The 128,196-nt window shown below is 41.2% G+C and overlaps 7 protein-coding genes across 15 annotated transcripts; 4 read left to right on the top strand and 3 right to left on the bottom strand.

The window, feature by feature from the left end:
- Positions 1-10,904: 10,904 nt before the first annotated feature.
- On the top strand, positions 10,905-22,064 carry tpm1 (tropomyosin 1 (alpha); the record flags this gene model as incomplete). Of its 8 annotated transcripts, none has more annotated exons than XM_079345654.1 (10): positions 10,906-11,141; positions 11,499-11,624; positions 11,832-11,957; positions 14,810-14,943; positions 15,292-15,409; positions 16,360-16,430; positions 17,216-17,291; positions 17,512-17,574; positions 17,673-17,742; positions 21,243-22,064. In XM_079345654.1, the coding sequence occupies exons 1-10, from the start codon at positions 11,028-11,030 to the stop codon at positions 21,323-21,325; spliced, it is 981 nt and encodes a 326-aa protein (XP_079201780.1). In that variant the 5' UTR covers positions 10,906-11,027. The 8 variants fall into 8 exon arrangements, with proteins under 8 accessions (XP_079201776.1, XP_079201780.1, XP_079201774.1 ...); XM_079345648.1 differs by lacking the exons at positions 11,832-11,957; positions 21,243-22,064 and adding exons at positions 18,300-18,378; positions 19,247-19,477 and having other exon boundaries at positions 10,907-11,141; XM_079345653.1 differs by lacking the exon at positions 21,243-22,064 and adding an exon at positions 18,300-18,382 and having other exon boundaries at positions 10,907-11,141.
- An 813-nt stretch (positions 22,065-22,877) lies between these two features.
- lactb (lactamase, beta) lies at positions 22,878-26,059 on the top strand. Of its 2 annotated transcripts, none has more exons than XM_079345703.1 (6): positions 22,878-23,428; positions 23,542-23,608; positions 24,417-24,607; positions 24,711-25,026; positions 25,117-25,282; positions 25,444-26,059. In XM_079345703.1, exons 1-6 carry the CDS (start codon positions 23,057-23,059, stop codon positions 25,967-25,969), a joined length of 1,638 nt encoding a protein of 545 aa, XP_079201829.1. In that variant the 5' UTR covers positions 22,878-23,056; the 3' UTR covers positions 25,970-26,059. The 2 variants fall into 2 exon arrangements, with proteins under 2 accessions (XP_079201829.1, XP_079201830.1); XM_079345704.1 differs by having other exon boundaries at positions 22,880-23,416.
- A 978-nt stretch (positions 26,060-27,037) lies between these two features.
- On the bottom strand, positions 27,038-29,129 carry nrg4 (neuregulin 4). Its single transcript, XM_079345705.1, has 4 exons — positions 28,366-29,129; positions 28,177-28,270; positions 27,860-28,012; positions 27,038-27,698 (listed from the first exon to the last, which is right to left on the bottom strand). Exons 1-4 carry the CDS (start codon positions 28,373-28,375, stop codon positions 27,626-27,628), a joined length of 330 nt encoding a protein of 109 aa, XP_079201831.1. The 5' UTR covers positions 28,376-29,129; the 3' UTR covers positions 27,038-27,625.
- Positions 29,130-29,994: 865 nt separating this feature from the next.
- On the top strand, positions 29,995-59,358 carry tmem266 (transmembrane protein 266). Its single transcript, XM_079345566.1, has 11 exons — positions 29,995-30,629; positions 31,993-32,101; positions 37,994-38,182; positions 51,314-51,468; positions 52,501-52,574; positions 53,474-53,530; positions 53,670-53,808; positions 54,408-54,523; positions 55,248-55,440; positions 57,533-57,595; positions 57,694-59,358. The coding sequence occupies exons 2-11, from the start codon at positions 32,088-32,090 to the stop codon at positions 58,329-58,331; spliced, it is 1,638 nt and encodes a 545-aa protein (XP_079201692.1). The 5' UTR covers positions 29,995-30,629; positions 31,993-32,087; the 3' UTR covers positions 58,332-59,358.
- Positions 59,359-59,360: 2 nt separating this feature from the next.
- etfa (electron transfer flavoprotein subunit alpha) lies at positions 59,361-66,088 on the bottom strand. Its single transcript, XM_079345567.1, has 12 exons — positions 65,960-66,088; positions 64,782-64,931; positions 64,546-64,627; positions 64,039-64,121; positions 63,810-63,909; positions 63,541-63,651; positions 63,190-63,291; positions 62,927-62,995; positions 62,754-62,836; positions 61,565-61,630; positions 61,149-61,229; positions 59,361-59,734 (listed from the first exon to the last, which is right to left on the bottom strand). The coding sequence occupies exons 1-12, from the start codon at positions 65,996-65,998 to the stop codon at positions 59,699-59,701; spliced, it is 1,002 nt and encodes a 333-aa protein (XP_079201693.1). The 5' UTR covers positions 65,999-66,088; the 3' UTR covers positions 59,361-59,698.
- Positions 66,089-67,568: 1,480 nt separating this feature from the next.
- isl2a (ISL LIM homeobox 2a) lies at positions 67,569-71,857 on the top strand. The gene is made up of 6 exons (XM_079345149.1): positions 67,569-67,716; positions 68,123-68,312; positions 68,605-68,861; positions 69,418-69,707; positions 70,572-70,739; positions 71,261-71,857. Exons 1-6 carry the CDS (start codon positions 67,659-67,661, stop codon positions 71,375-71,377), a joined length of 1,080 nt encoding a protein of 359 aa, XP_079201275.1. The 5' UTR covers positions 67,569-67,658; the 3' UTR covers positions 71,378-71,857.
- Positions 71,858-73,566: 1,709 nt separating this feature from the next.
- Positions 73,567-127,727, bottom strand: scaper (S-phase cyclin A-associated protein in the ER). The gene is made up of 31 exons (XM_079346662.1): positions 127,286-127,727; positions 122,977-123,094; positions 121,953-122,029; positions 121,147-121,344; positions 119,144-119,244; positions 118,574-118,690; positions 117,834-117,961; positions 117,448-117,737; positions 116,595-116,945; positions 115,140-115,307; positions 114,945-115,011; positions 114,719-114,836; positions 114,319-114,430; positions 113,717-113,857; positions 113,270-113,425; positions 113,022-113,164; positions 112,819-112,900; positions 112,573-112,725; positions 111,446-111,553; positions 107,936-108,072; positions 104,962-105,027; positions 104,182-104,308; positions 98,037-98,152; positions 90,210-90,333; positions 87,323-87,549; positions 85,594-85,749; positions 83,032-83,266; positions 81,448-81,597; positions 75,395-75,586; positions 74,563-74,605; positions 73,567-74,335 (listed from the first exon to the last, which is right to left on the bottom strand). Exons 1-31 carry the CDS (start codon positions 127,451-127,453, stop codon positions 74,238-74,240), a joined length of 4,467 nt encoding a protein of 1,488 aa, XP_079202788.1. The 5' UTR covers positions 127,454-127,727; the 3' UTR covers positions 73,567-74,237.
- Between the last annotated feature and the right edge of the window lie 469 nt (positions 127,728-128,196).

Below are 128,196 nucleotides of genomic sequence, written 5' to 3'. Positions count from 1 at the left end.
CCAGACCTTCAAGTATGCAGAGATTCCCATTAAGACGTTCTGGTTCACATGAGCAGTTCCACAGCCAAAACCTGAGGAGAAGTAGCCTTGTGTTGACATTTTGTTCCTCTGCCTCTGGCGATTGAACAGACTTGAGCTTGAGCTTTGTGTTCCCTCTCTAAAGCTGATCCTCTGTGTCTGTAGCATATACAGGCAGAGTGTGTGAAGGATGGTTAGAGGTGGCCAGCACAATGCACTGAGTCTTCCTAATGAACACCATATTAGGTTGTTTTGTCTCTTGCAAGGCCAGGCCACACAGTGGAGAGAGGGAAACTGAAGCCATGTGTTTCACTGGGAGTGTCCATCTTTTTTTCTCAGCTTTTCTCCCTATACAGCTCAGGAAGGTTTGTCTTGTTAACTTTGGCACTTGTAGAGAACTGTTAAAATCTGATTGTTGTAAAAATGAAAGAAATAAGGATTGAGCTTAATATCTAAACTAATTTGTGTCTGTCTAATGTGAGTTATAGCTACGGTAACGTTTCTAATACTTTTTCAAATTTAAAAAGTATTCAAAAAAAGTTTCCAGGAGACTTGTCATGGTGAACATGATGCATATACAACTTAATATTGTTAACCTACCATTTGTTCACATTTATTTTTATTTTAATACCTGATTTCTCATAATATGGGCCATCTAATGAACCTCCTCTACCAAAGAAACTTTTTGAATTTGTTATTTTTTCCAGTAGTCCAATGACGCAGCAGCCCATAGCCTTTAAAATGTGGATCTCTGGCAATATAAATGTTATATATTTGCTCTGTTGGAAGGTTTGCTCTTTAGTCAACGCAACTTATTCCGTGGTAATCCAAACAGCATGCCGGCCATTTAGTTCAGGCTTTGTTCTAGGCTCAAGTTCACACAAATAAAGCAGTGCTAACCTGTGACTAAATCCAATGACATGGGTCATCTCTCCACTTTCAATGTTTGAACATGTTCAACTTGCCTTGGTAGATCAATGAGTCCCTAAAATCCACAATTTTATGTATTTTCTAATGTGGACACCACCACTGACACAGTGTGCTCCGAAGGGATCCTGTGTAGTTAGAGTCATGTCTTGGGCTAAGAACAGCCTCAGTGAAATTGAGAGATGTCACACTGGAGGCTATGTAGCCAGTTTTAGCGTGTTAATAATACTCACAAATATCAGTGTAGCAGATGCTTAGATTGTTTTTTGGAGCAGTAGAGCGCCTTGGTGGTTCCATTACCAGAGTAAACAATGCTGTATGAAAGAGGAATGGGTGGAAAAGTAATAAGTGTAGAAACATTGTGTGACCTGACTTCATTTGAATAACGTTTTAGATTCCAGTTCCTGCACAGCTAAAGTTGTAAAACTGTCTGAGTGTCATAATGTTTTACAGCATAAAGAGAGAGACAAAAATTAACCAAGGCCATTTTTCTGCTTTTCTAGAAAGAAACAGCTATGGAAAAGGAAGTTGGAAAATATTCACATCAGGAAAAACTTCTGAGTTTTGCGTTGGGTAATTTGTCCAATGTATGCTCCCAAAATATTCTTTTATCACAGATACATCTCAGTCTTACCAGGTTATATTTCTAGGATCAACACCTTTGTGAACAAAGGGTTCTAGTTTTAAAACTTTGTGAAAGGGAGTGATGTTCTAACCACCTGGCCATTTTGTTGCATAAATCATTATGAATCAATCCCAGAGAGATTCAGTAATAAACAAAATTCAGCACAGCATCAACTAAGGTTTAGAAATCCGTCATTTTCTCCGTCAAATTCTCCCCCAAAAAAAGGCTCAATGCAAAGCTGCTCTTGCTGTTATAAAGCTCTATGTGTTCACTTGTGCACAGACATACCAGCTGCCTGCTCTGCAGCACTGATTTCTAACATAAACCTGGGAGACAGCAGCTGATGGATCCTAGTGTGCCTTTTACTCAGGTCTGGAGCACATGACTATTTTAGGTCATCAGTGGGGATCTCCCAACATGTTTGCTCCATAACCAATCCACTGTACAGTCTCTTTCTCAATGAGAATCGTAAACAGTGTCTGTAGAGTTGACTGCTGTGCTTTAATAGCTCTGAACTGGTTATTGTCTGTATGTAAGGATGTTTTTAGAGTAGAAACCCCAAAAGTGAAGTTGATATTGCAGTAAATGTTTTGGTTGTTCAATTCAAATTTCATATCTGACAGATATTCATCAGATGGAAGTCAACCAAGAACAAACCATAGTGCGTTGGGGTGAAATGAAAACCCTGCTTTCTATGCAAAACATTGTCTGTTTATATAAGTATTGAAGGTAGCCTCCAGGTCTGAGAAGTAAAGCCAATGTGGAAGTACCATAAACCTTCATTCTTACTGTATGGCCAGGTTTAATAAGTTTCATTGTTTGGGAAAAATCTCCTTCTGAAATTGTTTAATACCTCAGATCGGTTTCTCACAAATTTATGGTCAAAATTGCTTATTTCAATGGTGAAAAAAAGTCTTGTTTGTTGTTTGGTTGTATAACAGACAATCAAATCAGATGGATGTCGATTTTGGTTGCAGCTTTCTTGCTAGTTTAATTAGCAGCTAAATTAGCATAACAGTGTCCGTAAAATATTCCTTCTGCTAAACAAGTCAGCGCTAGTATAAGCTAACATTTTTGTGATAGTAGACTTCCTTGCTCATCTCCCGCAGCATTTATTTACAGAGTCACTTCTGGCTACTTCCAAACTCAAGGCATCAAAACAGAAGACCCCCAAAAAGGTCCACGTCAAAGTGGTTCCGTCCACTTCATACTTCACACTTTAGAGTATCATTAATTACCGGAAGCAAATTTTGACCCTTTATATAACTGTACACAAAAAACAGACATGGTTTACTGATTCCATAAGAACAGGTGGACAGGGATTCATGTAAAGAATGATAGTTATATACAGCCACCTTTAGAGTGTCATCATCTGCTCAGTGAAAGTATTTGCTGTCTATTTCTCTCATGACGGCACAGTGAGTCCTGTGTCCATCATGAAAGGAGGGATCAGCATTTCTCAGTCAGCAGTGACAGCAGGTCTATATTGGGTCCCAGCTGAGACTTAAACCTTCAGGGCTAATTTTGGACAGCTCCACAAGTAACATTGGTTATATCTATCAAATTATATTGTCTGACTCTAACACATGATATCCCAAAGTTAGTCTTTTACCAGTGATTTACAGGGATTTTTCTCACGTTTGCTCCTGCCTGAAACCTAGTCGAGAATGAGCTGTAGGAACGAGGGAGCCGTCCGTCCCAGAGTGTGCCGCTGACTGGAACTGATCTGCAGGGTCTCTTAGGTTTAAAGCTGTCTAGAGTGAAATGTAACACCTGTCCATCCAGATCCTCTGTCTTAATAAGGAAACTTTGCCCAACACTTGTTAGATGACTGGGAACATTTCAAAAGAAAAAAAAACTCCTTGAGCACTTTTCCTGCGGCTTCCCAGCCCTCTGTTAAAGCTGAATAAACACTCCTCTCAGAGCTCAGCACATTTTTCTTGACACTGATGCCAATTTTCATATGAGGATTTCTTATGGGGATTGACAAAATTATAAATAATTGTAACTTAATCTGTACTATTGTGTGTTATGTAGACAGGCTGCCTTCCTGTCTGTCCTCAGGTGTATAGGGACTCAGTAGTTTGCGTCCAATGGATCCATGTAGTGATCAAAAATCTTTTTTCATATCATTCCCAAATGGTGGAATGTACATCAACTCCAAGTGTTACCTTTATTTTTTCTTTATAATCTGAATAATAACTATTGTAATTATTCAATTAATGGTGATTAAAATATTTAATCATTAGACAGCCCTAAAACAAACTCATTAAATACTTTTAAGCTATACCTCTTTCTTTGTCAGATTCAAAATGTTGTTAACTGGTATACAGTTCCAGTAAAGAATCATTCCTCTTGACTGTTCATCCTTCTCGTCTTCGCAGATTTGATTTTTAAAATCCAATATTAGAGCAAGGAAGGTAGCACAACAATTGTTGTGGTATATCAATAAACATGACTTGACTTTGATTTTTTTGACCCCAGGAGGGGGCTCAAACCCTTGATTGTAGGTTATTAGGCCACACAAATAAAATTGATTAAAATAGCTCCATATGTAATGTGCAATGTGCAAATCTGCAAAACTTACTTTTAATTCTTCAACTAAATGTAGCTGGTTATACATATATATACTTTTAGTTTAGTACCTTTTTCAATCCAAGATGTTTTGTAAAAATGCATGTTGATTTTACCCTTACTGGGAATTTTGTGTATTTCCAGCTTTTTGTTTGGAGTTTTGAATTCTTTGGGCAGCCTTAGAGCTATCTAACATCTACAGGAACTACAATTCTAATGTTCTGTATTGTTACCGCAGACATCTGAGACCTGAGGGCTGGAAGCAACCAGACCGCACCTGGTGAGTGTCTACCTATTCTCACAACAGTTGTTTCATCACTTCATTCAAACAACTGGTTTATCCATCCCTTGGTCCTCTCCAACTGTGAGATGAGTCTGAGCCTGACTGAGAGATAGTCACGGCCTCTGATCAAACATGGAGCAGCAGGCATGCAGGCTTGACTATAAGAATGCAGGTGGTGCAGAGCTGTGGCTTCCTGAGGCATTCCTCACTGCAGAGCGACCACTGTGACCCAGTCACAGTGAACACAACTTTCAAACAGCCACTCACAGCCACACTGGAATGTCTCATCACTGTAGATTCTCACATTCACTCCACATTATGGCTTTTCTACAGCCTAGTTATGGTCATTTTGTGGTATGAAGTACACTTACTTACAAACTTAGTATAATGCTCCACTCTCTCCTTTTAACTCAAAAAGTGGGTTTTGTTTACCATGAATGGAGACTATAAAGGTTTTAATGATGACTACTCCTCTCTCAAAGAAAGCTAAGCTATGAAAGATCTTGTTTTTAAAAGAGGACACGTTTGGAGGAGTAGTGACAAAAATAAAGAAAAGGAAACTTCCAAGTTCCACACGACCATAGATGTGGAGCATCCTCCTCGTCTCCACTTTTTTTTGTCTGTTCTGTGCACCAGCAGGCTCTGACAGACAAGACTGTAACAGGGAGAACAGTGGCTGAGCTCAGAGTGCATACCAAAAAGTTTTATAGCCCTGTGGAATGGAAGGAAATATCAAGTACGTCTTTGGACCTCACAAAAAGCCCCCACAACTTCACCCTCTCCTCTCCTCTGTCTCCTCTACCTCCCTTACACCAGAGAGCCCCTTATATGGACACATGTATGAAAGATTCTCCCTCTGCGGGCAAACACGGAAACTTCTAGCCTTGTGACATAAGGGGCCAGAGATTGAAGGCAAATATTTAAAGAGGGGCTATTGACAAGATGCTGGGCAGCTGTTGACTACAAAATGAGAATGAGCAAGGAACAATTTTGTCGGAAAAAGAGCATTTATATCAACGGTTTAACAAGATCTTGCAGCAGCCTCTGATCCCTGAGGGGAGAATTTCTGAGCAGGACAAACCCAAACGGTTTGGAAAGAATCCCTTATCTTGAGCTGGAAGAAGTTCAAGCTGCCTGTAAACAATCATTTACTCTCTGCTTTCCTCTCGACATGCCCTTCACTGTGTACAAATAAACATGACCAAAGTGCAAAAAAAGTGTTGTTTTCCTAAATTGAAGACAGATCTGTTTTGCAGAGTGTCACACAAATTTAGCCTTTCTGATCTAGTATTCGTGCTCTGACATGTTTGAGAATTTAATTTTACACTACGACTCTGGCGTGGCATCCTGCATGAATTTTAAATGAATCGTGACAGTTCCCCCCCAAATGCTTTCTCTCCTCCCCTCTTTTTAGTAAGCAGCATCAGATATGGCTGACATTCTTTGCCTCTCTGCGTCCCCATCTGCAGAGGGGGAACACAAACAAACAGTCAGGGAGGAGTCCTACCGAGGCCACAAATATTCCTCCATTATCCCACATTTGTGTTTCCAGTACTGGAAGCCCTCACTTTTGGTATTTTTACTTTACAGCTCAGCTTGTTTTCTCTCCAGAAATCCTAGTTGCATGGGTTGCTGAGGCTTCTTTGCAAACTTCTCCTCTTTCATTTGGAATTTAAACATTTATATAAATCTCTACTTTGACCGATGCAGCTGTGCAAGAACAAAGTATGATCATCCATCATTTCAGACCTTCTCTTTAGAAATATCAAAGATTATACAGGAGCAAATTTTGCACACTTTCCCAAGGTTAACCACAGTACAATCTAAATGATTTCTATAAAGCCAAGTCAGACTGAAAAGTTTGTGCCCCATTCCTGGCCTGTAAGAGATTATCACGGGTCTTTATAGCCGGAGAGATGACAGATCCTCTCACTTATCAGTAGCTGCCTGAACTGAGCAAAAACTTGGCACAAAAGGAAAGCTACCCATCTTCAATGGAGCACCTGCAGCTAAAATATGTGACCTTCAAACCCCAGGAATTTGGCTCCTTCAATTATGAAGTATGCCATATATTGATTTTTAAGCAGCTAATAAAGCATTTCACTTTCCAGTAACAAAAAAAAAGTTTTAATAAAACTGCAGCTGACTCTGGGACATATGATTTACACCCCTAAAGAGGCCATATTATACCACTTTTCAACCAGTCCCCTGTGGTCTAAATGAAACATGCGATGTGGTTTGGTCAAAATATGAAATGAAAACATGAATCAACCATCAGAGGAGGTTTGTGACCCTGTATAAACCAACTCTCTCTGAACGCTCAGTTTTGGTGTGTGTGTCTCTTTAAATGGAGTAAGCCCCCTCCTAAGTTTCCTGAGTAGACACCCCACCCCTGAAGCGAGAATAAACATTATGGACCTGCACAGAAGTTCAGCTCTAAGCTGGGGGTGGAGTCCATGGGTGGAGATACCAGGGGAGGGGCGGGTATATTTTCACCACAATCCAACTTATGATGTCACAAGTGGAGAATATCTGAAACTGAGTATTTTTATCTGTGTGGTAAGACTTATGCAGACCACAAACAAAGGACTGGATGGCTTTATTTTACATTTTGTAGGTTGGTAGACACTCAGGTTACCCAAATATGTGTTCAAAAACGTTTTCAGAATGTGTCCCCTTTAATGACAGATTCATCATCACACTTGCTGACTGTGCAAGTAAAAGTGTCACAGACAAATTACCACTATCCGTCCTATAAAATACTGTTGCTGTCTACGCAGTGGAAGTGGTTAATGTCTGACTGTGCTCACAAATATACTAGTTTTAGCCTTACAGCTACCAGTATGTCAGTGGAACATTACAGTGAATAAACCATGTGGCACTAGGCCATCGCCTAAGCTTGGGTTACAGCTTGGGTTCCTTCCCCTCCCTTTCAGCTGTACCCCCTCTCCCTTTTTGCTATGCTAAATGATTATGCCCCTGCATGGAGCTATCTAATCCCATGGGTGCCGCCTCAAGGAGCCAAGGAGGTCTCTCTATATATATCTGGTTGATGTCTGCAGAAATCTTCAGATGGTATTTGACAAGGAGCATGCCAATGCTCTGCTCCTCAGAGTTTCACTCTGTGGCTGTGTGTTTAACATGGAGGGGAACCTACACTCTCATATTCTCTTGCTGTTCTGTGTCGCTCCCTATCAGTAGAAATCAATCAAACGTGTTCCATAGCAGTTTCATTTTGGTCAGGATCAAGCCATTAAAGATTTCCTTTAGTGTGTGTATTACAACATGCATTGTGATAGACGTCCTAACCATAAAATAACCTTGCGTGCCCTTCTCAGGGGTCTTTAGATTCAAACATGACTTCAGACACAAGTAGAGATCAGCTCCATGCTGACTGTGAAGGGAACAACCCAACATGCCTGATGCGTACTGGGTTGTTACAGTAGGCCTAACAGATTAACTAATGTAGTCTTGAAGCATTAGCATTAAAGCTCCTGTTAAGGCGGCCGTGTCACTTCAGTTGGAAAGAGGACAAGCTGCACTACAACCTTGTGGCTACAAAGTTACGCATATATAAGTCTGAGAGAGGGGGGAGGGGGGAGGGGGAGGGGGGAAGGGGGGGTCGCACTTCTAGAATATCCACATGAAATCTGGTTATTTTCCCATTTTTTTCCCCACATCCTTTTGTATCAATAATTACTAATGTTATCTCCATAACCACATATGGGGCCTCAGGGTTGTCTCATGTTTTAATATGGTTCTGCATAGCATATTTTTTTAACAACCTTGTTTATGACCATGGCCGCTAAATAAAACCCAAGCAAAGATAATGAAAGTGTAGTGAATGTGAATAAGTGTTCTGCTCAGTGCTGCACCTGTCTCACCCTGCTGTCGCCCCATGAAGATGCCCCACATGCACTGAATCACCAACATCATTCTCAAATATTGTCTGAATATGGGAAGCAGTTGTCTCATGTGGCAAGTGTGTTTTTTTATTTACAGTCCAAAACCCTCACTGAATCCCCTTTAAGTTGTTCTAGATCCCTTCAGCTGTTTATGGAAGAATACTGAAATAACTCTCTGCAATTTCTGAAGACAAATGAATTGACTTGTTGGCAATGATGTTGGACAGAAGAAAAAAAAACTGCATTTCTACAAGAGAGTTCTCTTTTTGCAAAATGAAAAGTTATATTATTTTGGTTTTCCAATTCAAAACATACAGAATTGATTGTTTGAAAATAGGCTGACAGGTTTTTTTCTAGTCGCTTTCATCAGCTGTTTTGGTTGGAGGCTGAAGAAGCCTTGTGGAGCAGATTTTTTTCCCAATGAACACAAATGATATGTTTTTAACGGCCTTAAAAAAAAAGCTGTTTTTGGATCCAATCTATGTCGTCACAACCATCTAAAGTGTTGGACTTTTGTTTCTGTTTTTTTCTAAAAACACATACAGTAGTGTCGTGAATATTAGAAGATAGAAGTGCTTTATGTCTCCAAGGGCAGTCTTATTGAGTGAGTGCCTTTCATTTTCCAATGGGATTGTTATAAGAGTGCAGTGACTTTCAAGAACGCCTGGCCACATACAGAGATTTGTGACTCTTTAATCAAAGGGAGCGTACTGGGCCCTGAGCTATTTTTACTGTGCCAATATGTTGAAGGAAAACATCATAATGGCGCTTCCTGTATTTCCATTCCCAGCATGCCAGAGCAAATTCACAGTGCCATCATAAACCTCCCCTGTGTCCATTATGCTGTTTGAGATAATTAAGATCTAATGAAGATTAAAACCAGTGCTCTGCTGTTAGTAACTCTGAAATGTTAATGTGACTGAAAAACATAGAGAAAAACTGTTCAAAGAAACAATAACAATTATATCTTAGACACATTAGACGGACATGCTATATATTCATTTCAACACTTTAATTAAAGAACTTAGTATATATTCAAAAGTATATAAGCAAAAGCAACTTCTAACTTTTTTATACAGTATATGGCAGTTCTATGTGCATATTAGAATAAGTAAAAGTACTTTTGTGATCCTTAAAGTACAGTATTGATTAGTGAAGATACAAATCAAGAATAGAATAAAATATGGCAAAGACAAGATCAAGTCTTTAAGCAGTATTTTACATGCCTATAGCAATTCCAATCTTTATGAAAGTGGGCTGTCCGGAGATTAACAAAACATGTTTCTGTTGCTATGCCTGTCATTCAAATTCTCATACAGGGCTGATGCCTGGATTACAGGAAAAAATATTACAATTATAAAAACAAAGTGTTACTGTAAAGATTGTTAACATCCTATGGACATCATACTGTACTACTGATTAAAATAATGCATTAACACATCTGCCAGGTGTAGCACCAACAATCTCTAAAACAGACACAAGCCAAGGCAAGACAAGAAGTATTTTGGGGATGTCTCTAATAGCGTTGGACTTTGGACTCTTGGCACAGCGTCTAAGATCCATATTACAGACTAAGGCAGGTGCACTGTAAGGGAAGGAGGTCCTAAAAATATCCCTGAGGGTCTTTGGGAAGACACTTGGTGTGTCCTCAGTCACTGCAGTATGAGCACTTGAGCTGTGCATTGGCCCAGTGCATTTTTGTACAGAAGTATATAGAATACAAAACACTTTAAAGCTACAAATCCATTGTGTGCATATCAAATTAGACAATCCTTTTAAGATGTTTGTAAAGCAGTTATGATTTCTCAAATGCCAAGTCAATCAGAGACTTAGCTGCTGTAATTTAGGAATAAAACCATCATGGCCGGCCTTTTCTGGACTCTGTGCTGCCTCTGTCACATCACACATCAACAGTTTACAAGGAGGATATCTGATACATTATCAGGTAAACACTTCACTGTCTGAGCCCACAGACTGTGAACAATGCCTCTAGGGCTTTCTAGCCTTACCAATAGCATCTCTTCTCAGATGGCACACTTGGTTTGAGATTATTCAACTTCTCCCAGTGGTGTTCACACTCACCTACCCACCAGAACACACTCAAAAACACACCCATACACACACAACAACAGGGACTGCTCTGACAAAAGCTGCTTGAAACTGTAATTGCAGCTGCCTGTGGTCCCATTCCAAGTCTGTCATAAGAGAAATACTGTAAGACATTAAAGAACACTGTCCAAGAACAACATAGAAAACGTCTCTTTAAGATAAAGCAGGAGCTAGATTTCATTGACAGAGGATATTGAGATAATTAAAGACACTATGAAGAGATTTAAAAAGAAATGTTCATCTGCATATTTCCTGTGCATTAGCAAGCCCATGGGAGCTGCCTGCTTGTCCATCACAGCCCATATACAGGCGTATCAAACGTCAAATGTTCGGGAGGAACGAATCATCATGCAGATCCGTAAAAAAAACGCCCGGCAGCCGCGGACGCCTCCCTCCAAAAAAGTATTGGATGTCCAAAGGAATCCAGTCTCCCCCCTCTTGAAAGTACATATTTGACAGGGCACAGGAAGGCAGCGCCTGCACTCCAGCTTAGTGTTCAGTTCGGCACAGACGCCCTAAGCCCCTCTCCTCTCCTTCGTTTTCATTTGGACGTTTTGTCGGTGCAACCGGTCAACAAACAGCAGCCATGGACGCCATCAAGAAGAAGATGCAGATGCTCAAGCTCGACAAGGAGAATGCCTTGGACAGAGCTGAGCAGGCCGAGTCAGACAAGAAATCAGCAGAGGACAGAAGCAAACAGGTCTGCTGATTTTTTGTGTTGCTTTTATGGACAAGCCCAAAAATAGAAAGGCAGGAATACCAGAAGCAGATTATAACTGCTATTTTAATGGATCAACTCCTAAATACGGATTAAGTACTTTCATGGATAATACCAATTAAGGATTAATTGTTTTTTTTTGTTTGTTTGTTGTTTGTTTGTTGTTGTTTTTTGGAGGGTTGGGGGTATAAATCCTGTATTTAAATCTATTTTTGCATTTGGCTATGCAAGTTAAAAAAATTCGCATTTTTAAATAAATTTAAGGGAATATGTTTCATAATGAACCGAATATTGTTTTATGCTGTTTAACTTTATAATTTCTTTTACATACATGTGTAGTTAGAGGACGATATAAGAGAGTTGGAAAAGAAATTGCGTGTTTCTGAAGACGAAAGGGATAAAGTGTTTGAGGAGTTCCAAACTGCTGAAGAAAAGCTGATTACTGCTGAGGAGTCAGCCACCAAGGTATCTCATCCTGACGTGCATGAGCTTCCCTAACTTTTCCTCTCTTTTTTTCTCTCTTCCCCTGTCCTGTCCTGTCCTGTCCTGTCCTGTCCTTTACTGTGCGTCTGTGTCTCTCTGTTCGCGCTCTTGCGCCTTTGCGCGTTCACGCAACTCCATCTCCTCACCACGCTCACCTCTGAAACTTCTGCGCACTGAAACACACCTCAGCTTGAGGACGATTTGGTAGCTCTGCAGAAGAAGCTGAAGGGAACAGAGGATGAGTTGGACAAGTATTCCGAGGCTCTTAAAGATGCCCAGGAGAAACTTGAGCTGGCTGAGAAGAAAGCCGCAGATGTAAGTATGGAAGGGATTCACAAAGGCACCACTCCTGCACCACGCTGTCTCACACGTTTCTTTTTCTCAATGTATTTGTAAAAGGTCACATGCACTATCACAAGTCTGCCCACAGAATGTCTGACTGGCTGATGAATAAAAGAAAATTAGAAACTAATAGAAACTTTAAGTCACCCATATGCAAACGTATAACATTTCTGCCCATAGTGTGTAATAATTTATTTAGGCCTTGATTTCAGTCTTATGTCTCAGTCTCGGAGAGACTTTTCCAAAGTGAAAAGTCAAGTACTAATGTGCAGTGTCCTAAGGAGCGAGGAGTGTGAGCGCCTGGATAAATATAGCCCACTGCTTTATATGGTCAAAATAGAGCTCACATGCGGGCTACGTTCTCTGCTTACCACAGAAGGGGGGACGGACAGTGCCCCATCAAACTGTCTCAGAGTAAGACAGCTCGTTAAAAAATAAACACAGCTATGTGATGCTCAATATGCTTAATAAAACATATCCTACCTTTAGGGAAAGCATGATAATAATTTAGATTAAATATCTTTCTTTCTTTTTTAAACAATCCGGTTCATGACCGGGTCAGGGTCAAGTTAAAGTAGGGACACTTTGTTTTCACGAGTCAATCAAACGAATCCAATTTGAGTGCAACCTTTAAATTAACCGAAGGAAAATCAGTTGTAATAATCCTTTAATTGGATTTCTCCACAGGGTTAGTCTTTATTGAGTCTCATTACAGACTGCTGACTTTTAGCTTATCACACTTGATGCTATATTGTATCTCCTTTTTTCGGATGTTTAAGTATGCAGAGCGGAAATTAATTCAGATACTAGGCTTATTTATTTTCCATGAGATAATCATAAGCTTCGATATAAACAGGAAAAAAACAGTGTTCAAACGAAACCTGCATGAAGTGTTTCCAGTGAGGACTTAAAGTTTAACTGCCACATGTAGTGATTACAATTAGCCTGCAGATGGCGCTGTCGCTCCGCCAGCTTTCTACAAGCCTAATCATGAACTGCCTTCTCTGAATCATTTTCACTGGTGCGTTCATCTCATTAAAATGTATGGGGTTTTTTTATTGCACATTATAAATTGTTAATATGACATAGCAGTAGATTTTTACGTTGTACGCTTTTTTTTTTTTTTTCAAACCCCACAGAAGCCTTAATTTTAACCGCTCTTCTGTAATGAGTGCTACTTCCTGGACAAGCGACATCGCATTGCAGAGCGCGTCTCAGCAGAGCTCGCGCACCCTTCAGCCTGTCTCGCGCAGCCTCCAGCACGTCATCTAGCTGCTTGACAATTTCTCGAAAATTGTGTTGCAGCAATTTGTAGGCTTTTTTTAAAAACAAAATATATAGTTCCTCGTCTGTACCGAAAATGGCCGGAGCTACATCGTTAGAGGCAGTAAAACGTAAGATAAAATCCTTACAAGAGCAAGCAGACGGTGCTGAAGACAGAGCCGAGAGATTACAGAAGGAGTTGCTGGCGAACAGGAAAGCAAGGGAACAAGTAAGCATGTTTAGGCTACACTCACGCAGAAGCTGCTTAATGGTCGTGAAATAGGGCTGTATATTATCTTCTTCCCGATGTGTGTGTTTGTGTCCTGCAGAGAGAGCTTGAAATAATAGTCTGGACAGTGAAATAGCGGGATTTCTGTTGATACACCTCGGTGCCCTGCAAACTGAGCTATAGGCTTCACGCTCCTTAACATGCATCATATATTCTTCATGAGTTTTTAAAAAAAAAATTTTTTATAGCCACTCGCAACTCATTTGATGCTCTCTACTGATACGGAAATGTTCGACCTGTATTCCAGGAAGTTTTTTTTATTGGCAGGTGTACAGGTTAATCTATTTGATCATGTTATTTCCAACAACAGGAAGTTCAAAGTAAAATGTGGCAACATGTTAAGTTGCCCGTCGTGTCGCTTTTGCTCTTTGACTTGCCCATATAAGGACAACAGGTCTTCACAGTGTGAACATATAACGGTAGTTATCAAGACAGGAAGTACATCTTTGTGCAGGAGCTTAAAGCACTTAATAAAGAGTCAATCTCAGGCTCAGTCTGGCAGGCTGACATCAAAACTAAATAAGAGATTTAAATGGAGTTCAAAGCATTGCTCCAGTTAACAGGTTATACGTGATTTCCTTGTCATGCTTCACTACTTCAGGTGCATTTTGATCCAACACTGCACTTTCCTTCACATGACCTGCAGGAGAGTCAGTCAGGCCTCTTGTTTGAGTTGTTTCCTGTGTTTATGCCTATGCAAAACTCATCCAGAAGATGATAACCACAGATTTGAATAACATAAGAAATGATCTGCTCTTTGTTCACTCAAAACAATGCATTGCAATTTTGTTTTTCTCCGAAGAGACCAGATTGTTAAACCATGGAATATGGAATGCCAATTTGTGGCAACTTTGTGACAAGTAAGATTACATGTACCCTGATTTATCCAGGAAGTCTCCTCTATGTGTCTTACAGGCATTCATTTACAGTAAATAGTCTCAAGGCCTTTGACTCAAGCATTCTTAATGTACTCTCGGGAGTCTAGTAATGAGGCGGTGAATTCAACCTGCTGTCAACCTGGGACATTGTTATAATTATAATAGTCACTGAGGAGCACAGGAAGCCTCCTGGAAAACACTTCTGATTACACACATCCCTCTTGCATAAAAACAACGTGCTCAGAGCAGCACTGAAAAAATAAACCAAATTCACCATCTTCTCTACATTCTCTGGGCCGACTTGAATGTCCATACTTGTTTGATTTACGTGTGTTGTGTAAAAAATGCGCATCTCCAATCCATGTTTGCTTGACGTGTTCTTCTCCTCTCCCCAGGCTGAGGCAGATGTCGCTTCCCTTAACAGACGCATCCAGCTGGTTGAGGAGGAGTTGGATCGTGCTCAGGAGCGTCTGGCCACTGCCTTGACCAAGCTGGAGGAGGCTGAGAAGGCTGCTGATGAGAGCGAGAGGTGGGTTCTTATGAGCAGCACAGACTCCGACTGTCTGATCTCTGCCATCATGCTCCGTTGCTCCACAGAGCAGGTGGATGGGCTGTTTTTCCTTCCCTTTGTATCGGGTACAAGCAGAGCTTGTCTGCGAAAGAAGTGGATGTCAGATAGTGCAGACGTGTCCTTACGCCCCAAATTCTATATATTCTGTGTCTTAAATATCAGATATTAATTTACCTTTGAATTATATATTCAGTGTATAGCCAACATGACACTGAAGCAGATGTGTCCTCAGGGAGACTGTAGTCCCTCTGTCTGGTCTCCGATGCTGCTTCTTGACACCCTTTGACTGTTTGTTTCATCCCACAGAGGCATGAAGGTCATTGAGAACAGGGCCATGAAGGACGAGGAGAAGATGGAGCTGCAGGAGATCCAGCTCAAAGAGGCCAAGCACATCGCTGAGGAGGCTGATCGCAAATATGAGGAGGCGAGTTTTTTTTAGCCCTTGGTAACTGGCAGCTACCCTTCTAACTTCTATGTTGCAACAATCCCACATGTAGTGGAAGCCGGTATTCTTCCTCAGACCTTTTATAATTGTTGAAAAGAGGGAAGATTTCCCCAGTGAAATTCTCTGTGAATTGTGTTTGTGTCCGTTCACATGAAGGAGAGTTTCTTTGTTTAAAAGGACAGGTGATGGAGTATTTGAACTCTTTAAAACATTTGAATTATCAATCAGCATTTAAACCTTTCCTGCTGTTTTTTAAAAGGTAAAATATATTATTACATTACATTCACATTAAGAGGCACTTTAAAAGATAAACAAAACGTTATTTAAAAAAAAAAAACTCTTAAAAAAATATGATCAGCTCAAGAGTGAAAGCATGAACTATTATACTTTTGACCTCTAAGTTACTAAATTTAAGAGGGAATTGTGTTAGATCACAACAGTTTTTAAGATCATCTATACATTTGGATTCCCTTTTATACAACCAATAATTAATGAATGAACACTCTATTGTAGTTTCAACTATTTAACATTTATGAACTGAATGACAAAGTCGCATGACAGAAACTTCAGGAACATTTTCTTGGTTACGCCCACATGTTCAAACGTAAAAAGGCTTTTCTAATGACGGACTTTTAGTTGTAATCTTGTTTTACTGACAGACATGCAGTGGTTCAGTCACTTCAGTGAAAGATCAGAATTCATTCACAACATCTGGTTGTACCAGCATATAAGATACAGTACAATATTTAACTCGAGAGTTTCATGTGACTCCTTAATACTACATCAGAGTATCCATTAAGCAACTCATAAAATGTATTCATCATCATCTGTATGTATATAAGTAGTTTAATCTTATCTGTGTGTTTAAAAAAACCTTCCACTGGCTTTTTGTTGTTGCATTGTAACACTTTGTTATGCTGCACCCAAAGGTCGCCCGTAAACTGGTCATCATTGAGAGTGATCTTGAGCGCACAGAGGAGCGCGCTGAGCTGTCAGAGGGGTAAGAACTTTCCCCTTTACCCACATCAGACGTGCACTTACACCTGCATGTTTCACCACTCTGAGCTTTAAGCACTAACGTCAAAAGTGTTTGGACTCGTTTCTGTTTGAACAGCGTGTCCTTTGTTCTTACTCTTATGTGCTGGTCATTTGCATGCTCCCCCACGGCTTGAATGGTCTTGGCTTGCACGTGTGCGCCACACCCATTCACAGACGAGCTCGGAAAGTGGAGGATGAGCTAAGGGTTTTGGAGCAAAGCATGAAATCACTAAACTCCTCAGTCATACAGGTACTGCAAGCTAAAACGTAACATGTTTGATGAGTGTGTGTCCCCACTTTGGCTCATGCCGCAGAGTGAAGCCTCTGCTTTGCTTGCTGTGCTGGTTTTTTTTGTTATTTTTTTCCCCTTCTATTTCGCTCTTTTATTCAGAGTACTTTAGACTCTTTCACACCTCTAACACGGCAGAAACTGTGCACAAATAACTCTAAAAATGAGCATGATATTTACATGTGGAAATGATTGACTTCACTGTAAGCCTCTAATCTTTGTGAGATAACAACACTCACACCACCTGCAGTCACATTCCTGCTCTGTTAAGGCACTCTAAAGGTACTTGGGCTTCCCTCCTTGTTTAATCCCTGTAGTTCTTATTTATTTGTTTCCTCTCTCCCCCTTTTCTTTATCCTCTCCTCCACCTGTTTGTTTGTAAACTTCTGGTTCCCTCCACCGTTGTTTCCCCTCCTTCTTCTCCTTTGCGGTGACCCTCCCCTTGTCTAAAACACCAGCAAATGCGCTGAGCTTGAGGAAGAGTTGAAAACTGTGACCAACAACCTGAAGTCACTGGAGGCCCAGGCAGAGAAGGTAAGAGCGATAATGTGGCAAACCCTTCAGCTCCACATTAGACTGGATGGAAGGGCAACAGAAAAACCTGGTGAAACACTTAAATGTAGTCATATATATATATGTATTTTTTTTTTTTTACCATTTTGTGTAAAAGTAGTTCCAGTGTGTAATACTAGGACATCCTGAGTGTGCCCTTTGCACCACTTTGTTTGACACCTCTCCTTGTTTTGTCCCACAGTACTCACAGAAGGAGGACAAGTACGAGGAGGAGATCAAAGTCCTCACCGACAAGCTGAAGGAGGTAAAGTTTCACAAGGCTTTAGCTGGCCTTACAGGATCAGTTAAACAGGTCACAGGTCCAGTGCTGGACTAACTGATAAATCTGTTTCTGTCACACAGGCTGAGACTCGTGCTGAGTTCGCTGAGAGATCAGTAGCCAAGCTTGAGAAGACCATTGATGACTTGGAAGGTATGATTTTTCCAGCTCCAACCTCAGAATGCGTCTCTGGTTGTTTTGAACTCTATTTTATGCCAGGGATGGTTCTCACTGCTTTTAACAACGTTAAGGTCTTTCTTTGCTTTGCTCCTTTACTTTATTTCTGTTTCCCTTTGAAACCATCTTCATTTAGTTCCTTTAGCATCAATAAAGCCCAGTTGGTCGGTTTAGGAGGTTCAACATGGGAAAGAATGGCTTTAATACTTGTCAGAGAGATCAGGCCTGAATGTAGACTTGGTGTTCAAGGAGTGTGGCAGTGAAACATATGATTCATTTCTTCATGACTTTGAGGAATTTCCCCCCATTTTTGTTTATCTTCCATTCCATGTTTTTCCTGATGTAACTCTTGTTTTCCTCTTTTCCCCCCTGTCAATTTTTTTTTCCTGTCACCTATTCCTGTCATGTCAATGGTCTGGATTCTTCACCCTTCACCTCCTTGCTATGTGCTCCTTTCATCTTCCCCCCCACCCCCCCACCCCTTTGCGCTGCAACCCTCCCTCTCCCCCTACACCCCTCGGGCCCACCAATAGATGAGTTGTATTCTCAGAAACTGAAGTACAAGGCCATCAGCGAGGAGCTGGACCACGCCCTCAACGACATGACCTCCATGTAATTCTCTACTTTGCTGTGTCTGCATGTTCCGTCTTCACCCTCTCGACCCTACTGCATGCCTCCTCCCTTTGCACCAAAGGCACATCTACAACCGTTTGGTTTCCCTTTGATTCTTCCATATATCCATCAGAACTAGACTCTCCCTTTACCCGAAGCGGACATTCTTAAACATTAATGATGTAACTGAAGCCCACTCACAGTGATTATTTCTTATGCTAAACCTTCATTGATGTTTTCCTGATAACTATATCACTGCGATTTGAGACCGTAAGTCGTTTTATACAGGGCGAAGTTGCAATTTGTACCTTTTTTAAAAAAACGTTTTATTAAGTCAGTCTTTGCATTTTTTTCATCGTCTAATTTCAAAGTAAATCTTGCGTGATATTTTGACATCCCAAGCAGAGCATGCAAGTTTTCCACTGACATGTTATTGACTATTTTTAAGGAATGCATCTCAGTGACTCTGACTCACACACCGTATTTGTGATTCCCCTTCTCTTTGCTACTAACACGGTCTGCTTCCGTCCAGAAGAAAGGCCGCTGGGTGTTTGTGAGGTTCCCCTTTTATTCAGAGATTTTAGAGATCGAAGGTTGTCTGTCAGCCTTAAATGTAGCTAAAGAAGAGCCTCTCCCCCCCACCACATTTAGACATCGCCCCGTGTCTATAATGTTGTATGTGTTTTAGTGCTGCTCCTTGCATTTGAAGCAGAACCGTCTATCTTTCCTCTTAAACTACAATGCTGATGTAGTTTTGTGGTCGTTGCTGTGACTCGTGTGGTTCTCCTGTTTTGCTGTGCGCGCCTCAGTATTTCCGTAGGTCCCGCCTCGGCCCCCTGGTTCACTCTACTTTTTCTTTCCCACACAGATAATTTTTTCACACCTCATCAAAGACGTCTTCTGCCGGCTGAGCAACATCTGTCTGCTCTCTTCAGCCTGCTCTCCATTTTCCCTTCCCTTCTCTCTGCCATTTCTTCCCACCCTCCTCATGTCTTCATCCTCATGTCAACATTAAGTGCATCCCATCTCTTGTACAGAATCCTAGAATCTTTCTGCATTGTGTAAAAAAATAAACACCCTTCCTTCTGTGTAAGCTGTATCTCTTTACTCTGTCCTTTTTTTGTTCTCTTTTTTTTCCTTTCTATTTATTTTTAATCGGCTCTAATAAAACCAGGAAGCCTTTTTGTTTTAAGTTATTTTTGGATGTTGTTCTTCATCTCCTCAAACCACAAGTTGAGCGTAACCCTGTTTATTTAATGTCAACCGTTGTTTTGTGAAGCTGAGATATTAGGACTGTCGCTTGAAGCACAGAAGTTTCAAACAACTGCAGGTACTTAACGAAAAGCCGGGCTGAGCTGTCTACACTCGAAGCGTTTGAGACTCATCCATGCATACCATTTTTAACGTTTAGTACTAGAGTCAGGACAAGCTGAAGTGAAAGATTAGAGAATTTGAAGGAGTTAGTGTTGGATTGTTGTGAGGAGGATGAGGAAGTATTGGTAAAAGCAGTGGAATACAGAATAGAAAGTAAACTTTGTTGAGCCTTATCTGTTTGTTGAAAGAAAAAAGAAACTTGGAAGAAATTGCTCCGCGATCATGACACATGGGCTTTGTATGATAAACAGTATCCTGTCATATATTGAAATAAATGTGCAATCCCACATGCTGAGTGTTTTCATTAAAGTCATCTCAATCAATTCCGACACAGACAGATGAGAGAAAGTGAGCGATTGTCTTTCGTAGCGTGGGACTGCAGAACAACAGTGAAGCATGAAAAAGCCATTCTAAAAAAAAGCAACACAAGCAACTTCAGCTGCTAAATCGTCAACTCTCAGTTATACTTTATACAGATCTGTTCTTGATCGGCTGAATTCAAGCATTTCACAACATGCTCTTTTAATGGACAATAATTTGATCAATGTGGCAGATTAGATTTTTCTCTGTTTTGTTGCCACTTAATTCTAATGTATTTGAAGGGTTAGGCTCACTGCCATTCTTTAACCTTATTTCATATCTTCATCCTCTGCTCTTACTTTACACACTTTTCTATCATGCTGAATCAGGCAAAAACATCTTACAAGTACATCACTAAAACATTGCTGTGTTAACTGACGACTGTTCAGCTTTTTTTATAAAGATTTAAAAAGTCTCCCAAAGGTTTTAGTACAGAAGGTAGGTCTCCACAGGCTTTGCTCGTTCTCTTTTTTTTCTATTTACCTCTGACTTAGTGTCCTCTCTCTGTTTTTCTGTCTTGCTTTCTGACTGCAAAGATCGCCTCTTCCAGCAACTTGAAAAACACCGTCTCCTCACTAATGAACTTCGCATTGCTTTGAATAACGACTGAATTGTGTGAATGTCTGCTGTGTTTATTAAGGTTTAGTTTGGGATGTGTGAATGACAATCAGATAAATAAATAAATAAAAAAGTGCTTCAAAACTCCTCGTTTTACCACGTTGGAGGCCAGCACTGTTTGAAACGTATGTTGCTGTTAAAGTAGGTGTGGCTGTATTATAATGAAATTCAGGGAATCTCAGTCACTGTGTATCATTTTCTAGTCTTACAACCTAGACTATAAGGTCATGCAATTATCACACCTCATGGTTTGCTGTTTGTGTGTATTATTACAAACTTTGTTGTAACCAGTTTGCATGATAGCTTGCATAACATAATATCAGTGTTATGTTGTGAAGTTAATGTGTTCTTGTTTTCTGTCAGTGAAATGTGGGGTGTGTTTAAAAAGACTCGAACCTAAAAACTCACTTCTGTTATGTAGCCAGCTCGATTATTAACCCAAGTTAACCGACTGACTCACTTGTGCTGGCTTGTGTGACATTAAAACTTGTCCATTTTTAATGTTCTAACAGAGAAACTGTCGCATGCTAAAGAAGAGAACCTCGACATGCACCAGATGCTGGACCAGACTCTAATGGAACTGAATAATTTGTGAAGGCACAGTCCGACCCCCCCACACACTGTGGTTTTGGCTTTTTTTTTTTACTTGCACCTTGCTTACCATAAACCCCTCTTATCTTACTTTGCTCATGGTGAAGCTCAAACAGCCAGATGCTATTCCTATTGCACCGTCCTGCCTTCAGCTAGACTCGACCAAGGAGCAAAGCTACGAGGAAGCAAAGCGTAACCATTCCCTTTGATAAAGCCTAAAGAGGAACAAGATTGTTCAAGTCACTTTTTATCTTCATGTTGAACGCCTTTTGCAATTGAGATAGTTTCTTGTTTTCCTCTTGTGATGAGTCATCTGGTGAAATGTCACGTCATGTCATTGGTTACAAAGATTTTTTACAACTGCTTTGAAGATGATCTGGTACGATCCATTCCACATTTACTATGCACAAACCAAAGGACAAAGTGAGGAAATTTTGCACCAAGTTTAATCTCAACATTGCGCACATTTTGCATTCTTTAAGAAAAACTGTTTTTCAAAAGACAAGTCTAAGTATACATTGGCTATATGCCTTTTGTTCTGTATACTGGTGCTACTGTTTTGTAAAGCAATTACTGAAATTTTCTTTGGCTCTTCTGTGAAAACACGGTTCAAAATTTTCTGTTTAGTATTCTTTCGATCATCTGGTTGTGCAATGTTTTCGCATAGTGTTAATGTAGATGTTTCAAGTTTTTACCATATCTGAAATGTACAGACTATGAAAATAAAGCACGTTTTGAAAGTTTTTTAACTTTGAATTTTCTTCATCACTTGTGACTCAAACTAAAGGTATTTATAGATTTTCTGGTTACAATACAATACACATGTTTGATAACAATGACCTACTTGGGGCTCGTGCATGTAAGATCTTCTCGATAGTATGTAGACATTTGTGTTTTTAACAAACTATTCTTGACTTGTTGATGGATGCAGCTTAGTGTTTCGCAGGACCTCTGTGAAAGTGATTTTGCAAACTCTGTTGCACTTTTGAGGAGATAAGAGGGGCGTAACTGTGCCTGTGTGCGATGTAGTCTTTAGAATAAAACCTTCATGCTTTCATTGGATATGTTACAATTTATGGCTTTACAAATAGATTTAATATTATTAAAGCCTATATAAATATGTTCTTTCCTCTTTCAAGTTGAACAAATTACCATAAAAGAATCAACAAAGAGAAGCCCCTGTCATGGTTATTATGCTATGTGCCCCATAATTTACTAAAATCTCGACCTTCCATGTCATGTAGCCTACATAGGAGTTGCATAATACTGATCTCGTAGCCTTTCTCCAAATGGACAACCAGAGTCTCCTCAACATAAGCAGCTTTGAATATGGTTTGGGTATGAATTCATTAGCCTTGACGTTCCTTGTCTACTCAATGCTTTCTTTCATTCGGTGTGGTTCTCCCTGACACACCTGTGGGTAAAGGACAACAAAAAGTAGCCTTGTTCAAAAACGTGTCACGCCAGTACCAGTCTTTGTAAGACAACTAGGCTCTTGTCGAGTCTTTATTTCTTTGTAAGTAATTACACGCTCTTGACAGGCTGCGCACTACACTTTGCCCCACAGTGAATGATCCTTTTTGAGCTTGAATTCGAGTGATCGTGGTTTGATTTATTTGGTCTGGCTCGACGATGCTAACAGGAAGCGAGCGTTGTTTACCCCGGAGCTCGCTAAATAGCAGGGAGGGAAAGTTAGCGTCAATGAGAGGAGGCGAGGAAAGCAACAGATTAAGAAATGTCTCGCTTATTTTGGCCAAGTCGTTTTTGTGCCACAGGTAGCCTCCTAACAGCGCGCGAATCTCCCTCGCGAGCTGGACTGCGAGTCAATCTTACACACAAGCAGCCACATTCAGATACACGCTGTTTTTATATTCAACAACAAAGACGATATGTCGGAGGGACAAAGAGAGACTACTTCAAATACGGATCAAAGTCTAGGATTTGGATGTGTGGGGTTGGTTTGGGAATTGCTTTAGCTGTGGGACTGAAGTACCAGGTGGACAAATCCAACACCTCCTGTGATGATACTTCATACAGGGCTGATCAATACAGAGAGCCGATCAAAGTTAGTCGAGACCTCCTGGAGCGGATAAAGGTAGGCACAGAGGTAGGCCTGCAACTTGTTAGTAGTTCATTGGCCTGTTGATCCATGCGCTTTCATTTTATCCCTGGTCACTTTGACCTTTAATCTCTAATCTGAGTCGTTGTTGTTCATTGCAGGCTGAGGTTGGGGCTCCAGGTCTGGTGGTTGGGGTCTCTGTGGATGGGGTTCAAGTCTGGTGTGAAGGTTGGTGCCAGCAAAGTCCACTTTTTTTACGCCTATTATTTATATAAATAAATGCATAAAGTGAAGCTATTATCCCCCGATCCAAGGTAGTATAACTTACCCTGCTTGTAAGATCTCCATAAATAAAATGTATTATTATACGACTGTGAACTTGAACCCGCAACAGTAATTATGGCTTAATTAGAGTAATGTCTATAAGGTCTGACATCCACCAAAGCAAACCTCCCTTTCATTAATGTTTCTCAAACATTTGCCTTTGTCAACTTTTGTACATTGGTAAAATAAATGTAAATTATCCACCCACAATAATCCACAGCCGAGGATACATTCTCTAACATGTGTTGGAACCTAAACATGAGTAATTTAAACAAAATGATATTCTATTTAAATAAAAAGCGGGTCCTATATGACGCTCCAAGACAAGTGTCTTGTTACATTAATGTAACGCAAGTACCATTATTATCAGTGGGCTATTGGAATAACAGTGGCCACTATGGGACCGATAAATTGTTTACAGAGTGCATTTCAGCTTCAGCTTTGTTTGCCTCAAAACACTTGTTGCCCATATTAGTTGTTAACTAAAATAGGCCTTTTTTTGTGCCATGAACTCAGCCAGCACAGAGCAGCCTGTCCCAACAGAGTCAGATGTGAAACTAAGGATCATCCCTTTTCCTTGTATTTTTCATTTTTGTGAAAGGTCTGAAGTATTATTTTTCTTTCCTAGGAAAGGAGTCTTAAACATGTGTATTTTTTTTTAAGGAAGAATTTTACAAAATGCATTTAAATTCTACATGTAATTGTAATTTAGGGATGGGTTATGCTGATTTGGAGAACCGTGTGCCATGCAGCCCAGAAACAGTGATGCGAATTGCCAGCATCAGTAAGCCCCTCACATCTGCAGCAGCTGCACGACTGCGCGAGGAGGGGAAATTGGATCTTGATATGCCTGTCCAGCAATATGTCCCGGAATTTCCCCAGAAACAATTTGATGGACAGGATGTAAGCTTCTTGAACCAGATGTCTGAGATTTTTTTTTATCAGCAATAATATCTTCTTTTTGTGTGTACAGCTTACATACTTATAAATGATCCTTTTCTTTCAGGTCACGATAACCCCTCGCATGCTTCTTTCCCACCTAAGTGGTATACGACATTATGAGAAGGATGCAAAGAAAGTCAAAGAGGACAAGGAGAAAGCCAAGCGACTGTTAAAGCCCCCAGTAAAAGAGAGAGAGGATGGAAAGAGCTCATCTGAAAACAAAGCGATACCCACTGCAACAGAACAGAAAGGCAAAGGTAGTGCTCAGACTCAGAAGAAAAAAGAGTTTGAACAGGAAGAGTATTACTTAAAGGACAACTTTGAAAGTGTCACCCATGCCCTGGGCCTCTTTAAGGATGACCCGCTCATTTTCAAACCCGGTAAATCACATATTTGTCTAAATAAATGAAACACGATTCAAATTCAGTGTTAACGCTCTAATGAAAAATACATTTATTTAATATGTGCAGGCACTACTTTTCTGTACTCCACCCATGCCTTCACCCTGCTCAGCGCTGTTATGGAGCGAGCTGCAGGTCAGCGCTTCCTGGACCTAATGATGAACATGTTTCGGGAGCTAGGAATGGTTAATACTGTGCCTGAAGAGAATGACCCTATTATTTACCACCGCTCTAGGTAATCTATCATCTACGATCTTACGTTTTAACACACTGACCCATCACCGCTGAGTACAGCGGGAACACTCCAGTTATATCGGGAATAGAGCTTGTGATTTTCTCTTTTTTTTTTTTTATTTAATAAGGAGATGTTTGATTTTTGTTGATGCTTTTCCATAGGTTTTATCATCTCAACAAGAGGGGACGTGTTGTGAACTGCCCCTATGTAGACAACTCCTACAAGTGGGCAGGAGGTGGCTTCCTCTCCACTGCTGCTGACTTGCTGCTGTTTGGTAATGCTGTGCTCTACAGCTACCAGGTGGCCCACCTGAAGGACACTCAGGGTTTGCTCCCTGGCTTCCTCAAACCTCAAACAGCCATAGATCTGTGGATACCGGTTGATCGGACTGAGGCCAGCTGGGATAAGGACGGACTGTATGCCCAAGGCTGGCTCGTAGTGGAGAAAGAACAGAAATATGGTCAGTGCAGGAAACGCAGACACTATGTATCGCACACAGGAGGTGCTGTTGGGGCCAGCAGCGTCCTCCTGGTACTTCCCAGTGAGGAGATAAGGGAGAGCAAAAGACGGCCCCCCATCCTCCCACAAGGGGTGGTGGTAACCATTATCACTAACATGCAGTCTGTGGGACTTAACAGCACAGCACTTAAAATTGCGCATGAGTTTGACAAAACCAGAGGCCTGTAAGAGTGAGTTGTCGCCAGGCAAACTTGATTTTACATTTGACTGATTATAAATAATTTCATGTAGTTTTGATAAAGCTTTTGAAAAACTCAATTTTTCCACCTGTTTTTAAAATGTATTTCTCAAATCATGTACTACAACTCTTACTGTACTGTCCACCACATCACTTGTCAGTGAAGTCTAACAGCCACTAGGTGGAGGCAGGTGACTGTATATGTAGCACAAAGAACGCCACTGACTTCCGTCGGGACTTTGTGGGCGTAAAACAAAGGTTCCTGCAATTCTATATTTAAAAGCTTTTACAGCTACAATTTACAGGTTGACATTTCTAGATCAATATGAAAGAAGTCCTAATCAAGAGATAACAGTTGTTAATATTTAAATCAGCAAGCTACATCTAAAACTTCTATGTCACAGGTAAAGGAGTTTGAGGACCACCCTCTACATAAATCAGGAAGTGTTTTGGCTTAATGTTAACCTGTTGAAAATTAAAATGAAAACAAAACAAATATTTGACAATGCCAGACTGTAAGTCCTCATTCAGTGCGTAACACAGATTGAGTTTGTAATTGGTAACAGCAAATATATAGTTATTTTCTCCCACTGTTCATTTAGAGCCACTGTGGGAGAACATTGGAAGTTCAACAACATGTAAAACAAGTGAATAAAACTGTTATTAATGCATTCCAACAGGTATTAATTCTCTCCTAAAATTGCAGCATTGACTCATATCGGATGGCACCACTCCCATTGTTAAACTCCCGGGATCTCCTGTGCCCCTGTTTTCAGATTGAAGGAGACTGATGACTGGCTTGGGATACGCTAATTATACAGCCTCCTACACACTGCAAATGTGTGTCTTCCTGAAAATCGGGCTTTACAAGAGCCAGTGGCTGCTTAGGGTTAACATTAGATTTAGCATTAGGTTAAGCATCTAGGCTAAAGGTTGAGGATAGAAATGAAGTTCTTATGCCAAGGTTTAAAGTATGGGGAAGGAGCTGCCATCATGATCCTCACATATTCAAATGTTAATGTACGAGTGTGTGTGTGTGTGTGTGTGTGTGTGTGTGTGTGTGTGTGTGGTCTTGTCAAAAAACACACAGTCAAATCACTGAATATGGAGCATTCCATATATTTACACAATTACAAATATTTACTTATCGCACGTTAAGCATGTTCATTCATTTATACAAGGGTTAATTTCTTAAGAAGATACCAGTTAAATATTCATAATAATCATTTTCTTTATAGTTTAACACAGTCCAAACAGGCGTTATAAATACATTTCAGACAAAGCATGTAGATTGAAATGTGACTTAACAAGAGTAACACCAAGGCAAACTCCATTGCTGTGTTGAGAAAAAAAAAAAAGGTTAAGGTGTGATTAAGTTCCAACCCACTTAAAGTCGTTTCACATCTGGTCTCTGTGTGTGTGTTAATAAGTTACACCTTTCTGTAGCAAACATAACGAGACTATTAATGCACTATTATCTCTTTACCTGCTCTGGCTTTTGGTAAGGTTGATGCAGCAGTTTTCCAAAGACATGGCCAAATTCGACATAGATCAAATTCCAACAAAACAAGCGACGCTCAACTCTGAGAATTATTTCATTTTCCCGTCCATAACTCAAGCATAAGAGAAACGCATCAGAAGGAAGGTCATACTCTTGGCTTCACTCTCCAATACTGTTGCTGGTTGTTCTGTTGGCTCTGTTTCTTGGCTTTTAACATCCTGTGAGTGAAAACAAGTCATTGTTATAAGCTTTAAAAGAATAAAGGCCTGGCTGACGAAATAATACCAACACTGTATAAAACAAAAAGGAAGACCATATCCTAATGCTATTTTTAGACACCTTGTGGGTCTTGATAATCCCAAAGCCTTAATGTACTCACTTGCGTATGTAGTAGATAACAAATGCCAGCACTGTTAGGATGAGTAGGGCAACAATGACCACAGCTGCAATTAACCCAGCCTCCCCTGCGTTGGATGAACTACTGAAGAGTTGGAGCTGCTCACATCTGCTGCCTTTGAAATTTTCATTGCACCTAAAGTAAGACATTAAATGAGTCTGACTGTTTACACACAGAAGAATTGTGAATCAAATGAAACACCAAAACTTTGAAAACGATTGCCACATTAAAGTAAAATGTTCATGAAGAGTTTTTATTTAAAAAAATACAAATAGAATATAAGTATTGTATTCACTTACACACAGGAGAGTGTATTCATTGAATATATTTTGTAACATGTTCCTCCATTCATGCAATAGGTTGCTTCATGTGCCTCACAAGGGTTTCCATGGTCTACAAAGACATAAAATCATTTCAGATATTAGAGCTCTTAAAATTGTAATCTGTTAAAACTTTAGACATGAGTCATCTTTTAGTTTTATTGTTACCTGCCATCATTTGTAGTCACTAGTTGGGTGTTCCTGAGAACACAAGAAACACGTTTGTCACATTCACAAAAAGTAACAAAAAAAGGAAGATGAGATCTGATGAGGTTTAAAGGGCTAAGATTTGCAAGCGAGATTAAAAAAGCATTACCTTGACTGATATACAGTAAGTAAAAAAATCTGTCCTTACCAGCTCTTATAATCCCAGCTATTTGTCGTTAGTGCAGGTTTCCAATGCGAGTCATAGTGACGCTTCAAACTAACACAGATCTGCTTTTTGTTGGACCTCTGAAGTCATGTGGGTGTGTTGCTCCAAGAAAAATGTTGTGATTGCAGTTTGTCCACATTGTAAATGACGAGCCAAACGTCAGGATACAGGGTAATTTGCTTGTATGTCGTAGTATCATTTAAAGGCATGTAAGCAGAACAGACAGTACTATTAAAGGTCATTTAAATACCCTGAGAAGAATTTGACAATGTAGCTGCCCTTGTCTCTGTCAGACAAAGTAGATTAACTTTTGTTTTTATTGTTGGAGATTCAGTTGTATCCTGAGATCAGGCAGATGGGTGAGGAAATCACCTATTGTGCATGTGAGCCCAGCATGTCTGGGTTTGCTTAGCAACTCTTGAATGACTGGTATGCAGAGAAGGCATGAATGGAATCGTGGGAACTTTTTTGAAGTCTACGAACACATCACACCACTTCCCTCTGACAAATAATTATGGCTGTATACGCAGAACCGTTAGTTGATGCATCTACTGGACAAGTTTCTGTTGGTTTTTTTTCCAATTAGAAAATAATTTTGAATTAGTGTATGTGTTTATTGTACAAATGGATAGAGTTGAGTCAGATAATATAGTGGAGAAGCTAAATTGATATTGAGTACATTGAGGACGTCCGATCTTTTCTGTACATGTAAGGGCCTCACAGGCCTACTATAAAGTACGTCAGTTGGTCTGTAGTCCTGGTTCAGGCATTAATGCACCCTTTATAGAAAGTTGTGTTTTCTTTCAATATATTTCTGATGTTTGAAGTTTTTATAATTTCCTAAATGCTTCATGCCAGTGATAAGCTAATTATTAAAACTATGTATTGGTTATATAAGGTTTTGACAAACCCTATGGTCCATGTCAGCAAAAAACGTGTTCTATGTGTAAGATCTGAACCAAAATGAACAGCAAATCAGTTATCAATATCCATGAAAATCTATCTCTAAGGATATGAACTTATAACAAAATGAGAACCTCTCGTTTAATGGACTATTTTAATGTAATGTTGGAGAACAGGAGGATTAACATTCATTTTGTGTTTATTTCTGGACATAACTAATAGCCAAAAGTATTGGTAAATTATTTGTAGCACACTAAATGAACCTCAGATATGGTTCATTTATTTAGCCTCTGTAGCCTACCCTTCACTAAGAGGCTCATATCAGAACCAATGCCCAACGCAATTCAAATCCACTGACCCCCTTTTGTTGGTGTTTCCGGGACCGAATTCCCGCACCACACTTGAAGGGCACAACTTAAATATCTTCAATAGTAGAATGGCGATGCAGGCTGATAAAATGTACACTATGAAAATCATAGATTCAGCACTTAAAGCTTCTCTAAAGCACGTGAGTATTTTTTTTTCGCGCGGGTGGGTTGTTATCGCGAGGAACTCGAGGTGAAGTGAAGCGAGTGGTTTTTTTTCTACGTCGACGCTGTCAGGGTGGCACAGAGAGGGGGGGACATGGTTTCTTATAAGAAAATGTTATTGAGATAATTGTGTCGAGGTTTAATTTTAGTCAATCTAGCCCGGTTTCCTCCGCTTTGTCGACTCTGCTATAGTCACACGTGACGCCGCTGGATCACCGATTTTCAGCACCTGGACAGCTCCCGGTGGCGAACCTCTTCTTCTTATTAGTGGGCACATGGAGTCCTTGGTGTGATTTGTGGGGGATGCCCCTGCGAGCACATCATGCCTCCCTCCGAAACAGACGTAGTTTTCTCCCCGATTCAATGACAGCGTCGTCGTTTTCGCTGAACGATGCTGCTTTCAGTCCGGAGGAGGTGGTTTCTTCTTGCACTGTCTTACGGGTGCTCGGCCAACGCAAATTCAGGGGGAATCGCAGCCTACACACAGCAAGATCCGAGCTTCCCTCACACTGATCACCACCACCATCATTATCATCATCATCGACGAGGAGGGAGATATCATTTCTACGAGGGCAAAGAAGTCACGACAACACTTTGCACGATGTAGATCTCGCAAAACAAGAGAGGTTAGTGTTTTCTTGTAGCTTCTTTTCAAGTCGCTGTTTGCGTTGGTTGAAACAGGAATGAGACTATGTGGCCTCCGAGCATGCACAGATAGAAAATGTTAGCAGCACTCATGTAGCTACTACTTCAATACTTGCAAATGCATCATGAAAAGAAAAAGAAAAGAAAAGGCTTAGATACAAATGGCTAAAAGTGCTGATAATGAAAGATGAAATTAAAGGATGACCTGGGCATGCAAAAACACATCATCTGTCCTTCAGACTTTACTTTAAGTTCCAACTCAAGACTAACTGTGAAATTCGACCTCTGTGATTTATTGAAGTCCAGATATTCTTTGCTCTGCTGTAAATGATCTCAAACAAACACTCCTTTCATCCCACTTGCCTCTTTGGCCACCCCGTCAGATATTATTTGAAACATTTCGGCAGTGTTAACTTCTTTTATTACACTGAAGACCACAGTATTTTTGGGCTGCCGAAACAGTGTCACTCTCAGCACTTTAATGACCTGGGCCGATTTATCCAGAGAGCAGCATTTTATCTGCTGTGCTCCACTACATGATACTCTGCTGTTGTCTCATGCGGCGGTGAGTGCTGACTCTTCACCTGTCCGAATCCGGAGGTTTTATCTGCTCCTTGTTTTTGTCACACAATTCCCCCCAATCCATGTGTACAATCGAGAAGGTGTGAGAAAAAAAAGTGGAATTATTGTATTGTACATCATCTAAATTTCCACTTGCCTGAGTGACATTTGCCCTGCAACTCCCAGAATTTATTCAGGCTTGTTTTATTTTGTAATGATGGACTTTTTTCAGCACTGACTTTGTGTGTGTGGCTTTCTCGTCTGCTTGTGTCATGTCTGTACTCTGCAAAGCAGCTGGAGCGGTTCTTTCATTGAATGGACTACAACATCAATGGCTCTCTATCCTGTGGCACAAAGAGCTAGCATCCTGCTGCACTTGCTATGCAAGAGGTGTGATGTTCCTCAGCCCCTGATTCACTGAGCAGAGCGTATATTGGAGGAGATTTAAAATCCATTACAGTTTAGTGCTCCCCTGGAAAAAAGTTAAACAGAGCAAAGCTACAACTGAAGTTAGAACACAGAGCCTTCAGAAAAAGTGAAAGAGCTAATACTTCATTGATAACTCTGTGTTATACTCAACTGTGCACATGTGACTTTGAGATAAAATATTTAATTTTGACCTTGGAAATAGTAGTTGGCAAGACAAAGCTCCCCCTCCAATTCTATTAATGCTGTACAGATCAACAAAATCTCACAATCGTTCGCGAGTGGTAGATGGGCTTCACGAATTTCTCTTCTGTAATGCTTATTCCTTCTTTCCTTTTTTCTTCATTTTGTTTCTAGGAGTTGTAGGAGCCAGGACTCTGCAGAGGTGAAATCACATTTCACACTTGGGTTCATTTAGTGTGGACGTTTATTTGAAGTAACAAGACATCAACATGAGCAACCACCAGTAAGTATCAAACCCTAAAGTTGTTTTTAGATCTCTTAAAAGGTCATTTTGTCGTTTTGAAAATAAGGCTCTGTTATTTCATTTCTAATTCTAAGTCTAAAATGCTTATAGGTTACAAAAAGTTTAACGATTGCTCAACTTGATTGCTGTAGCCAGGAGCTCGCAAACTGGCTACGGTTTCTGCAATTTATTTACAGAGGTAAATGCCTACAGTCAGGTTTTGGTTCGGCTCATTTTTTTTTTTTTTTAAGTGGTTGACAATATGAAAGACCCTTCTTAGATAGACCTGTTATTTCAAATGAGATGCTTATTTTAAAACCAGGAAAATGTCTCTTCAAAGCCACCAGCCACTATTGACAAAAACAGCCATCTCATCCTGAAGAACTCAGAAGTTGCTGGTCTATCGCTGCTTCAGACAGTCAGTCTGTTGGACTTTTGTGTTTTGGCTTTTAGTTTAGAGCCAAACCATTATTTCTGCATGCACGATAATACAAACACACTAGTCATGTTATGCCTGAAAAAAATGCTATCTTGTCAATGAAGTCTGTTGGCTATGAAGAAAATAATGATGAATAATGAAAAGTCTATTTATTGTTTCAATTTCTCCAAAATGTTCATCTCAGTAGGGATCTTTTCTGTAAAAAGAAGTATTCCCCTTGTAAATGACTTTTAATAGGGATCAGCAGGTAAGTGAAGCCCAGCCTGGTCTGGCGTCTCCAAGAGGGAGAAAAGGGCCAGCCATCTCCAGTCTCCTCTGGTATCTATTAGCATTCAGCGAGGATGTTCACTTGTCATCTTCTCTTATTAATAATTACTCCGTGTGTGGTCCTCCAGACAGGCCCTGCATTCTGATTGCAGTCCGGGTTGGGGCTAAGAGAAGGGAAAGAGAGGGAGCCAGGGGAATGGAGCAGAGTGGGAGGAGGTGGAGTGGAGTAGAGTAGAGTGGAGTGAAGGGTGAATGCAGAATGGGTTCAGTCAGCTGCATCTTCTGATTAAAGGAGCAGGATGCTGCTTCCAACCAACAGAAATACCAATCTGGGATGCAGACCAGCAAGTCAGTACAGATGAGAGCTGATTAAAAGTCCATTTGAAGGAGAACATTGCTATGAGAGATCCAAATAAAATATAAAATGTCAGAAGTAGTACACTTAGGTACAATGGCATACATTAATACTGCTGTGAGTTGACACATGGAAAACTGCTTTGGTTTTTTGAAGGTGGTGGAGTTATTTTCATCCGAGTTCATTTAGACCAGATGCTGCTGTAAATCCTGTGAGTGTCTTCCCTCTGTAGCATCCCTGCTAAGGAAACAATGGACAACATGATGGGAGAATTATTAGATGCTTACATAAAGCAAATTGAAATTGTTGTAGCTTCCAAGTACTATATTTAACACAAGTGATGAATAAACATACCTGGTTAACATGCAGTGCCCTTTCTGTTTGCCTTGTATGCAGCTGTTTGTACATTCCAATTTCCTACATTACACTAGAAGGACATGACACACACCTGGAGTTGCTTCATTGCTTTAAAACAGGTCACCTAACATTTACTGGAACAGGTCACATGATCCTGTGCAGAATGCCCCTCGTTTATTCCTCGCTATAAATTAGCCTAACCCTAACTCTCCATTTCATTACAATAAATGTTTCTGATTAGAAAATCAACAATGAATCAGGTCCACTTAGAGATAATGTCTTTGTACCCTTGACTCTAATACGTCTCGGTTCAACAGCCCTCCATTGGTGTCCAGAAACTATAGAGTGAGCCCCACTGTTACACAGGATGATATTGATCTCTATTACGGTACAACAGGTACCTAGTCTGTGATTTAAAACTATATACTGTCGATCAATATCCCTTCCTGCTGCTGAAAGTAATCCCAAACAAATGCTCCATTATATTGTTGGATATTAACTTTATCACACACTACAATTCCTTGCTGTTTTTTAGAAATGACTTTGCCATTTCCTTCATTAAACTTTGTATTTAGAACCCATCTTCTGGTGGGAGGGGGAAAGAGTTTGGTCTGCTGCTCTTTTCACTGGATTTTTTTGACCAATGAGAGACGTACAAACGTGGAATAATTTGGGCTGACACTTGCTTTTGAAGATCATTGGGCTGATCGCAGAAGAAATCTAAACATTTCATGTGTAGTCCTCTACTTGTTGACGTGATTTGAAAATAAAACTACAGATTAAAACCTGAAGCAACAACAACACAGGATCCTCACTCATCATTGATACAGCAGTATTGTCTACTTCTGTAATTTCCCTTCGGACCATGAAAGAGCAAGCACTGCCGGAAAGATGTGATCTTACAAATGTACCACTGTGTCAGGAGCTCATGTCAGGATAGCTGCTGCTGTTGGGAAATCTGGCCCGTGCTTGTAGGAGTGATTGGCGCATTGGTCCCTGCTTTCCTGATGATATCAGGGCAGTGAATTGCTGTGCATGAAGGAGCAGCCAAGTGTCCGTGTACAAACTTATTGGGTGGGACAGAGCGGCCGGGTTGTAGACAGCTGGCTGGAAATAAGGTGGCAGTAAGCGCTGAGAATGACAATGATACCGATGCCCTCTATAAACTTGGAGTTCATGCTGAGGCAGCACTTCAAAACCCACCGAAGTGACAGAAGCCGAGTATTTATCGCTCCGAGGAGGTGATTTATGAAAGGATGTGACAAGCATCAGTCTCAGTCCTTATCATTCTGATAGACAAGCTGCATTAAAGTCTACTAAGCCGTTGATTTGTTTTTTGTTAGAGGTCCATAGAATTATGATGATCATGATCAATGATTAGACTGCTCTTATTTTATGCTAACTTTGTCATTATTTTCCCACACAAAACAAGGACTGACTTGAGTTTATTATACCAGCTAGACAGGACGTGAACTGAAAAGTTCACATGTATACAAATGATAAACAAATGAAAGAATTTTATTCTTTCCATTTTCCCGTAATATGGAGTCATTTGGTTTGGTGATCTCGAATTTTTTTCTTATTATGTTGAGATAAAGCTGGTTTTCAAGACTTCTCCCAATAATTGATCATTATTACTAGGAAATTAGAGTACAAAACAATGTAGGGATGTCTGCTTACAGCTTCTGTGCAAAAGAACATTTTTGGCTGAAACATTTAAATGAAGCCGAATTAAAGCCTCAAACATGTCATGTTTACTTTAATATGTGTTCCCCTCTTGATTGACAGATGATAGGCCCAAGCTGTAGTCCGGAAAGCTAACATTTCCCTCTTGATGTATCTTATGTCAGCATTCAAACCCCCAATGTTCTCTGCTGGAAGTATTCAGTGTAAAAAGATATAAATGAGCTGAGCTCTTTGTTGAGTTCAGCAGTATCAGACTTCAGTGGAACTTGGGTTAATTTCTCACAAAATGCTGCATAAAACTGAGGTTGGAATAGATTACAAGTGAAATTCATTTAAACTGCAGATCTATAGAATATGAAATATTGCACTGAAGATGGAAATTCAAGTTGGGGAAAGAAGCTTCTATGTATTTACAAAGATATGTGAGACCGGGTAGTGTCTGTGTATGAGGGCTGTTTTTTGGTGTCAGCTTTTACGAAAACGAGAGGCATCATCAAAACTTTTTTTTTTTATGAAACCTTGTTAGCTTGATCACATTCGGGTTATTGATTATAACACCAGTGCTGTAATGACAAACAGCTCTAAATTGTTAATCAGTTAAAACTGGAAAGGAGAGATCTTAGCAGGCTGTATCTATTGATCCCTGCGTGGTGATTTATGGTGTTTGGATGTAAAAATGCTGGGGGATTATGCACCCCAGGCAATAATACACAGAGCTCATTTAAACAGAAATTGGTTTTCAAACCTACAACATTGAGAGTGTTATGATTAAATAACACACATTCTTTGGAACAAAATATAGTTTATACAAATGCATTGGCATTAATCAGCCTTCCCAGTTAAAAAATGCATTTTTATTTTCAAAGCTTCATGATAAACAGTGTTAAAATAAAATGATAGAGAAGCTGTAACCAGTTGTAACCGGTTTCATTTTAGTGTTTTGCATCATGATATGAACAATAATACATATAACTAGGGTGTAGCTGAATGAAAAATGAAAATAAAACAAGACCAGCCCAGCATTAGGAAACATGAGCTTCTTCAGAAGCATGGTTTCTGTGCCTTTTGGCTATGTTGTAAGGCTAAGCTCTTACTATATATGGGTGTGAGATTTCCCCCCCAGCTGCATGTGCCCTATGTCAACCTTTTCCCTCCCTCTTGGCATTTGCTAATATCACACGCCTCTGAAAAGACCCCAGCCTTTAGCATGCTGTTGGCTGTCCTTGCCTACATCTTTGGAGGGAGCACATCGCTCCCTCCCCAGGATGGCAACCAGCCACTCCACTGGGCTCTGCACATGATGGCTCCTGGCCCGCTCTGTGATTGTCTGGAAATGTGAATTTGATGCACTAAACAGTTTGTGTCTGTCATGACTGATTAGTGTCCTTGCTATGGTTGGTCAGAGGTGCCAAGTCCATATATAACACTAGGTTGCGCCTGCGTGTTTTGGTGATGGGCATGTTAATATGTGACCATATGACCCATCACCTCTAGCAGGAGTTGCATAACCAAGAACCACATATTTATAGGAGGAAGGGCAAGGCATTTTTTTGTAGTTACAATAAGAAAATGGTTTTCCTTTTATAACACATTGGGACAATAAAGTGCAAGTGATTCTTGTTTTCGCAAAAATAACTTTCAAAAGGAGTCCATGAACCAGCTCTGAGTCAAATAGTAAGCTAGGAATATGAAGGACCTGCCTACATTAACATTTAACAGGAAGGTGGATCTGCTCAGTGATCCTTCTACTAACCGCTTCCTCTCACTTTGTTTCACCTCCAGCACAGAGGATAAAGAATTCACCAACCTAATGGCCTTTGTTCCCCCCTTTGTTGTAATCAATGCCTTCCTCCTCTGTTGAGCACTGGAGTTATTGATGCCTCCACACTGGCTGCACTGGGACGCCTGCCAACACTGTGTGAGACTCCTGTTCCAGGATGACTTCTCCTTGTGTGCTATTGGCTGAGCTCGTGGTCACAGCCCACCCTGCACACTCAAGTTTTAGGGCATCAATGACAGCAAGATGACACTTTGTGCTTCTGCCAAGAATAGCTAAACTTTTAGAAGAAAAAAAAGCAGTTTGTAAGAGTCAAAGTTGGAAGAAAAAAAAAAAATCTTTTTCTTTTTTTAAATAAAAAATTGAAACAGTACAGCATTGAGGGGCAACCTTGAGTGCACCAACAGGGATATTTTTATACTGGTAACTGCTGGCAACTTGGCAACACAGCAAAGAAAGAGGATCGCAAGTTATACAAGGAATCGCCACACTTCCATCATTAGCACGTCAGTAAAATAGTCTTAAACAATGTAGACGATTTGTGATTCATCGCTAAAAATGACATTTTTCATTTGTGTGAGTGAGTGAGTGCAAATTGGCACGTTTCCTTTAGTTTGAGATTACCTTCCCTTCATACTCTGCTAATGAGAAACGCAGAGCTTGTCATCACTTGCCAGGTAAATGGGTCCTTGTTGATGATGCCAGCAAACACTGGAAACAAGAAATCTCTCACCCTGTTTGTGTTGTCATTCATCAGAATTAAGCATAGTCCCAGTGGTTTCATCACATCCTGCTACCTTGAGCATTTTCCAAGTGAGTGCAACGGCTAATTCAAATAAACATCGCACTTGCATTCAACCTTACACTGAAGGTCTGCCATCCTTGCGGTGATTTTATTCCACTGCAAGGGTGACATTATGCAGATGTGGAATCAAGATTCCATATAATGAGCTTAAAAAAACACAGTACAATGTATCTAAAGTTGATGTGGCTGTTGTGTGTGTGCCGTAGGGCTCCTCCCCAGGCCCGAGCCTCAGAGCTGGAGGTGATCTCCCAGCAGGTCGAGGAGGACAACCAGTGCGTAGCCCCCGCCCAGCTGGTCAGCCTGGCCTACAGAGACTTACCTCTGGCCGCGCTGGACATTTCCCTCGCTGGATCTCAGCTTATCTCGAACCCGGATGAAGAGGACAACAGAGACGGGTATGTAACACTCTGACTCCACAATCTGACCTCTGTGGTTGCTGGTAGTCAGTATTGTTGACTAGTCATTAAAACAATCTCCAGTGAAAATGATGCTATAGGTAATAACTTGTGATTAGTGAGGTGTGTGGAACTTTAATTCTATATTCTATAAAGCATAATATTTAATATTTTAATAAACTAACAAAATAGTAGGGTGATAATCAATGAAATCTCTCTGTAACAATTGTACACAATGAAACAAATAATTGAAAATGATGTGTGTTAGAACCTGCTTACATTTTAAATGAGAGTACAGCAGTGTGGGGATATTTGGAGACGAATTTAGTAGTGGCACCATTTTAAATGGACAATGTTTCCTTTAATGTGTTCATTTCAGATCGATAACACCGCCATTTTCCAATACCAGACAGGCTTCTGTCCAAAATGTCGATTTATGGCAGAAAACAAAGCTTGTTGTCAGCACCATAGCTTTTCCCTAAATGACAGCCCTGTGCTGCTGTGTTTTTTTCCTCTTCATGGTTTGTGTTTTCTTATCACCATATCACTGTGCTTCAGGACCCGTCCCTTTTTAAGCTTCCCTGTAGCCAGAGCCCATGGCTCTGCACTCAGGATGCGTGACTCACAACCCTATGGCGTGCTGCAATGTTGGCGTCTTTGTAGAGAAAGTTGACAAACAGCATAAGCTTAATTAAAGCATCCGGCATTCTGCCATCTAAACCCCGGTGTGTCAGCTGACTGTGACTGGCTGGACATTGCCTGGCCTGGCCTTGCTCTGTGGGACAGAGGGCAGGGACAGATGGGTTCTGTCCCAAACACCCACTCTCTGATTCTACCTTAAATCTTGCTCACGCTGTCCTGCTTTCAAAAAGGGCAGAAAACATACACATGGCAGTATCACAACACAGGGCAGGATCTGGCAACCCTGCAAAATTATCATCACAGTTTGGGCTCTCTCATGCAGACCTATGCGGCACCCTGGTCCCCTGGGATCTGGCTTTATGTAGTGGAAAAGTCATCAGAGGTAAAACGTGTCGCAGGTCAACAATTCGGATGTCCCTCCCAGATAAAAACTTAAATGTGATTGAAATGTTTTGAGTTACCAGGAAGTTTGGAAGTGTGCAGCGGACTAGTGAAAACAGAGTGCAATCTGTCAGCCGTGTTAGTGTCACAGAATGTTCCTGAGCTTTTTAGATTGGAATTCCTGATTTTCAGGTAAGAGGCATTCCAAGAGGTACCTGTCATCACAGTTTCGTTCACACATTAGTTCTTTGGACACGCTCTTGGAAAAAGCTACAGAGCAAGCTCATAGCTACGGGTTCTGGCTGCCACTGTGACTCATGTGTTTAACATCAGAGGAATGACGCAAAGGTGGGATGTGTTGTGTCGAGCGAGACTTTCATTTACAAAGACATTAAACTCCCTGATGGCAAAGCAATTAAATGCCGATTTCTACAGCTCTTTCAGATCCATTTTGTACTTCCTTTACATTCATGCTATGGCTCATGTGTCATGTTTTGGTTTATCTGCCCATCCATTATGTTCTTTCTGAAAAAAAAATCCCCACAATTTATGTAAAGAAAATCTTCAAATTCAGCACAAATGTCTACTATGACTTGTTGGTCAAAGGTCATGTCTACTACAACCACATCTCGGTTCTATTTTCATGATATGTCATAAAAAAAGATGGAATTTCCTGAAGGGACGGAGGGCAGAACGGGAAAAGAAAAGAAATAAAAAAGGCTGACTATCACATGCTCTGCAGGAAAAAACAAATACGCTCTGTGTGCCTCCAGCAAATGATGCAACCACTCCTGAGTTATATTGATGTTTATGTATGCTTTCAAATACCTTCAATATTAATAAAACTCCCTTGGCCACAGTTACAAAGTTATTCTTTGGGATGCAAACTAGCTGTCTTGTTTATTGGAACAGATGATCAAAGATAATGTAAACCTGTTTTCATTGCCCTGCAGCTGGTGCTGCGACAGAGCCGTTCTTTAGTTTGGCTGATACGAGGACTTTTTGGATTTTTTTATTTTTTTTACTGCGACCACTATGGGTTATATTACTGAGATGGCCTATAAAATGTTATGACATTTTGTAAATGTGACTATATCCTGTGGTAGCAGATGCGTGAGCTGGTGCGTTTTGGTGTCATTCTGATCTAAAAATGGCTGTTGTTAGTTTTTTATTGGTCTTTGGTCAGTGCTTTGGTTTGGATCTGGAAAAACATTAAGGCAGAAGGCAAAGCTCCATAGCAGTGGTCAGAGACGGCATAATAGGCTTATTACGCGAGTATTTTCTGGACTAAATCTTTGATGAGGTCTTTAGTTTAGTTTAGTTTCATTTGGCTGTAAAAAAAAAAAAAAAAGAGCAGAGAATACACACCAGAGATACGCATTTAGCCTTGCATTGCAGCTTCTCGTGGCTCTTTATCAGGAGCCGTGGGCGGTCATGTAGGAGGTGGATGTTCTTGCCGACTACAAGGGGCACACACTGTACTTGCATATTCTGTGCAGTGGTGAGCTGGATGGGAGTATTGATAGATTTTGGCAGCGCCACCTTCTCTAGAACTCGAGTCAGGAGGGTGTTTTAACAAATTCACATTTAGACACCATATTGTACAAATGTATTAAGTAATCTGTTAAGTGTGTAATGATAAAGTTCTTCCCGTTTTATTGCATAGTGGGGTTTTTTGCACAATATGAGATTTCTTTTGTATGGAGTTTCATGTGATGTGTTTCTGCTCGTGTGTACATGTATGTGTGCAAATCCTAAAATAATACTGAAGTACAAAACTTAATTAGTTTCACCTAATAATCTTTAAAGATATATGCTATAAAATAGAATACCGTAAATTCCGTACTATTGAGCGCACTTGGATATAAGCCGCACCGGCTAAAAATAAGTAAATAAATGTATTTGTACATATATAAGCCGCACTTGATTATAAGCCGCAGGTGTCCACGCTATAACAAGAGCTATTTACACAGACGTAGGCTACCGGTAACATCCGCAAATACTGTAGCGTCCGTACGGACGTTAAAGGACGACGAGAGCGTTCAAATAATAACTTTTAATAACCCGATCACTGTCGGCCGTGACCACGCCGTTTACAGCAGAGAGCAACACATAACTTGCCGTAACAATCCAACTCTCTCCCCCAGCGTTCTCTCATACAGCCACTCAACACGTTCTCGCTGGTGCATTCACTGACTCTCCACATAATCGGAATTATGAACACATTATCAACTACTGACTTTACAACATGAACCGTTACAATACGAAGCCTAGCCGACGGTGTCTGTAACACGGCTGATGAAAAAGATGACCGTAATATATTTCACAAGAAAAAGTCCATCCATTCACTGCCTCAGAATGACTTCATTACTCACTTCCTCAGTCTCTGTTGTCGCTGTCAGTGTCATCTTAACGTGCAGCAGCTCTGTTAGCTTCTTTGACAGCCAGCTCGATCGCCTTTAACTTGAAAGCTGCATCATATGTATTTCTCCGTGTGTTTTCCATGATGAGGGTGCGTGCATGAAGCGCAAAATGACTGATATTAAGATCCGACGTGACGAAGTCAAATGTTTTTGCGGCAGAAGCTCATTGTCCCCCATAAAAAATCCATAAATAAGCCGCACCGGAGTAGAAGCCGCAGTGCTCGAAGTGTGAGAAAAAAGTAGCGGCTTATAGTCCGGAATTTACGGTACTTGTTTCATCACTTGAAGGTTTTTTTAAACGTTATTTACATTTGAAAATCTCAAATATTGCTGACTATTCCGATTCTGCTGCCGTCATTTCAGAATATGTCAATGGAACTTTCTATATGAGGCACCGCCCTGCCTGGCTCCAGGCTGCAAATCCTGCAGAAGTTTATCATCCCTAGATCAGCCTGCTGCCCACAACAGCAGCACCATATGCTGTTGATCTCGGAGGGCCCGACAGAGAGGTGTGAGGCTCTGCATGGAGGACAGATGGTTCATACGGGTCAACCTTCCACTTTGACTTGATCAGAGAGGAGGTGGAGGAAAGGATAAAGAAATAAATGGACTGACAAATGAAAGAAGCAGGCGACCGTCCTTTACGCTATCATTCACAAAGCTGCAGATCACGAGGACATGGCTCCATTTAATGCATGCAATATCTGTCCATGTAGGGCAGAAGCATGGTATTAACCCTGTGCAGTCCTGCATGGGGACAGCCACTGTTACCAGCTGTACAGTGTCGGGTGAAATTAAGATAAGCTATAAGTCCAGCCTAGATGGATTCCTTGCTCAATATTGCTCAGTTTATTGCCCCCATGAAAGTTCCAGAGCAGCCCTTCACTCACTGTAGTTTATCAATGTCGCAGTGTGTCAACATGCACAGGTTGAAAATGCTGATTGTTAAAGTAAAATTGAATAATAAGAAAAATGTTGACTAACGGAGCTGAAGGATATAGCTCTGAGGGATCTTGCCAGATTCTAGTATGAATCTTGGCAGGAGCAATATTTCACAGGGCTTTGGAAGCAGAGCCATACTACACCTGTTCTGTGTTGATGGATGTCTGAAAAGAGAGTAAAATCCCCCACCCCCTCCTCTCCTGACTCTATTTCAGACACACAGAGGTACATTCCTCTCCATCAAATTGTCTCTCCTGCCTGGCACCATGTGTGACACTATAGATGACATTTGAGTGCAGGTTTTGAGGGTTTGTTAATATTCACAGACATGCAAAGTGTAAGATTGCTTTTTAGGCTGAGAGTGAGCGAGATCAAGTGTCCTGGTGAAAACCCATTTATCAGGGACAGCTTGTCTGCTGCGTCGCACATGGACCCCCATCCATCTCCATTTGCTTAGTATCTGTGGCCCATTTTTCTGGCAGGGACCAGCTCTGAGGAGCCTCAGCTGGGTTGTATCGCTTTGCAGGATGCAAGGAGTAGATAGGTAATACATACCTAAATGGAAACCAGTGGCAATATCCAGTCATTCTAGAAAGCCTGTGTGAGTTTTATGTAAAGAAAAAATAAAATCTAAAGCCTTAACTTTTTTTATTGGCATCTGTAATTGATTACCCTGCTTCATTTGATTTGTTTATTCGCTGTAAAAGTGTTTGCCAATTCCCTGGGTGTGAGGCTGTTAGAGATAAATATTGATGAGACTTGAAAATCTGAAAGAACAATTGATTACCCATGATAAATTCACTTTATTCAGCATATTTATAGCTTAGCTTGTTTTCAACTCTCGGGAAAACTTTGCCTCATTTTAGTGTGATATCACAGATGCACTATTACAGGGGGAAGGATAGAGAAAATTCTTTTAGTTGGCATTCGTCTAGATTTTTTAACATCTATAGGCAGATGCCCCACCGGGGCTTTCTCAGATTTATCTTAAGGGGAAAACAAACATGTACCAGATACCTGAAATGAATGCCTCTTCATGTGTATAAAGGAAGTTAAGGGGAAATAGAGATTTGTTAACAGTCTGAATGAGATCATGTGACACAACATCTGCTGTTCAGTAGCCTGAGTTTGAAAGATTGGTATGAAAGGTTTAAAGTTTGAACTGAAAGAACCACATGACTTGTCACAAGTGAGGAAAGAGAGAAATTAAAAGGAGAACCTAAGTCAAGTAGTGTCATTTTAAAGTGCTGAAATTCCCATTTGTGCTTTAGAAGACTTTAAATCCAGACGCTTGCCCCCTGTACTCGCATGTTTCTTGCCAACAGTGAAGAGATTCTTTAGACAACTTTCAATCAACGACTATAGTTCTATACAATGAGCATATATGACATCACTTCTAGCCAATGTCCATGTCAAGATATCAAATAAAATGTGTAAAAGCAGAATTAAACTAAACTACCATTAAATACCAATTTTGCATTGCATGTGCTTATTTAAATATTTTCCAAACAAAACAAAAAAAAATCAACATTGTTTTTTAGAATCACATACTCTCACATTAAATAAGGGGATTCTGTGTTCTTTTAAAACCACAAACAAAACATGTTGATTGCCATTGCATCCTCAAGACACTGTAAAAAATAGAGCTGACTCACATTTGTAACAGAGCTTCTGGTTTGTTGGAAGTTAACACTTTCAACCTCAATAAATAAAAACAAGAAGACATTTAATATTGGATATATTGTTAGGAGTTTCCAGGATAGACTCTCCGTACAGAAACGGCAGTTTGACGCCAGATCAGGTAACTCAAGAAAGAGAGATGAAGACAACAGAGCTCTTGTTAAAACGGCACAGCTGTCTAGCTTAAGGATTTTAGAGGTTCAATTTACTTTATCACAAAATCACAACTTCCTTGAGGGGCAGACTTTCTACTTATCTTAGGGATGTATTGAGTCAATACTGAAAAAACCCTAAATGAATCTGAATCAGGTACTCGTGCTAAAAATAAAGGATGCAGCCAAAGAAGCGAGCTCGCCTTTAAGGAGGTAGCATCAGTGTCATCTTGGAGGTTTGCTACTCCAACTATGGTGGCAATTACACGGCACATTAAAAAACAACCAACATTAACTTTAATCCAGTCCTTGATTGTGAAAATATAGTTGCGTGTTGATCTTGTTTGTTGCAGTTGCATTGATTAAACAGGTTATGAAAAGTTGTCACATGGATGGTTATTTGTATCATTTTAAACTTGTGAATGAATCTGGCATCTAAATGTTATTTGTTACTTGCTGATACTGAACAGGAACAAAAAAATCTCAGATAGGTTAATTGCTAGCTGAGATCCCATTTTGGGCCCCTGGTTTCTCATGAGGGATTTCAAAAATGATATTTGTCTTTGTATTTTTTTCTGACTTATTGATCAATCTTCCAATGAAAAGTTCTTGATACTCTCAGCTTAAAACCTTCTTAAACCCCTTCAATCTGATTCAGTCTGAGAGTGAAATGTACAACTTGGGTCAAACTCACAACTTATACTACTGAGATAAGTGGACACAAGTGGGTCAAATACTTTGACAACAACTCTAAAGTGTCACACGGAAAAAGTTTTTCTCCTGAAATAATTCACATTTTTTAACTAAAGTGCTATTTGTCGCTGTACATAAATACTTGAATAGCTGGGAGACACAGGGATCTGAGTCTTGAACCTTGTCTTGATTAATCATTTAGGAAGCAAATATAATTGTGTGCCAGCTGCCACCATTCGGTACCCTAATGTAATGGAATTTTTCACCGAGCAAAGTTGCTCTGTTGTAAATGTGTGGTGAAGACATCAATCAAGAGTTCCCATCTATTATTTAGAGGCCTTGCACAACAGTGAGCGTAATTCAGAGTGACACTATTTAAGGCTTCCCTTTGCAGACAATCTGAAGGAGAGGTTAATGTTTGCAGTGTGTATGTGTTGTGTATGTGGGTCACAATCAATACTGCAAACAAGCTGATAGAGTCTTTTCAGACTCATTACTGCTAAACACAGTTTTCCCTTTGCAGCACTTTTCCTGCATCCTTTAACACAGAAACACAACCTTTCCTCTGATTTAATTTCTACTTAACTTGTACCTAATGAGTCTACATTGTGTTTTATACTGTCTCCATTACAGGGGACAGTATAATGAATGAGGTGATCTTCCTGATAGGAGAGTTACCTATCTGGGGCTTGAGCCAAAGCTCTGTGTGTGTGAATGGGCCCCAAAAGAGCGGGCAGACAATTTCCTCTGTGCCCGTCAGTCAGTCTGATGTCTTTGTCCGCTCGTTCCTCCTCTGGCCACTCTGCTGCAGCTGGTGTCATGTACAGGACGCCATCACTTCCACCTCGAGCAGGCCACTATTGATCAGTTTCATGATCTAATCCCCTTTCTGCGCACTGCTGTCAGGACCACTTCGATCTTCCCTCAGTGTGTTACCACAGCAGCTGCGCACCTCTTGATGTCTATATGAACCTGTCTGCAGCGCATGCCACCCTGCATCTCTCATTTCCTTCCCACATTATGTTCGCAGTTTGTTTGTGTGTGTGTGTGTGTGTGTGTGTGTGTGTGTGTGTGTGTGCGCGTGTGATTTTGCGTGCGTGACCAACCCTTAAGTCATTGCCCATTCGATCTGCTCCTGTCGTGACCCAGAGAGAGAGCGAGGTGATTTCCCTCCACCACTGAAGCAGCCTCACTTCCTTCATAAATACTTCAGGTCCTCAGCGTTCAAGGTTTAAAGTGATTCCCTAAAATTAAGTTTCTGAGCTGAGAGTAATCCATCACTGCCATTTACTCTGCTTCCAGACAGGGTTTTTCTTTACAGGTTTATTGAATTAATACATTTTCTGTCCGGTTGTTGGGAAAGGTCTGAATGAATTATGATTCCACACAGTGTGAGTTAAATCATTCTTTTCAGTCTTTAAGGTAACCGCACCCACTCTTCCATCTTTTAACTAATGGTCCACAATTGTCCAGTGACTGCATGTCAGGTGAATCATTAGGTAAATGTTGCTTTTTCTTGGCTCTGCTCCACCTGCAGATGGGGTTTGACATTGTTCCTTGTGGACAAATCTGCACGGGGGAAAGTCTCTGCTAATGACACCATTACCCTCCTCCACCTCTTCATCACCCCAGGTGTTGAGCTCCTAATCTGTTGGCACTGGCTGGTTCTGAGGAAGGCTGAAGAGAGCTCAGTGCACTGGTTAGCCTCTGGGAGAGCACTGACACAGCGTGGCCGAGCTCCAGCCTCCGTGCTGACCTTGGTGAAGGTTGGAGAGGAAGTGTAACTGTGCAACAGCGGAGATTCAGCTTCAAAGTGATGCCACTCATTAGGAACTCCTCTTTTGCTTATCCTTAATTATTTACGTTTTCTTATATTTGAGTTGTTATTTACATGGTTTTGGATGTTACACATCTTGATTGTACTGAAAATTGTACTCCATGGGATATTGTTTTGAAGCAGTCCGCTGGGCCAAGAAACTAGAGAGTATTAGGGAAGTTATAAATAATCAGATTTCTTGACAGTCAAAAGAACTAGTTAGCCTGCCGAAATGTCACTTTTAACATAAAAATCAATTTGAAAGGACATTTCAGTGTTTTGGATAAACAACCAGTGAGTCGGGCAGTTCACACAATAATAATTTAAATTCTTTGAGAACTAATTCTTCATTGAAGTCCAAAATATTTTCATATATAACAAAATGATTATTTTTTAAATATGAAAATGTTGGATTTTATTACATGTCAACACTTAATATTAGAGCATTCTTTGTTTCAGTTCACATTTTTTTTTCTAGCACTGCTATTGTTTTCTGACTAAAGACTAAACAATGAGAAAAAAAAAGATTACCGGTACTTTAAATATTTTAAGATAACTATGGGGCTAATCTGATTGCTTACAAATCATACATCCATCTCCAAGTGTTACCACTTTCCGACAATCCAAACTTTCAAAAGCATTGTTTTCACAGATCGAATAATAATCTTTTAACTCAATTTGCACCATTCTCTATGTTTTCTTTCTATGTCCTCCTTCTGCCTGACTGGCTCATTTTTGGATAAGTCCCAATGCCTTTTGAACCAGGTGGCATCTATGCTTCATCTCACTAAGTATTTGCCTTCCTCTGTCTGAGCTCAAACAAGAGGAAAAGGGAATAAATCTGTTTTCCCTCTTGTCCTCCAACAGACATCGCCTGTGGCTTTCCTCCTGTGGGGGACAGGTGACCAAACATAGCCGCTATATACAAACACACACACCTTCTTTCCAGGCCTTGCTTTCTAAGAGTGCACCTGTGCTCTTGTGAGGATTGAAGGGCAGTTTCTGAAAGGGAAAGCGCTGTGTGCCTTCTAGAGATTTGACATTATTTATTGACCATAAATCCCCTGGAGTCTCAGTCAGTCACAGTCTCTGACTGGAGGAAGTTGAATGGAGGAGCAGGGGGCGGATTTAAGGCAGGTCTGACAATCATATCTTTTGGCATTATATACCTGGATAAGGAGCAAGCACACGAGGCACACTCAGACTACTGGGAAATATAAAGCAATAGTAAGAATGGGAAACACAGATTCTGGCATCAGAAAGTGTCTTATGGCTAATTTAAATTCCTCCCATGTCCCAACATCCCAATGTACCCTGAAAGAAGCAGAGAGGCATGCAAGTATTAGAATATAAACATTGTCATAGAAAAATACAAGGTATTGTCACAAAGCTAAGCAAACATTCCTTTGTCTGTGAGTGACTACACCCTGCATGGTCCACCCCTGTCATGCTGTGGGAGCTACGACATGTGGTCAGCCAGCCAGTCACCTTACCAGTCAGTTAGTTATTCAGAGCTCACACAGGAGAGAAAGTAAACAGGCACCAACAGGGCTGGACTGGTAATCTGTCATACTGGGCATTTTACCAAGTGGGCTGAGATAACGTCATCTTTAAAAGAATAGCTATTAACAAGCCCAAGCAATGGCTTATTCTGTCCTGCCCTATTATCATGAACCGCTCCACACCCGTTCCTCCTGTTCTCTCCTGCTATCATCATGAACCAGTCTGGCAGAAGTAAAATATCAGAGTCAAAATGATCAGTTGGATATGCAAAAGGTAGAAGATTATGGAAAAGTTTTTAATCAAGATACTGGTAAAAACATGCAAAGACTGAAGTCTCAGCAGCAGGCATTGCCTGCTACGGCAGGACCCACTTTCATCAAGCCACAGGTAGAGCGGGGAGAGCTGCGTGTGACACTGCCGCTGGAGGAGCAGGTGTGTGTGTCAGGGGCTCAGCAGGACATCGTTAGTAGAGTGAGTCTGCAGTGTATTGTGCTATATAGTACTTCTGAGATGTTGTGGGGTAACATAAAGTACCAGAAAGTTCAAATCCTAAGGTAAATTATTTAAGTTGAATTACTTCACTAAATTAACCTCATCGCATTGAACAGTGGTTTTCAGATATAATAGCCTACACGTCTTTAAATGTATCAATAAGTACAATAATTTCTTGCATATTTAAGAACTGCTTCTTCTTATGGACTTCAACTTGATTGAAGATATTGTATTATACCTCTGACCACCGGGGAGTCAGTCAAGAGAGGGGGAATATACTGGGAGGCCGATGTTTGTCTTTGGCACTGCCCATCATTGTCGAGGTTTGGGGGAATAACAAGTGGGCATATGAAAGGGGTTGGTTTTCAACTAGTCTTGCCTTTCTGACAAAGACGGGTATTGAGTCAGCCAGTTTTCAATAAAAGACTTCTCCTGCCACCAGGCAAAGCAGCAGGAAGTGAACGGCATCAGGAGTGGAAACTGTCAATAAAACGTATTTCTGAAAAAACAAAAAACAAATGTCTAATAGTAGATTATAACAAATGTCATGTGTAAGTCTAGTACCTGCTCTAATAAGCATTCAATGCTTCATAGTGCACTTAACATTGAGCGTCAACTGAAGTAAGGTTGTAGAAAATACTGGAATGAACGCTATAATGAAGAGATTAGGTAAGGAGCAAATAAGGGATGACACTGTGAATACATGAGTAGAATAACTCCATATTAATCATCATGACATTCACAGCAGAAGCTATATTTATGTCTTGCATTAATAGGGGTGGTAGATCTATATGAGCCTGCTTGCTCTGAATGTGTATAATTCAAGAGTAGAATAGTGCCCTCTGCTGTAAGATATTTAAAAGATTGTTAATTGATTGTAATCAGAGCAGAGTCAAGGTTATCGTGTGCCCGTGGGGCCTTCTGGAAAGATGGTGGACTGAACTGACAAACTTTTTGCAGGGCTGAAACCTGATCTACGATCTTTAATTAATTATCAATACATAAAGCACATTCAAAGAGAAATGGAGAAACAGCATTTCCAATCATCACATTAAAGTGTGATACACTGTAAAAAGAGATGCACATTAACTAGGGATGGCAATTTACTATCATCTCTGTACTCGAGTACTCGAATTACCTAATAAACTTGCAGATCATTATTATTCGCATGATTATTATTTTTATCATAAAAAAAAATCTCACGTCAGACGCGACATTTTTTATGCCTGTAAAATGACAAACATCCAGTAAATGCTTGTATGCCTGTTATTCCTGTAAAATGATATAAACATACAATATTTAAAGATAAACATAAATAAATAGCCAACAACAGAAAGCGATCGTCATGTCACGACAGCAGCGCGGGCTATATGTACTTCATACTGTGTTGCTTAACACCGTCGAAGAACAGCCTTGTACCTGTTGTTCTCCGTGAAGGTAGCTTGTACTCTGGCTCGACAGAAACCCTGAGCTCTCTGAAGCTCCTTCTATAAAACTTAATGGAACTGTATCTCCAGTTACCGTTTTGGTTATCAGCAGGCTAACGACGTGTGCTAACAGGGCTAGCTAATGACGTGACGTGAGACTGCCTGTTTCAGTCTCCGCTGATTTCCAATTGTGTTTTAAGCATCAAACTAATATTTCTGTAGTATGCAATTTTAACGCCACAAATATTGCACTGAACATTCACTTCATCGTTTTGTCGTCACTTTTCTTGACTGACATATCGCAGGTGTAGCAGACAGTTCTGTATTTGTTGTGCTTTTGCTTTCTGTCTAGTTTGTCCCTTGAGATTTGCCTTTTTTTTTTTCTTTTTTACATCTGGCTCGTTTGTACTAAAGCTGAAGCCGTGGCCGAGAAGTCATACGTTTGTATCCCGCTCATTGTTTTCCTTGCTAGTATATTCAGTGATGCCGAAATAAAAAGCTGGGTCAAAAGAATAACGCTGTATGAGCCAAAAGCACCGCTTGCACAGGTGCACGAGTAATGAATTGGAACTCGAATACTGGTGTAAGTACCAGATGTGCCTGCTAGTGACGTCACACAAAATTATTTCAGAGTTGATACAGCTTTCGAGGTTTTGTGGGTCTTTAAGCTCTACTACACTACGTACTATCATTTACTTTAAATAATATAATCTAAAGACTTCTTGAATTCAACGTTTTAGATAGTAGTTATAATCTTACTTTCTTTATTCCTTGTTTATTTTATGCAGGTTGTCTTACATTCCTTGTGTCAAATAGAAAGGAGTAAACGGTTGAATTACCTTACTTTATGGTTCTTTTGTTTTCTTGAGTCCCTTCAGATCCACAATTTGCATCATTATGCTAAATTATATACCGGTAATACTCTTTGTACCAACAACACCCCCTTTCTCTCCTCTCTCGACCCCGCCACCCTCAATCAGGTCGAACTGGCTGAAACCGTGTTGTGGGCGCAGGGCAGCACTGTGGCAGGTCTGTCTGCTGTCGGCAGGCTTTAACTGTGTCCTGGTGGCCTGTGTCATTCTGGTGGTGCTGCTGCTGACACTGGAGCTGCTTATAGACACCAAGCTGTTGCAGTGTAAGTGTCCTTATTTTATTCATTGTTCTTTATTGATTATTACTAATAAGCATATGGGTTTAAGGACATGGTTGTATGGAGGTTTGTCTATGGACCATGTATCCAGTGGCCACTCCAAACTTTCAAAGCGATCTTCGGAAATCAGAAAGTAGACAGTAGTGCTACACAAAACTAACCATGAAGTCACCAATTACAGTTTTTTTTTTGCTAAAAATCATCAATGGAGTACAGGTTGACCGTAAATACAAATCAATATGATTATTTTGAATATAATTTGCTGCTTTAAGATTGTGCACTCAGGCATGGGCTGTGTCAGTATTTTGTTTAAATATTGTCAAATAATTATTAGGTATATTCTATACCATACAATAGTATACTATACTTTTCTATGCTATTACTTTGTACATTTGTATTCACGGCACAAAATGCATGTGAGCATGTGTCGAAGGTCATATAATGTACCCTATGATGGTGTCAGAGGGCTGTGTTAAGAGCACACACGGCAGAAATGTTGCTCCCACAGTATCCACATGCTGTCAAGTCGAAAGCATTCCCGAGTGACGAGCTGACCAACATGATGTGTCAGATAAAGGAGGAGTAAGACAAATGCATGAAGGGGGATTAGCAGACAAAGAAATAGGGCAATACAGAGTTGGCTGGACGTTGAATGTAGGGAGGACTGGAGGAAGATGAATGGACTGATAGACACATCACTGAACACAGGAAACAAAGACGGATGGGGGAGAGGTGGTGCATGAAGAAAAATGCCTCAGCTGACAGCCTAGCGCTGTTTGAGATTGCCCACAATTAGCCTCACAAATAAAATGGGGTATATGCATGTGCAGCATGCGGTGAATTCTACCTAATGATGTTGCTTCATGCCTTTGTCTTTATGTTAAGCTAATTTTAACCTTGTTGGACTTTATGCGTAAGATTACAACTGTTACAAACCTACTTAAGAATGCAACTACTGCATCAACCTTATGTTACAAAATCTGGCCTTTAATCAGTCTTTCTGTTTGAATCCAACAGTTAATAACGCTGTCCAGTTTGCCAGCATCATCCACTGGATCAGCCTTGCCATTCTCTCTGTGTTCTTCACTGAGGTGAGTCTCAATAGTTCCTTTGTCTCACCCACAACGTTGAGCAGTATATGTGTGGCCACAGAAGTACTTTCTCAGATTGTCATTAGAATACTAACATCCCCGTGAAACGCCCCATGCCCGCTGTCAGAGTGAGTTTCCAGTCTGGTGGGGAGAGAGGGCAACTTGTGTACAGCTTCATTATAGCGTGACAACCAAATCACACAACAAAGATCTACATCAGTATTTAGATAGAAACATAACAAACAAAATCCTTCTACAACTGCTGCCATTAGAGCCTGCACAGTCACTCCCTCCAGTGTTTTTCCATTGATTCACAGCACAAACACTTTAAAATGCAGATGGAGCTTTTCTGTGCTGCTTGTTTTAAATAATTTCAAGGCTGCAGGTGTGCTCTATTGATTACCATTTTCTTTCCAGCAAGCCACATTTGTCTCAGTTCCCTACACCAGACCACCCCACTGCTAACTTTTGTGGAGCTGGAGTGTTACTTATCAATAAAAGCCAGCCCTCGGGGATACATTGGTACAGCAGAAACAGCAGGGAGGTTTGTTTTTTGCTCAGGTGCAACCTTGAATACTTGAAATGAGGATGGGGGCTCGGGGATTGATGCAGCAGAGATACAGGGACAAAAGGAGAGTGGTTCGCCCTCTACATCCCCTGCTGAGTCAGCACAAATGGCGACTTTTCCCACCACCTGTGATGACTATGAATATGATGTCAGTGTGATGTCAGAAGTAGCTTTGGACATATTAAAGAAATCTGAAAGCTGCAAATGTCAGCGACTGCAGCAACCCCAACGTGTATAATTGGGAAATAATACACAAAGATATCGACTGTCTTTGTCATATTTAATCTGAACCTTGTGTGTAATGTGCTCTTTGTCCCTCTGTCTGTCTCAGACGGTGTTCAGGATCGTGGTATTGGGGATATGGGATTACATAGAGAACAAAGTAGAGGTAAGCTCCCATGGGTCCCGTTAGTTCTGTTTCTATGGACCACTTTCCCTGCAGTGTCATTCCTTCAATGTCAAACCACAGTGGAAGCTGCCACAGTTAAAACAGTAACCGTGTATGTTTGTGCGTGCACTATTCTCAGGTGTTTGATGGAGCTGTCATCGTCCTTTCTCTGGCCCCCATGGTGGCCTCCACAGTGGCCAATGGCCCCAGCAGCCCCTGGGACGCGATCGGTCTTATCATCACTCTGCGCATCTGGAGAGTCAAGAGGATCATTGACGGTGAGGCTGGGAGGAGCCTACACCCTCTGTGTCCTTTACTGTCAGGTCACAGAGATAGATACTGCAGTGCGCTCTCGGTGGTATCATCAACATTTCATTTTGAGGTTGTTTATTTGATTTTGTGTCTTTTTTTCATATTTGAACCAGAAAGGGAGGTAGGACTTCATCTGTTATAGTACACCTGTGGTGAGAAGCTCATTTTAACAGCTACAACATGCATTTATTTGATCATAGAGGTGCATGCAGAGCATTTGAAGTGATATAAAGAATACCTTTTTTTCTCCCCCTGATGGCATTTAAGTACAAAAGAGTGCACAGCACACATCCAAACTCTATCGGACCTCAAATTCACACGTTAAACCTTTTTCTGAAGCAAACATTAAAATGTAGTTCCTCTTCATTTCTGATGTATAACAGGCTTTTAGTTCAGCATACCTGTGGTTTGTTTTAATAGAAAGTGTGTAAAATAAAGTTTTTCTTTTTTTGTGAAGAAGTGATGCCACAACATATATATTGTTTGTTTGACTCTTAATCATCATGCACAGTTATGAATGTTTTGTTTGTAGAAAGGTCAACACTAATAAGCACTTTTGTTTTAGCCTTTGTGATGCAAGTGAAAGTGGAGATGGAGCTTGAGATCCAGCAGTATGAGAAGGCCAAAGCTGTGAGGGAGGAGCAGCTTGACCGTCTCACCCAGATCTGCCAGGAACAAGCAGTATGTCCTCTTATCCATCTTGCTGTCTTACTCTCTGGAGTACTTACCGTCTCTTATAGCTGCAGCAGATAACCAGAGGAGGGCAGTAAAGCGCAGTGCAAGAAACACATTCAATCTCGAAACCTGCCAAGAGGATTGATCCTATATTATGGCTAAATGATATTTCTGCAGTAGTCTTAATCAGCATTTTGTTTTTATCTTAAAGCAGTCTATGGAGTACTTCACCATTTAATAATTGTCTATGTTTGATTTTTGTTTTTAAATGAAGGGAACACATACAGTTAAAACCAGCAATGACTGTGTGACATACATGAGTGCATTTATTTAGCCTGGACTACAGTCCCACATATATCACTATCTTGTTACGACTATTTTTCTATTATCAACAAACACCACTATCAATGGCTTCAGAGTAACTGGAAGTGAATCTACTGAGCGTTCTGCATTTCTCAGATATCAAACAAAAAGACGCAGAGAGTGTTGGCTGTTTGTCTGATTATGACATCATGAGCACACAATACTAAAGAAGGGAAAATGAACTGTGATGCTAGCTATGGGTTTCAACTGGGAAGTCTCATGGGAGATTAACTGTTTGGCTGGACTAATTCTATTGAGTAGAATATACATGATGTTGTTTGTGCTCAATTGATTTTCTCTTATTTACTTTCAATTACGACATACTGTTTTTCTCCAGTTCTCTTTTTTTCCCCCTCTCTCTTTGTAGTTTGAAATCAGGCAGCTGAGAGCCCACCTGGCCCAGCAGGACCTGGACCTGGTAGCAGAACGTGAAGCAGCCATGCAGATCCACCATATGTGGGGTAAACAGAGCAGCAGTTTCCAGGAGGTGGACGGACTAGCCCCTGGGACCTCTGAGCCTCATGGGTCAAATAAAGCCAGAGAGCCCAGGGGGCCTGCAGGTAAATCATCTGGAACACCAAGCTTCTTTTTGTATAGCAGGCGATCCGAGACCTCTGTGCATCAAGGGTCTGGATATGGATGGTTACATGCCAAAATGTCCTGCGAGACACTGGATTGTATAAGCAGGTTTAAGGTTACAATTGTGGGGGCTTGTCAGGCAGTTTAAATCAGAAATCCTCAGAATGAACAAAATGATGCCCCAAAAATGTGTAACATATGCAGGCGTGTTTTGGTATTTGCTCACCGTATCAATGTAAACACAGACGGTGAACAACCCTCCTTCTCTGAAGCTCCATGCTAGAGGCCAGGACAGTGCATTTCAAATGGACGCAAACATCGTGCACGAACACATTGTTTGCCTCAAAAATAAACATCTCACAATCCACATAAAAATTCTGGTGCCACACCTAGATGGATGTTAAACCTCTCACACAGTGACAGGTCATAACTTACCTAGCTCAAAGCAACAAAGCACTTTCAGTGCAGGTGATGTCAGGGCTTAAAGAAACATGGAGGCTTTTTCTCTATCAAAGCTATAAATCACAGCGCAAGCTGCCATGCATTTAAACTACAGTGTCTCTTGTCAGGCATCCTTTACCTGGGACTGCTCCTCATGTCATATTGATCATCTGGAGCTGGTCCCCCTCACAGATGGGGTCGAACCTTGAGCAGCTCCTCTTAGGACCCATTTAAAATAAATGTGTGAATCACAAATGTAATTGAATATAAGCCTGACGGTCCTGTGGTACTTCGGGAGCAAAATAAACATTTGGACTGATCTTTCACCTCCTCATTGAGGTAGTTCACTCTGTAGATTGAACCATTAGTGTTTTACCAGTTTTTATGATTTAGTTATTTCCTATTTTGTTCTTTGATATGGTTTTTTCCATTTATTTTAAAGTTAAATAAAAACCTCGTAAATAGATTAACATTACAATAATAAGTTGCATCATCTCTATTTAAAGGTACCACGTAAAGAATGATTTATGCCATAAGCTTTAATAAAGTTCCATCATTCAAGTAGCATACACACGTATTAAAGATTATAAAGGAGTGCTTATACGACTGAAAACACTGAGCAGTGTTTATGAGCTTATATTTAACAGCATCAGCGTCTCATATGAAGACAAGTTTAGATTTTTGGGTTCATGTTAATAATTCATACTCTACTTAGGGGTGAAGTGAAGTTAAAGTTGGTAAACGTGTTAAATTTCAACTTCATTCCAATTTGTTTAACAAAGTGTCAGAGATCAGTGTGTTTTCCTACCAATAACATGCTTGTTTCATTCTGGTGGTATTGAGGGGTTTAATGTAACAGCATCCTCACAGGAATCAGCAAAAACAACAAATCTATAAGACAGCTGCAGCTAGTCCGAAATGCTACCACCGGAGTGCTCACTAACACGAAGAAGATGAAGCACACTACACTAGTTCTAAAAAGCCTGCCCTGATTCACTGTGCCCCAAAGGGTAGATTTTTAAAACGTTTAAATTAGTTAATGGACTCAGCCCTGAATGCAGGCCTCCACAGGGTGCCCAATAAGAACAAAGCAGGCCGAGGCAGCTTTTGGTTTTTTTATTCCCCTACCTCATGAACAAACTGCCAGATGTCTGAGGTGTGCTGAAAACCATTTAAATCAGGGCTCAAAACATCTCCATTACTAATAATTAATTATTAGTACATCAATTAATTAATGTCCATTAGACATTTACCTGCTTTCCTTTACTGAAAGACTTTTTTAGCAATAACTACTTACTGTGTTCTTTTAATCATGTACTCTTGATTAAACTTATTTGGATTATTTTAACTATTGTTTTGATTGCCTTCTAGATTCTTTTATTATAATCTCATAGAATAATTGGAATCCTTTTTGTGCTTGTGTGAAGCACTTTGAAATGCCTGGTGTCCGAAAGGTGCTACGTCAATAAAGTTGCCCTGCTCCAGTGGTATTGAGGGGTTACTCTAAGCTCTGGCAATTTTCATTCACGACTATCGAACTAGAAGTAGGTTTCTGAAGAAACAATGAGAGTTTACAGTAGATTCACTTTGATACATCAAAAAAATGTTGAGTGGCCATTTCTTTCTCTCCAGATCACCACGGTCAAGATGACATGAACAACTACATCAGCCAGTACTACAGTGAACCTAGCAGTGGTGAGCAACAACAACTATTTACTGCTCTTGTTTCACACTTACTGTAAGTAGCACCCCAGTTTACAGAGCCGGTGCTCTATGTGTCCATGGTTTTGTAGATATGGGGATCCCAGACCCAGCACGCGTCATCACCACAGCAGCCATAGATGTGCACCTGCCTAACAACCCCAGCCAGCTTCCCTCCTCTTTGGTGAGTGCTGATGCAGTGCTGTCCAGCCGTCTGCAGCGGACCGGCAGCTCGGTCAGTGAAGCCTCCACCACCACAGTGTCCTGCACAAGCTTCAGCGCCAGGCAGCACAGCATCAGCAGCCACACGCTTGGCTCCACCACGGACTGCAGCTCCACGGTGCGGGAGGCCTCCACCTCCACAGATTACAGCGACCAACGCTGCTATCCTCCACCTTACAGCAGCCCTCTAGCCCTGGGTAACCAGCCACGAGGGAGTCCCAGCGCTGTGGTGCAGGAGCTGCTCTCCTCTTTGTCCGAGGACTCGTGTCTGACGCAGAAGGGACTGGACCCGGTTAACCTAAAACCACCCAGCCCAGCAGGTTCCACCAAAACCAGCCCCGAGCTGGAGCACAGGCTCAACATCTACAACAAGAGGAACCAGGAGAGCAGAGTCGGCCTGCACTCCAAGCCTCTGATCCACCTGCAGAGCAACGAGCCCCTTCTGGAGGAGAAGTACAGAATGATGGAGCCGGTGGATGCTCCAGTCAGCCGCCTGTCAGAGACATAAGACTCGGCCCAATATGGGGGAACTACACAGGACTCTTTAAGATCAACCACAAAAATGGATGCTCTATTAATCTGGTTGGATGGTTGTAGTCCCAGGCACATTAACAGCTTGTCCTCTTTGTACTGATGTGACTGAGGGGATGAACCTTTCATAGCAGCACAAAAATTAAAGGAGATAACTGAAGGAGGCAGACTTATCAGGCACCACTTATCAGGAATCAACTTCACAAAAAATACTTTTGTGTTTTATGAAAAATGTTAACAGAAACCAGCAAAAGGGCTCAGGCCCGCCATTTTCAGACTAAAGGTCTTTGCAGAAACAATCTGGTTTTGGTTACATGGTGGATTGATTTCTAGCAATTGAAGGAGATGCTGGACTGATCAGATCATATTATTGAAGGGCAAGAAACGGTGTATGACTCGCAGCAGTCCACAAGGCACGGATCTATCTTAAGTACATGTATATCTGCTGCTCTAGGGGTCAGTGTTGCGTCTCCAAACATAAAAAAAACAGTCCTCTTTGACTGGACAGCAGCAGGGTACGCTGGATCACATGTTCTTTCTATCTTTGTCTTTCTATATTAGCAATGGGTTAACATTTTTATTGAAATTCTAAGAATGGAAACATTCAAACTTCTCACTGGTGGATGAGTCAAGTAATTCAGAGTTTTTATCTTGGTGCAATGATGTAAATCAGCGCTTAATGAGATTTTGCAAATACAGCATGTCCTTCACACATCTATTTAATTGGGAGCTACCCGCACACGGTAGTTTTGATAACGTTCAGGTCTAAAATGTTACCCGTTTAATTACTTTCATGTTTGGATGCTGTGTAAACAATTCAGGAAGGATTTGATCCGTCATTTTCACAGCCGAAAAATACTGAGGGACGAGAAAAATGTTCAAGAAAATGTAAGCATGGACCTTCCTCTCTGAGAAAAACTATTGTACTGTCAGCAGGATTTTTCTATCTTGATCATGGGAAGAAAGTATTGAAAAAATGGATCCAATAAAAAAAAATAGAAGAACATGAGTTATGAGTCATCAATTTAATACACTACTTGCCAAGAGGCTTTCAACAAGTGAATATGATCTACAACTCACAGTCAATTATCAAAGATGTCCTTTACTGCACAAGAAAAGTCATTTACAACCTGAACTACTGCAGGCAGAACACACCTTGTGTACATCTAATTTGAGATTGGCCTCCTTTTCCAGTCGGACTGAAGATGTTAATTATTACTGCAAGCAAACAAGGTACATAAACGTTTTAGCTTTAGAAAGGTGTTTAAGGCATTTGCTATGGGTGCTCTCTCATTCTTCTCTCTGTTGGATTATGTTCTGAAGGATGGTGGGACTTTTTTCTCCTCACTTGTTCAGTGCCTCGGTCATCTCAGGAACGGCCTGAAGAGGAAACAAGAGAGTAGGAAGTTAAAATGTAAAAGTCGACCGACATTTTGCTGTCACACAATGGCAGTCGTTATCTATTTAACATGTTCAAAACATCGTACGTCGTAGTTTCATGAGGTTGAATACAAAACTGTTTTGTGGTGAATATGAGAACAGAGTAATGTAATGGCTTCCTCCCGTTAGTGCGGGAACTTCACAACAGAATTATCATCCAGTGGCCGGGTTGGTCCAGGGTATCAACTGTCCCTCCATTTTAATCAGCCACCTGAGGACTGATCACATGTAAGGCGATCTCACTCAGCGGGTCACAACTCTGCTGCCACGAGCTAGATTACTAACCACTTGAACAGAGTTCGCTAACACACCCGGAGCTGTCGTCACTATTAAGAGATGCCCGTAGTGACGACATTTTAGGAAATCCTCAGAATTATCAAACGTTTCCCCTTTAAGTTCAGACTCGATCCTGGTTCAAAGAAAAGTTCATCACAAACCATCTGAGCCATTAAAAGAAGCCCTATATTAATATTTTAAGTACTAATTTGATTGATTGCTCGAAATAAAAAGAATAAAAAAGTAACGGCAAGGAGGGACTCCAGATGCACACACAGAACAAAAGGAGCACAGACGCTTTGAATGTTGAAATTCTTATTGAATCATAGCTTGCCTGAACAGAGAAATGATTCATGCGGACATTACAGTTCATGTTGGATTGAGTTTTGTGCAAAGTGAGACATGTACAGTGAGTGATAGAACCATCGGCATTGGAAAAGACTGCTGTGCAAGTGGACGTTTTTTCAAAATGTTTTAGGCTACATACTTTTAAAGTCCAGCTTACAATTCATTTAACATGTTCATTTCATAAAACAAGTGTTCAATGCCTGACTGATTTCACTCCCTGCTGAAATGTTGAAGCTAAGTTAAGAGCTCTCAGAATGAAGAGGAGCGCTGGGGCTATGCATGCCTCACTGAAGGGCGACAACAAACCCAACCAACAGGACACGCAAGAAAATACAACCTACTGGCCTTTCACATGCAGCGCTGGAGTCCCCCCCCTGGTTGTGCCAACAATCTTGGCTCACTATCCCTGGCTACCTGCTCGATACAACAAAGTAACTAGTCGTGTAAAAGGCCTGGCAAGAAGAAGCTCGATAGAAAAGTGAAGCCTCCTTTTAGTTATTGTGATCACTTCTTTTTCTGTTAAGATGCGTTTCTGTGTTGCTGTGTGTTCAGCCCCCCCGCCAACACGCAACTTAATAATTTCATAGACGCTCATTTCCATTTAAGCTATGTCAATATACGCTGGTGCTTAGCAGAACAGAAGCGCCTGCTGTTTCAGCCTCACTGCTTCGATGTTCTGCGATATTAGATCCTTGACAATATTGGAGCGATGACAATCCCAGAGGTTTACCTTGAAAAGATCTGCCACCAAGCCATAGTCAGCCACCTGGAAAATTGGAGCTTCTGGATCCTTGTTGATAGCAACAATAGTCTGTGTGGAAACAGAGCACGTTTAGACCACCTCCTAATATTTCAAAACAATGACACTTAACATTCATTTACTAGAAACTCCAGACCAGCACTTTGAGGAAGTAAACAAAACACATCATTGCAAATAATATGACAAAACTGAATTGTGTGAAGGCTGTGTGCTCTTGGTGTGTGAGATGAGAAAGATGTTTATGCACACGCTTCATTTCATGTGATTACTTGGCAGCAAGGCAACAACGTGTTGGTTTTATGTTTTGCTAAATGTCTGTGACCAAACTCAAAAGAGCTACAGCATATTTCCTCCACACATGCTCTCAGACATTTCAGTCTGTCTACCTTGCTGTCCTTCATCCCTGCCAGGTGTTGAATAGCTCCTGAGATCCCAACAGCAATGTACAACTCCTGGAGACAAAGAAGACAGCATAGCAAATGTTACTTGCATGCAGACGTCACGTGGAATCTCAGGCCTCTTTTGGAAAAGATACAGTACAGCTACTGAACTTGTGTACCGCAGATAAGACTGATGGTATAATGACCACGGCTGTGTAATCTATCAGAGGGTGCAAGGGGGTCAGTGGCCTCAAACTCCTGCTAGAAGAACCAACACTGCCTCTCAATGTCATGTACTTTTACTTTTCAGTGCTTACTAAAGGAGCTGAGGCCTCAGAGTGTGGAACAACAATTTGTGGACACAATAGTTTCTCAAGATAGAAGAAAAATAATGTAGAAAAATTACCAGTTTAATAATATTACATTTCAGAATACTCAAGGACACTTAACAAAACGCAAAGCTTTTTTTTTTATTCCGTAGAGATTCTGAAAGCAACTCGATTTGATCAAATTCAGCCTTTTCACATCATACGTGGCCTTTACATGTGGTAAACGACTGCTCAGCTGTTTCACACTTTTTTTATTTAACCTTTACTTAAGCAGAAGGAGATATAAATCTCTTTTTCAAGAGTGTCCTGGTCAGTTACTCGTATCAAGGGCTGTCAGTCTGTCAGTAACATTCTTTCAATGTAGATGAAACGTAAAGCTTTTCTTTCACTGTGTGAACTATACTCAACTAAATTCAACAAGCGTGTCGAATATTTCGAAAATCACATTTTGACAGTCTGGCCTGCGGCTCTAACCAGACATCCACTGCACTCTGCTTTAATGGATCCGCTAAATCATTTAGGGCCCTTAATGTGCAACCCAGTCCATTTTTGCAGGGCCTAATGTGTGGCTAATCACAGCTGAGTCAACCAGGCGGAAAGACATAATGGGAAGTTAACCTTTTTAAAAAGTTAGAGCAGCCACTCTGATCATAGCGGACTGCAGGCATGCTATGTTACAGGAAACAGGCGTTTGTCAAAAACAACACATTTGTTCACTGATATTTAAAGTGAGGTTAAACGTTCCCTGCCTTTAAAACACGCGTTTACATTTTGCCATCTAAAAATGAGCCTTTGATTATTTTCTTAGGTCTGTTCCACGAGTTGAAATAATTCCCAATGATCACTTAGGTTACGGAATAACTTACTGGAGCTACAATTTTTCCCGTCTGTCCAACCTGCATGTCATTCGGGACGTACCCAGCATCCACTGCGGCTCTGGATGCTCCGACTGAAAGAAAAGACATTGCATTTGGAACTGTGCCTTTTAAAAATTCAAGTGCTCGGGTAACGTAAAGCCCAAACGTTTATCCAATCCTACCTGCAGCATTCATTTTGTCAGCAAGGTCGTAAAGCAGCTTGAAGTTGTCTCCACTCTTCAAGCCCCTCCCTAAGAAAAGAAGATCCCATTGTGTAAAAAAGCACAAATACAGCAAAATCCCTTTAAAAACCCCAAACCCTTCCTAACTAAACTGGAGGTTATTACAGGTTTAGATACTAATAACACTAAAAAAAAAAGACTTGATTAAAAAACTAAAAGATTTTAATGCTTTAGTAATTTATACTTTACAAATTAGCTCACACCTCCTGACACCACAACCTTAGCGCCAGTCAGCTCTGGACGGTCGGTCTTTGTTAGACTTTGTCCGAGAAACTCAGAAAGTCCAGCGGCAGCAGAAGCAGCCACTACAAGGAACAGATCAGAGGGGGCAAATGAAATGGAGGAAATGGTTTCACAAAGATGCATTTCTAATGACAACAAATATGATCATATTTAATGGCATCATCAAAGTAGGTAATCCAGAACCTCCAAACAAAGCTGAAAGATGTTTCAGTCCTTAAAATCACGATATATGATGAGCCTATGATATATTACGTCATTGATTAGTGTGTGCTGAGTCAGAGCCCTCTGAGTGAATCTATAAACCACTGAACCTTCTTCTGATGAAGCACTTCCTCCTTCTGTTGAAGCAGCCTCAAACGATGTCCCTCTGACAGTGAAGATTTTGACCGACTCATTACACTTCACCGTGCTGAGAGCGTTTCCTAAAATGAAAGGGGTTATTATCAATATAGCATAATAAACAGATAAAAAACACAAGATACCATCAATGAAAACCAAAATCCATTTGAAGACAATAAGTTGTTACTATTGAAGCACACCACTATGATTTAATAATCAATGAAGAGTCATAAAACCTTACCAGCATATATGGTTCTGACAAAGGTATCTGGAGACTTGATCTCGATAATATCTGAAACTGGAGCGACATCCAACTTTGCAGCCACTCTTGGAAGCAGATTCTGCAGAGAAAAGTGGTAAGAAGGCAGCAAATGATGAACTGAGCATACGAACGAAAGGGAAAAGAGGTATTATAGTTAAAAAAAAAGAAGAAAAAAAAACAGATGCTACTGTTTTTGTCTCATCCTAACCTTTCCGAAGGCAGATGCTCCAGCACAGATGTGGGTGTAATTGAATTGCTTTTGTGTTGCCAGGATAAGTGGGGTCAGCTCCTCTGAAGAGACAAAGAAGCACAATCAGGTTGGTCTAGCCATAGCTAGACATCAGGGAAGTGATTGGCACAGGACACAAAAGCTAGGATAGTCTATTCGTGGTAAACATCTGCATTGACAATTTAAGTCTTGTGGATCCACTTTTCAGGTCAATAATAAGGGACAATCGCATCGTCAACACGGCCGCAACATGAAAAACAACCAACCCTCCCTCAGCAACTCTGCCACACTGATAATGCACATGTAAAGCATAATATTCAAATGTGATTATTTGGGGACCTTGCATTAAAAAAAAACAAAAAAAAAGTTAGGTGAAATTCTTCAAAAAAAAACAAAAAAAAACCCCCACTATGTCCAGTCATGTATTTCATTTGTGACTGAAGATTAAATAAATAGTAGGCATTAAGAGCCCTTCTTGTCACATACCTGGTAGGGCGCCTTTATAAGAGTCATGTTGGGCAACCAGAACTTTGGTCACACCTTGTACTTTGCTGATTTGTTCCACAACCTGAAGAGACAAAGTAATTTGTCGCATTTTACAACACATTTTTTAATAACCTGCTTTTTGTTCTGTTATTTCTGTTTGTTCATTACCAAAAAAAAGCACATTTGTCATACAGTTCATGTGTATGTCCTTGATTGGCCTTTAAAGGTTTACCTACCTTTGCACAGTCTGTTCCTGCTACCAGACATGACACCTCTCCTCCCAGCTTCCCGGCAGCAGTGATGGCATTGAGAGTGATAGGAGTTAGCTTGTCATTGTTGTGCTCTGCAACCACCAAGGTGCTCTGAAACCTCTGGAGGAAACCAGTCTGTTGGAGACAAGATCAACATCTTAATACAGTATGTGATGCACTGTGCAAGCAGTTCTATCAAAGACCCGGATGTGCTGCTTTTTAAACAGCCTGTCATTTTTTAGATATATTAGACCATATTCGATATATATATATTTTTTTGTATTGCTATTTTTTATTTAAATTTGTCATGTTTATTGTTATTCCTCCAGGACTGGAGTTTGACACCCCTGTCCTGGACAATGCATGACAACAAAGGAAGTTCACTAAAATGGAGTAGACAAAAGCAAGGCACAATTTACTACTGAAAACCTATTTTCCAAAATGTCCCTAGAACATTTAGAAGAAGTGATAAATTAATACAATATAACTGTTCATCTATGAATTTTTATTTCTTTTTTAACTTCTACAACCACAGGAATTTATTACTAGTTGAATAACTATTAGTGAATAACGATGTGGGAAACTAATGCTTTACTTTTGCATTGCAAAAAAAAGACGCAGGTTGTTAAATCAATCTGCAGAAAACACAAACAGGATCATACCGGCTCCACTGTGGAGACAATCTGTTAATAAAGGTCATTCACAGTCAAACATACATCATGGTCTATAATACATATTATCCTACATACATTAACTTAATGCTTTAGGAAACTTGTCATTGACTCGTCAGGTGAGTCAATGACAAGTTTCCAGTTTCGTAACAGCTGCTGTTTGTCAGGGTTTCATAACCACTGTGCTACCTGTGCTAACAACACCTCGTGAAAGCAGAAAAAGCTGCGTTTGTTCTGGGTTGTCTACTTTGTTTCTATAGTGTCTGTTAAAATAGGATAATAAACCTGTCACAGTAAATTCAGCATAGGTCGCACAATGGTACCTGCAAAACGACCACGACTTGTTTTAGCCAAGACTAAATGAACTAGCGAGCTAGCAGCTGCTCTAAAAAGACACGTTACGCAAAGTACATGATACATAAACCCGGTCTGCCGTAAAACTTCAACATAATGTCTGCACATGCTGCTACGATACACTCGTCACAGTCTCACCAGTTGTTTCAGACTTGTCTTGTTCAAAGCTCTGTTCATCTTGGACCTTGCTTGCTGCCTCTCAGTGCTGCAGAATCCAAACTGTGCCAAAGGTCAAAATGACGTTAAGAATTTCTCGCGAGATTTAACAATCCAACAACGAAAACTTCCGGTGATATCGCCACCTTCCTAAAATGTAGCAGACAGTATCATAGACATAATATGTCAGTATAGCATGAGCTAATGCTCTCAAAGGCACTTAAATGTCTTTCACAGCCATTATTTTTGTTATTTGCAAAAAAAAAAAAAACCCAGACAAAAACGATATCTGAATATATTAAATATCTGACTTGAATTGGATACATATACATTTAAAATCCTTACGTTAGGTCACAATATCATATCAGAATGAGTAGCCTATGTTAAAGGGGATGGTTTGTTGCATAAACCTGACCAATAATTTGCATTTCATTTCATAAATTTAATGAAACCACAAAGCACGAATGTGCATGTTATTCGCTGATTAATTCAAATAATGTAAATGTTTGATTGGATACCCCACAGAACAAGATTATCATCTTATAAGTAATACGTAGATTTTGTGTGAATCTCTGCTTCATAAATCGTGCTGATGTGCCCTCTTTCCTTTAACATCATTGCCCACGATAGATTGTTTCATGCAAAGGAAATAACACCCAAATTTCCCCCATTGGGGGATCAATAAAGTTTATTCTTATCCTTATATAAAGTTAGGCTATTCATTAAGCCATTTAACAATAGCCTTATATTAATGCATTTAGTAATTCATAGGCTTGTAACAAAATAAAATAAAATCTGAATTCATGAACTATCCATAAACAACGACCAAATTGAACTCTTACCTCCACTTCTAAATGTTGCAGTGGGATGAACTCTCTGTGTCCAAGGTCTTCAAGAGAACATTCAGCCAGTAGAGGGCTCTCTCCAGTAGGTGAACTATTACAAACACATACTGTACATGCATTCATTCAACAAAAAAAGAGATGAGATTTTTATTTTTGTGTTTCTGTTTTATATACCATTGATAAACAGACGAGCAAACAGATCCTAACAAATAATTCTGTCGTAATAATAATAATAGTAACAACGTTAAAAACACCTCATTTTCATCATTTGTAAAAGTAAGAAAATAAAACAACATTGATTGAAGAAATCCAGAACCAGTGGGCTATAATGAATCCATCAAAAGGCTAAATCTCACCAAAAACTTCAGAACATAAATATTAAAATTGTTGAGATTGCCAGAAGAAAAATACAAGAGAACCTAAACATCAAATTAAAGTACTACAAAAAAAATAGAGTTTTAACTGAATAAAAAGGAATACCTCACAATATGTCATTTCAATTATACTGTCAGTCATCAGTGATACTTTAACTTGTGACACAGACACAGGCAGAAAGCACACACAAAATATGATAAAATAAAATAAAATTAACCCCAAAGCTGACCCAGGGAGCTAACAGGAAAAAAAGGAGCAGGGGTCCATGAGGAGATTTGCATGGAACCCTCTCTCAATGGACCTACAGAGGTCCCGGTTTGCAGACGTCACTGGTCGAGAGGATCTTTGTTTTCTCTCCACCTCTCGGTGAAAGGAAGTTTATCACCCAGCCTGGGACGGGACAGTCTCCTCTGCCGCTCCTCTCCTCCGTCTGTCAGTTTGTACTGCGCTCATTCTCCTGTATGGTGGATATACTGCTCAACACGTCTTTCTTGGATGATATGGGGGATCATTCCAAAAGTAAGTTATTCCTACATCCAATCTTTAACTCTGGTGGTTTATTGTTAGTTTGTAATCTCAGTTTTATGTTCTGCACGGCATAGTATGGATTTGATGATTTGTTACAGATACATTGCGATTAATTTCGAAAACTGCTATAAGATATCTGTAGAGACGAAAACTTTCTGTAATATTTTTTGTAAATCCTCATTTCAAATTGACCCCCGCTCTATAGGTATTGTGATATGTTTAGCTCCCGTGGCCTTATAATAGCTCACCAATAAATATAGAGAGATCACGTTTGTTGTGATCAAACATTTTCTCTCCTTAAGGTGAAGGGGTGAAAGGGCTTTAACAGGGATGTCATGGGGATTAAAAGAGCGCACGCACTGATGCATTAATACATTCCCCCCTAACACGTACACAGAGAAGTCGGGAATCGCGATGTGTGTGGGCTGTGGAAGTCAGATACACGACCAGTACATCCTAAGAGTGTCCCCGGACCTGGAGTGGCATGCAGCCTGCCTCAAGTGTGCAGAGTGCAGCCAGTACCTAGACGAGACCTGCACGTGCTTCGTCCGGGACGGGAAAACTTATTGTAAAAGAGATTATGCAAGGTTAGAGTTCTTTTTTAATAATTTTCCATTTGAGAGACCATGTTTAGTGAATGTGGATTGAACGTGGTGGATGTAAAAGTGGCAATTTAGAAGATGTTAAATAGGCACATGTTCCCACTCTTAATGTATTAGGATAAATTCAGTTTCAATTATATTCCATTTAATCTTTTCCATTGTGACAATTTTTTCAGATCACTGCTTTTATAGTGTTCATTCTGATTGCAACGAGACACACACTTATTTCATTTGACTTTAAGAAGTATGAGACCAATATACCGTCTCCATCCTTCAGGCTTTTTGGCATCAAATGTGCAAAGTGTAACATGGGCTTCTGCAGCAGCGACCTGGTGATGAGAGCTCGGGACAGTGTGTATCACATGGAGTGTTTTCGGTGCTCGGTTTGCAGTCGACACCTCCTGCCGGGAGACGAGTTCTCCCTGCATGACGACGAACTGCTGTGTCGGGCGGATCACGGCTTGTTGGAGCGGGCCTCTGCAGGGAGCCCGCTGAGCCCGGGGAACATCCACAGCAGACCGCTGCACATCTCTGGTAGGCTGACATTTATTTTCTTCTTTTATTTGCATAAAAAATGTTTAAAAACTTGAAAATAAAATACTGCATGAGAAAATACTGCAAAATAGCATGTTTGCAATATTATGTTTTATTCTTCTTAATATTTAATTATAGGCTATAGCTCGTTATTAGTGAAACTCCTTTTTTGCGATGTTATTGTTTCAGGCAAAAAAAGAGGTAAACGTCAGCTGAGCAACATACCTTGATATTTGTGTGCATGGGACAACCTTAAAATTAATTTCTAATAAAATTGGAGTCCCATGCATCAAATTGTACAGCTCTACTGTATAACGGGCCTATACATGAAAAGTTCGTCTTGAAAGTTTTAAACTAAATGTGTTTCAAGTCACAGCTCAATGCTGTCAATACAGGCTATAGTATTTTCCATAAAGCCTATTTTCCGCCAATTCTTATAGGTGTAGATCCAATGGAAACATGTTTAATTCCTGATTTTAATAAGCACAGCAATCTGTAAATGTGGGCTATTTAGAAATGATGTTGTTCGTCACTAATTAATTTGACTTCTCCTCAGACCCGGTTTCGGTCCGACATCCTCCTCATCACCGGAACCATGTGCACAAGCAGTCCGAGAAGACGACCCGGATCCGGACGGTGCTGAACGAAAAGCAGCTCCACACCTTGCGGACATGTTATAACGCTAACCCCAGGCCTGACGCTCTGATGAAGGAGCAGCTTGTGGAGATGACCGGCCTGAGTCCCCGGGTGATCCGCGTCTGGTTCCAGAACAAGCGCTGCAAAGACAAGAAAAGGTCCATTCTGATGAAGCAGCTGCAGCAGCAGCAACAACACAGCGACAAGACTGTGAGTGACCTGCTGTACTTTCACAACAGAACTCAGAGAAGAATCCCATTTTACTCGTGTATGTTTCCTTAGAAGACTTTCTAGAAGGTTTATGTCATGGCTTTTAGGCCTTTTTTTAAGAGAAAAAACTTTATTAAATTATTTAAACTTTAGTTTAGTTGGTTAAACTTTGTTAGACAGAGAACCAATTTGTAAAATGTTGCCACAGATTTGTTTAAATTAATTTAGAAATTAGGAATTGAATCAGCAATTCTGTCTACTTGAGAGAAAAAATAAAATAGCCTAAGGGAACGCTATAATGAAATATTTTTTTAATCTAAATATTTGGGAAAAATTGATTTAAAACATGTAGCTATTTAAACTTGTATTATCTTAAGCTTTTAGACAACTCAATTTATTGTTTATCTTTATTAGCATTTGTATCTTATCTTCTCCCAGTTTTCATAAATTTATGATAAATTGTAAATTGATATAGACTATGCCTATAATTAGATTATATGTCAAATGTGAAAATAATGCACGATTGGCAGAATAGCAGTGTATGCAATAAATACGATTTGGGCTTTTTTTTTTTTTTACAGGTTTATAAAATTACTGTGGATTTCTATGGATAACTAAATTGTCTATAACAGATGACCATCCATTTTCATATAACCATATTGTTCGTCCTCACATATAGTAGGCTATAGGTAATTTTAGCGGTGCTTCCATTAAATGACAACGATGTCTCGTTTTTTTATTCATAGGCTGAATGGGTCAAAACTGCATGTTTTAGAAGTGACTCTCTCACTCATGACTAGACAGCATCATTATGGTTTGTAAGGCCTACCTGGATGAAATGAGCGTTTTTCTCTCCTCCTGTAGAATTTCCAGGGACTGACGGGCACAGCTCTGGTGGCAGGGAGTCCCATCCGGCATGACAACACAGTGCAGGGGAATCCTGTGGAGGTGCAAACCTACGAGCCTCCGTGGAAAAGTCTCAGCGACTTCGCCCTGCAGAGTGACCTGGACCAGCCCGCGTTCCAGCAGCTGGTAGAAAAACCTTATTTTCTAAAGAAATGATAGGCAATAAAAAGGAAATACTGTGCTCCCTTTAACATTGTAAAAAAAAAAGGAAAAGTGAAGAGGAAGGCACATTGAGCTATTTATACATAAAATAAATATTTTCAAATTAAAATAGACATCTTGCAGTCTAATCGAGATTAGTTTATTTACAAAAAAAAACAGAACTAAATTTTCTCTTGTAGCCTAAAAACATGTTAAAATCCGATACAGGTCTAGACCTTCTGACTATAGTCGAAAGAGCCTGTGTCTTCTGCCAAGCTGTTTCTCAACCTTTTGCAAGCCCCACATGCTGTCAGTGTCTCCTGAGAATTGAATCATTGATGAAGTGAGCATATTGTTTTGTTTTAATAACAAATAAAAAGGCTTTATACATGTGTCCTGCAGTTATTTTAGCTTGAATGCTCTTGGAAATTAAAGCAAGGTCACAGTATAGCATATTCAAAAGTCAACATGTCATAACTGGAGTTTTCCTCTGTTTGTTTCGACAGGTGTCTTTCTCTGAATCGGGCTCTCTGGGAAACTCTTCAGGCAGTGATGTGACCTCTCTGTCGTCACAGTTACCGGACACACCGAACAGTATGGTCCCGAGTCCCGTGGACACGTGAGGAGAGGCCTCGGGGTCAACTGGAGCTGCATTCAATGAAGACATCAGATCAAGAAAGTCAAGGAGCAGCATATGGGAGTAGGCCCATGCTTGTGGATACATTCAGGTTCCGAAAGGGAAATTGGAAATTTGACTTTTGCCTTTACATCCAGGCTTTTTAGTTCATTGACTTGTTCAAGGACACAGCGGTTGATGACCACAGGACTGTGGGCTACACATCACAATCCTAATGCCTGAACTGGACCTAACTGGGTGAATACGGGATATAAACACAAGAGCCTGTTTTGGACGTTCATCTTCTTGTATATTTGATCAAATAGGCTGTGTACACGTGCATGATTTGTAAGGTTCAGTATTGACTCTTGTAAATGAATGAAAGAAATGAGACGAGCCTTGTTCACGTTTACTCCAGAAATAAGTTATTAATATTTATTATGAGGACAGACATATCCGATCTTCAATAAAACATATTTCTAAATGATTATTGCATGCACAATCCATTTTGTTACGCAAACCTTGCAGTCAACTTTTTATAGCTTTGACTAAGCGGTGAAATCAATTATTTTTAATCCAGAGACGCGCTTTACAATTAGGCTAAATATGAGCCAGATCAGTAGGCCTAAAAGGGCTACACGATAAACTTCGTTCGAAAGACGATAATGGGATTATTATTTATTATTATTATTTTTAAGTTTAATTTCAGGTGCCCCCCCTCTCCTAAAGAGAGCTGAAAGATTAGGTGCATACATCCCCGAGGTAGTAACCAAACGCTGTATATTTAGACCTGATCAGTTTCTGAGCCACAAGATTTATTGATCATTCGGCACTATGTCATTAGTCAGTGAATGAGACATAAAAGGCTGAATTTTGTTGGATTTCTCTCTATATATATTGGCCTCCAAAAACGCATCTTTTCCATGAATAGGTAAATTTAGCACTTTTCCCTCCAAAGATGTCAAATAGGTCTCTTTTAACCCAAAGTCACAGCACCATAGCAACCCGAGGCCTATGCTTACAAGTCTAGACAGAGGAGGCTTCTTATCTGCATCTGGCATCACCTGCAAAGGATACACTGAATGGACCCAAAACAAACCGATCAGCACACAGGGGACTCCAAGCCCGCGGACTCATCCTGTCGTGTCTTCAGTTTATTTTCATTCCAGTAGGATTCCTGATCGACAAATAGCCGCCGGACAAGAGAGCACGCAGGTCAAATCGGGAGTGACACACTACACCTCAACAATTTGTTAGGGAGGATCGGCACTATCAGTGAAGGAAACGCAGGCTCAATGAAAGTCAAAATCCTGTTAAGTCCTAAAGCCGTGATGATAGGCAACTGATACTCCAAACCAGGAGAGAGCAGGAGAAACACATTTTAGAAAAATATTGTCAATCAGAAAAAACAAAAACAAAGCCTAAACAGACGAGCTTTGATTTGAACCTTGAACAGAGGAGCTCCATCACACAAAGTGAAAACGAGCAAGATGGATGTGTGTAAAAGCATTTGGAGCAATTAAAAAGGGCACTTAGGTTGATTTTAGATTTCTTCCCCACAATTGCTTTCTATATACATGCATGTATACATTACATGTGCAGACTTATAGGAAAGCATTCAAATATTGTGAACCTCTTTCAAAATCAAGTATATTATTTCACTGTAGTTTGACCATTGATCAACTTCTACGTATCAGTGCAGGACAGTCATACAGGTGGCTTCTTTGAGGTATATAGATACACACTTGTGTCTAAATATTAATATAAACACATTTGCAAAGATTAAAAGGCTAAGTGTGTGTGTGTTTGTCATGGATTGAGTATGGGTTGTGCATTTATATTCTTATATCTCTAAAAGATTCAAACAATGACTTTTATTTTATTATCTTAAAAAAACATTCGTATATCATATGTAAACCAACATTTTCTCGGTAACTAATCTGGTCTTCGTATTTATCTTATTTTTCCAAGTTTGTGAGGATGTAACTGACAGAAACAAGGATTATTAGAAGACCAAAGATTAAAAGAGTGGATTTGAACTTTAACCCCTTAACACATGAACACCTGTAAATGACTTGAACGAGAAACAAGGCTTTCAAGCAAAAATTTATCTGATAGGATAAACGTTGGGGTCTGCATACAACTCTGCTTTGTGTTGGACACTGACACGTGTTATTAATAATGTGTGACTCCAAATTTCTGAGCTTCCAAATCAAATAATTTATTATTTTATTTCACAACAAGTAAATAAGGCGATAAATTATATTAATTTGTAAATACCGTCCAACAGAGAAAAATATACAAAGGAGTGAACTTGGAAAAAAAAAAAGACAGCTGTTAACTTGTCGTTGCATCAAGGCAGGTCATGAAACTTAAAACTGGCTCTTTACTTAACTAGTGACAACATTCTAGTTTCATATTCAACAGGAAGAAACACAATAAATTAATATAAACGGTATTTATGAAATGCTTGGCAACGTATAAATAACAGTATAAGTAAATGTTACAGGTTTAGAACATCACTGTTTCGAGTCAGGATCAGTTTGTTTCGACAACAGGAATAAGAAAAGGAACAAATGGCTTATTTAGAAATAAAATGGAATTGTTGTGCGTCTTCTAACTGTAACGAACAAACAAGACATTTTGTGCAAATTTCTCAAAAACAACATTCGGATCGCTATGAAATCAAAACAAACATAGGACAAGGCTTCTCACCATCTTAACAGTTGAAGTTATTTGAAGATTGACTTATAGTGTGCTGACTTACAGTAAGGAACAAAAAATGCAAATACCCCAAAACTCCTCAACTCAGTCTCTTGTGGTGTTTGTTTTGTCCTCGTGAAGTTTGAGGACAGTGTGCAACTTCATCACTCCTCTTGTTTCTTCAGAAAAAACTGCAGCGCTGACTCCCACTGGTCTCTTGGAAAGCGGTTGGACAACTCGCAGAAATCCAGCGGCTGGGAGACTTTGCACAGAAAGAAACAACATTATAATGAGCTTTTCGGGGCATGTCGACAAACCTTTTTAAAAGTGCATATGAAATATTTGTGGAATCAGTAGCTGCGTCAAAACCAAGTTGTTTTTACACGAGGCAGCATTTTACAAACCATTAAAACACCTTTATAGGCTTAAACCTAGATCATTAGTCGAATATTGTGTCATGCCTTGAAACCTTTATGTCGAATTACTTACCCGTTTGCTTTATTTTGTTGTCTTTCTCATTTGCAGCACAGTCCTGAAGAACGAACACAGGGCATTAGTGTCTGCTGTAACACTATACTGCACATACTTGTAGTTCTTTGTGAACTAAATCTAGTGAATCTATTTTTAATTAACTTTTACACCAGAAAAAATAACAAACAACATTTTAAGGCAATCTAAAGCTGCTTCTACATCTGACTGTGTTGAACTACTCAAACTGATTGTTTCAGTAACAAGCAATTGGTAAACATCCTGAATGACATCGTGTCATCCTGAGGAATGTTCATGAGGTTAATTCAACAGTGCAGGTGGCGGAGCAGGACACCATGCATTATTGCTTTGTTTGAAAGAAATGACAATGGCTCGTCTTCCTTTGAATGGAAGTTAATCTGTGTCTAAACAGAGGTGGTTGCAGGGCGGTGAGGGGCGGCTTGTCAGAGGAAGATGAAGGAGACAAGCTGTTTACTGGGAGTTGAACCAGTGGCAGGTAAATCCACTGTGAAGGAAGCCATTTATCTTTGTAAAAGCCTGCCTGTTACAGATTCACCGGGGGCCGAGTGAGCAACTATTAATCAGAAGCTGCAAAGAGTTCCCCCCCCTTCAGATGTGAAAGACTTTTCATTTAGAGGCATGAAACTGTTTAAACCTAATTCAGAACATTTTGATTTTATGAAAATTCATCTTTTCTCTCTCACTTTTTTTTTTTAACGACTTTTGCTCATTTTTAATCACCTTATTAATTTATTTCAAGTATTCATCTCTTTTTTTGTGCTTCACTGAATAATCAGTTACGATATGAACTGTGTAAATACACTGAATGTACCTGTATGAATGTAGCCAGCAGTATGCAGCTCATCTCCTGCTGCAGGATGACCTTGTTTTGGGGGTTGTTGTAGCACGCCGAGATGAGGGAGGGGAAGAGAACTCTGATGAGGCGCGGGTGGCTAAAGTACTGGAAGGGCAGCTGACACAGTTTCTGCAGCACGCTCGGCTGGCGGCCAGACTGCACTATCACCTGGAACACACAGGGAGCACAGAGTCAGTCAGTCAGTCAGTCAGTCAGTCAGGCGGCCAGTCAGTGGCAAAGCTGGCTGTAAATCACCGCCCTGCGCCCCACCCACATGTAAATCTGCCACTAAAACAACACACAAACAGCCATTAGGAGGAGACCTGCGGGACACAGCCTCCCACCGCGCAATTATGGGCTGTAAAACACAATGATGGGATGTTTTCTCCTTTGTAGCAACAGCTACAGCAGAGCTGTTGAATCATAAGAGCAAAAGGAGACCTGATGTTATTATAAGTGGTTAAAAAAACCTCACTTTGACAATTTCTGTTCAGCCTATTAAGCAACAGTGAACACAGAGGCAGTGCTTAAAAGTTTGTTGACACCCTGAGTGAACCTCAGGTTGAGAGGGTATTTATAGTGCAACAGGGGGACTTAGGGGTGGGGTAAACCTTCTCTAACAGTGTGGCCAACCCCACTTTAAGAAATGAGCAATAACATTAATGGTGTTTTCACTCTGTCGACATCCTGCTCTCCATCACAGCCCGTCAATCACGCACTGTAACATCCGGGCCACCGGTATTACAACCAAATCAATCTCAGCCTCATTTGATTAGAAAGGGGGTTTGGGGAAAAGGAAGGGGTCCCAGCCTTATGCCCTGGTCATCTCCCCTGAGCCTCAGAAGACCATCAGCTCCAGTCTGAAAGCCAGCAGGTCACCATGAGCATGCTAAATCCTGGTGGAGAAAAAAAAGAAAAGGAAACTGCCTCACTGCTTTACAGGAACAAACTACAGGACTAGTGGCGCTAGGCCAATAGAAACCAGAAGGGCAAAGGGAGGTCTCTGAGCCTCAATGACATAAATTAAGAAGATTTACAAGATTTTAAAAATACAGTCTCTAATAGTCAACCATTTGCTATCCCTTTGATAATGCACTCCAAGTTTGAGCTGCGGGATAAACAAAGTGATAATTCATCGGTTTTATCAGTTCAAGGTGAAGCTCCTCAGAGCTGCCCTCTACAGCGGCGTTCAAAGGGACACAAAACAGTGCCATTTCCTATCGTGACTTGTTTAAAGTAACCATATGGACGGGTCAGACTACATGAACTTCAATGCATTACAAATACTTAAACATGTGAAGAGCACTGAATTTATCATGCTCAAATGTAAAGTGTTAATTTTTGGAAGATAAAAGGGCACTTTGTTTCTCCTCCACTCAGCCTTACCGAGTCTTGAATTCAAGAAGACACTTGAAAGCATTAACGCAGCTGAAGACCAAACTGTGAATATGTGTGTCTGAAGTGAAAGAACAAAATTCCCCTAGTTTCAGACTCAATGTTATATCGATATATAACACAGGAATGTTGGACCTGGACAAATCCATCCCCTGGAGAAAAGGAAAAAAGGGCAAGTTCTGGTTGTTTTCAAAAGTAGGGCTGCTTACTTTCAGTGCGTGTAGTTTTTTAGCCTTTGCATGCTACTTTCCACTCATTCCTTCATCATTACATTTATCTTGTCTGTTGCAACACAAACCAAAGAACCTAGCAATCGGGGGTACAGATTTATGCTTCTGAACAAGAACGCCAAAAACATGACTCAACAAAAGCTTAAATATTTATTCATTTTGGAGTTTTAATTGAAATATGTAAGGTTATAAGGTATCATAATTTAAAACCACTGCTATGTTAAATGTTTGAGCTAAGCCTCCCAGAAGATCCAACCCACAAATCACCCGGCGAGCTCATAATCCTCCACGATGCACAGTTTCATCTTTTAGCTGCCTAAACAAATTGTGCACCTCCAAGTGCCGGCTACAGAAAGACATAAAACAAAGCCCGGTGGCAGCAAGAGTCTGAAGGTAACAAAAGGTCTCGTGCCAACTTTCCACGCCTTCACAAAGGAAAACACAGCAGAACCCAGAATGCTTTCCAACAAGAGATTATTTCAGCCAGCACAGCCCAAGTGTCTTCAGCTCAAAGCCTGACATCATAAAACTAACAACAAGCATCTGAACCCATGCATCTGGCCCTGCGTAGGATACAGACCTTGTAAAAAAAAAAAAAAAAAAAAAAAGCAACTTCAAGTGTCTAGGCGTCTCTGTTCTTCCTTAAGTCCAGAGACCTATCAGTGCCAAGTTTTATGACGCTTCCATTACATAACTTCCTCAGCGTCCCCAATGACAACAAAGAGTGTGTAAAGTTAATGCTCCGAAACGCAAACAAATTCCTGGGAAAAGCCGGCGTTGAAGCTGGAAATCAAAGACGAGACAGATTTGAGAAACGGAGAGGAAAATAAAGCCTACATCTGGGATGCTATAATTAGCCTCAATAATGCATGAGGCAACAACAGGACTGCAAAGAAAGACAGAAAAAAGAAAGAAAAAGAAAAGTCTCTTTCTCTAATCTAATCAGTCATATTTGAAGTCACACAATAAGCCCGGTGACTATTTTGCATGTGTAAAATAAATCTCCATTCATTCATAGTAGCGTCTAGACAGTCTGATCACCTTAGGGTACCAGTGTCAGGGCAGGGCCGTATATCTGACACTTGAATCTGCAATATAAACCAGATCCATCAGAGTGGAACTGTCTTACTGATAAGACCTGCAGCCCAGCAGACAAAGCAAAGTTGGCCCAATAGCTGTTTAGTGCGTCTTTACAACATTCACAATAGCTAATTGAGGCGTGCACAGGAGGCTGCGTAAATCGCCGTTGACAATCACATCCTAGCAACACAGACATTGACAAAAGGCACACCAACTCCACTTTTAAGGCAGTTGTCGGCAGTTTCAAAATCCTATAAAAAAACCTGCTGTTTACATAATAAAGCCTCATAACTCTCCATCTATCTCTATGAGTTGAAGCCGTCATTCCCGCGCAGATCCTGCTGCTGATAATTCTGCTGTGAAACCGACCTGACGATAGTGTTACAGACAAATGGAAACTCCTCACTGAAAGGTTTGTGGGGATAAAAATGTCCTCAGCTTCACTTAAAGTCAGTTGGACCTGCGTTCACCCTTGAAGCGGAGTGTAAATCATCTACTGAACTCACAATACGGCCTCTTCTGCCAGCCAGAGGAGGAGGAGGAGGAGGAGGAGGAGAGTGTGTCTGCCTGTGTCTCTCTGCCTCTGTTTACTCTGCTGGGTGATACACAGTATGCATTCCCCCTGTGCTGGCTCCCTGCGGTCTGCACGAGCTGCACTTACCCTGCAGGCAGTGACGGCCTGGTTGTCTTGGCGGTAATGGACTGCTGAAGGGAGCGTTTCGACATCAGGTTGACAGGAATTACAGGCCTAAAGCTTGGTGTGGGCTTGTGGGGCAGAGGAAATACCCCAGGAAGAGAATGGGAAGAAGAAGTATGACCTCGAAAGATAAGGCTGAGCTCGGGGTGTTCATGTGTTACACAGACGCCGCACAGCTCATGAGATGCTAACAGGTATAAAGCAATGTGAGCACAGTGGAGTTTGATGGTCTCAAGAGCCTGTGCAGATAAAACAATCCTGTTACCTTTCTTAAACTTCCATAAACAACCTGAAATCACAGCTGCTTAAGTGTGTGCGTGTGTCATCAGAACACCAGCTTGTGTGTGTGTGTGTGCAGCTCAGCCCGCTCACGTGTGTGGCCGTTCTCCAGGTAGTCAGGGGGAAAAAACAGAAACGTCTTCTTGACATTTCCACACTCGCGCGCACTGCTCGTGTGTGTTTGCGTCTGTTTTTTTCAAGCGAGCAGGAATCAGGTGGGTTAACATGTCAACAGATTACAATTACCGTCTCATCAGCCTAAAGATTCAACAGATCATCACTGTGAATGATTCAGAAATGAATCACTGGTGTTTAAAGGCTGGGAGATTACCGGTGCATAACTCTTCAGGGAGAGAGAGAGAGAGAGAGAGAGGGAGGAAGAAAAGCGACATGTCAGTTACAAGTTAGGTGTCATTTTGTCCTTTTTTTTTTTTTTTCGGTCACAAAAGACTGTACAGACACAAAGCAATGAAACATATGGCTCAGCAGCCCCCTTGAGCAGAGACGCACTTGAAAAAAACATAAAGCCTACATATGTCACTCTCCCAATAGCTTTTGTCTGACAAGGTGAATTATTCATGCACCCCAGAGCAGAGGGAATTCATCACTACGTAGAGTACTGCTTCAAAGATCTGCTTTTTATGAGCAGCCTTATTTCTTGAGCATAGAAATATATATATATAGATATACATATATAAAAATATATATATATAAACAAAAGCTGGTGTGCCGACAGTGAATCAGCAGTCCTTCTGCGACCACATATGCCCCGGGTCAGGCTGCTTTTGTGTCCTGCCAATGCTTACATTAGTTTGAGAAAAGCTCAAGCTGCTCTAAATATTCTCCTTAACGCCACACATCTCGCTGCAGCACTCAGTGGATGCATTCCACGAATCAGAACACTTGCAAAAATCCACCCTGTGTCGATGTTGTGCGGGATCTTATTTCCCAATAATCTACACTTTAAAGTTTTTTTAAAACTACATCTGAACTCAAAGGCAATGTCAGAGGAATTTTTGGGCGGTTGCTCTTTACCGAATGTATTTAACTGGCAGCACGCAGGCTCTGAGGGAAAGAAACTGTTTGTTTTTTTTCTCCTCGTAAATACAGTCAAGCATGGTTGCTCTGGTTATATCGTTGCGAGCATACAAAGAGGAATCATTTCTCACCCACTTAATATAATCATCAGCTGTAATTCAACTATTCAATATAATATGCAAATGAGATCGACGATGACAGACAAATGCTAATTCTCTACATCAAAATAATGAAATTGGTTGGAGATGGAAGCAAAGGAATCCACTGAAGGAAGACCCTTTAATTAAAAGTTTGAAACAAAATGGTACATTAACATCAGTTATCAGCTTATAAATCCTTCTGACTGGAACGGGGCAGGCATAAATGACCTCTCACAGGTTTCAGATTGAAGCTGTGGCTCCTGTCTGTGTGGGTCAGGCTTAACATAATCGAAGACCAGCCAACTGTAGCGTTGCTAATCAGGGTCCCGGTAGACGGGCCACGCGTGACAGCCAATTACACAGCAGCCAGGTCTGCTCCATCACATCCTGAACACTTTCATAGAACGCCATTAAGTATTTGTAGCAGGCGTCCGGCACGCTGCTCTGCTTTACCAGGACGGAACAAAGAGAGCAGCTCGGAGGGAAACAAGACATCACACAGGCTGAAAGCAGGAAGGTGCCAATAGCATGAATCTTTTAACAGGTGCTTTTTGTTACAATTACAAAACTACACCCTTTTTCTGCCTAATAATACATGAAGAGAACAATGGTGGTGTGACGTTACCGTGCTCAGCAGCTTTTCCACAGCTGAAGCATTTCATGTAACTGAAAGTTGATCACGATTGATTTATGTATTGTCTTCAAATAGGAAGAAGATAAATGGATACCCATCTAACAGAAAATAAAAAGGCTACCGCTTTCAATATGTATTTTAATGTAGTGTTATACATTTCTATGATTAAAAAGACTAATGATTAAGAATAGAAAGAATTCTACAATTTTCATAAGAATCTTTTTTTTTTTTAGGAATGATGGTAAACTCACTGGCTGTGTTTAAGTCAAACATCAGCTTTAATATTCATGAATTCGAAACAGTATCTTTCATCATTTTTAAACGTTAGAAACAATAGCCATTCCATTTCAGAGTTTTTACTCATTTGGTGATACTACATTGATATTTGAAATACAAGAATTGTATAATAAGAACTTTTTATTTAAAAGTTAAGCTGCCAAATTATTTTAACCAGAAATAAATTCTAATGAATATCTTATCTTATTTCGCATGTGAACAGACTTGTGTGCAGTCAGTGCAGATTCCAGCGGGTTTACCTGGTTGTCCGGATGGTTAACAGTGAAATAGCCCACACAGATGATGACCTCGTGCAGCAGCTCCTCAGAGGAATGCTGGGTACAGTACCAGAGCAGAGAGCTGACGATGTGTCGGAAAGCTAGAGACAGGCCTTCAGCTCCGAGAACACACTGGAAGGTCACAGACAAAACACACGAGGAGGCTTTACAGTAAATGAAGCATAAATTGTCTTTGATAGTGATTACAAAGAGCTTAATTCAATAACACAAAGTCATTAAAGATTACATGTTTTGCTGCAGGGAGGATATACTGTGGAAGAGTATAAGCAACTCAAGCAGGGTCCCACAATAAAACACCCAAATCCCACTTAGACATTAGATGCTCGGAGCAGCTCGCAGACAGTGTTTGTTAAACATGTCAGTGTGACCGAGCACCAAAAGATCATCACTACTCCACGGGGAAGTTTGGGTGTGTTAGGTCTGAAACATGCATAGCACAATATCTGAGAAGCACGAAGCTGTTTGTAGGACTCGCTAGTTTTACATGCTGTTTGTTTTTAAACTCGCTGATCAATGTTAGCAGTCGTCAAATAGAACTAAAGAGATCATTTTTTATTGATGGATGAATTAAGATTCTGAATAATCAACTTGCTGTTTGGGAAGGCAAACAGGAAAAAGAACACAGCGGTCATGGATTACAAACATAAACTCGTGCTCCATTTATTTTCAAGACTCTCCGATTATTATTTATTGTTTTTTTTTTTTTACATGATTTTCAATGAAACCTTTGATATTCAAAGCATTAGTGAGTTAGCCTGAATTGTGATCATCACATATCAGCCTGTGCTATGAGGTAATGTGAAACACAAGGTGATTACAACCCTGAAAAAAAAAAAAAAAAAAACATTATTTAAAATGTTCATAAAAGCCTGGGCAGTGAAACACTTTGATTTCCAGCTGTTCTGAGTTGCCTGAATGTGGCGGGTCAGTGAGAGGAAGCAGCTTCAAAGTGATTACCACAAGACATTAAAATAATTAACGGCTCGCTGGCTCTCGTGCCTTTCAGCCTCTGTGGTGACTTTGCTCGGTTAAGCTGTTGCCCCCTCTTCGTCGTCGCTGGGTAATGTACAGCCCCGCGCACAGTGCTATTGGCATGCGCTCCATCCTAACTGCTGACCCATCGGGCTCTCGTCAACCCCAACAACTGACCTCGGGTCAAAGGGCGCCTGTGCTCATGTCCAGAGGTCAGCTTTGTCCTGAGGAGAGTTACTCCTCTTCTAATGGCTCGAAAGAAAGGAATCCACATCAGCCTGATCATTAATACAGGTTTAATAAATCCACCTAGGATCATCAGCATTTATTTAGGTTAGCCTGTTGTTCCTTTTTACAGGACAACTCATCCATATTTGCTGAATAGTAAAAATGTATACTGTACAATGAAGCCTCATACAGACAACATGCTCAACAAAGTTAGAGAATGACACAAAAAAGAAAAAAATACATCAAACCTTTGTCACTAACTGGCAAAGTTAGGGATGTTCGGGAGATCTTTTTGAATAAGCGCAGAATGAAAAACTGAATTTATTTGAGCTTTCATATAAATACCTGGAAGGCGGAGAGGTCAAGGAGAGCAAAATTGTTGAGGAAGCGGATGCCTTGCAAAGCCACCTGGATGACCCCGGGGCCGTAGGGCTCCTGACTCTGGGAAGCAGACTCTGGTGCAAAGCTGTGCAGCAGGATACAATACAGAGTGTGCACAACTCCCACCAGGTCTGTGGACTGCAGCAGGGCCGTAAGTCCAGTCGGGTCCTGGCGTTTATTGTCGAATATACTGGGAGCACTGGAGAGGAGGAAAGGGAGCATGTGGTAAATCAAACCAAATGGAGGATATTTGAGCTTTCTTTCTGCGTTGAGCTGCTATATACGAGAACAATACTTTTTTATTCAGATTTGGATAAAAAACACTTTAAGTTTCCGAAAGAGGGATGACGGGGTTAATAATCATTAATGGAACATTCCAACATCATTTTGACAAGCATTAACTTCCCTTTGTTTGACTTTTCAACTGAACGTGCACAGCTCAATGCGGCCACTTTAGTTGCAAAACTTCCAAGATTCAGGATCTGTTCTTCCTTAACACAGTAATGTCAGGACTTGAAGCTCATGGCAGCGACCCCAAGCTGGCAGGTCTTACTGAACCACTTGACAAGGTGCTGACTGTTCTGGCACATTCAATAAAAGGTTTGCATGAGAGGATTCAAATTCATATGTTTACAAGGCCCCGACAACATGCCACCCTGTTGGTGCCTTCGCTTTCAAAAAATAATTATCCTTGGCTTTGCTGTTGGATGTGATGTGAAAGGATGACGATACAAATGTCTTTATCTCAGATTATTTAAATGGTAAAAATGTCTCTTTTTGCTATGGTGCAGATTTTTGTAGCGCATCCAATGATACGGCTAACTCCTACATCCTTAGTATTATCTGATCTTTGTCAGCGTAGGCAGGGTGAATTAGACCAAATACATAACATTACTGCATTATTTAACAACAACATCCTGTAGTGCTATCTACATGGAAGTAACAAATACAATAAGCTTACCAATTCTTTTCAGATGCACAGCAGAAGGCTCACTTGAAAACCTTTGGCTAGTGTAGACATAATTTAAGACTGCAGCAGCAGCAGCAGCAGCAGCAGCAGCCATGATTTGCAGCAATGTAGAATGGAGGCTGCGTGACCTCTGGATAGATCTTACCGTGCATGCTGATACTTGATGTTAGCCAACAGGCTCTGTGTGAAATATGCTGCCAGGCAAGAACATAGCCTCTAATGCCACTTTAATCCCCTGACACAGCAACTGGCATGGCCACATTTTCCTACAAGCTCACAGAACATTTATTTATAAACGATACATCGAGAATATTAGTTAAAGGTCCCGTATTCTGTTTTTTTCTGTTTTTATTTGCTCTTTAGTGTTTTCCAGGTCTCTTGTGCATGTTTAGTCACATCTATGTGCAAAAATTCAAAGTCCGCGGAAACACAGCTTCTCCTACCTCCTCGTGTAATCAGTAGCAATAGCCACATAATCCGAGCTCTGTCCTGAACCCCCCTCGTTGAAAATGGTTTTGTGACATCACAAACCATGTCACTGATTCAAGCCCACTGGCTCGTTGTAGTTTTCCCCAGAGCGACTGTAGGATTCCCAATACAGTAAAAGGGGCGGGACATATCCAAATAAACGAAGCTGAACAACTGACCAATTACAACAGAGCAGATCGGCCGACCAATCAGATCAGGCTTGCCACATGTGGGGAACCCCTTCTTTTCTTTTTTTTTTCCTTTCTCTCTCTTTTGGGAGATTCTGAGTGTTAGAAATACAGGCAGATGTGATCCCCAAAAAGGTGTAATATGGGAAAAAAAGAGCTGCACATCTCATGTTATGTGCAAAGTGTGGTGATTTTATTCAGTGACAAACAAGGCCCCTTCTGAAACTGCTGCTAGTGTTCTGTTTTGACACGGATGGTCATTGTTACCGCAGCACCTCGCAGCTGACTGGGTACAGTAGCACGCCTGGCAACAAGTAAAATGCGATTGCAAGATTTTGGAGAAATATACTTCCAGGTAGTGTTTTTTTTTTTTTCTGGAAGAAAAGTTAAATGGCAAGATGGACACCTTGATCAAGCAGTTCAAAGGCACAACATCAAAGCATTTCTGGCCCTAAAGCCATGGTCAGCATTTCTTTTCCTCTTAAGTGAGGAATTGTGTCCCTTGGTGTGACTGTGTGCTTAGCCTCTGTCAGCGGCGCCACTGAACCTCTCTGTGCGGAGGTCACTGTAGCACACGTGGGTGGGCTCCCCTGCGCTGCAGGCTAAGGTTTATGGTGAGTGACAGAGCGCTGGGTCAAGTAGATGCCTATCTCTATCTGCAGTAACGACAGCTTAGCCTGCTGGCTGGCTGGAGGAAACTACCTGCTGGCTGGCTGGCTGGAGAAGAACTATAGTCTGATTGGTCAGCTTCTTTTTTTTTTTTTTTTTCCATTTTGCCATCCATTTATATTTTTGTTTATTTTTTGTTAAATGACACGTGTGTGTGTCACAAAGGATAACGAGATCACAGACATGTTTATGGTTTGTGGGAAAAAAAAAAAAAAAAAAAAACATTCTCACCGTCCGGTTACAACAAAACACAGCTTGCACATGCTGTGCATCAGAGCGGAGGCTTGCTGGAGGAACGCAGACATCTTCGGATGCTCATCTACGGGGCCTTGGACCGACAAGAAGCAGCCGTACAGCTTGTGGATCAAACCCATGTTTACTACATAGCTGGAGGAAACACAAAGAGAGAAAAGAAATGATGTGGTTAATAGCATTTTTCCTAAAATGTACTTCCTTAAAAAAAAAAAAAAAAGCTCGTCTCAGACAGGCAGACAAAGACCTTTACTGTGCAAACTTCCACAGCGGAAAGCGGACACCTCACCTCAGCCTTCCACCCCCTGCTATTACTGTGATATCTCCAATTTGTCTTTGCCAATGACAGGTCTCATGATCATGTTCCCTGTACTCTTTCAGCCACAAATCACTGCTAATAGTGTCATTAGAGGCCTGCTGTGGCCCCTGTGCCAGCTCGGCTCTGGTCCCCTGACCTGAGGCTATGTTCCAAAAACCTTGCTATACCTGGACCCTTAAACTCATCTCAGGCACCGACAGCTTACAAAAAAAAAAAATCTATAGAGCTCCACAGCTGCCAATCAAGGCTTTGAAGAAGCTGGTGTGGTCACTCTGAAGCAGTGGTTCCTCCTCTTATCACTTCCATGGCTCTTTGCATCTTTCACATACCTTATTGTGATGGGACTGTCACTCACTGAGCTCCTCTTAAAGCAGGTGATTATGACCGTACTCAGCCTCCAATGCAGGTCATTTGACACTTGAACCAAAATCTCATTGTTTTGACTTGATCCTCTTCCACAGCTTTACTCCGGATGAAAGGATCTCTCCTCACATCCACTGCTCTGTTCAATGCCCTGCTCTCAGTTTGACAAGCTGCTTGGTGTGTCTCATCAAATGAGCATGAACTGGAGATGTGTATGACATCGACAGAAACTGATAATGAGTAAATTGTTGATCCCCGTTCTTTATAAAATAGATGTTTGCATTTTGGAGAAGTGAAACAAAATGTAAAACTCTTTTGAACTGTTGTCCTCCCTCTCTAGCATATAGTATATTATACAAGGCAGTGGAGTTAAATCTTGTGCTGGTACTTGGGATTACGGGTCTGGGCGACACCATTTTTCTCAGGCCCTCCCCTGTCTCCTGGGTTACGACTAGGTCAGTAGATGAGAGTGGTGTGCCTGTGTAGCTGCTCCGTCCAGATGAATCATTGCTCGCAGGAAAGGCTCCACTCTTCCACAAAGCTTCATCCGGGCGGGCCTGCCTTTCCTCATGGTCAACATTTCTCCAACACAGGCCTGACTCCTTCTGCCCACACCAACATGGCTCGCTCCAACGCCAGGTTCAAAAAGACCCTTCAAAGCCTTGGAAAGGCTCTTTGTTTATGCTGCTTTTCATTTTTTCACTTGAAATATAGTGCTGAATGTGTGGAAAAAAAAACATGCTGGAAAGATGCCACGATACAAGCTCATTCTCACACTACCTCTGCTCTAACTTAACACCAGTTGGATCACTTCCAAGAAATCTGACACGTTGTCAGCTGGTTCTTTACAGAAAGCACGCTGTTGAGGAAATCAGGGGTTGACCAACTGTCAAGCCAGTCAAGAGGAGTGAAGGGGGGAGATGTACTAAAGAAGGTAAAAAGGTCAGGAGATGAGGAAAAGAGGTGCTGTGTAGGGGGAGAAGGAGCAGTGTGAGAATAGCACAGAGCATTAAAAAAAGAAAATACCTGATAAGGTCTTGTGTGCGAGTGTTGAAGGACTCCGTGGCAGAGCTCTTGACCTTGGTATCTGGGGAGGAAATCCACTTTTCACTTTGTCCAGACTCGGGGAGATGTGGCCACAGAGATCCCAGGATGGTAGCTATGGTCTGCAGCAGACCTGTGGTTAAACCCTCGAAGACTTGTTTGTTCACGCTGCGGCCAAAGATGGATTTATCCTCTTCTGGAACATATAGCTGCAAGAATGTGCGAACATCATGATTATTTTTAAGGGTTCAGGCTAACAACATTTAAAGCATTATACTAACTCTATATAAACCCTGATGCTAACCGGCTGCTTCAGAAAGGCAGCATCCAAAACTATTCAACACAATGTGTGGAAGAAGAAACATAACATGTTTGAATCTGTGTGAAAGCTTTTCACCTGCACAACTTTTCTTACACTGATGGTAAATCACACTGTTTCCTGAGTTTAAACTCTCCCGCCACAAATAAATGCAATACATCGCTGAGAGGCGGATTTCCTCCCAAATTAAAAGCCCAAATATAAAAGCTGTACAAAATAAATGATTTTAGTCCGCTGAGTATTTCTTTTTCTTGATACTTTTCTACAAACAAACACGTACAAACAGAAGTCCAGTCCAATAGTGCAGTGCTACTGTGTAAAGTAGAGAACCTCGCACAGACAAAACCTTCTCATTGCTCTAATGGTTTGGGGTCGTTGCTGACAGCAAAGGTAAATCCGCCGACATTCTCCACAAATCTAATTAAAAGGGTACATGCTCATATGGCAGTGCAACCCCCACTACTTTCCTCTGTCGCTCACACACATACCAGAAACATCAGCTCATGAAAAAGACAATTTAAAAAAAAAAAAAAAGAAAAGAAAAAAAAAAAAAAACAGCATCAATTGTAAATGTTGAATTAGATGTAATCAAATCACTTTAGCAGGGTGTATATAAGCGCCATTGTATGTTTTGTGCCTAATTTGTTGATGTGCGTTGAACAAACGGAGAACAGTTAGTTTGTCCCCTGCAGTGCCGCTGGACATGTCAGTCAGCAGAGCAGCTGCTGGGATATGTTTTATATAAACCGAAGCATACGCGCTAACCTCGCACTGCATGCCCTCAGGAAATATGACTTCTCTGGATTGGAACTCGGCACAGGAGAAAGGAAGCCCCAGTAGAGTTCATGCATGTACCACAACCGTGTGCCTGTGACTTGTCCCGTCTGTGTTGCCTGGGAGTGTGTGCAGTGCCGCCGCCTTTAGATGTTTTGAGTGGGCTGATGTTTACAGTCCTTCTTAAAGAGTGCTGAAGGATATGGGCTGACATGTCGCCGCAGTACAGCCTGCCTGACGACGCTCTCACATTCCCCCCAGTCTAGAGGCATCCGTGGAGAGGTTTGGCCAAGGGTTTGTTTCTCGTTGGATTGTGCCTTTGTCTGTCTTTCATTAACATCGTGGCAAGAACTGACACCTGCAAACGGGTGCAGTTCTCACAGTGGTCAAAGCAGCGTATACCAACAGATTATTGTTTAAAAAAACAGAGAGTCAAATTTAAAAGTGTGTTAGAAATACTTTGATCACACTTTGAATTATAGAGCTGAAACGATTCCTCGAATAATTCGATTACAAAAAATCATCTTGGAGTTCATGCTGCCTCGAGGCCTCGTTAAGTTTTTTTTGCGTCATCAAAACTTTGCTACGAGTATAAAACACGTTGAATGTAGCTGCAACTACCTGCTCCTCTCTCTGCTGCACTCTCAGTCTGACACACACTTCAGCGCTAACGCACACACACACACACTTCAGCGCTAACACACACACACACACTTCAGCGCTAACACACACACACACACACGAGCGCGCCGTGCCCCTTTTAACTTTTAGTCAGCACACAGTTGATCCGTCATCCATACGACCGAGTCGGGAACACGTGATCCGGTCAAACGGTCGACTTTTCTCCGTTCACTCTCTCCGTGTTTCCATTTAACACAACGATAGCAACGTCCTCTCACAGTCTCTGTCATAGACGCGTCTATGGTCTCTGTAGTCTCAGCTAACACAACGATAGCAACGTCCTCTCACAGTCTCTGTCATAGACACGTCTATGGTCTCTGTAGTCTCAGTGTGTGAGCGCGCTGAATGCACGCGCTGCAGGAGCAGACAGAGATAGGCACACTTCTAATAATGAACAGGCTGATTATATGAAATGTATAATGTCGTCAAATCAAGAGAGAACTTGTTTTGTGGAATAATAATTTATAATTCTCTGATGGATTTTAGGGGGGGGGGGGGGGGGGCAAGCAAATATATATTTAAAGTTTCTCAATTTCCTGATCTGACAAAATGATTGATTCTGTGATTAATTCAACAGAACATAATGCTTTCTCAGTTAAATGTACTGTAACAGATGTGTAGGCTACACAAAAACACCATTTGTTATTTCAGCCATTAAAACATGTCTGGCCTGTATTTTTTAATTTACCTGCCGCCTTGACCAGTGAATCAAAAAGTTCATTTGGGACCCTGTCAGTAATATGGTGAATGTCAGCAGCTGTAGAGCAGAGGTGGTTGTTTGTAACAAGCAGGCGTTACCATGGTAACTGCAAAGACTACAAGCAGGTTTGTAGGGACGACCCAAGACGAGTTAAACCTTAATTAAGCAAAAGTATGATTTATTCGATTACTCGATTAATCGATTGGGATATTCGATAGAATACTCGATTACTAAAATATTCGATAGCTGCAGCTCTACTTTGAGTAGCTTTACATTTCTCCTCTGTATATTTATTGTATCGTATAATGTTTATATCACCAGAAATTAACCCAATGCATCAAACATTTAGCTTGTTGTGTCAAAGCATGCCTTGGTCTTGTACTGTAAATACTTACTGTTAGCTGATGCAGCAGCAGGTCCATGAGGAGTGCTATCTTGTTGCTAAACAGCACATAGGAGCAGTTGAGGGGGCAGCAGCAACATGCCAGGTAGTAGATATTTACAGCAGCACAGAGGGATCTAACACAGGAAGATGATAGCAAAAAAAAAAAAAAGATTTAGAATAAATTAAAACACTTCAAGTCAGACCTTCCCCCCTTTCCCTGAGTCGAAAATGATTCTAGCGGGTTTTGAATGTCTAGCCCTGGGCATTAACAAGACTATCTGCAGCCATCAAGGAAACCAAACACACTCTTCTGTATTTGTAGTTCTTTAAGGATGCAGTTTGTCTTCACGTGTCAAAAGCATATCTCACTGACAGTGTGAGTAAGGAAGCAGATTTGAGGAATAAAAAAAACACTCATATCAGCTACTTATGCAGCTCCTCCCTCTTGAGCCACCTTCAGAGGAGCCGAGCGCAATCTCCGTCCCATCTTGGCTGAGATGGTGCGGCATTTCCAGTGGAGAGATAAAAACTTTTCCTCTCAGCGGCTCCTCACAGCAGCCAGAGCTGAGCCAGTGAGCATGCCTCTGTATTATGTCTGCTACTAAACAAGCCCCAGAGAAGATTAATGCTTCAGATAACTGACCAACCATTCTGCTGTGACTGCTACTCCCCCTCAGCCTCGTTTCATCAGTTAATATTTTCTGACAACTGTATATTTTAGCCATTGGCGGGATGGCGTGTCCTATCTGCTCGCTGCAAGAAAGGAATCTGCCTCTCCAGCACCTAAAGTAGGCCATGTTTATTTCAAGAGGTAAACATTTTGATATCTACCAAAACCTTCACATCTGCTGTACGTTTTCGGTCAGACCACGCTGGCAAAGGGAAGGAAAATAGATTAGGTGGAGGCAGACCCCGAGTCTGTCAATAACTTCCTCTATGTCTTTGCTCTGCGTTGGCTCAACCAGTCATCTCGCTGCATCATCAGCGACATTGCAGAGTTCAGCTGTCACACAAGGAATGTGGTGTTAATGTGAGAAGCACTTTATTTTGAGGGATCGGAGAGTGTCCAAATCTAACGTCGAAGCCTACGTCCGTCCACCTGAAAACAATAACAGAGCAAAGCGAGGGTTTTTTTATGTTAATGGTCCTTTATGGCAGCTACATGGACAGTAATTTTATTAAAGTATAGCGACTGCATAAAAAGTTAAGTGCACCAATGTAGCAGTCTGTGCGGAGTAAGAGGTTAGGTAACATGATCCCAACCAAACTCTGTGTAGTCTTGCTCCGATTCTTTACCGAGCATCGAACAAAACCAGCTTCAAAACAAATGACAACTCTACTTTTTTCCCCCTCTCAACACTGTTGAATAACCTCATGCTTCACACAAGCTAACGAAATTTAAGCTGTGGTAGCTGCCTCGTACATTCCTCCCATCTGAAGGAGTTACTTCAGATGCCTTAAAGTCACTTTCCTGGTATTTTAGATCATGAAGTGCACAATAGGCGGGATATCGTATGACCTATCAGAGATAAATGACTAAGCAGGACTGACTTGATAACTGTCAAAGAGCGGTTTCACAACAGCCGGATAAAGTTCATCTTGGTTAATGGTAATGTTCAGGTTACAAATACGACAGCTTAGATTTGGCATTCTTCTCCTGCCAAATGATTGTTGTGGAAATGTGTACACCTGAGAAGATTGTCACTGGTTCCTTTATAATGGCTGGAATGCTGGCCCTAAACCGTGTACAATAGAATATTCAATCTTTCATTGAAGAGGGATCTCAGATAGTAGAAACGCCCTGTTTCAATATTTCAAACGATGCTTGTTTGATATGTGACGTGATGCTTTTCATGACCGTTACATTTAACGGAAATGAATAGATGTGTATGAGATGATGCTCGTGTTACTTTTGTTTCACAAGTATTAGCAGGCTGCCTTAAAGACAGGTTAGGTCGAAAACTAGCATAATTCTCTCCGTTCTCCTTATTCAACCACCTCCCTCCCCTCTGTGCTCCCTCGAAAGCCCCGCCCCTCACTTACACGCACTAGTGCCATTGGTTCACAAGCGGATGACAGCTCATGCTTTGAGTGTGGCCTCATGCATGCGTGTAGTAGAGACGCTTGATTGGTTTATAAGACGTGGGCGAGTAACGACATTGGTCGAAGTTTTTCGACCAAACTCAGATTTTTTCTTCTTCAGAGCACATGAATTATTAATTACTATCAGGACCTAAAGACAATTTCAACCAACATATTACAAAGTGTATCTGGAGAAAATGACATACCCTGTCTTAAAGTTAAACATTTAATCAAGAATAAAAGTAAGATGGTCTTCCTAACTTTAACAAAGGAATTAGTTATGGCTTGGTCTTTAAACATTAAATTCAAGTATTCTAATTAAATCACATCACTTCTGACAAGTCAGATCCGCCCCTCTGGCTTCACAATTGACTCACTCAACTGCTCATGTAATGAGCATTGGATTGCTTTGTAATGCAGCTAATCAGGCTTGTCTTTGGTCATCTCTGAACAAATGAGGAGGCTGTCACAGACATGTTTGAGTTATGCCCTTACACCAGCCGGTACAATGAACCATCACAATGATCTGTCTTTGGTTTCCTCCCACCTAATTGAGCTTGATGAGCTTGACACCTGATATTCTGCCCTCGCTGGGAATCTCACTATCTCAATACCCCTCAATGACAGCTCCAGTGAAAGATTTCAAGGAACAGTTTGGTGAAGTGCAACCCCAACCGCTCTCATGTTACACAAAAACTGACAGCGGACTGATGTGTGCCAGAGATCTAAGCAGGCAAAACTCCTCCACCTACTACCTTATTATGGCTTGTTTTTACATTGTGCTTTAAGCATTTCCAAAATAACCACAGCCTCCATCTCCCACCACTAATCTACTGCATGATCCACGCTTACCCAAATCCAGCTTTGAAAATAGAGACGCTAAACTATCGGTACATAGTTTAAATTGTAGACTAATTATTTTGCATCTAACACCGATAAAAAAAACCCACTACAGATTAAGAGGGAAAGTGAAATGTACAAGCGATGGAATCTACACAACTACACTAGGGCCTTTAATTTGGCTGTAAAAAGATTTAGATCAGGAGAGAAATGGGGCCAAGAGGTAGAGGGACGCAATACACCTGATCCTGTATCGCTCCCCTGCATCCCTCTGGGGCTCTGCCTGGGTGGTCATCAGGTTTTGTGAACAATCATGGGAGCTTAAGAGGTGTGTGTGTGTGTGTGTGTGTGTGTGTGTGTATATATATATATATATATGAAATCAAATGTAACTAAGATTGTAAATAAGACCAGATATACGACCACAAATAGAATTCCAACTATGATTTGAATAATCTGTCTTCATTGCCTCTCCAGGTTGGATCAGACCAAACACCTGTAAACAAGCAGAATCTATTCACCATGAGCATTTATTGAGAGGAATAGCCAGCTCTCAATTCAGATGACAACAGGCCAGTAAAAAGCTCTTTCTGCTTTTTGTCACTGCCTTGAGTTATCAATCCTGAGATCTGTGCTGCTCAACCTGAGGCTCACATTTCTCGCCCTCTCACTGTGTTTCCTATGCACCCAGTCAAGCCTGACTGGAGCAACGCTGCAGAAATTCGACCAACTTCCAGATCAGGTTGAATCCATGCCTCTTAAACAGGGTAAATTTGTGTTCAGGGGGAGAAAAAGAATCCTAAGCCAAAATAAAAGGTGAGGAGCAAATCCGTTTCCTTGTGCTGTCAAACAATCCCTTCATTCACTGCTATCTAAATGACATTTAATTTGATTCTGCTGTTGATCTCTCCGATACCCTGAGTGCTTCCAGGACATCTACTCTGGCTGTCGTGCCACACTGGCCAGGTATGAAGGGGAAAGAAATCTGATGAGCCGTCACACACCATCACGCACAGGAGCATGAATGCAGGCACGCACACACAAACACAAATGGTGGAAAACATCCTGAAATAAAACCACAGGTAGCAGGTCTGATTTCACAGGATATACACCAGGTCATGTGAGACAGAAGGCAGAAATACAAATGGGGTTATCACTCAATGTCCAACTGCTTCTTCATCCTTCTCTGTACATCTACTGCTGGACTTTCTTGACTCTGCTGAGTCCGTTTTTTAAAATCAATAAAAAATCGTCAACATTGGCAATGATGAAAAGATTAGAATAAAAGCTTTGGAGTCAGATTGTCATAACCCGAAGGATCATAGATGAGCACTTCTGCTCTTTTTGTTGCCTGTTTTTTCTTTTCTTCAAAGCACAAGTTGTAAAACCCATTCACAAACATTCATGAGTCATTCTCTCGCTCCTCTCTTCAGTGACCTCTATTGGAAGGCAGGAGAGAAAGAATATACTGCTCACCTCACCTCTGACACTGGTTTTTGGTGTTACTGATAATATGCCGTCATATTTATAGGCGGCCTACACGATTCTTTTGTTCACACTTGTTACTGAAACACATCTAAGAACTACTCTTTATATTTATTTGGACTTCATGGTTAAACTTTTTTTTCCCCCCCAAAGAAAAGGACTTCAGATACAGAAATGGGATTGTATCTATATTAGAAAATGAAGGATACCATCCCCAATAAAACAATGATACCATTAGAGCTCAAACAATCAGCCAGGTAATACAGTAGACTGGTCTCCAAACTTGATTCACTACAAATAAGGGATGAATATGTCATTTTTTAAATAATATTTTCTGTAAAAAAAATGTCAATATCTAACTGGTTTATTGTCACAAATGGGCACACCTATTCTCCTACTGAGATATAGACAAATATTTTCAATAAGGATCTCAGAAAAATAATAAACTCCAGCCAAACGCAGTGAAGAAATGAATTTTGTTCACAAAGATAGGAGAGATTTTTCCGCCTTCTGTAATGTGATAGGGTCTCTGCAGTGAAGTTAATGACAGTGGCTGCATAAACCCCTGATCTGGATGTTCTAGTGACCACAGGGTTACACCAGGACATTAGCGGAGCCTCGCAGAGGAATTAGCTCATTAATGTAATGGTAACAATATGGAATCAGCCTCCCCGGGGAGAGATACGGCAAGAGCATCTCCGCAGCTGCCTTTTTTGTAAATCACTCAGCTTATCTGGTGGGAGGAGGTGATCAATACGGCAGCATCACTGTAAACAGATAATGTAGCGCACTCTGGGGCTAGTGTCTGCGTATCAGCCCATTAGGCCACACAGCGATCCAGATGACGGACGGTGATAAGTAGACAGCCGGGCTGCGTCCTTGTGTTGCATCTCGTCACCACTGACCCGTCTGAGCTGCATTACAAGGTTAAAAAGTGTGACCTTCCCTGACTGTGTTACACTTTTACAAAACATAACTAGAAAAGGAAGTGCTATATAGTTGAGCAAAGTTGCGTCTATTCAACTCTGATTCATATAGGGTTAGAATTACATTTAGCTTTAATGGCCTATTCTAAAAGCCAGAAAATACATTTTTTATCCATACTATAGAAGACATTACATATAGTATATAAGGTCAGGTATCAAGTCTCCATAGAGCTGGACTGAAATGCTTCGTGTTTGGTGAAGCCAGGCAGTTCGCTAAATTCTAAACTTAAGGGTCTAAATAACTATTCAGGCAATGAACACACTGAAGAGGATACACTTTGCAGGGAATGACAAGTCACCATGTGTTAGAGGTTTAGATTTGAAAGACAGTCATGTCATCCCAGTCTTTTATAATGATTCAGAATTCACCACAGTGTTTAAAAGGCCAGATATGTATAAGATAGAAAAATAGGGCTCATCTTCATTTCTCTCCCTTAAACACAACATGTCAGATGTTTTACACAGTTACTCTATTATTATTATTATTATTATAATTATTATATTATTTAAACGTATATGCTGTTATGGAGGTAAGATAACTTTTCTTCCAATTCAGAAGTCCGCTTGAAATTCCACCAGATTACAATGATTGAGGAACTGAGAGTAAAACAAAAATCAATATACATGTGATGCCCTTTAAAAGCCTTATAAATATAAGAAGCATTTGTCCATTAGCAGAGATTCAGAGACCAGTAAATGCTAATGAATGGGGAGAGCAAGGCCATTCGAGTCCATTACAGAGTCCCACTAGTGAGTACAGAGGCCTCTCTGAGGTTATCTACTGGCAGGGCATGCAAATGGCAGACCCACAACTCAAAAATACTCCGCACTCTAAATGATAGATGAGACACATGTGCTTTTTGTGTTTCCAGAGAAAGGAACAGGCACAAATTGACTACGGACATGGAAAGGTTTTCCCCTTTCTAAACGGGCAGCGCTGTTATTTAAAAGTGCATTTTAAGAATATTTATGAAGATGGAGTAAATATAAACAGTGATGGAGTGGGTCAGTCGAGATTAGCTCATTCACTTACGATATTGCAAAAACAATCACAAAAGGGAAAACAAAGACGTGTGTGACGCGGGTTCAGAGAAAGGATAGAGCCGAAGTAAAGTCGTTGGCAGAAAGAACTGAAACAGTTGTTTAAGTGTTTGTGAATTGAGAGGACAGAAGACAGACGTCTAAAAGAGAGGATCTTATGCTTTCTAAAAAAAGAAAGATACAAAATAAATCTGTTACGCACTTTGGCAAACATTTATCCAACATAAAAAAGCCTCTAGTGCATAATTGTTTACATATTCAATATGGGGTCAAAGCATACTGAAGTTCATTGTGGCGCCACAGGGAAGAAACTAGGGCTGGTATAAAATGTCCATCCATCAATGCATTGGAATTCTTTTTTTTTCTTCCTACATTTCAACGATGATTCAGGGTAATGCTGTGATGGATTTTTTCCATTGCCAAGATGCCCCTCTCCTGTGGGGGTACTGTGGGTGATGCTGCACTTCTGCATACTGTACTTTAATGTTTTATTGTTTAAAATAAAAAAACATAACGCAATGATAAAATACTTTTTTGAGTCAGTTTTTTCTAAACCAATACAAGTCATCAGAATTAGTATCGACTTTAATGATATGTTGAACACACAAGGAATTTAACTTGGGTAGACACTGCTCTCTCTGTACAATGTAAACAAGTAATTAAAGACTAATATGTACAAAAATGTAGCATACTGTTTATTATTGTTTAACAAATATCAGAAGGTACTGTGACTGGCTATTTCTGTCTATCAGTATCATTCAATAGAAGCATATTGGTCAATATCTAATCAATATAAAATCGAATGGGGACCCAAAGAATCGAAATGGAATTGATCTGTTAGTTTGTGGACAATAGTCAGCTCGAGAATAAACTGTTACTAAGTTGTGTTTGAGTACCGCTGTGATTGATGATTTGGATGTGTGTAGCCTCATTACAGATTAAGTGAGTAAGGGAGATCAGAATAAACACTGTGGATGGAAATGTATTTAAACAGATGACGATGTAAAGCAACATTTCCCCGTCTAATGGAAAGTTGTCAAAAAACGTTATCAGTCAGAAAGTGTATTTTCAATGAGCTCGGCATGGATTTGACGTGAATAAAAAGGCAGGCTCACAGCTATTACTGTAAGTGCAGGAAGATAATTCAACAAGCTCCTGTTACCATGCCAACAATAAACCCTACATTTAGAGCAACACTAGATCCTTCTCACTCGTAAACAATCGTTCCTCCATTCAGAAATCAAACTGTTGTGTTCATAATCTAAACGGACAGCTCACCCTTCTGGCCCGAACCAGAAAGTTCACTAAATGACAGAAAGATAATATCCTGACTCTATAATGTATTAAGAAATATTATGATGTGAATGAAAATGTAAATATTGACATGTTGTGACAGTACTCACTTGTGAGGGATACGAGGAACTGAAGTGGGTGTGGAGGCAGCAGTTATGACCTGCAGAATTTGTTCCAGCGCAGACAGGCCGCCGCCCACTTGGAAGGCCACTTGGTCTGCATTGTTCTGACGACAGACAGACAGACAGAGAGAGAGAGAGAGAGAGAGAGAGAGAAGGTGAATGAGAGGTACAGTCAGGTGAACAACAGGCAACAGGGCTGGACAGGAGATTACACGGCTCCCACACAGAGAGGGAACCTCGCTTTTCTCCTTCAGGAGCGAGGGTTTGAAATTTGACACAAAGTGATCCCAGAAGTATTCCTGTTTAATCTCAAAAGTGCACAACCCGACTCCGCCCCACAACAGTTGGGTTTCAGTGGAAGGCAAATGCTCTGCAGGCTCAAGTTAGCACCAGGGTGGTCTCGACTGATGACCACGGTGGACTGTAACTGAGGAAAACACAGACAAACTAAGAGAGGCACGAAAAGAACCCTAGAATAAAGACAAATATACTAGTTTACAGAATAACGTTATTATCCTTCCTTAGTCTACATTTACTTCAACCTTCAAACTCAATGCATCCTTGTATATTTGCAGACAACACTTATCAACATCCTGATTTCTAATTCCCTTTTCCAATAAACTTTTTTCCAATGAATGACCTCAGTGAACACAGTACAGCGTGCTGCTCTTTATGGTTGAATCTGATTTGCTGCTCATTGACGTTAGAGGCCTAACAATTCTGAAACTCGTTTAAAAAAAAAAAAAAGGTAACACATCCTGTAAATACAGAGCCGCATGTTGTTAGATGCACACTCTAAAAGAAATGCTGGTATCGTCTTAAAGTTAAAAAGTGAAGTTATTTCAAACTATCAGTTTTGTAATATTAAAAAAAAGAAGAATGCCTTTGAGTAAACAATCCCCTCACATGTAAAAAGACTTGATAAGTAAACAAAGGATTTGAGACCGCTTAAGATCTCGTACTTCTGTTTTTTTTGTTTTTTTAACTTCCAGTGGAGTTAATTAGTTTCTATATTTCTTAAGTTTTCTTTTTTTCCCCCTCTCACTTCATGTACATTACAGTTGTCAGGATTTATGAACACATGCAAATACTTAGTTCCTGCCCTCCGGTGATGATGGAGTAATTGGCAGTGGGTCAGATGCTGTTGCTACAGTGTCTTATAAATCAACGAGTACAAAGCCAGGAGCGAGCGCTGACTATCAGGCATGTTTGTGCCTGGGTCGACGGGGGAGGAGGGGAGCTGGAAGGGAGCTGCTGATGGACGGCCTTCCTCACACAACTGCAGAGGGCCGTGTTACACTGCGGGTCACTCCTCCACCTAATGAGGTTACAGGCTCCTCCAGTGCTGTGACAGCACACAAATCCAGCCACTTCACCGTGCTTTTGTTCAGAAGATGGGAAGTTGCCAACAAGTCTGAACACACTGAGAGAGAAGCGCTTTACCAAATTACAGATAAGCTCTTCATCTGTCATTCATGCCCGCTGCTGAAGAGGGAACAGCTCGCTGATTCCGGTGTTAAGACAGACAGAAGATACACTGAACAATCGTCAAAGGTGTGCAACTAAAAACATAACAGATTGAGAATATGATCACAGACCGTCTCAAGAGGAAAAACCGTCTCCTTGAAAATGATTTCCACTTTGTGTTTGCTTGCAGTTTCTATGCCTAATCAATTGGTTCTCAGTCACGGAGCTCAGCTTAACCTCTTTCTCAACCCTCCTATCAACATACCTAAAAGCTTCAAGGCTAAATGACAAAAGGCATCTCTTTCATAGCAGCTTATCAAATGGTATTAAAGGAGGTAACTGGGACCTGCCCAGTCCTGGCTGTCTCCTGTGGAAAGCAGACAAGTTTCTTGTCCAGTCAGTTGCCTTCTCTGCCCCGCTGACAGATTTATCTGTTGTGAAGATGGAACAAAACGAGTGAGGAGGATTAACTTTAAACTACGTGACATGCTATCTTCAGGTGGTCTCTACATGCAATGGTCCACAGATGACAAGGAAGACACCAGACTATTACTGTGAAGACAAACACACACACAAAAAAAAAACTTAATGTTTAGGTTGCTTTTGCATGATAAAAGCTCGGCGGTCTGGGAATGTTGATCTTTGTGCAAACTATGCTGTTGACTGTCAAAGCAGTTGTATCCAATGAGGATGTATCCTTTTATAAAGCGAACCAGGCAGGGCAACAGAAATCCTGTTTGCATGTAATTACAGCGACAGTGGATCGAGCTGAATTTGAATACAAACTGAATAGGATAGAAAACAATGTGTTCGCTCAGTTTCACCAAGTATTATATTAAATGTTTATTCTCAAAATATCTCAACAACTATTGGATGGACTGCTAGTGAAATCTGTGCAGATATTTTTGAATCCTCAGATCACGTTGGCCGTTTAAAACATCCCTTTCCCTTTCATTTTTTTTAAAGATGGTAAACAATTTTAACTAAAATAACTGTTTTTATTTATATAAATACCATGAACATCTACCGGTATTTATTTACCCAAGTTAAATCAGATCAAGATATGATACGTCTAATTCATCGGTCTACGATTAAATACCACATCGAATGATCCTCCAATCAGGTCTCAGCTGCAGTGTCTGCAGTACTGATAGCTGATTGATATAATGCTAACATGCTAGCCTAAGATGTTGAACAATGTGATTAATATACCATCAACATTGTCACTGTGTGAGCATGTAGAACAGACACACAGAGAAGCTAAGTGGATCTGGAAAAGTTCAAGTACATTTCTAGGTTTCAATGAACACCACAAGCCTTTGAAACGATTTCTGAGTCATTGTATTTTCAAAAAATATTCCCCAAATCTAAAAGCAGAACTGAAAAGGGCCACTGTGTCGGAAACTGCAAAAATCCCATAGTAACGTTATGAGAAACTAATTACCCTTAAAATGAAAAAAAGGACAAAAGAGTCATCATTGTGGACAGCGCATTAAGACACAAGTCACAAGGCTTCTGCATTATACAACAGCGGGAATGTTATCGAGTTATCTTCCAGGGTGACCATTGTTACCCCAGCTGATGGGAAGCTGAAGCAGCTGGCAGTTCCTGGGTCAGTGTCCGCAGACCAGCCGAGCAGCCAGATTGCACTTTATAGTCTCCTCGCCATCAGACTCTCAGATGAAAACAGAGACTAGGGAACAGCCAGTCGTCCTGCCCCCCCCCCCCCAAAAAAAACAGATGGACAACAACTGGCTGAGTTCATTCTCAGGACTGCCCTAAAAGTTTGATCTTCACCTTCAATTCACAGCTTCACTCCTTCACAACTAAAAAGCAACAATGACAGGGAAGAGTAAGACAGATCACCCTGCTCACAGAAGCTGGAGGTTGGTAAACAAAGCTCTGCGGGCTGAGTCGAGTGGAAACCACCACAAAGCTGCTGCAGTAAACATTTCAAGGGTGAGTCAGACATAATATGAAAGTTAGAAGACAATGTGGCAAATAAGGATATAGATTATTCCCATGTAACTTTATGGAATAAACAAAAACCACAGAAGAAGTTTAGTCGTAAAAAAAAAAAAAAGAGAAGAAGCTCTGAACAATTTCACTCTCTGTTGGTTTTGTGGTGAGGAAACACAAACGACTCTAGGAACCAATCATCTAGAAAAGACAAATTACATTAAAAAAAAAAAAAAAAACACCAGAACTGAATCCCTGCAACTTCCTTTATTTCTTATTGATGTACCAAGACTGGAATTAAGAAGTCCACGTTACTACACCGAAAAAACAAATGTCTGTAATTAAGTCACAAAACTAACACTTACCTTCTTTGTATAAGATTTTACTATAATCTTATCACACCATGTTCAAAATAATGACAAATACCAGAGGCAAAATATTACCTTTGTACCGTTTACTAATTAAAAATATTTTGTTTAGTTCAAATACATTAAGATAAGAAAACAAGTAAATAACAGTGATGTAGTTTTGCCAAGAAGGAGGTGTTACATAAAAGATAGAACTAATTGACTGTGAGCATTTTTCATGACAGCCTGATGCTTTTAAGAGTTTAGGTCAGACAAACGACAAAAACAAGAAATACGGCCTGATAGTAAATATAAGGTGATTTTTGTAACCTTTAACTGTGGACAGCTTCCTTTAAAGAGATGATATGCAGCAGAGTAACCGTTTCATTCAAAGTTTCACCGAGTAATGTTCAGCTCATAAAGTTTAACGGCATGCTGCTCGCTTTTGCAGTTCCTAGTTTGCGTGTTCTGACAGACAGTCTCCTGGAAGCCAAAGCAAGAAACTCCATTATCCTCCCACTTCGCCCTTCACCCTCCCCCACACGTCCCTAGATACAACTCCCTACATGATCCTTTCTAAATACGTTTTAGATAGAAAGCTGTTTTAAAGACTTGTTTGCCATCTTTAGATACCACTGCTTAATTCAACAACAAGTGTGCAGCAATGAGAAAAGAGCAACACATCTGAAGTGTGGGATTCAAAAATTGCCAAAAAAAATAAAATAAAAGCAGGTTTGACTTAAAACAAACCATTACAGGCCACAGAGGGAGAGACAGGCTGGGGTCAGAAACTAGACGTGGCCTAGAAAGCATGAATGGGGGGGGGGGGGGGGGGCGGCGAGTGGGGTGGTGGGGTGCAAACAGCAATGCTGTGGGAGGGGGAGTGTCGGGTGTTGTCTGAGGAATTAGTAGAGAAAGTGGAGACTGAATCAGATATGGCGGAGAAAAACAAATCTCTAGGTGAGTCAATGACACGAGAGATGCTTGTTAGGTCAAATAATCTAAACGGCCCTGACTTGATGTGACTCAGGGGCCAGACAGCCACGCTGACTGAGACTCTATTTATTTGACTTTGTCCAGGGATTAGAGAGGGAAGTGCTCCCTAGGCTGCCTCATTGGCCAATCACTTTGTCCCACTCAGCCCTGGCTAAATGTTTCTGTAAGAAGCTGGCGGGGCAGAACTTGACAAAACAGTTCAAAAATGTGCTTTTTAAACTGAAGGGACGGACAAAGAAAAAGCACCCAGGCAGCGCCGCCTCGCCAGCGACACCGCTCTCAAATAAAGAAGATCTCCTGTGGCCCACTGACCTCTGACCTCCCCTCTGGGAGTATGTTGAGCAGAGGGGAGGAGCCGTCATGTAGTGACAGCTTGTGAGCTACTCACCTCACACCGGTCTCCTCCTCTCTCCTTACAGGACGCTCTGCCACCCACCTCAGCCACCTCTTTCTTCGCCTCTCTGGGGAAATCCGGTAATAGCCTCTCCGGCCGTCCCCCTCATCACTGATGGGACACTATAATCTCTCTGTCCTCACGCCCAGAGGCAGGCACAGTGAGATGTTATGATGGCTCCAACCACAACTTGGCAGGAAATTTATGCCTCATTACAGGAAGTGGGCTGTATATTTTCCTCATCATAAACACAGTGGCAGGTGTTTTAATGCCTTTTCTCTGCCTCAAATTGATGTGAGTTTTACTGTAAAAAAACAAAACACTTCACGCAACACAACCAATGAGACAGATGTTTCAAATCAACTGCAGTTATAAATCTCTGCCATTATATCAGACAATTATATGTATTTATACAGCGGTAATGAAGTCAGAAAACGCCATTCTCTGACAAAAATGTCGACTGTGCTCGTCTGTTAAACAAAGTCTTGCTCTCCAATGGCATTTCATCTGGAAATCCAATTAAGCATTGTCTAAACCAGTGACATCTGAGTCGTGTAAGCCACAAGGACACAAGACAATGCCAGCTCTCGTGCTGGGAAGCTCCTCTATTGGTACCATGTGCACAATGAAAACACCGTTAATCTGGTCTTCATTAGCCAATAACCAAAGGCAAGTAGGTTTGGAGTAAGTGATACTCCATATTGGGAGGGTGAGACACGGGGAGACCCAGCCAAAAACAACTCATCACTGAAGAGACATGCCAAAGGGGGCTGGCATGACCCCTGCACTGCAAAGCAACGAGACACTTTCAGCAGTGTAGCACGTAATGCAGCAAGGGAAGAAGGATGGCAATAGGAAAGCATTATAATAAACATCTGTGATAGAAAGTAAGGGGGGGGGGGTTTTATCCTTCAAAAAAGGCATGTGCTTACATTTTTTGACGTTATGAATGTGCTACTTGCTGCTCTACCTGTTTCTCTAAGATGCGTGAGATCTCGCCCAGAGTTCTGTCCAGACCAGACACTTTGTTATTTGCCCACTGGCCACTGTCTTGGCCTTGTAGCTGCTTCAACAGGTCCTTCACCAGGCGCTGCAACCTGAACACACACAAGACAATGTTTTGAATCAATCTGTTTCTAAATGACAGATTTTCACCTGTATTACAAGACAAAGAATCTACTTTGAAAGAGACTCAGCTACCAGGCAGCTGAGTAAACATTTTGTCACACACAAACACGTCGTTCTGTTCAAAAAATACATCTGCTGGATTTTTTTTTATTTGTCTAATGACTGTTGATGTAATATCTTGAGGTCATTTTTTGTTGGTCTGACAGGACATTGACCAGGGCTCAGAAGAACAAAACTAGGCAACACAATGGATCTTTAACCACATACAGTAGCTGATAATCAACAAGGCCAAACCAGGCACTAACAGACCAATACTGAGGCAGCTCATTAATAAGAAAACATAAAAACATCAATATCCTGAGGTCACTTTTAAAAGAGTTGTTATAGAAAAAAAAAGTTTGAAAGCTGTTAACTCAAGCTCGAACAATTGTTTTTTGTTTGTTTTAATTCCAGACTTTTTATCTTTATAAATATTTGACAGACAAAAAAGTAAACAGAGACGGCTTTAGATATTAACGAATGGAAATACTGTGACCAAAGGTCCTACGACTCAGCCTGATTTTATTAGAGAAATATACAGAAAAACTCAAAAAGAACCTATGAAATAAAGGAAAACACTCACTTGGCTTTGTATGGCGAGTCAGGGACCTGTGTCTTAGCCTCCATTGATGTCTCATATTCCTTTGCCCTGCAGACGGAAAAGAAGGAAAAAGTCTTTGAATCCCAGGAAAAAAGTCTTTGGTCTGTCAGTAAAGAACACATCGGATGAAAGCGTGAAGAAAGAGAGAAAGTTCAAACTGAGTTTGTTTATTTGGCCTGTCAGACATCCACCAAGTAACTGGGCTTTAAATAATCAGACACCGGCTCTGTAGGGACGATGGTTTGCTGCCAGTTATGAAGCTTTTTTTTTTCTACCTTTAAATCCACCATCCTTTAAGTCATTTTCAGGAGGGAGGCTCAAGTTCTTCACTTCTCTCATCGTCAAATAAACAGTTAATCGAGGTTACAAGCAACGCAACGCAGTGTTTTTAATGAGTGACCCCCTCTTAAAAGGTCACAGTCGTTTTGTTTTTTTTCTTCTGCGGCTTTACTCCAGAAGTCAGACTGAATCCCAAACTGTGTGTTTGTGTGTCTGAAGGCGAGTGGGGGGTTGTATCTGCCAATCAGGAATTCCCAGACATGATAAGGAACTATTGATCTGAGAAAGATGGAGCGCTTTCCGGTTACCCATCTCTTCCCTCCACTCTGATAGGATCAAAAGCTTCCAGGAAGACAACAGGTGAGTTTGTCCAGGCGTTCGCCAGACATGGAGTGACCGTATTCTCATCTCAACCTTTTTAAAAATTCATTTGACTCAATTTTAATTTTTACGCAGACGAAGAATAAAACCAGTTTGGGTACGACATTTCAAATTAACATGTGGGTTAAATTTCAAAATGCAATCCACGAGGTCTTTCGCTCTTAGGAAAGAAGTGAAAAAGCTCGCTCTTACTGCATTTAGACAACAATATGTGTAGACACAAGTTGTGAGTGAGGTTTAAAAAAAAACAAAAAAAAAACATGCAACATGTTCAACACGTTTTCCATTCTGGATATTGTCTACAGTTTGTGTGTCCTGCTGTGTTTAAGATCATGTGAAGTAAAAATGGCCGACACTGTGCGTCACTCATGATGTAATAATATCAGCCTGCGACAGCTTAATTGTACCTGGTTAAACAGAAATCAACCACTGAGTTTGACTTAGTTTAAAGTAGTAAAGCTGTTCATTACAAAACACATACGCTTTCATTTGACCACTTCTTCTTTGAAAACATGTCTAATAAAAACAACACAGGCCAACAAAAGAGGTCATCTGTTTACAGCAATGAAGGGGAGTAGAGCCCACAAAGAGCTCAAATTGTACAAACGTTTTGATTACTCGATGTACCGGTACTAAGAGCTCATGTAGCCTTTATGTGCATCGAAAAGTATTTTTGTTTATTTTTTTAAAAAAAAGCAGGAAAAGGTCTCTTAATGTAAGTGAGTCCACCTGGGGAACTGAGTCCAGAACATGTTTGCCCCCTCATACTGCAGTCTGTGCTCCATTCAGGAGTGACTTTGTACCTCCATCTGGGGTCAACACACACAACGACACACTGTCCACTCTGTTCACTCGACTGTTGTTCAAACCAGAGCGTGGGCGGAGACGTAGGTTCAAAACTCGTCCTGACACTGGTTACCTTTATGAAATTGTAACGGTAAAGGATCCCTCCCAAAGCACTTATTAAAGAAGGTTAGCCATGCGGAAATAAAAAAAACAAAAAAAAACTAAATAAAACCACACACACAGGGGGAAAAAAAGTGTGTTTAAATGTGTGTACACTGCTTCGTGACAGAGCTGCATGTTGGCCTGGTGAAAAGTCTGGCGAGAACCACTCACGTTTTACGGACACCGCAGTGTTCCAATAAAATGGTTCATTTCCACCCAGCGGTGAAGCGGCTCACCTTTATGTTTACTGGAGCTCTGTGATATTTATGAGCCCTGGAAGCCTGCTGCCTTTGAGTGCTGGTCTCAGCAGGGCTGGTGCAGGAGTGATAGTGAACAGAGACAGAGCGCGTTGTCACTTTCTAAGGTTGGCTGAGCCCCAAGCTGAAACCAGCAGCACTGAGCATACAGCACTGCAGCTGCATCTAAAGCCTCCTTTTAAATACATGGAGTAATGATGGATTCTTGTTCGAGGAAAGTTCACTGATAGATGTTTTACAAAGGTTGTATTAACAGGGCTGATTTCTAACTGGTTGGTGCAACAACACAAAACAATCGATGAACAGACAAAATGACTGTAGCGGGAAAGAAATGGGCTTATTGGAAATCTAACAGATTTAGAGGAGTGTGAGAGTCTTGTCCACAAAAAGTCAAAACTGTTTAATCTCTATTGTGATCATCACTCAAAAAAAGAACAGACTTTAAGCCTTCAATCCTTCTGGAACATTACAGTCATCCTCGAAGAAGGTCTGATAATCTGTGTCAATAACATTTTACAGTAAGTACTTTCTCTCTCTCTCTCTCTCTCTCTCTGTGTGTTGTGGCAGCCTGTTAAATTGATTGAACTCAGGTCCAGGTTCTGACACAAAGTAGCTCTACCTCCTATTTGTTGATTACTATTGATTTTCTTTGATACTTCATTTTAAAATCAATAGCTCAGAAGAAGAGAAATCAGCATAGCTCATTCATACTTTAACATACATCCTGCTCACTAAAGGAGGCTTCAGATTTGGCAGAAACTACAGATCGATTTGCAGTTTCGTCGCCCAATCATAGAGAGTGGTCCTACATTAAGCTCATCGGCGTTACCTTGTGGACAACCGGGATGCACATAACATCTTCTTCACTTTTGTGTTTGAGAGAGAGAGAGAGCGAGAGAGAGAGAGAGAGAGAGAGATTGTGTCGGTCATTCCAGATGTGTTTGTTCACCACCTTATTTGCCTCTATGAAGGTTTATTCTCTGATGGGCCCACTGCCCAACTGTAGTATTGCTTAATATGTAAATTATGTAATCTGAAAAAAAAAAGAGAGAGCGAGAGAGAGAGAGCGAGAGAGAGACTGGACGTGTTACCTGGAGTTCATCCTGGCACGGAGCTTCTTTGCCTTCTTCCTCGCCTTCTGCCTCTCCTCTCCATCCTTCATGCTCTCAGAAGACACAGAGCTGTCCGTCACAATATCCACAATGTATTTCTTTAAGGACAGATGCTCCTAGAAGACACATACGAAGGATACATCAAACATCGACCATGAAGAAAATAAAAGACAGAAAATAATCAGAGACAGTACAGAGAGAAAAAGTAACTATTGTGACTGTTTTTTTTATAGTGTCCCAACATGCCAACAAAAGAGTGGTGGAGATTTGCTTCTACGTCACTTAACCGTTGTATGTTAATCCACTTTATGAGAATAAAGATGACTTAGTAAACATGCATGAGGGGCTGTAGCTGAACCTTAAGCAACAAGTAAAATGCAACATGAGACGATATTTCAAGAGTTCGTTGAGCACTTTTTTTTATCAACACTTTTAAAGCAACTAAAAGTGATTTTGTTTTTGATTCTTTTAGCATCAGTGTGCTTAAATGATCAGAATACTATGGCCACTAACGATACAAATTCTGAAGAGAAAAAAAGAGTAATAATAATAATAATAATAATACTACTACAGATGATTACATCTACACCTCTCTACAACACCAGTGTGCCCTCTAAAGCTTCAGTCTTTGTAGTCACATCCCAGCAGGCATGCTGAAAGGCTGGAGGTGTTGCTTCGTGTCTCTGTCTTTCATGATTCTGATATTTCCACCCACAGACAGGAGAATGTAATCCAATTTGGACAACATGATGCATGTGCAAGAAACCAATTACCCAATTATGCTGTCATCCAGCAGCCCAGAGGATAGGATGTTCTCAAAGATACAGAGTTTCCATCCAGCGGTCTAGCTAACCCGAGTGTGGGATGCCGTAGCCTTTGACCACAAGTGTTGTCAGTGCACCTGCGATCTGAATAGAGGTTTTTACTTTGGGTTGAACCCCCCCCCCCCCTCCCCCTCCCAAATCCTGAGATAGTTGTGGGATGTTTTGCTCATAAAGCCAGAAAGGTAAAAAAAAAAACCTGACACTGCCAATCCAAACATGTTAGCTGAGGATTTGGCAGTACGACTCTTGATAGTTTTAAGTAGGAAAACGATGTTCTCATATTTGAAAGTTGTTTGGATTTTTCAGGAGCTTTAATTCAGATCAAGTGAATAGTTTGCACGAGAATAGGCAGCGTCTGAATGTGTTGTGCGAAAAGTACAAAAATAGGTCCAAGCGGATGTGGATGACTGGGAATATGGAAACGGAACATGGGAGTGCAAGCCTTACTTACGTTTCCTCAGAAAAAGGTCTGGTTGTATACAGTATGTGTATGCGCTCAAAGCTGTGCCCTCTACTCCTCAATAATACCATGGGTCAATCATGACCCTCACTTTGTGATGCAGCTGTTCTCTGTGAGACTATCCGGTGCATGGCCCACTCACTTAATGGAAGCGTTTCAGTAACACATCCAAACATTTTAACTAAATGAAAGGGTATCTGATATGTCACACCGACTATGATCCTTTAGGAAACCAAAGTTATAATTCTAACTTCAACATTTTCTGTTGTAGGGAGACACCTTTGAGACGATCAGACAGGTGTCCACCACTAAACCATTGTTACAAGGCTGCAAAGACGTTGGCCTTAGGATATTGCTTCCCCACAATACCATAGATTGCCTCTGGTTGGAGTAATATGACACCAATCTAAACATCCCCCCCCACTCCGCCTGTAACTCGTCTAAAGGGGAGCCAACACAAAAACAGCGTCTACAGGATGTGTTCTTTCACTGCGTCTTTTGTTCAAAACAAAGGCTATTTCACATCCTGACTCTGAATATCAGTTCAAACAATACAGGGACTTCGGTGACTTTTTATTTTTATTTTTTTAAATTGAACAGATTCCTACTGGAAGAGTTCAGAAGATTTTAACTAACTTCACTAGATCCTTCGGCAGCAGCCGCACTGCAGCAACGAGACACACGTCAGCTCTGAACGTGAAGACGTCGAGGCTCACTTCAGCTGGCGGTCTGGATATTTCATCAAGCTTCTCAATTTGTGGCGATCAGTGCAGCATTAACTACACGACTATTCAGTGCCTTAGGGAGGTCAGCTCTTACACCCTCTGCAGCCCAGTGAACCGTTTTTCTTTGGCAAGCTCTCCAGACAAGCCGAACATAGAAGCTTAAAGATTTTATAAGAATGTGTTGACTAAGGTTGAGCAATAAATAGAGTCAAGAACTCAGCACTCAGGGTATTTGATATCACCTGTTTCATACTAAAGCAGGAGTCACGGTGCGTTCAGTTTAAATTGCAATGTGTAAGTTCTCTCCTTACACATTGATCCTTTACAGTTTATGATCATTGCATTGTTGATTCAATTTGCAAGTCTTTTCACAATGAGACTAAATGAACGTATACAGAGGTGTAGGACTTTCCTCCACTGTGGAGCGACCTCGTCACAGAGGTGCATCAATCGTCTTCATTTTAATTAAAAATCTTTCAAAGCAGGTCGAGTTATGGAGGTGCGGCCTGGAAAATAGTTGGCAGTAGTATGAATGAAGAAGAGGACACCAGATTTAGCTTCGATGTAATTACCAAGGGGCCACACAAGTCTATCCAAACACTGTCTCCACAGAGACACCCATTGGACAGCTTGATAAGCTCAAAATTGAGTGAGAATATGGAGATCTTGACATTTAAGTTACGACCTTGTGTAAATACTAAATTGCCCGCTTCAATAACAAACACGCATATTTCAAACTGTGCAACATTAAGATCGTTACGAGGGAGGGGAGATCTTGTCTTGATAAAAGGACAATAGGCGAGTAGAGAAAATTGTCTCATCATTATTTATTGATTGTTTATTGATAAAGCGATATGATAAGGGCGTAAATGAAAAAGGAACTTTTGATATTGGTGAAGTGTTTCTCTCCGTTGCCGTGTTTATCATCCTGTCAAACCAGAAAAAAAATGACCTCAGTTGGACAGGAAATGATTTAGAGGAAAGAGAGGAAGGGGTATCAATTATTCTTCGCTGAAAAACGCTTCGAATGAAGGAGCTGCCGGGGCTAAAGGTGCAGCGTATAGCACCAACAGTTGTCAGCCTCACAATGAGCACTGCTGAAAAGCCAATCTCATATTGCAGCCTGAGAGGTTACCTTGCATTAACGAGCTGCCTTCTCATGGAAAAGCACTCCGTGACAAAAAACAGCCTGTAGACAAGAGGGGGGCGTGGGGAGGGGGGAGGGGGGGTGATGTCACCCTTCCACTGAAGCGTTGAACCCTAACTGTGTACATTTCAAGGCCCATTTGTAATCTCACAAAGCCAGCATAAGAGACGTGGCGGGATAAAAGGGGATGCATAAACAATAATAATGACCTTGTCATAAACGCAATCAGCCGTGTCTTTGTCTTTTTACATGACACAAGCAGCAGCATCTTTGACAGGATGAGTGGATGTTTGTTCCTGGCAGGGGGTGCGTGCGAGTGTGTGTGATACGCACCACTTCTTCATCAGAGAGCTCCCGTCCTTGGATGCTACTACTGTCTCGCACGGCCTGTTGGTGCCTCTTGCCCTTGGTGTGGCTGAACAGGTGCACCTCCGAAGTGATCTACAAACACAAACACAGTGGTCAGAGGTCACTGCAGCGGACACAAAGGAGACAGAGGCAGGAAAGGGTCAACAGAGCCCCATGGGACGCTGGTGAAACGATATACCACCTCAGCTTTCAATAGGACATGACCTGGCTCTCCTGATCCTCAGCATGAAGCAAAAACTAAGAAAGGAAGTGTAAATTGTAAAAGATACCACATTTGACTTTGTTCAACGGAGAAGTTGCTTTAACAGTTGTATTTTATTGTTTCGCTTGTAGCAACCGAGTGAAAAAAAGAACAAAATGTCTAAAGATGCCTTCCCCAAAGTGTTGCAATCAAGTCAAGCATTTGGAAGTCCAAGAACACCACAGAGGTCCAAATAAATGTAGTGCAGATGTAAATAATGACACCAACAATAGGCAGGTGTATGGCAAGCGCTGGTCTCATCCCATCTCTGGAAAGAGGTCCATTTTGAACAGTTTGTGTTTAATGTCATTAAATTAAGTGCATGCAGCTGACCAATCCATGATCTCTGGTGTCAGATGCTGGCCAAGGTTATCTATCATTTAACAAGATTACCTCTTTCACTCCAGACCCCCCCCCCCTCCCACCCCCCTTGTTTGAGGACACAAAGTGCGGTAGCAGGTCTGTCAGAGATAAATGTGTCATGTTGTAAATTTGTTACCTGACACTTGAAAAAGCTTAACCATACCCAGTCATAGATATCAGATTAAGAGTGCATGTTTAATCGATGCAGTTAAATAATATTTAAAATGTGACCGCTGCTAAACTCCTCTGAATCACCTTCCTATCAGCTTTCAGAAGTAAGTATAAACAGAGACCGTCAAAATAAAGGTGTGAGCAGCTGTTCAGCAGCAGCATCTTAGTCTTTTCAACAGAAACCTGATTTTTTTTTTAGAACAATATTATAAACATGAAAGAACTATCAAATCCTGTCTGGAAGTAAATGACCTTCCTGATTTCCATCTCTATGAGAAGAGCTTCTTCTGAAGTTGTTCTGTGAGATTGAACATACCACTACACAGCACAGGGAGCACTGTTTCTTGCGCTCATACGGTGTCAGTTTTGGGGCGTAGTCTGTGTTAGCATGTCGACCACTGCTGAGTTCAGCAGCCTTCTCCTTCCTCTGCTCAATTTGCTCCATATGCCGTCGGCTGCTCTCGTCATGCTGGAGAAGAAAAAAGAAACATCGGGTCATATGGGAAAAACGGGGGATTTTGAAAGTTGTGTTTTCTTGGAGATGCATGTTGCACACTCGTACCTTCATCTGGATTTTCTTCTGCAGCTCCTCCATAGCCTCCTGTTGAGCAGCACTAAGGGCAGCCAGACGTTCTTCCCGATCCCTTTAAGTGGAAGGGCAGAGTTTGTATGCAAAAATGCAAGGCTCTCAAGAATGACTTGGGATTGAAATGAGCACTCTTTCAGCAACCTGTGCATATACTGAATACATTTGAGAGCACTTACCTGGCTCTCTCCCGTGCTGCATCTTCTCTAGCTTTCTCTTTTTCTTGTCTCTGCTGTTCAATACGAGCCTCCTGCTCCTTCCTCCGCACCAGCAGCTCCTCCACCCGTGCCTGCCGCTCGGCTTCCAGGGCCCGTTTACGCTCCTATAGAGGGAGTGCAAAAACGTTTAGTAGCATCTTAATCTGGAGAGGAAAAAAAAAAGAAAAAGAAAAAGTGGATGGATCGCTGTCATTTTGTTGTTGTAGCACCTGCACAGCCTCATCTCTGGCCTGCTTCTCCTCCTGCCTCCTCTGCCTGTCTTCCTGTAGCTCGTTCAGGCGCTGCTCATACTCGTTTAGCTTGGCCAGGGCGTCGTGCCTCTTGTTCTGGGCTTCCAAAGTGTTGATGAATGCAATTTCATTGACCTGTAGAAGACACACTCAGATATTATATTCAACAAATTAAAAACACAGGGTACATACACTATGATAAACTATGAAATGTGTTAGTAAAAAAAAAAAAAAAAGCACATGCCAAACACTTCCCTTTCCAAGTCCCCCACTTTAAGGGGGGTGATGAATGTATCTGAGGATTTGCAGTTTTAATTTGTGTACATAAATGTAGTAGGACACTTCAGTTGTTAAGGTATAGGTACAAATGACCCATTTGTCATGTGACATTTCTTGGTTGCCACACCTCGGTGTGGTCTCCTCTACCTTTGCCTCTTCTTCTTGGGCCTTCTTCACAATCGCTTGCAGCTGCAGCTCTCGCTTAAACTCCGCATGTAAAAGCTTTTCCTCCATCATCTTACGACGCTGCTCCAGCAGCTCCTCCTTCCATTTCCTCACCTCCTTCTCCTGCACAAAGTGAAGAGTGACAAACAGGAGCATGTGAAGAATCGAAAAATAAAAAAGTAATGAACTTACTCCGGTGTAACGCAAGACAATGGATTCTAAATTCATCAGTTTCTCCCATCTCCAGTAAGACCACAGTGGGTTTGACGCCAATACACACCACTTCATGTATTTATGTGGTTAATCCTGATTTATTCTAGGTCTCCCTCATCTTTCCATGGCCTAGGGAACAAAAACAAACTTCATGAAAGGCTGTTGATTTTGGCCAGGGGTCTCTCTCACGACTGTCTGCGGCCAGCTGGCCTGGGTGCTATTTGAGGGGGTTGTAATATATTGTGATTCTATCAGGCAGTGTGCTGACAAAACCTCTCGTTATGAGCCAGACTGTGCCAGGCATGCATGCATGAGAGTTTTTTTTTTTTTTTTTAAGGGTGCTTTCCGTCAATTTGGCACTTCTTACTCACTCTCTCCAAGAGCTTCTGCAGTTTGAGCGTCTTTTCGTCGCGGAGTTTGTCCCTCAGCTGCTGCGCCTTCAGCTGTTTCTCCTCATGTTTCTTCTTTGACTCGGCAATGGTTCTGTCAAATAATGGGAACAAATCATTTATCACCTGCTTTTCCCCCCCTTATCAGCAATGCACATGGCAGGCATATACCGTGACTTTTAGTTTAGATGTTCTGGGTGGTAATCTTAAAAGGAGGAAGCAGTTGGACTCAATGAGCTGGTCTGTGACTCTCATGATGCTGGCTCAAATCATTGTCAAAGTAAAGGTAAAGGACTTCGAATGATTAGATGGATGTGAGCGAAAAGCAATGTGAGCGAAAACAATAACAGCTAGAGCAATCACTGCATCGAAAGTTTTCCACCTTTTACGTGACGGCGAGGACAGTTTCTCGTGCATGTGTATCCCATGACCCGGAGGCCGAGCAGGTTCTTCTTCTACTATGTCGCCCCACGACGTGCTCTGACGCCATGGCTCACGGGCTACAGGAGAGTCAAGCAAGGAAAAATAAATAGACTTCGGTTTAGTGTTTGTTATTACAAAAAAAAAAAAAAAGAGTTCAGTTTTCATTTCAATGTTTAACTCCATACCATCATAGTCTGCCAGCATGTCACTCCAATCAATGTTCGATCCACAACCTCCGTTGCTGATGCTAGCCTGTGGGTTCAGATTTGTGTTTTGACATACATCATGAACTTCAAATCTTAAAACCAGCTGAAACATTGAAAACGTCAAACAAAAAGCGCCCTGCATTTCCAATTGAAGTGGGGTGTGATCAATCTTACAGAGAAGTCGCTCTCGTTGTCAGTGTCCAGGTCGTTGTTCTCGGCCTGAATCTCTCTGGTCAGCTGCTCTTCCTCAGCAATGGCACTGGCAATGGCTTCTTCGTTTGCCTTCTCCAGCCGGTCAGCGAGCTCCTCTTTCTTGGCAAGAACTTCTGCCATGGACTGGGGCTGAACACACGGCACAGAAACCACTTGACACACACTTCATATAGGTTGAGTTCAATTTTTTTTTTTAAATTTGATTGTTTGAATTCAGAAAAACAGAAATAAATGATCATGCTACAATAGGCTTTTTTTCCCCCAGGAAGTCATCACAGTAGAAATAGAACAAGTATAGAGAGCAAGAAGTTCCATTAGATCCTGAGATTGCTTTCGTTGCTAACTGTTCACTGATTGTCAACTGGCGTGGCTTACCAGGACAGGGTAACATCATGTGACACAGGCCTTTCTAAACTCTTTGTGCAAATTTGCTTTCACTTTTTGAAATAAATACTATGGAACGCTTGATTATATTTGAACTCGTGTTTTGTGATGTAAAGCCTAAAAGGGAACACCATATTACACCCAATAACAGATTATACCACACAATCACCACAAGAAATCACGAGTGAGGAAGCATTCCAGAGTCATGCAGGGCACAGTAACTGTGAGGATGATGAGATGGTGGAAGGAGGCAACTGATGGTTTTTACTCTGGGAAAGAGTCGATCGACAAATGGACTGAAGCGGATTTGTGTATTTTCACCGCATGGCAATCTTAACAGAATGACTCACTGGTTTTTTTTTTTTTTTTCAGAGAATGAGTCTGTGAAGTATGTGTGGAAAGTTGAAATATTCTTTGTCACTTCATCTCCTGACACATGGGTATTGCCTCCCAAACGTTGATGATTACCCTGATGTTAAACTGGAGGCCATAAACACTTCAGAGAATATTTGAAATCTAAGTATTCCACATTTTCCTTCCCTACCTTTCAAAACCCGATATTTAAACTTAAAAATTGTAGTCATCCTTGACTAAGAACTTTGTGTTTTTACATTCCATGATGCTTTCAAATAGTTTAAACACCAAATGTGGACGAACACGATTTGACAAAGTTGGATTCAGACTACATACACAGTCTTGGATCTGGAGTGTGTTTTTTTTTTTTTTTTGCACTGAATTTCTAAAGGTGGTCAAAATAACGAAAAACGAGTTGAGGGATCTGTTTTGGGAAACACTCTGGGAGCACTTGCTCCAGTATAAAAGTCATCTAATCGCAGCTTTTCTTCGCAGTGAACTGTGCTGTAACAACACTACACTGAGTTATGCAGAGCCTTGCCTGCACTTTGGTCTGGAAGTTTCTAAAGATTGACTTTGTTTAGGCGGTGAGGGACCCTTAGGGAGCCCTGTTCACCCCCCCCCCCCCCCCCTCCCCCTCCCTCCCCTCCCTCTGCTCCTCCATCTCTCAGCACTCACAGTAGAAAGCTCTGTGGGGTCCAGCACACTCTCCAGTTTCATCGCTGCCATGGGAGTCTCAGCCTGTCCTGGAGCAGATGTGGCCGTGCCCTGCGACGCCCCCCCCTCAGCCCCACTGTCCCCCAAGGCCAACAGTGCACTGAGCCCGTCCGTCTGGGGAAGGTCTGGGGATGGGGAGAGGGACAGAGCAGGGACTGGGACTGATAAGGTAATGTCTGTTGGTGGGACTGAGGCTGAGGACGGGGTCAGCTCTGGGGCTTGGGAAGGGGATAGAGCCGGTATTGGGGGAGGCGCGTCTTCGCAGGGTGCGTTGACGCACCGCCCCGAGTCTTGTACACTCTCTGCTGGGGGCTGCACCGACAGTCACACACAAACACACGCACATTCAATTAACACATGCATAGTACAAGCAATATAAAAAAGAGCAATAAAAACACAAAACAAACCAGTCAATACTCAACACAATTCAAGGCTAAAAACACAAATCATGCAGGAGAGCTAATACTGACATGCCCTAAACATCAAATTACAATCAACATAAGCTAAAAAATTGGAATCAATGATTGGGATTCAAAAATCAACCAATTGAAACCACCCACATTCACAGAGTGTGTCTGAAGGCATTGACAGCGTAACCATCTCTTGAGAGTCAAAATGGGTTTTCTGCCTCTGAAACAATCAATCGCCCTGAAGTTGATATGCCTGTCTGGATGGTATGTCTATGAATACCAAGGAGACCAAAACAAAAACAATTGTGGCTGCTATAATCCAGTGTTCCTCTACTTCTCGTTAATTATTGATATCTAGGGTCGGCTCTGGAAGAAAGACCTTACTCAGTCCTGGACGTCAGTACCTCAGTCATGTGTTGTTTCTCTGGATGCTCAACCTTCTCCGTCGACTCGGACTCCACAGGGCCTTGCTGCTGAGTGTGTATTTGGGTTGTGTCCTTTTCCGACTGACACTGAGGACGGATTTGTTGCTCCTTCTGTGGCGGAAGGTGTGGCTGGTTACACTTAGTGCTGTTGTCCTGTTTTGGGATTACTTGAGCCAAGACAGGACTGACTTTGGCAACCATGGCGGCAGAGCGAGGTTTGGCGGTTCTTCCTCGCTGGACCGTCTCCCAGCCTTCTGCGTCTTTTTTACCTGGAGCGTACGTGAGGTACGGTGTCAGTCAGAAGGAGAGGACTTGCTTCCTGGGCTTTCTGAGAATATGGCAGATGCAGGCTGCGATTTACTCACCCAGTTTTTCGACAGGGGAGCTGGTCGATTGAGTGGAGCTCGTGGCTGACTGACTGCACTTGACTCTGTCTGCCCAGCTGGGGCCAGAGTGGGAGAGCCTGGCTGCAGCAAGTGTAGATGGGGGGCCGCTGAATAAGACACACACAAACACACATCATGCATGAGAACAAAGAAATGTGCACCTGTACATTGAAGCTTTTAAAGCCAGCAGGTATATTTTCTAAGATATTTCATTTTATGTTGTCTTTGAGTTGAACCATCTGAGTAGGATACTTCAGCAGCCCGAACACAGAACCTGTCTGACACACCCCGGCACTCCACTTTGAGATAGCGTTGGACTTCGCTGGACAACAAGCCTACGTCATGATCAATATCCATTTCCTGCAGCATCCGATTACAGAGCCGTGCACGTATTGAACGGATGCTTCAGCAGTCTCTAAATGACACTTTCATCTACACCTTCCAGCCATTCTGTAGCCAAAGAGTGGGAAACGCAACAAATTGCATTAAACAAATGCTTCGCCATCAGTAATCAATGGCTGCATCGCCAGATAACACAGTCTACAGAGAGCATCATTTAAAATACGGATTGGTTTAGAACAGAAAGTCTTACGATTGCATTTGAATCAAATTCGTGTCGGTTTAAAAACAAAACAAAAACAAATGCCTTATCGTGATGTTGTAAATGGGCACGGCAAGCAGGCCTCGGAAGAACAACACATGTGATGGTCTGAGCTCACCCAAAGCTGAGGGTGCGGCGGGCGCCTGGAGAGGGAACCATTCGGTCGGCTGATGGGCTTGGAATCACATGACGTCCTGGAGACATCTTACGTACCTCCCAGGCTAAAGACGTGGGCCTGAAAAAAAAAAAAAGTGAGAGTGGCAAACGTGGCAAAGAGAACGTGAGCTACAATGCAAAGTTACAAAACACACATCGAATTGGCTCACGCTTTGCCTAATCAGTGAAATGGCTGATGCACTAAGAGCTACTTGGAAAACAAATGGAAGACGTGAAAGTTTCAGGTTGTCTTATTGATTAACAGCGTGCGATAATTGAACACATTTGGAGGCTGCACTGGGAATTTCATTTCTTAATCAATTTACAGTGACAGTGGTCATTGTGTTAAAGAGGAGCCAATAAACTCATGGATCCCTTTGAATTTCATCCAAGGCCATTGATCGTTTCTGTGCGAGACTCAGAGCCAGAGAATAGATATCACCACTTCCAGTTCCACTCCTGGGATTACATGTAAATGAGGAGTGAATAAGAGGGAGATCTGAAGGGACGGAGTGAGATGTTAAAACGTCACCTGTTCTGGGCGTCTGTTTTCTCCAACTTCTCCTGAAGCTGGATCCAGTCGATGAGAGCTTTGAAATCACGCACATAGTTGTCCAACATCATCAACACCTCCTAGAAAACATCAGAAAAGAAAACAAGTGATTATTTGGAAGAATATTTGTTGCACAATATTAATGTAAAAAAAAAAGATATATAATAATTTCATAAGCCTATTCCATACTACCATTAAGGCTTTCTCAAATAAATGAAGCTAATCATGAAATACATGAACCCCAGAACAAACCCAGGTTTTATATTTTGAAGACATTTTATTGATATTTTCACGTAACTTGAATCACTTAGACTGAAATGCTGCTTTTCACTGTGATACAAGTATTCTGAATCTTAGGGGTTTGTGATGTTCACTTTCAGATAGATGAAGAGTGTTGGCAGGCAGTAGGTGGCCCACATACGTGTGAAAGAAACAAACTCTTAATTGAGAAGTTAAGAGGTCGTGCAGTGAAGACAAACTTCTAATGGCTGATGCATTTGATCTGCACTTGGGCTGACTGACAGTTTTTGTTATCCAGAGGTGGAGGGGCCACATGGAGATTCCCCCCCCCCCCCCAGAGCTCTAATGAAACCAACACAACTGATTGATGGGGAAAGTGAAGGGAGTGGTAATTGAGAGTAAAGCTTCACAGTGCTTTTAGTTAATAGACAAGTCAGGCCGGTGAAAGATGTGTCCGGCAGCAGGTCCCCTGATTACAGCTGGTTAACAGGCAAAGACCACCGCTGCGGCCTTTTGTTCATTTGGTAATGAAGGCCAGGATGAAAAGGTTTGCTGCTCCTCTGACAGATACAGCCCACAGTGACTGAAGGCACCATGAAAGTGGCCTTCAATGTATTACAGGCATACTTACCTAAATAAAACCCTCACATAACATTTCACGAGGAGAGACAAAATGTTTAACCTTCCAGAGGCATTGTCGTTAAGCAGGCTGGGCGGTAAAAAGGGGCTGTGGCCGATACAAGAACAAACAAGCGCAACATAAATCAGTTTGGTGGCGTCCTGTTAACGATTCACAGCTTTGACTGTTTTGATTCTAAATGTTTAACAAATATAGAAAGCACTGCAGGTAACACTTGCTATGTTTACTTTTAGATGTCTTTGGTGGATAATTGTTAAAAAAAAAAAGTAAATGTACAAGCACATGGTGCAGTGTGCCCACAGCTCCACCAGAGGTTTGTGGCTGTGGGATATCAAAGCACTCTGCTTCCCCTCTAGATGACTCCATCATCTATCAGTGTCCATTAAAGCCAAGCTGGGTGGGACAAGGGATTATGTACAGCACCCAGCTCCATGGCTATTAGATAGTAATAGGATGTAGAGAGATAGAGTGGCATGAAGGGGGGGGAAATACTGGCCAGATGTCTGTCTGATCACACCACAGGGAACAGCACTGTAGCACTGACAACCACACAACAGGGAGCTGGGCAGAGGTGCTGACCGCAGAACTTCACCAGAATCATGCTCGGCATAATCCAGCATGGCAGAAAAATCAATAAAACAACAACAACAACAACAACAACCAGATCATACCACGTCGATCTGGAGAAATATCACTGTGCCCAAGCAAAACACAAGGCGTCACTAAATAGTTGCAGCAATGTCAAAAATGCTCTGGACTGTCTGTGCCAGAAAGGCCACGTCTTATTATAGCAATAGCTCAATGACAAACAAAATGTTGCTTCTGTTCCATCATCATTATTTAGTCATGACAGCCATGGACAGAGTCCTGTTATGATTCTGTCATCAGCGAGCCTTCAGAGAACCCCTCGGACAAAAAGCAGAAATCAAGAGGAATGTGAACTTGGATGGGGAAGTTTTGTTATGATCTAAATGTTGCCCTCTAGTGTTCAATCTGACACCCTTCAGTCTCCCCATGAAAGGAATGGTGGATCATCAGTTCAGGTCATGGACCAGTGATTCTGTCGGTTGTGTAGATTTAGTACGTCTGTGTGCAGACTGACCCTGCATTCAACGACGCTCTGATCGGATTCACAGGTCACGTAAATCTCGTCCACAGCCCGGCGCAGGTTGTCAAAGAGGAAAGCCCAGTAGCGTGCACGCAGGTCTACTTTGCGGGGCTGCCTGGTTTTTGTGGGGCTCTTTTCCGCCGCCTTGTCCAATAAGGCGCCAGCTGGGCTTTTAATTTCCAGACCAGCATTCTGTAGAGACAAAGCATGGGCCAAACATTATGGTATCAACAACACACTCAATAGAGCACAGACATCTAGTCAGTTTATATAAAGAAACCACAGAATTATACTGTCTGTGTGCTGTGGCAGAAGTTCAAGCTACTGTATGTCTTATATTACCACTAATGAACATGTAAATAACACTATACAGTTAAAATGAGGGTGAGTGAGATGGGAACCTCTTGTGGCTACACTGACTCTGCACATGCCCCCAGTTATTTAGGAAGTGTTAAACATTAAAACACTATGTTCCAATATAAAGTCAGACATTCAAGAAAATACTGATTTAGGTTACAGAGCTTTTTACAAGCCCAGTCAATGAGAGATTGCTGCTGTCACACCATTACATCATTAAAGGTGTTCATCACATACGCCTCATGGTCTGTTGTCGTTTACTTTCTGATACAGTTCACATCTTTTCTCTCGTCCGTCTAACCGACATAAGAGCTAATATGACAGGGAAAGAATGATGAAAAGAAGATTTCATGGCCATCACAGAAAATGGTCATAACAAAAAAAAAAAAAAGGTTACTTCTCTTGGTGACTGGTGCCCTCTGCTGAAAGAAGATGATACTGACCTGTTTCTTATTCCTTTGTTGACCAGAATTTGTCCGCTGCCCTTTGGAACTGCCACCAGAGTTGCTTTTGGACTTTGCTTTAAAAAAAGAGAGGAAAATAAAAGAGCTCACGTGCTGCAACTGAAGCAAACAATTAGTAATGATCCGGATACGGTTAACAGTCAACATGCGTCTTTTATTAGGGTGAAGTAGTTTTGATTTGATTGATGATAATTTGGAAAAATCCCCAAAGTTAAAGAACAAAAAGGGGACAGACAACAAGGTAACCTAAACTGAGTGACAAATGTGAATTGACGCGTGTCTGAAGCTGCACATTCAAAGACAACCTCACATGACACCTAAACTGTGAACAAGGCTTTCAGGAGATTTCTTGCATTCATAGCACGAACTCAAGAGCAGCAAATAAGCTTTGAATAAAGTAAATGCACTGACCCACAAAGAAGAGGGAGAGTGAGAAAAAGTGAGAGGCTTTGGAGGGGGTGTCTGAGTAGGCTGGTTTTAAAAAAAAGGAGCTTTATTTTGGGCCAAAGCCTAAATAATGTAATGGAGCACTGCCATGACAAAAATAGAAATCCCTTTTATTGAACAAATGAGTTCTACGTTAGCCACTTAACATCGTTGTTTTTTCTGTCAAAATGTCAAACATTACAATTACACTGTGAAAGCAAAGCCTGGAACAGAACATTCCACTGATCAAACACAGTGAGTCCACGTGTGCCATCAAACACACAGAGGACAGAGGCACACGCCCAGGTGTGGTCATTAAGCTTCAGCAGATATCACAAAAAAAACAGTGGTTTGTTTATTTACTTAAATGATCAAACACTTGTAGTTGCCACAGATCGTCACTCTAATGCTCATAACAACGCAACATTGCGTATACAGTACATCTAAATGTATGTCAGATAACCAGAAAGCAAACATCGGCACCGACATCTACATCTGTATAATGATATGATACAGTTTAACTGTGTGCTCTTTACTATGACAATAATGAGAAAGCTGCATGCAGCTAGCTACCAACCTTCCTCCTCCTTGTTCTCTAGAGGTACACTCCAGGCGATGAGGTTTCGAGCAGCGCGGCCCTCTTCAGCGACTATCTTGCGGACTTTGTCCAGGCTGTTGGAGCGCTGAAAAGATGCCTGCAAGAGGACAAAGATTCGACACGTCAAAACGTTATCCTGGAGCCGAGGAGAGAAGGTGTAGAGCTGTATGGCGTGACACCCGTGGGACTATTTAAGTGACATTTAATATGACATCACACTTTGCTGCCCCAGGTCATCTCGGATCACATCAGGCTGTCCTGAAAGACATTGTTGTTTACAAAAAACACACACAACTTGTGCTGAAAATATTTTATCCTAGAAAATAAAAAAAATCCTGCTGTAACCTGAGAGTTCAATTTAAATAACTGCTTCAAGTCAGTTTCAAAATAAAACGTCTGATTACTTTAGACCAGTGGTTCTCAACTGGTGGGTCGGGACCAAAAACTGGGTCCCAGAGCAGTTTTAGTGGCTCGCAGGATGTGTGCTGGAATAAAAAACAACCTGTCATAAAGCCCAGGCAGCGTTCGCTCTGTTCCGTTTCTTTTCTTTTTGTCACATGTTTTATACCATCTTCATGGACTCAATCTGATTGGGTGAAAAGATTTCAATTTTAACGAGGGAGTTGGTGGTGAGTCCTGAGGCGAGTCGAGTTGAGAACCACTGCTCGAGACCCTTAATACGAGAAAAAACGTTTTGCTATGTGGCTAGAGTTACTTATATATTAAAACTTATCCCTCAGTGCCACAATCACTCTCTTCTCATCAAAAACAGCTAACAGTGTCTTTTTTTGTGTGTTTAAAGTATTCCCAAATGTCCTCTTCTTGCTGTGAATATTCACTAATACAATAAACCCACAGTAGAAAACAGTTAATGAAAGATATTCCAACTATTGTTATCATCATATTGTCTATTCATGATATCATTTATTTTGTTAGTTAATGTTTAAATATCTGGGCTCTGCTCGGCTGCCGGGATGAGTTGACAAAAACAAAGAGAATATGCCTTAAACCAAAATAGTTTGACTGAGCTCGACCCGTTGCTATGGTTACCTCCATTTTATATAAGTTGCACAGTGATTTTGTAGAGTGGAAATATTACTGTGGTCTGCAGTACAGTGCTTTATTATAGCTGTTACAGTAGCCAAATATTGTAGACAAGTGCACCTAGTGAAATCTTCATCTTCAGAGCATCGTTCATTTAAAGCTAACGATCAATCCAACCGTGTTTAGTCCATCTGACATACATTCTAAACACACATAATAAGTAATGCAAATGTATTTTAATCATAATAGGAAAAGACATCCATTTCCGTTTGCCGCATAAGAAATATGTTCAAAACAAGTTAAGCTGACAATCCTGTATGAATCAAAATGACTTCTATTAAGTGTCTTTACTAATATCTGTCCCATCTTTGTTTTGTGGTTGAAGCCACAGGACTGTACGCACTATGTGGAAGAGAAATACTGGCACACACTGTGACAAGAAACAGCTAGAGGCAGAAGCTCTGCACCCGCATTGTGCCCAGCACGCGTCATGGTTGACCTACACATTGAATATGCATCAGTGAACTTGACTGTAATCTGGGATGAAGCAAAGACACCAGGAACCAAAGTAAATAATGTGAGGGTTTTTTTTTTTTTGCATCCCATCCTTTACCAATGCTACAATAAGATGACCTGTGATGAAACAAGGCATTAGCATTTCCTTGTATCCCCATCTCACTGAGAAACAGACTTACAAGTCTTATAACAGTTCTGCAAGAAGCCGAGCATGAATGCATTCACTAAACCTGCTTTACACCCTATGCATTGGGTGTGTGCAAGAAATTGGTTGTTGTTGTTTTTTTGCACTGGTAAAGATAGAAAGAAAAAAAATGTTGTACCCTATAGTTAACTTCATATTAGTTATGCGTTTGTTTTTTGCTTCAGGAAATCTAGTTACAAAACAACAGAGAAGCTATTACAGAGAGGCGCATCATTCTGGATGTTCAGCTCACTGTGTTCCCGCTCTTTCTGTCTGTGCCGTTCATAAATCATTTAATCAAACGTCGAGTACAGCAACACTTGGCTATTTTGGTCAACTATCAGATACGGCTTCAAACTTAAAAAAAAAAAAAAAGGAAAGAAAATGTTACCCAAATCACAAAACAAGAAATCGAGAGCACAATCCTCCTCTTAATTGAAAATGAGTCATGGAACAAACTGTTCTTTCTTCTACTGGCTCTCTCTCACTACAGCCAAAGATGTGATGAAAAAAAAAAATGGAAAAAAAAAAGAAAAGAAAGCTGCAGCAAATTATTCCTGTACAACACTTGATTGCAATTGCAAACGACAGGGATACAGGTTGTGTGTTATTTAGGGGAAGAGAAAAAAATGTGGCTTTACGTAGAAACAATATGCAACACTCTTTTCAGACCATCCTTTGAGGCTACTTGAATTATAAACATGATGAACATTGCTCATTAGGCGTTACACATTTGTGTATTGGACTGATACTATTTAATATCCCTAAGGGAGAAACCCAGCTGACCTACTTTTGTGAGCAACATTTTTTACATGTTGAGTGGCCTGGGCTTTATGTGGCCGTGCAGAGGATGACGACAAAGAGACAAATATACAACATCAAACAACACAGATAGACCTTGCTCATAGAAGCTGCTGTGTCGGGTCAGCACCATCTTTCAGTGAAAAACTGTCAATATTTACAGTTGGGTTTTTTTTTTTACTTCATGCACCGCATCCCACAGATGAGAGATTAATAGTGTGAGATTATTTGACCTACTCACAACTATTAGCTGTTTTCAGCAGCAGCTTGGGGCAAAAGAAAAAAAAAAAGGCTTAACGTCACATTCTCTTTATCCACTTAATCAGCGACAAACAAGCCGTCTCCTGAACTGGACAAAAACAAAATACAACGTGGAGCAAAACACTTGCGTGCTCTACCCCAGCAAGCCTTTCCAATGCGCCATCGAGTGTGCTTACCATCTAGACCGTGCTGAGTAAGGAGCTAGTGTAAGGTTTCCCTTTTGGCAATGTCTACAAACAGATGCAAGTAAGGCACCGCATGCAGTCCTGTGTGATCTGGCTTGTTAAGTAGAGACACAAAGAAAATTATAGGATTATAGGATACATACACAATAGAAGTACAGTCTGTAAGCAGGTTCCTCATCCTTATCCACCCCTGACATACTTTTCGAGCCCACTCTAGGCAACCTGTTCCCCCTCACCAGCACGGCCACTCGTGCAAGGTGACATCGTCATCTGACGGCAGGACCAAAATAGACTCCTACTGTGTAGTCCACACTGTCAAAGCAACTTGCCCAGCTGCGTCAACTCTTCTCCGAGTGGCGATTGAGAGAGACAAGTGCTCAGCAGCCTGCCAGTCACGCCTTTCACTCAGGACTATTCTGTCTGTAATCTAGCCTGAGTCCTCAGAGCTCTGCTGAGTTAGCCACCACTTCTTAGGCCTGACTCTCTGCCTGTCTGTGTGCTGCTCTCGTTGGCTCTCCACTGTGTGTAGCCTTCTGTATTTGCAGCCTCTTTCCTCTGCTTTCCTTGCTCTAGAATCAGAGCCTCAGCTCTCTCTCTCTCTCTCTCCGTTTCTCATCTCTCACTCTCCTCCTGCCACAGCGCTGCGCAGTCATGTGCATGCAGCAGGCCTGCCTCTCTGCTGCACACCCATTCTCTGCTGCCAGTGATGAGTGTAGGCTGCACGCATTAACCACACACGGTGATGCTCTGGAGCTGATCAGACTCGTCATTTGATGATTCATAAACTGCTGGGGGGACAAAACACACAAAAAGTCCACATGGTTTGACTGTGACTACAAACTTACAAAGACTGAGGAGAAGGCGGGATGCTCTCCAACCTGATACAGACTAGTCGTGTGTGTCAAATTGCCCCACTTTCAATCCTCATGTTGTCACATTCTTGCTTTAATAGGGGGAGTGACAATACCTGAACAAAAGTTTTTTAAAAATGGTGCATTAGCATACAACCTAACATCTCCCCTTTTATTAGACCTAGAGACAATGTACTTGAGTCTGGTAAACCAGGGTGCTGCAGGATTAAGTAGCATGTAAGTAATGAGGTTAAGAGGCCAGCAGAGTTGACATCAGATAAGGTCACCAAAAACAGCTGCTTTCCTCTTGATACAGTTAGCCAGGTAAAACCATGCTGTCTGTCATATACAGTCACCTAGCTCAAGCTAACTAGCACTGTATGGGAATGTTGATTTCTACATCCCCTGCAAAGCAAACAGCAGAGAGATATTTAGTATTTACCCACCTTTAAAGACGATATTGTTGTATTCTTGTTTTTGCCCCCTCCATGCGAGGAGCCAGAACTGTTGCTACCAGACCTCTCCCTCCCGTCCCCACCTTGACTCATTCTCGGGCCAAGACGGTGCTGCCCAGCTCCACGCCGGCGTCCATCATGACGGCTGTCCTTCGACATCGGACCCGCCGTATTTTTTCAACGCTCAGTCACTGATAACTAAAATATACAGACAACCTTGTCTAGTTGTCAGTGTTGATGGGAAAACATGTCAGATAAATACATGGCAGGGAGGACAACCTAACAAAAGCAGGAAGTCCGTGTAGTTTTCTCTTTTTTTTTTGACAAGCAATGGGATTCTCCAATCGCTACACCGCACTATACAAACAACATAAGCGCCAGCCAATCAGATACATGATAATTTAGCTCAAAAGGCGGGGCACGTAATACATGGTCGGGACTTCAAGCTGCCTACCATGGCAACCAGGAAGATCGGGCGGGACGTTTGGTTGATGTCTCAGTAATTGTAAAGTCGTCGACCGACAGCAAAGAAACCAGAAAACAATTTAGTCTGCCTTCAATATATAACAGCATTTAGTCGACTTTCCCCCCTTATAAACTGTACCAAAAAATGCTCCACCTAGTGTGAAAATACTGCAATAACATAAAAGAGAGGACAGTAGAACACTAGATCTGTTCCTCAAATCTTTTACTGCCTTCAACGCAATTTTATGTCTATTTTCACGATTTGTAACCTTGTATTGTCAACACAGTTTGTGGTTACAGTATGCCAAAGAGTGAGACTGCATTAGGTGAAGAGAAAAACATAGACTATCAAAAAAAAAAAAAAAGAATGAGCACACCCCAACATAATCCATTATGTCTTCTGCCCATGTGTATTTATGTTGGGGGAAAAATCAGAC

The sequence above is a fragment of the Symphodus melops genome (assembly GCF_947650265.1).
Source record: "Symphodus melops genome assembly, chromosome: 6".
In the NCBI taxonomy this organism is placed as follows: Eukaryota; Metazoa; Chordata; class Actinopteri; order Labriformes; family Labridae; genus Symphodus; species Symphodus melops.
Note: the sequence above shows the minus strand (reverse complement) of the source record. Positions and strands in the feature narration are given on the sequence as shown.

Coding starts and splice junctions, on each gene's coding strand:
- isl2a (XM_079345149.1), top strand. CDS start 67,659: ATGGTGGATATACTGCTCAACACGTCTTTCTTGGATGATATGGGGGAT. Junction 69,708..70,571: donor AACAACACAGCGACAAGACT/GTGAGTGACCTG, acceptor CTCCTCCTGTAG/AATTTCCAGGGACTGACGGG. Junction 70,740..71,260: donor AGCCCGCGTTCCAGCAGCTG/GTAGAAAAACCT, acceptor TTGTTTCGACAG/GTGTCTTTCTCTGAATCGGG.
- nrg4 (XM_079345705.1), bottom strand. Junction 28,013..28,176: donor ATGAATACACTCTCCTGTGT/GTAAGTGAATAC, acceptor GTCTTACTTTAG/GTGCAATGAAAATTTCAAAG. Junction 27,699..27,859: donor GTTATCTACTACATACGCAA/GTGAGTACATTA, acceptor TTTCACTCACAG/GATGTTAAAAGCCAAGAAAC.
- tmem266 (XM_079345566.1), top strand. Junction 38,183..51,313: donor GAAGAGGACAACAGAGACGG/GTATGTAACACT, acceptor ACCCTCAATCAG/GTCGAACTGGCTGAAACCGT. Junction 52,575..53,473: donor TCTCTGTGTTCTTCACTGAG/GTGAGTCTCAAT, acceptor TGTCTGTCTCAG/ACGGTGTTCAGGATCGTGGT.
- etfa (XM_079345567.1), bottom strand. CDS start 65,998: ATGAACAGAGCTTTGAACAAGACAAGTCTGAAACAACTG. Junction 62,837..62,926: donor TGACAAAATGAATGCTGCAG/GTAGGATTGGAT, acceptor CTTTTCTTTCAG/TCGGAGCATCCAGAGCCGCA. Junction 61,631..62,753: donor CGGGAAAAATTGTAGCTCCA/GTAAGTTATTCC, acceptor CTTTGTCTCCAG/GAGTTGTACATTGCTGTTGG.
- scaper (XM_079346662.1), bottom strand. CDS start 127,453: ATGTCGAAGGACAGCCGTCATGATGGACGCCGGCGTGGAGCTGGGCAG. Junction 117,962..118,573: donor CGCCGCACCCTCAGCTTTGG/GTGAGCTCAGAC, acceptor TGTCTTATTCAG/CGGCCCCCCATCTACACTTG. Junction 98,153..104,181: donor CACGCATCTTAGAGAAACAG/GTAGAGCAGCAA, acceptor GTCTGTCGTCAG/AACAATGCAGACCAAGTGGC.
- lactb (XM_079345703.1), top strand. CDS start 23,057: ATGTCTCGCTTATTTTGGCCAAGTCGTTTTTGTGCCACAGGTAGCCTC. Junction 23,429..23,541: donor GGATAAAGGTAGGCACAGAG/GTAGGCCTGCAA, acceptor TGTTCATTGCAG/GCTGAGGTTGGGGCTCCAGG. Junction 23,609..24,416: donor GGTTCAAGTCTGGTGTGAAG/GTTGGTGCCAGC, acceptor ATTGTAATTTAG/GGATGGGTTATGCTGATTTG.